Genomic DNA, 105,056 nt, shown 5'->3' on the forward strand with positions numbered 1-105,056 from the left:
AGGGGCTAATTAGTTAAGATGAGCTATTATCAGCAGGAGAAAAAAACTTTCGTAGTAATAACCAAGATGGCCCATTTAGACAGTTGACAAGAAGGTGTGAGGAGGATACTTAGCACGGGGAAATAGATTCAATATGTGTTCTTTTTGCTGATACAGACCAACACGGCTGCTACTCTGAAATCTGGGTTTCCTCTGGCACAGTCTGCAATCCAGATTCTAGCCCACACTTCCCCCCCCCCACCCATGAACTCACTCTGCAAGCCTTCTCGCATCCCCTTTCACCAAAATAACTAGCAATCCATACATGTGGGGGGGGGAGGCAGGAGGGCGAGATGTGCTTCCAGTGATTGACGCTGAAGAGTGGATTGGTCAGGGAGTTTTCCTGCCCTGTTAATGTGATAGATTGGGAGAGTGAGATGGTCAACTGTCCTTTAGTGGGGGCCCTGAATGGTTCCATTTCCAGCTAGTGGTGTTTGCTGCTTAATTCTGAACAAACAACCCCCATGAAAAGACTTCCTGCCATTCAACTGGATCTGTGAAACCAGACCCCGAAGTGGGAAACGGAGTCTCCTAACCACCCAGTGGGATGAGAGCTTGTATGGAGATGGGACTGGAGAGTGTAAAAAGGGATGGAACCCCTCAAATTAGCATAGTGCATATCAAGGAACAGGCAGAAATGGAGCCGACTTCCTCCCCTCGTTCTTCATTTGAGCTCTAGGTTTCATTTGGAGATCTCAGTCTAGCTGGCTCAGAAGAAGAGCTACATTTATCCCCGGGCAGGAGGAAAACACAAGGGCTCAGATCAGCGAAGGTATTCAGCCTCCTAATTTCCATTAACTTCAGTGGAAATAAGGAGTCTAAGTACCTTTGAGGATCTGGGATGAGGTCATTATTTTTTGCAATCATAAAACTCAATAATGGCCAAATGTTTGCATCAAAAATGTTGACTCCCTGGCTGAGATCTCGTACAGAGCAAGGATTTACAGTTGAGTTTACAACCTCAAGAAAACAGGGGCTTATAGAGCAGAAGCAGCTACATCCCTTAATTCCTCTGGCTCTAGTGCTCTGCTGTAGGAAGCATATACAGTATTTACATGTCATGCTAGGAGGTAGCTCTGGAAAGCCGTAGATTATTCTACATGACAAACGTTGCCCCTCATTGCTCCCTGGGTGCTTCTCACATCATGGTGACATTATCCAAGGGATCCAAGTTTTTGAGCTACTGTTGTTATATTTTGTTTCTTTATGTCAATAGCTTAATATCTGAGAGCTTATGGAATGTGCCAGCCCGGTAACCCTTCACAAGTCACAGTAGAGTAGTCAGTTGTAGCTCCAGCCAAGCAGTACGGGGCAAGAATTCTTCATCTATTGGAGGACCACCCATTTGGCTCTTGGTTTCTTTGCTGAGATGACCAAGAAGGGTGACAGTTACGAATATTTAGGGGGAGATTTTCAAGAGGTTAAGGGATGTAGGAATACAAGTCCCTTTAAAATCTGTGGGTCTTGTGATCCTAAATTCCTTTTGAAAACCTCACACTTCAGCCTTATTATGAAGTGCTATACCCTAAGCATCCATGGGACACTGCAAATGCATAACTCACCCGGGGGCAAGAGCAGCACTGTTATGTTCTCATTCAGAAAGATCCAAATGATACCCGGAGGGTGCGAGGGTGACTTGGTGAGGAGACGAACTGAAAATTGCGGGAAGGAAGGAGATTGCCTGAGGGAAAGCAAAGAGAGGGGGAACAAGGAAGAAGATGCGAAGGTGAGAGGGAGGGAGGAGACTGCAGCGTAGTGAGCTATGTAACTGCAAAGGCTCTGTTTGGTTGTGTGCATCTTTACCTTTCTCAGAACTTCTCCTTGCGGAGAGGGGTAGCCATTTTGTAGTCAGTTCAGCACAGACAGTTCCAAAGGAGGCACACTAGCATTGCCATCCGTCTGGTTTTTACCTGGACAGTCCAGTTTTTGACTTCTGTGTCCAGATGCCATTTAGGTTTGCCAGGTGCCCCATTTTCATGGTCCTGGCAACCCTAAATGGCACCCAAACCAAAAGCCCAGTGCGCCACCTCCTACCTGCAGGCAGGCTCCTTGAGACAAACCCCCAACTGATGGGGGAGGGGGAAGTGGGGGGGAGCAAGAGACAGGGCGGTGCCTTGTGCGGAAGAGGCAGGGCCTCGGGGGTCCAGTGACCAGGAATTAGAAAGGTGGCAATCCTAAGGTACATGCACTGGGTTTGCTCCCTTTTACTTCTGTTCCCTCACTTGGATGCTCTCTCAATTTGAAACAGAGGTCACTCAGACTGAACATATCTGCTTGTTCTTTGTGTACGGAGAAACAAAACATAGAGGCTGGGTGAGTAGTAAGAAGAGAGGATTAGGAGGGAACCAAAGCAGAGATATAGGAGCGGACAAAGTTTTTTGAATGTGAGGATGAGAAACTTCAATGAGTTGCAATAAAGGGCAGACATCGATTAGCTTTGTGATGTGGACAGTTGTCTGCTAGAGTCTACGGTAAAATCACCAACTCATTTCAGATAAGGAGCTACCCAAAAATAACAGCTTTTGATTGCTACCAAACTGGGCTGGGGATTTGAATCAGCCATCAAGCAGTAAAAGCAGGCAATAGCCTATTGCCCACTTTCTAAACCATCCAGTTCTCCTTTGGGGCTCATTAAACAGTAAGAACTGGCTGGACAAATTCTCACTGCCGATAAGACAGCTGGGGGAAAAAAATCATATTTCTGCAGAAAAGACAAGCAAAAAAAGTAATATATCTTTTCTCCTCACTGGCTTTCTCTTGTTATGCAAATAGAAATGACAATTTCCTTTCCCCCACACATACACATGGTACCAGCCAAGTGGAAACTGGCCATTTTGCACAGTTCTTGGATGTGACATGAAGTAGGTCTGGATGGCTCAGGCTTGGAAATGGGATATTTACTATTTAGATAGTAAAACACAAAAGCGTAAAAAAAAAATGGCTTTAGGAGTGGGGAAGAGTCATTACAGATCCAAAGAGCATTTCTGAAGGCAGGATTGTCAGCCCTTTGAGACGGGGACTGTCTTTTTATTCTGTGTTCGTACAGCACCTAGCACAATGGGGACCTGGTCCATGACTGGAGCTACCACAATACAAACTGATAATAATTAAACTGTGTAGATCCTACCAGAACACTGAAGGGGAGTGAAACTGATGCATGTTACCAGCCTCACACCCCCCATACCTATTTCTTTCAGCCCAAGTTCAGCCGACATTTAACTCTAGAAAAGGTGATCAGTTTCTCCTTTCATCTCTACCATCCCTATGTCCTTCTATGAGTGAAAGCAAAAGAGACGCTAAATGACGAGGCCCAGTGATTTACACCGGGACAACATCTTGAAGTGTATCGAGGCAAACACCTAAGGGCCCAATACAGCTCTCAAAGTCAGGCACGAGATGGTGTAGCAGCCCTTAGAACGTACCTGGAACCCACATTAACGCAGACCCGTCTGCTCCACAGCCAGCCTGAGCTTGGGGATGTCAATCTGATCTGAACCACCACATCTTTTGAGGTTTGTCCACTGCTGATTATAAGCACGTTCTTCCTGGGTTGCAGGACGGGCACTTGCTATGTTGCCTGCCCAAGTGAGACACAGAATATTCATGCACTCCTCTAACTGCACCTTCCACTCCTCTGGCCCATCCAGCAGAATTCATCCCTATCTGGGATCACCTGATTCCACCCTGCAACCTGGCTAGCGTCACCTTCCAGCCACATGCCACCTCCCCAGTTTCTTCCTTAAAGCTAGTCTCACAGTTGAGTGGCAGCAGAGAATGAGACACTGATTCTTGGACTGCACAGCGGTGCTGCTAAGTGGGGAGGTGCAGAACCAGGAAACAGACTGGAAACAAACCAGAATACTAGAAGGGCCAGTGTACACTTGGTCACCCTGCAAAAGAGTAAAGGCCGCCCTTTCCAGGGTCTATTACTTTGTCTCTTCTGATGGGTGAGCACTGGGCAGGACGAGATAAGCTCATCCCCAGGAAGCATGAGTCACCTCTGGCCATGAGGTAGAGTGGGAGCACTCGACAAGCATTCATCTCAATGAACAATAACCCTTCTTAAACATATCAAAACAAGTTCATGGTTTGCCAAGGGACAGGGCGAGTTAAGAGCTTTCTTTCCTGCCTGGATCCGAGGTCAGGCGGCCGTCCCAGGGCTATTTCCTCTACTTCTTCCCAGACTGCCTCAGGAAACTGGAAAGCATGTCATCAGCCCATTACTTCAGGTTATTGTTCAGTTAGGTGGTTTCCAGGCTGGAGGGGAAAGTGAGCATGGGCCCCCCAGAACAAACAGCCCAGCCCGTCAGGTGAGGGAGGAGCCACGGAGCTCAGGGGTCAGCTAAGTACTGCAGATGACACAGCAGGGACAAGGGTGAAGGTCATAGGTGCAAAGTAAGATACCTGGAAAGGGACACCAAGCGGAGAACGTTGGACAATGCTGCTGCCTTCAGAGAGGAAGGTGTCAGCTTGACAGTCATAAAGGGTGAATTCCTCTGTTCACAGGATGAGCACATCATGGGCAGAGGCAGCACAAGCATCCCTGACCCCACACGAGTCACAGCACCTTGCAAGCTGTTCTTAAGGTATCCTCTCTCAAGTGAAGGAGGCATCATTCATCCTCCATGGCCTGTGAGACTAAAGCCAAGATCCTCATAGTCTGAAAATAGCATCATGGAGTCTCTCTTAGAGACAGCCAGCAAAACTATGCTAAGCCTGTCTCCGACTGGAACTGCTGATCACTGGGGAGCAGTCATCTGGAGGCACAGACATGTCAAATTAATTGCCACATTTCTTCATAAACTTAAACTAGTCCCATAAACTTGATGAGGAGGCACCTGGTGTCCTGAAACCACTGCCTATCTGGCTGGTCAATATTGTCTTATTGTTTCCTTGTGCATCCTGTCCATCTGTCAACTCTTGTCTTATATTTAGATTGTAAGATTTTTGTTCTGTGTTTGTGTAACGCAAATAGACCCCGGTCGTCGGTGGGCAGGATCAAACCGTAGATCTCTGGAGCTTAGTGCATGAGCCTCAACAGCATGAGCTTAAAGCCAACTGGCCGTTACCTAAGGCTGTAGAGCAGACTCATTTTATCTCTCTCTCTAAGTGGATTGCCTGCCCTGATTAAGGGCCCTGGCAGATTGGTTACCAGCCAGGACTATTGATTGTTGGATAACCAGCCCTGCTTGAGGGCCCTGGGCTTATAGACTCCTTGCTGCTCAGACCATCATGAAGGGGTCTGTATTGACCAGGACAATGGACAATCACCATTGTGCCAGCTGTGACCCTACACTGATCTCAGCATGGTGCAGATAGCTAATAGCTCTGGCCTACACGAAGCAGTCAGTTGCATGTCCAGCATAATGTCAGCTAACTCAATTGTTCAAATATGTTGCATTTTATCCCGTGGACAAACCCAACGGATGATCACTTAAGGGTGCACAATCAGAGCCGGCATAAGAAGGAACAATCCATTGTTTTCAAAGAAACTGACCGGGTTGGAAATGCGACATGTGGCCTGGCACTGCCAAATGACTGGTTTTAACTGAATGCAGATCAGGTTTGCAATGACTGAAGGTCATTACTCTCTGGTAACTTGTGAAATCAGTTTCACAGCTTAGTCCAGCTCCTGATGGACAGGTGCCCACACTGCATGGTAGGTAACTTGAAGCCTCACTATCTTTGTTTTCAGTGTTCTGTACTTTAAATTTCCAGGAACTCCCTCAGTGTATAGAGACAGCAGCTATTCTTGCTGTAACCTGTAGAGAGGAGAGATGCACACTGAGTTTTTGCACGGCAGACTTCGCTTTTGTTCTTTCTTGTTCTGGCTTTTGTTGAGGGAAACATGACACACATTCTTGGCTCACGTGTTGACAGGGCCCAAGGACCATCGAATGGATACCATTTGGGACCACTAAAGTCAGCTACAGAATCTCTCCCTCCCTCCCTCCCACATATAGGCCTTGGAACAGTGCCCAGACAATTAATTTTTCTATTCGGGAGGACACTGGAAAATGGAATGTCTCCCCTCTGACCCTGGAGAGGATCATACAGATGGCTTCCAACCCCAGCCAGAGGACAGGAGCAGGGATAATTCCCATCTGTTTTAGGTGTGCTGCTTGCTCTTGTGTAACTACTAGAGCTGCACAGCTGTAAGTCAGAGGTCCAGTGTCCTCATAAACCACAAGAGTGGAACTGAAGGGCTTTGCCAGAGGAGGAATTTACTTAGAATGTGTGTTTAGAGAAGGACAGACCTGAGCCATCCAGTTCCCATCCGGATCCCAGCTCACTCAAAGCCTTGAGTATCCACAAACTAGGCTGTAGCAAGCCAGGCTAGAGCGGGAGTGCTGTTGCAGAGCATGACCTGCCAGCAGTGAGTGAGTGAAGCACAGATGAGTTCCAGCCCTGCTGCATAGCCCATCTACAGGCCCCCAGAAAGAGCCCTGCCAGCCCCACGTGTGCACCAATGATGAGTCAGACAGATGCCAAACATGGCTGGTTTAAAATTATAGCAGCAATCATTGGGCTGTTCTTTTGACTTGCTTTCTGGTCTGAGCTTGACTCTAGCTAGTGCAGATAACAATAGCAGTGAAGACGAGGAGGCAGAGACCTGAGTGCGGGCTACACTATGTATCCACAGGCCCCACTGGGCGTGTACTCGGGTAGCTAGTCCACGCTGATGCCCATACTGCCGCATCTTCACTACTATTGTTACGAACGCTCGCTAGATTAAAGCGAGCACAGGTGGGCCTACCCACGCTGCAAGAGGTACCTTTGGGGAGAGGAAGTCTGCGATGGGGCATGGCCGAAGCCCATGCATTGTTACACAGGTGGAATGCATCACTGAAGGGGGATCTCTTTTGAGTACCTTGGGCCTAGAGTGAGTCCTGAACACCACAGTCAGTGACTTGCGCCACTTTAGAACGGATGCCTGGCATGCCCTCAATTGAATCAGTTAGCCTCTTGCTGCCTCAACTTATTCTGTCGGTAAATCAGAGGGTCCTCATCCCTCCCATTAAGATCTACTGCTGAAAAGCACTCTAGAAGTGCCAAGTATTGTTACACACACCTGTGCCCACTAAAGATCCTGCACCGCTCTGTGCAAGAGCAGGGAGGATAGTGAAGGCACTTTCCTCCAGGCATCAGGAGTAGCGATTTCTTGGTCAGCATGTCCAGAGAGGGGCTACTGTTCAGGTAGGACAAGAACGTAGGGGCCTTCAGCCGGGTTTGCGGAGGCAGTGATGCTGCATTCCTGACCTTCATTGGCAGGGAACCCTAGAGCGGAGGAGCTGCAGAAGGACAAAAGGCCCATCCCCCCCAAAAGCCTTGTAATGCCTCAGAGATCCAGAGAAAAAGCAGCATGTCCAAGGGGACTGTACAATAGGAATGACCCGAGCAGTAAATGCTGCTCAGTGTTAATGGAACAAAGTGGGGAAATCAAAAAGGCACCATGGCTGGAAGCCGCCGAGTGGTTTTGATGTGCCTGTGAAACCTAGCTCTTGAGCAGCCGCTGACTATTTCCAGGCAGATTCACCCAGCAGTCGTACAGACCAGCCGCAGCCCCGGCTGCTTACAGAAAACACAACCCCGTGCTCATCAGAACAGGCACACTGCAGAGAAACACACTGAGCCGTTGCACTGACTGATGTTTCGTCACGGATAGCCCAGAAAGAGCTAGCCCAACAAAGACAGATACACAGAACATGGCTGTACAACACTTCTAACCTGGCAAAATCCAGAGGCTGGACAGGCAGGGATCTGGATCAGGGCCATTGGCTTTTAGGATTAAAAAGTGACCCATCTGGGGAAAAGGAACCATGAAATCCTCGGTGCAGGTTTGCAGGGCTTGTACGAGACGGAGGCTCTCAGGATCTGACTTGTGTCAAGCTCACTCGCTGCAGCTGCAGGCTGTCAAGTCTCCCAGAGGACCAGCTGAGAGGCCAGAGTTAAGTCCTTGCCTTTGGTTCAAAAATTCAGTGCAGTGATTCCAGAGTCAGCTCATAGGCAAGCCTAAAATAACAGCTCAGCCATGGAGAACAGCTGTTCGCATGTGTGCGCGTGCGCTCATGCCTGTGCCGTGTGACTGTAGTGTCCTGTTCATGCCTGTTGTGTGGAGTGTTTCACATCTCTGGGTGTGTCTGTAATGTGGTTTGTGTGTATTTCTCCGCACGTTGGTCTATAATGCTAGGCATTGGCCGGTTTCATTGTGTGTATCCAGTGCATCTATACGGATGTTTATCGCTCTGGTTTTTGCAGAGTGTACCTGCTTTCCCATTCGGTGCTGATGTCTCGGTTGTTGTGCTCTTTGCTCTGGGTTTATGTATGTGTGTGTCTCTGCGTGCCCCCATAGATGACTGGGTGATGTGCTTTGGTCAGGAATCACTGTTGGACATGATGGGGGTGGTATGTGAGCTGTAGGAACTATTGCAGGTATCCAGCCAACACTGGCTAAACTCCAGAAGTCCTGTCCCAGCATGCACTGGGCCAAGTGTGAAACCTGGGATGGATTTTCTGGAAGTGGTCTCAGCTTTGGTTGGCCAGAACTCTGCAAATCTCCCCCTGACACGCACACACGCTGGCTTACACTTTGCTCCCACCATTTTGGCTTCTAAGAGATAGAGCCGGGCCTGTGACTGACTTTTTTTTTTAATAAGTTTATTTAAAAATAAGCTCCACTGAAAAGAGATGGCGGGCCATAGCCTTACAGAGACAGAAGCCTAAGACAGTGCTGAGTCATGGGCTCCCTGCCAGAGAGTGGGCACATAAAGCGTCAGATGTCCAGCCCAGCCTGGCAATCCTGGCTCTTCTCGCCAAGCCACCCGATGCTTTGCTATACGTGTGCCACTGCCAGCACCCACTCAGCAATTATTTCTCAGAGGCGTGTTTGCCAGCCAGTCTCTCTCACCCATTAGCAGAGGCCCCAGCTGGCGGCTGACCTTACAGCACGTGCGCTCTACTCAAATACATCCCAGAGCTTGTGGCCGAGGGAGGCAGCAGCTCTGCTGGCAGAATCAATAGGAGTGGTGTTCGGCCCGCATGAAAGCCGCTCTTTGCTTTCCTCACCAAAGGAGCATTGGCAAGGATCAGAGGCCTAGAAATCAGATCTACACCCCTTGGTTTGATTTGCAGGCACAGATGTGCCATGTAGGGTGACCAGGTTTCCGGTTTTCGACTGGAACACCCAGTCGAAAAGGGATCCTGGTGGCTCTGGTCAGCACTGCTCACCGGACCATTGACTATCCAGTTGGCACCGCCATGCAGCGGGGCTACGGCAGGCTCTCTACTAGCCTCTGTGGCGTATCCAACCTCTGGCTCCTACACGTAGGGGTAGCCAGGGGGCTCCACACGCTGTCTCCGCCCCAAGCGCCGCCCCTGCAGCTCCCATTGGCTGGGAACTACCGCCAATGGGAGTGCGGGTGCGGTGCCTGCAGACGGGGCAGCATGCAGAGCCACCTGGCCATGCCTCCACATAGGAGCCAGAGGGTGGACATGCCACTGCTTCTGGAAGCCACTTGAGGTAAGCACCGCCCGGAGCCTGCATCCCTGACCCCCTCCCTAGCCCTTACCCCAGCCCTGATCCCCCTCCTGCCCTCCAAACTCCCTAGCCCTTAGCCCAGCCCAGAGCACCCTCCTATATCCCAAACCCCTTGTCCCCAGCCCCACCCCAGAGTCTGCATCCCCAGCCAGAGCCCTCACCACCCCCTGCACCTGCACCCCCACCCTCTGCCCCAGTGCAGAGCCCCCTCCTGCACTCTGAACCCCTCAGCCCCAGACCGGAGCTCTCTCCTGCACCCCAAATCCCTCATCCCTGGCCCCATATCAGAGCCCACACCCCCAGCCAGAGCCCTCACCCCTTCTGCAGCCCCCTCCCGCACTCTGAACTCCTCATTTCTGGCCCCACTCCGGAGCCTGCACCCCCAGCTGGAGCCCTCACCCCCTCCCGCACCCCAGTCTCCTGAGCCAGCCCGGTGAAAATGAGTGAGGGTGGGGAGAGCGAGCGACAGAGGGAGGGGGGGATGGAGTGAGTGGTGGGGGAGGGGGCCTCGTAGAAGGGGTGGGGCATGGGCAGGACATGGGCAGGACAAGAGTGTTCAGTTTTGTGCAAGTAGAAAGTTGGCAACCCTAGTGCCATGTGCTGCTGTAAGCCTCTGGGGAGTGTGGTTATCAGTCCCCCTTTGAGCCAATCCACAGCAGATGAGTCTGTCACAGCCCCAGCTAGAGGCCAGTGACTCTTAATCTCAACCAGTAGCAGTTCCTGCTTTTAGCTCTGGAGGTCCCTGGTTCAGTTGCTGGGCATCAGCCAACAGGGCAGCCGTCCCCTTGCCACTCTATTCAGCCTGCTGGCTCGTGCCTCAGGAACTGGCCGGGTATTGGGATAGATGAGATCCCCACTCCTCCAATGCTGCAGAGGGCAACTCCTCTACATCCCAATATCCCGCCAGAGAGTACAGAGCCATGATTTTCACCCTGGACCTTGCTGGGAGTCCCCCCCGCACCCCAGTGCAGCCTTCACTTTTGCAAGGACTTTTTAATTAGGAAAATATATATATTATATAAAAATAGTATTTTAAACATAGGTAAAATTCTGGGCAGAGCCCCCCTTCCCCTTTGACAGCATCCCCTCTATTTCCAAACCAAAAGGTAAATAAGTACACAGCCCTACTGTGCGTGGAGTGGCACTTGTTTAGATGTGTCTTAGCGCAGCATTATGCAGCTGGGTGTGTCTCGAAACGCTGCTGGAATTCCAGAGGAAATGGCAAAAATGCTGCTCTTAGCCAGGAAGCTGCAGGGCAGCCTACGGAGCATTTCCTGTGCACTGGACGCAGGATTCCAGAGCGCCTGCCACGCACAGCACTAAGCGGTGACTCACAAGTTACATGTTGTGGAAACAGAGCACGTCAGTGTCGCTATGTTACTTGCAGATTTAGCCACTTAAGCCTGAAGTTCCAATGGCGAGGAGCCAGTGAAAGGCACTGCAAGCTGCCTCTCTCAAGTTAACCCACTTTAAACCAGTGTGTGCCAGGCCACAGGTCAAGGATGCAGACAGACGGATACTGCAACACAGTGATTGCAAACATTCATTTTAAGTACTGAACTGAGCAGCTGTTCCGTCACGTTCATGCCCTTTTTAAAATTATTATTAGCCATTCATGGACTGCTTTTTCATTGCACAAGGATTTGTGGAATGTCTGTTCTAACATAGCACCTGGCTTTTTGTCATTTTGACTTTTAAATTAATGTTAGGGTATTAAATGTTAATATATTAAGCAGAAATGTTTTGTTTCATTCCATTTAAACACTGTCAAAAATGAAGCACTGTGATGGCCCCAAATCAAAGTGTCAGGATTTTAGTTTTGCGGGAAAATGTAGCTTTTCGTTCCCATTCATAAAGATTTCTTCTCCTAAAGTGTCAGAATTTCCCAGGAAGCAGAAACTCCAGTTTCTCACTAGCTGTTCCAAAAAATACATCATTTCTTAAAGCAGAACACAATCAAACTCCAAAGCGTACCGCATAAAACGCTATATAGAACTGCACTGGGGTGAATTTATAATTTATAAAAAGAAAAGGAGGACTTGTGGCACCTTAGAGACTAACCAATTTATTTGAGCATCAGCTTTCGTGAGCTACAGCTCATTTCATCGGATGCATTCAGTGTAGCTCATGAAAGCTTATGCTCAGATAAATTGGTTAGTCTCTAAGGTGCCACAAGTCCTCCTTTTCTTTTTGCGAATACAGACTAACACGGCTGCTACTCTGAAACCTGTTATAATTTATGTAAATCAATACTGCCACAGCGAGCTATTCCTCTTTTCCCTGTGAGGGAGCAGTAGAACCTCTTTTCCCTGTAAACCTCCTCGCACTGGGGCTTAGTGAATGCTGGATGCTCTTGTTGCACAAGGATCTGCTCTTTGTTTTTTCCATTAGCACGCACATCCCATGCAAGGTGCAGAGTTCACAAGCTGCCTGCCCCAAAGACTGAAATACTGCTCACAAAACTGTCCAGCGACCAATTCCAAACAACAGATACATTTGTAAAAATAAATTTTAAAAAATGAAGGTTTGTCTGTGAACAGAACAAAGGCTAAAATCATGAAGCGAGCTATTTACCAGGACTCGCTCCACCAGTTCTAGGGACGAGGGTCCTACTGCTGCAGTGAGCTGACACCCAAGAGTTGGACACTGTTTCATAGATTTGCAGATTCCAAGGCCAGAAGGAACCATTATGATCATCTAGGCGGACCTCCCGAATAACACAGGCCAAAAAAACTGCATTCAATTTCTGCAACAGGCCTATAACTTCTGTTGGAGCCAGAGCACCTCCTTTGCAAAGATATTCCGTCTTGACTTAAACTACAAGTGATGGAGAATCCTCCATGTCCCTAGGTAAGTGGTTCCAATAGTTAGTCATCCTCACTGTTACAGATGTGCACCTTATTTCTAGTCTAAATTTGTTTAGCTGCAGCTTCCAACCACTGGATTTTATGTCTTTGTTGTAATAAACCATAAATTTATGGCTTAAATTTATGGTTTATTACAACAATCTACAACCAACTTACACACACCCCTCCCAGCGCTTTTCTTTTTCCCCCTTCCTAGAGAGGTGTTAAATGGTCCACTTCATCTTGAAAGGTCCCTTGAAATATGTATTAACTTCTTATGCGAAACAATCTGTTCCCCCTTGTATTTAGCTGTGACACTGAGTACCATTCCCAGATCTGAATGATAAAAGACAAAAAAAGACACAGTGTTATCGTCTGTGTGTGAACACTTTTCACAAAGTGATCACTCTATATCTGACCTCTCATTCCTCAGCCTCAAAGGAAACCTGCACACCTTCAAAAGACAAACCTGGGAGTTTAAATTCATAACTTTGCTAGACATTAAAAATCATGGTCTTCCAACACCCAGGCAACAGCTCCAGCTATCCTTGATCAGGAACAGCACAGAGGAAAGGAGCATGCTAATTCAAGGCATCTCCATGAGTTGTCCTGTATGAGGTATGAACATAAACCTCATCTCTCAGGGATAACTCTTGAAGTACCAGGAAGAGCATAATGGTTCACTCTCCATGCTTGATGTATCCAGAGGCAACTGGCAGCAATGTTTGAGCTCAGCCTGAAGATGATGCAAGTATCTATATTTAATTTCCTGTGGTATGCGTTGTGCACCCTGAAGGCACACTCATAAGGAGATGGATCTCAGCTGGCTGAGCGGAAAGGCGTTATTGGCTTTGTGTGCTTGGATTAGATTGTCCTTGGGTATTGCCCTCCACGACATCTCTGGAACCAGGCTAAATACTATCTAGGAAATATCAGCGAAGCTCATGTGAACACAAGACCCTCTGACTATTAATCCCACCTTGAAGAACGGTCATGAACATTTACTAGCCCATCCACAATGGTGACTTGGTTTTTTAATCCATCTGTCACAATGAATGGTGGTACTTTACCTTGTGAGGTACTATTTTTTACTGGACCAACTTCTGCTGGTTGAGTTGCCAACTCTGACTGAAGGTATTTCGGGAGATTTTTTTCCCCCTACATAATGTAATGTCATTTTCTTAAAATATCCTATTAAAATCTCCTGGATTGCTTTCAATAGTCACCAGGAGACCAATGCAAATTCCGGGAGACTCCAGGCCAATCCTGGAGGGTTGGCAACCCTATGAGAGAGACAAGCTTTCCAGCTACACAGAGCTGTTCTTCAGGTCAGTTGCAACATTATTACTCACTGTGAATTTGGGAGTGAGTAGAATTTAGCAATGCTGTACTCATCCTAATTCTTTATACTGTGGCAGGTCTGCCTCTGCTCTCCCTCAGCAAACTGACCTTAGAGTTTTCCTGACCACATCTACTTTTAGGTGAGCATCCCATTGGCCTTGAACGTCAACATTGGAAAGGCAGCATGGGAGACAAAACGATTAACTGCATCCCCAAGAGTTTAGCTCCCAGAGCGTTTAGCTTTAGACGTAGCTGTCCCCTGTTGAAGCGGATGGTGAAGTTCCCACTGGCTTCAAGGACAGCAGAATTCGGCCGAGGCTGAGCGCTTTTTGAAAATCCTGCCTTTTGTGGTGTGTGCAAGACAGATTCAGCACCTCCCTGCTGGACTGACATGCAGGCCAAGAACACACTGTGCTGGAACAGCTCCCAGGGCTTGAAGATGCAGGGTCAAGTTGCCTTTGCTTGAAATAAGGGGGTGGGGGTAGACATAATTGCTTTTCCTGCTGTAGCTGAAGGCCTAGGCAGATCATACAAACAGGCCAAGTACAGACACTAGGTGGAGAGTCCTCAGTAGCTCAAGTGACAGAGCAGCTGCAGTCAGCTTCACAGGACCCAGATTCAAATCCCAACCAACACGGAGGCCTCACCCCACAAGATGCTGAGTGTTTTGTTTGTAAAGTAGCTGGAGGCTTTGCTGCAATCAGCCCCTTGCAGGTGAGAGGCCCAGGGCCCTGATTTTGTAAAGATGTGTGCACATGCTTAACTGCGTCAGCCTCTGAAGGATCATGGCCCAAATCTGCAAATGTGAGGGCTGCCATCTCAGTCGATACACCAGAGCCGAAGGCATGAGCTGCTGCAGCTTGAGCTTGAGACCCAAGGCTCATTAGCTGTTGCTGTAACCGATTGACACCTTCTGTGGACCGGGTTAAAGGGGAAGCATCTAATAAAATGAGCCAATGGAATACACAGACAGCAAATGGAAACTATAAAAGCCTGCGATTTGGGAATGTGGTGCTGGAAAGGGCAACTGAATAAGGCGGGTATTTAGCCCACCTCCACGATGTGGAGGCACCCTAGCTGTTTATTTCACACAACAGCCTGTTTCCATCTTCTTCTGCCCAGCCTCTTTTCATGCTGCTGCTCCCGGAAAATAACCAGCCAATCCTCCAAAGTGAGAGATTACCGCGGAATCTGGGTGGATGGGGCCTCCAGACTTGCAACGTGATTAGGGTGACTAGATGTCCGAATTTTATAGGGACAGCCCCGAACTTTGGGGCTGTGTCTTATATACCCCCCACCCTCTGCCCTGATTTTTCACACTTGCTATCTGGTCACCCTAAACTTGATCTACGACAGACAGGAGCAGTGAAGCGCCGTTGGTTCCACAAAGGAGCAGCAATACAGGGCTCAGAATGAAATCTCGCAATAAGCAGCATTTATACAAACCAGGGCTTTGTCCTGAAACCTCCACCAGAAATCCAGTTCAAAGAGTCTCTCTCACACACACACACACCTGGCATCTGCTTCTGCCCATGAACTAGTCACTCATACCACTCAGTAATATCACGGCGGTGAAATCACATTCCTGTTATATCTCCCTTCTCTCGTAGCATGCACAGAGGGAGCTTTAAAGGAAGGAGAGGCACTTCCGGTTGTTGTTTCTCCACTGTCATCCCCTCCTGCAATGTGCAGACAGGCAGAAGTGGAATGAGATGGCATGGCCAAACATGACACATAGCAAGGTTACACTCTCTCCCCCCACCACCACATTCTTCCCCACTTATAGGCCCAGTTGTATTCTCTTCCCCAAGACAAACAAGGCGCAGACTGGCAGGTTGTTTTTAATGCCTTCCACTTTTCATAACTGCTTCTTGGAACCATTCCCAGGAAAAGCAGAGTCCTTCCAGAAATCTTTGTTCCACAAGTCGCCATTTTCCCCACCTCCCGGCCTCTCGCTAACTAAGTGTAACAGCTCCCTCTGCTGTTGGGAACCTTTCAGGCAACCAGAAATCTATTCGCACACCGCAGCCAAAATGGAAGCGCCCTACGTGCAAAAATGCACCTTGCCACTGAAACACTCAGTGGCTATAACACTGCAAAGAGTGGGTTAAATGACCTCTCCTCAACTGCTGCCCCCAATTTGCCACAGGTTTATCCAAGCAGCAGTGGACACCGTGCTCTTGCTCCATTGCTTCTCCTACTGGCAGAAGTTTAGAAGCTACGGCTTCGCTGTTCTGCTCCTGTTCTCCTGGGGACTTTTCTCTTGTGGCTTCCAGGAGCCTGCTGCGGCCACTGGAGAATAGCAGTGGTACCCGCAGGACTCCGGCATATCATTCTGTTTGTGACAGCCCCACCCGGCTGTCAGAGGGGGCAGTTTCTGAGGCTTTTCCAGCCACGTGTTTAAGATGTGAACTGAAAAGGTTTGGTTAAAAAATAAATAAAAACAAAAAAACAAAAAACTAGTCACCTGTGCATCATCCCAACCAGAGTTAAATTAGGGCATGAGCAGACTGCTGCGCCCACTTGCAACCCTGCAAGAATCCCCATTCAGATCAGATTTCGGGATTGGGGCCTAGAGATTGGCCCAATGCAAAGCCCCAGATCACTTCACTTTTGGATCTGGCTCCAAACTTCATGCCTGATTTAAACCAAACTTCTGGGTTTGACCCTGTTGCCCCATAGCACCTGCACCCCAATACTAGACAATTCTAACTGCGCTGTGTGGCAGTCACATCTCTTCTGTCTCTGTAAAAGTGTATTCGGCGCACCAAGCCTTTGGGGCCTTCACGCGTGTGTATAGTACCCAGCACAGTGGAGTACCTGGTCCAGACTGGAGCCTCTGGGCATTGCTGCAGCATAAACAGAACAGTTCTGACACCAAAATGGAGCGCAGATGTGAACTGCAAAGACAGCCGGGGATGCTTTATAAGAATGCCAGTAAGCATTATTAGAACGGTGCATGAGCCAGGCTCCAGGTGTGCTGTGTAGCCTCCCCTCCCTTCACAGGGCAGAGAGAGGAGAAAGCACCACCCATCTAGCTTGCTGACGAAAGGTGCCAAACAACATCTACTGGGAGTGGATAAAGCTACAGTATCAGAGATTTAAGAATTCAGTGAGGTGTGGCATGAAGACCTGCTGCAGTCTGATAGCATGTACTTTTGAAGTTTGCCTGGTTCAATTCAGTCTGGGCGACTATTTCCAGTATTTTAAATTACACTTAGGCCTAGTTGGTCTACACTTAAAAATGACATTGCCTTAGCTACATTGCTTGGGGTTGTGAAAAACCTTGCACCCTGAGTGTGGTAGCTAGGTCAAGCTAACCCCCAGGTGTAGACATGGCTGGGTCAACAAAAGAACTCTTCCACCAGCCTAGCTACCGCCTCTTAGAAAGGTGCATTAACTACAATTAAGGCTGTGAGTCTGTCACGGAGGTCGCGGATTCTTTGTCTTTCCGTGACCTCTGCAGTGGCTGGTGCTGGCTCAGGGGCCCGAGCCCAAGCCGGGCAGCCCCTGGGCCAGCAGCAGCAGTTTGGGTGTGTGGAGGGGGCTGGGGCAGGGGGTTGGAGGTTGCGGGAGGGGGGCGCTTATCTCAGGGTAGGGGGCTCCCAGGCTCCCACTGGCATGGCCCCCCCTGCAGCTCCTAGGTGGCGGAGGGAGGGTTTCCACACCGCAGGCTGCCCACAGGCCCTGTCTCCGCAGCTCCCATTGGCGGCGGTTCCTGGCCAATGGGAGCTGCAGCAGCCAGCACTTGTGGCGGGAGCAGTGTCCTGGCCCCAGCCTCCACCGCCTAGGAGCTGCAGGGACGCAGGGCCGGGTAGGAAGTCCCTGCCAGCCCCTCCAACCACCCCCGCATCCTGCCAGCACGGCTGCGTACCGCAGCCCAGCCTCCCCGGCCCCCAACTGGGGGCCCGGGCCATGTGCTGTGGCCCTCCCAACCCCAGCAGCAAGCCACCTCCCCCACCACCTGTGGCACCCCTGGACCGCCCCTCCCCAGAGCACCCACGTCCCCCAGCCCAAGTTTTAGTCACAGCGGGTATTTTTAGTAAAAGTCATGGACAGGTCACGGGCAGTAAACAAAAATTCATGGGCCCGTGACCTGTCTATGACTTTTACTAAAAATACCCACGGCTAAAATATAGTCTTAACTACAATCAGTCAACACAAAAACCCCTTCTATTGATATAGGAAGTGTCTACTCGCCAGTGACACAGCTGCAGCCCCTTAGCTGTGCCACTGTAGTGTAGACATACCCAGAAGTTTGAAGGTAATTTCTATATCTAGAAAAATAGTCTCTCTCTGACATCACACACGCTAGTTTATAGTATATCCCAGGGAAGGCTGAATCTGAAATCTGATCCCTTACCAGCATTTGATTTCCTCCCAGGCCAGGCACACATCACTTGTGTTACTATAAAGGTTAGACATAACTGGGTTCTTGTTAACGAGTAAGAACTGAGCTGCGCCTATTAGTTTGCTGTTCCAGGGCTGCTCACAAGTTCTGAGCTGCTAACTTTGAAAGGTTTTAAATTCCTTTAAAGAATAAGTAGGTCACATTTTGGGCATTTCTTTTTTTTCTGAAGTTCAGAAGATCCCACTTAACAGTCAGCACTCATGTGGTGTTTTAGCTTAAAGGGAATTTGACAGTAAGAGAAATCTCAATTAGTCATAGAAACAGGCGTGGAAGGGACTTACTGGGTCATTGAGTCCAGTCCTGGCTACTGCAGGCAACCCTGTCATAGCATCCATTCATATATTCATAAGCTAGTCCTTCTACACATCACTCTTGAATTTGGCCTACCATCTTCAGTGATGCCAACTGAATTTTTGAAGTCAGTGGAGTGACACCAGGCATGAATTGGGCCCACTGAATGGCAGAATCACATTTGATAGACAGCTGCCTACAATACCCATGTTCATGCTCTGTCTAAGCTGAGGTGTCCAGCGAGCAATGAGAGATCTGTTCTTGAGGTTCCCATCTCTTTTCTCTGCAGGGTCTTATTCTGATGGAAGGTTTCAGACCTAATTCCCTCACTGAGCTCCTAGGCCAGGCCCAATACAGCAGCCTGGTATTCTAATCTGATGGGAGAGACCGTCTTGTCTTTTCATTAGCAGATCCTTTTTTTTTTTTTTTTTGCAAGCCCTTAACCCAACCCTGGTGACTTGTGATAAGTGGCCCTAGTTATGTGTCTTTTCATGTCTGAAAAGCAGCCAATGTCACCATCTGCCCAGCAGAAAGGAAACAGGTCTGAAGTATACAGGATTTTCTACTGACCCCAATCTCATGAATCATCTTTAAACAAAATCACTACAAATTTGCACTTGGGTGAGGGTTGTAAATCCCTCAACCCCACAGAGCTTTAAAAAGATGGAAGAGGATAGTTATCCCTATTTTACAGATGGGGAAACTGAGGCACAGAGATGTTAACTGTCCAAGGTCACTGTCTGTGGCAGAACCAGGAAGAGAACCCATGCCTCCAGGTACCTTTCCCTGCCCTTTTGCCCCTTGACAGCATTTCCTCTTAATAACCATTTTCATAGGAGGGAGCAGCAGTCATCTCCACTGCAGGACTCGCTGCGTGCAATTCTCTGGCCTGCATCATGCCACAGGGCAGCCTAGATAATTGCAATGGTCCCTCGTGGCAGGATCTGACCAGACTCAGCTGGGCAGGGCCGTTGCAAGATGGGGGTTTCATTTTACACCGATTCCATTGCACACATGCCACGGACTGGAGACAGAGCATCCTGTAACACGGCCCTGCTTTATACCAGCAAAACCACAGATTTGCCCCAAACGGCTGGGATCTTATTTAATGCTATTGGGCAACCCAATTGCTGCTACATGGCTCAGTGAACAACCAGCTCCTTGGTTTGTGCCTTTTTCCCCCACACTACTCTGAAATGACTCTCCACTTGGACCTTTTCTTTATTATTTTCAAGGGTTGTAAAACTCATTTCAGTTTGGGACATAAAAATATTGTGATTAGTCCAGCCAAGGGCAGAAACCTCGGCAGCTCCCCTCTGTTGCTGGGAGTCGCAGCATATGAATTCCACATGCTGCACTCTTCTTCCCGACTGTGGTATAAAGCTCATTCTTCACATGACTGTGGCTTCTAGTCTGCTGGCTCAAAGCTCCACAAATTCTTCTGTGGCTAAACAGCAGGTCGGGGGTGGGGAGCACGTACGGTTCCTTGGATTTGCTGGGAGAGACTGCATTAGACTTGCCAGCTCCCTTTGCACAGCCAGGAGCAGGGTCTTTCTACAAAGGTCTTATTAGGTGCCAATGGGCTATTTCACAAACACAGAATATCTGTGCTTGAGCACAGCACTGCTCTGGGTTTTCTTTTTAGAACAGCCGTCCTCCAAAGTGGACCCACTGTGGGAAAGCTGGAAAATGCAAAATTACAATAAAAATTGCCTCCAAATAAGGAGGCTCTAACTGAGGAAGCAAAGAAGGGCCATTTCAGCAGTGACCAAATGCTAGTCCCTAGAGATCAGGGATGCTAGCCCCTTTGTGTAGGGATAGTGAGTCATCTGGGACTTGTACAAAGAGACACGTGATGTTCAGCAAGGATTCAAACAAACAGCAGGTTGAGCGAGTGTAGACGTTTCCAAACCAAAACACTAGTGCGTTCACCGAAGCCCTTCTTGAAATGGCAGATGTCATGTGCCTCCTCTGGCTCCACTCAGAGCTGGGAAGAAGGCGCTCCTCGTGACAGCATCTAAGGGCTACACAAGAGAAGCAGGAGTGAAATTCACCCAGTGGACTGCTGCGTTCTGCCACCCAACAGATCATGTGCTGAGATGGCTGCAGAGACTAGACACCGCAGCACCAAGGATTGAGCAGGCCAGGAGCTCAACAGGTCAGCAGGATGCTGGGGTTTAAAGGAGCATGAAGGAAGCTGTGATTGCATCCCACATGATGAGATTGCAGAGGGGTGGATACTGGTAGGTGTTCTTCTCACCCCTGTTATGAACATGCTGGCATCTACTGACACTGCTTCCTTTCTCCCACGCTCTGCCTGTCTTGTCTGTGCAGACGGTGAGCTGTTGGGGACAAGGACTGTCGTTCCCTAGGTGTATGTACAGCCCCTAGCACCACGGGCCCCAATCTCACTAGGCATGATTGTTCTGTCCTGACCAGCGCAGGTTCCCATTGGGGAACTCATTCCTGCCAGCAGGTCAGAACACCCCCGAGTGCTCAGAGATGAGGTCTGGCTCATACACCCCCTCACCGGTCTTTTTAAAGTGTCCAACCATAGATCTGTGACTCAGCGGTCATTAATGCGGGGTTTGCAGCAGGGGTGTGGCCAGGAAGGATCACAGCCAAGTTGCTATTGCCAGGAGGGCTGTCCTAACATCAAGTGCTTTGCGTGAGAAGACGCCAGATCGGGGCTGGAAATCCGCTCCTGCCTGGAGTCCCAGAACCCAGCCCTGTGACTCAGCCTGCATTCCCTCTTATCTCCCATTTCCCTGCACACACTGCTCTCATACAAGGTCACTCCCCCAATTAGTCATGCTGGCGTTTTGTTTAGGGAAAACCAGCTAGGATGTCTTGTCCCTGTAAGAGGGGGTGACAGGAGCCTCTGCCAAGACAGCATAATCCAGCTTTCCTTGCAGTGCTCCGAGATGGGAAAGTCTGCAACACCACAGATGCCGGCGAGGAGAGGAACATGTGCTGCAAATTAGCCATGCCTGAAACAATGGGAAGCCAGTCAGTTTGGGTGAGTGTGTCCAATGGGGCTGCCAGGCCCGAAGCTGGAAAGTCAGCGCCACAGGGGTGCACCGGGGGAACTACTAGCTGAGCTGGGTGCTTCTCCAGTCTCTGCTGACTTCTTGCTTGTGCAGTCTGAGCAAGTGTCCTGAAGGCAGGGCCCCCACCCTTTCTGGTGGCACACAGATTGTGTGCACTCAGGGCATTTCCCACCACGCCGCGTCTGTTCTTTACCATTCACTGTGCTTCTCCTTTGCATTTCCTTTGTCTCCAAGGGCAGAGGGATATGCAAGCGCGCGCGCGCGCACACACACACACACACACACACACACACACACCAACCAGCACTGCTTCCCAACTATCTGCAGGGTCAGACTACCCGGAGCTCACCATTAGTGACTTAACACTGAACCTTTCAGCCCAGATGACTCCAGAGGAATCATTTCTCCTACCACTGAAATGCTGCCATCTCTGTGGTGGAGCACAGCAGCCACCTAAGAGCACAGACCAACGCCACATTTTAGAACAAGGAGGAAGGATGGGCTTGTGGTTGAGGCACTGACCTGGGACTCAAGCAATTGAGGTTCAATTCCTAGCTCTCCCACCTGCTCCTAGTGTGACTGTGACATTTAATATATCTGTGAAATGGGGATAGTATTTCCTTTGTCTAGTTCTAGTTAAACTGTAAACATCTGGGGACAGGGATTGTCTCACTGTACAGCCCTCAGCACAGTGTGCTCCTGTAAGTGCTACAGGAATGCAAATAATTACCAAACACTAGGTTTAATTATAACAAACTGCAGAGACCTCCCATAGCCTGTTGCTTTCAGTACCTCCTATGTTGTGATTAATTGCCATTGATCTTGCATGAGCCACTTGCTTCCAGCTGGGCAGGGCTATCTAAGGTCCTTACCTGGCCCCTGGCCCCACACTGCCATCAAGTGTGAGCACCTCACATCACAGTCTTTAATGTGTGTAGCCTCACAATCCCCCTGCGAGAGGATGTGTCATTACTCCCATTGTACATATGAGGCACTGAGGCACAAAGAGACCAGTCCCAGATCCTCAAAGGGGTTTAGGTTCCTAACTTCCATTTAAATCCATAGGCACCTCAATACCTTTGAGGCTCTGGGCCTAAGTGCCTGTGTGATCTTGGGCACAGAAATCGCTATCAGAGCAGGGACTTGAACCCAGGTCTGCAGAGTCACAGGTCAGTGCCTTAATCACAGGGCCAACATGCTTCCGTGGGCTAGACAGAGCTCCCCCCTCCATGTCTCTCCAGTGCTCCAAGGGACAGCACAGAAACAAGAGTGCTCAGTCTCCTCCATAGGTTAACCAACAAGGCCATTGGACTGATAGTTTATAGCGAGAGGCACCTTTCCGAGCTTACTCCCAGTGACTGACAGGGAACCAGGCCACTATGAGCCTCCCCAGCCAACCCACGCGTCAGGACCCCAGGCTCAGACCTATCTCTGCACAGCTGCCCGCCCGAAGCCATTCCCTGAAGCAATGCTGCTCTCACCAGTTACCAAGTCCCCCTCTGTAGTGGGCACAGAAGGGGTCACCGGGTAAAGGCAGCTGAAAGCGGGGCTGAGGGGGAAGGGGCTGCAAAGAAAGGCCTGCTCCTCCTGCTCGAACCCCTGCTGCACGTGGGTTGCCTCCTCCACAGCACAGCAGGGCTTCCAATTACGGCTAAGTCTCGGGTGCGCTCGGACGAGGGGGTGGACACTCGGCTCACGTATTCCCAACAGAAAGTGGCTCTCCTGAGAGCCTGCAGGTAGTGGAGTCTTGGCACCTAGTTGGTTACAGTGGGAGAGTGGAGCTGCTTGGTGCCTATGCCGCCAGGGGCTCCCAGACCCCTAGGAGCGAAGCTACCACACACCTAACTTTTAAGGGCCTAGGAAATCACCAGGATTTACAAAGCCTGAGCACAGCACCCAGGCTCCCTATGCACTGCAAGGGGAGAGGCTGGCACCTCAGAATGGGAGTGACAAAAGCCAGAAGGCCAGGTGGCTCCCCACCTAAGCTAGCCATTCTCACATGTGCCCACTCTGCGGCCTGATGGTTAGTGCACTCGCCTGGGAAGGGGGAGACCCAGGATCTGCTCCCCCTGCTCCACTGACTTGTTACATTCTTTGTCTCCTGTTGAAGCTGTTCCACGGTGGCTGGAATGAGGGAACAGCCATAGCCCGGGCACTCACCTGAGAGGTAGGAGACCCCTGCTCCAATCCCTTCTCCCCTTCGTGCAGCAGAAGGGTCTGACCCAGAGCCTCCCACATCCCAGGTGAGTTACCTTAACCCTGGGCTAGAAGGGCGGTCCCCAGCCCTTGTGTAAGCTCCTCTACTGGGGCCCAAGCCGGCACTAGCAGAGTGCTGGGACCCCACAGGTGAGTTAGGCGGAGGAAGGCCTATCTTCCCCCAGCCAGGTCGTGTGTTGCGTGGGTGGCTTAGGCGTCCCTGCTCAGAGGCAGAAACACAGGCACCTAGGGGACTTTTACTGCAAACATGAAGGCACGGAGTGAGTTTAGGCACCTACAAGGTATGGGGACAGCTAAGCAGGGGTTTTGAGAGTCTCAGTGGGGCCTGATTCTGGGATTTAGACACCCAGAGTGGCAGGTACCTAAGTCCCTTGGAAAATCCAGCTCAGTTTCTTTAGTGATTAGGGTGTAGGAATGAAAATCAGAAGAGGTGGGTTCTGTTCCCACCTAGCTGGCACCTTGGCCAGACTGCTCCGTGCCTCAGTTTCCCCAGCTGTAAAATGGAGGTGATTCCCTCCCTTTGTAAAGTGCTTTGGGATTCTCAGGTGAAGTGTGCTATCAGTATTATCACTGCAGCTGGAATATTCTCCTGGTTATTCCTCTTCAACCTTGGAGCGTAACCACCGCCTACCCCTTCAGTTCTTTGTTTTAGATACCCTTAAAGAGTTATTGCCCTTAAGTAACTGGCTTAGCGAGAATCCTCCCAACGTCTCTGGAAAGCACAGAACCCATTCAGGGAAATTCTCCGTGCTGCCGCTGCAACTCCCATTTCCCAGGAAACTGTCTCAGGCTCAAAAAATAAAATCAAACAGCCATCACACCGAGGCGGAAGAGAGATAAGAGACTTGGTTCTGACCCACGCCACGGTGCAAAGTGATAACATGCCAGCTTCCGAAAAGCCACCACTTGGATGTTTGTCAAGAGGCTAAATATAATCCAAAGAGGGTTACATTTAGAGGTATTATTAATAAACTTTCCTGGCCTTGATGATGCAGTTAAGTGCACTTTCCATAAAAGACTCGGCGTGTCTCATCTTTTCCAGGTTAGCATTATGATTACGCTATGACAGATGCCAGAATTAAAACAAAAAAAATTTCCTATAATTCAAGTCCAGCAGGATCTAGAGGGCCAGATCCACAACTGGTGTACAGGATCATAGGACTACTGACCTCAGTAGAATGCCACCAATTTACACCAGGTCAGGATCTCACACTCTGGGTTTAATTTATGCTGTATGGGCCAGCTTCAACGGGAATTTATACCCTATGTGGCTGCACTGGGAGACCGGATTTCAGTAATTTGCTGAGTCTGGCAGTTCACCTTTATTGTTACTATTATTTGTGTTTCAGTAGCACCTAGATGTCCCAACCAAGATCAGGGCCAAATTGTGCTGTACATGCATAAAGCTAGAGAAAGATTGTAAACTCTTGGGGCAGGGACTAACTTGACAAGACAGATAGTGCAAGTATTGTTTTACAGAATGGGAATTGAGGCATAAAGAGATTAAGGGGGGAGATTTTAAGGCCAGCATGGGAATGGAGTGCTTAACTGCCTTGGTTAGTCTCCCCTTAAAGTGATTTAGCCACGGTCACACAGGAGAATCTGTGACCTAATCAGGAGTTGAACTCTGGTGGCCTATGTCCCTGTCTCATGCCTTAAACAGAAGATCCTCTTTCCTCCACTCACAACTTGGAAACTAACATTGAAATCCATATTAAATCCTTTGCAAGGTTTTCCCCCACCCCATCTCCATTTTGGGGGGCATCAATCCATGAATCTATTATCCAATTCACTTCAAATTTGGTATAAAAATTAATTTTCAGCTCTATAGCTAGCTTACCAGTTTTGAGGTTACCATGTCCTGCACTCCCCTCCCCCAGAGGCATGGGCCCCAAACACAGACATATAATAGAAACACAACTGACATCTTAGCTATGGAGCATTCACCCATCTGCCATCACTCAGCAACTGAAGTACAACCCAAAGTTGGTGGATTTAAAGGGACTCAAAATTCAGGAAATGAGAGTCCAGGTTCTCCCATTAACTAAACCCAACTGTATATTTCATAATCCACATTTACCTACATCAACATTAAACACACTACCAATTAGCACACATTCAAAAAGACGACACAGAAAGGAAATACAAATTATGTCTGGCATGGCAAAGTTACCATCACTACAAAAATCTGGAGTTTCTCTCCTTAAATTCTCCAGATTTGTTACTGACATACCAAACTGTGTCTCCAATATCCTGGGACGAACATAGCTACAACAACAGTGCAAACAATATAAGAGGACAATAGTCATTTTGAACAGTTTATAACTCCATTAAAGCATACGACTGCTTCTAACCGTTAAAGCTGAATGGAATGTGATCGGGTAAAGAAAAAGCACTTCACCAGCCCGAAGGATTTTCTCCTGCTGAATTTCAAAGGCCTGCTGCAAACAAGGAAGGTGTTGAAGCCTCTCAAAAAAAGCCTGCAAAAATCTTTTATAATGGAAAGTGTCTTGCAGTCTAAATTATAGGAGGTGCTACCCACTCCTCCCATAACACGTACAAAGAAATTACTCACAAAGTGGAGATTGAGGGGGGAAGAGAAAGAAGCCTGCAGCAGTGGGTTTTCAGCAACCTCATGGTCTTTAGAGTCACTGCCACCAAAAAATATCCCACCTACAACCTCTCCTCTTCAAGCTCTCACTCAGTATAGGAAGGCAGCTATTTATATAGTAGAGACTCCACCCCTAATCCCAGCCTGCATTGTAGGTAGGTACACAAAGATGGTTAATATGGTGGACCACATTCCCCAGGATGCCTTGTAATGGGCAGCCCTACGAAGATGGCTATCCTAGGTCCATCTTTTTAATCCTTACATCAGTTAAGGAACTTAAGCTCTAGCTTCAGATCCTCAAATCAGGGACAATAGGAGGGGCTTCTTTCCTGGTCTCATACTGCATTCCCCAGGCTATTTCCTCTTCATCGGGCATCCATTTGCAACAGAAAAACACGGAATTTGTGGTGTTTTGTTTTGTTTTTTTAACAGAGAATCTTTAGTTTTTACATTTTATGAAAAAATAAAAACATATACAGTGGTACCCCCATTATCCTATCTAACTGGGACTGGGACGAGATTGGATCATCAAACATTTGGATAATCAGGAGAATGGGCAGCGCTCAGGCTGTCAGCCCTGGGTGGCGGGACTCCGGCTGTCAGCTTAAAAATTGTAAATATATCAATAAAACATAGTGTTCAACTAAGACCTACATAGTGGCTAGGCAAACTAAAGTTCCACGTTTCATTTTAATTGCGGAAAAACAGGGATTTTTATGTTCTTTTTTAATCAGAGAATTTTGTTTATTTTATCATGAAAACTAGGATCCCTGCTCATCATAAGATTTTGTATTTTAATTTCTCTGTTTCTTCAAGAAAGAAAAATCTAGAGCAACGGGGCTGGAATATAATTTACAAGGTCCACAATTTGTCTCCCTGTTCACAGCAGCTATAAAAATCAGCAGTATACAGGCTCCCTCTTGTGGAGGTGATAAACTGTGCAGAAGCATGAAGATTTCAGCAGTTACTGCAGTGAGATCTACCTACGGACAAAGTTTTCTTTGTTCTAAACTTTCTTCATAGAGATTACCTACAATATTTGGTGGCACTGTTAGTATCACAGCTCCCAGCATTAGCAATGATTACACAGCTGTGCATGAATGAAGCTCAGTTTTTAAATGTTTATAACTAAGCATAGGTGCTGGAACTAGGGGTGCTGCCACACTCCCTGGCTTGAAGCGGTTTCCATTGTATACAATCTGGTTAAATGGTTCTCAGCAAACCCCCTATACAAACTGTTCCAGTACCCCTGTAACTAAGCTTGTTTGCAGTGTTGCTGTAGCGATGTCGGCCCCAGGATATTAGAGAGACATGGTGGGGGAAGTAATATCTTTTATGTGGTTTCAAACAACTCCAGTAGAACCCAGCCCATCAGGGACCCAGGAGAGGGTTGTTGGGGTTTTTTTTGTTTTTTTTTGGGGGGGGGGGGTTCAGGGGGAGGGCATGTTTTGTTTTTACTTGTTGCTCTTTTATTACCTTGCACTGCCCTAGACTTCTCCTTTTAGTGCCCTGAATGGGGTGATCATGCCCCCTTTAATGCTTTGTAGATGTTACTGATGATATCCACAGGAAGCACGCTGATCTTTCTGGGGATGGCTGTGTAGTGAGTGTCACTAGAGTTGGGGGTCTCTCTGGGGGTGGCAGTGCAGTGAGTAGGAGGAAGATATGGAGTCTCTCTGGAGCTGGGGGTGCAATGACAGCTGAATCTCCAGGGCCTGTGTTGGAGCTGCTGCTAACACGAGCTAAAAACACACCTATTCTTGGGAAGACAAGGCTGTCGAGACCCCATTGCTGCCTAGAGCCATGATCCTGCGAACACTCAGACATGTATTTAACTTTCACTATTGCGTTTGCAGGGTTCGGGTCCAGAGATACATAAATCTAGATGCCCGAGTCTCACACAAGAAAGTCTCGATCACAGGCAGGGATCCTGGAGCATTTCAGTTTTAGCAATCAGCTGTTCAAAAAACAAAAAAAACCCACCACAACCTCCCCTTAATCTTGTAATATTGCCTGCTACACCGCTATGTTTGACTATGTTTGCAGGTACACACTGCCAGTTAGTGCCAATGGACCCTTAGAGGGAAAGGAAGCCAAAAATTGGCTTTCCTGGGTTAGAAAATAGGTATTTGGAAAGGGAAAAGGGAGTGCAGGAACAGCATCAGAGCAGGACCTGCTAATGGAACAAGGGTGGGAAGGGGTCACTATAACTTGCAAGTCACCTATTTTTAGTGTAAGGTGTTTGCTTGGGTCCTTGGCAACCTTGTGTTTGGGTTGCTAAAATTCCCAAACACTGTTATTTTTAAAAGCTTAACCCTTGTTCTATATAAGTTTCCTGCCTCCCCTTAACCCCACTGCACTCCCCTGGTCTGTCATATAGATAGCGTACTCCTCAGACCTGGGTTTGGGGCCCAGGTCTCCTCTTCCCAAGTGCTCAAAACTCGTGAGTCAGACCCCAAAATAGCATCAGATTCTAAAAGCAATAGGTTTGGGATCTTTTTATTTGCCTGCTGCTGGTGGAACTTTTAGAGGATCACATTTGCAAACTTTTCTCTGCAGCTACAAGGGCTTAAAAAAAAGGCATTTTTTTTTCCAAAATGGAAGCTGAGATTCTCACATATCACATGACTCCAGGAGCTGGGGCTTCTAGAAATCAGCACGAGACTTGAGATAGCAACATTCTTTCCCTTACACAGGTATGAGACAGGAACAACTCTAAGTCACTGATGTTACACTAATGTGGAACTGGCAACAGCAGAGGCAGCCTCTTTTACTTAATCATCTGAGAAGTGATATGCATAGCAAGGATCAAATTCAGCTCTGGTGAATGCCATCAACTCTGAGGCCTGGTTTTCCATCTCGTTACTCCACTGATTAAGCTGCACCAGTATAAGACCAGAGTGATACAGCAGAGAATCAGGTTCTAGCAGCACTAGCAGGTGCAAGGAGCATTCAACACCCCCCACAACCTAGCACCTTTGAACAGGCATCTCCATGGGAATTGAGGATATAGAGGTCATTGCTCTCCCGCCCCCAAACCATGGGTGGGGCACAGAGCTCCAGTGTCACCTGTCTGTCCAGTCCAGCCAATAGATTTGCTTAACAGCTCCTGCTACCCCACTACCCTCCATAGCAGTGACACTCAGCCCCATGCTCAGGAGCTGCAAGTGACTCTTCACTGAGTCCTGCGTCTCATGATATTAAAACACTGATTTCAGTGTTAACCCATTTAAGGTATTAACCAATCAGAAGGCTTTTACTATGTTATTAACCAATTGTAGAGTACTTGTTCAGTCATTTTGCTGTGATAACATTTATTTATACAAATGTAAATAAAACAATGAATTCACACTCCTGTGGCTCTTTCGGATAATGCTGATTGGTAACTGGGCTCTTGAACCACAGGATCAAACTGCAGAGCTAGTATTACCCCGCCCCCCAATTAGACATCTGTGGATGCCTGTGGTCATCCTGGCATGCCCCCTGGTGGCCAAGGTATGGAATCCCTATGCTTCACCAGGACTACACCCCCAGCATCCCTTAATAATTACTGCCTAGGCACTTTTGTAGGAGTCAAGCAGCAATTTTGCCGGGGAGTTATTTCGTTTTCTCAGTCCAAACCTATTACACCAGGTTCTTCAGCCTTTGCCCCTTCTTGGAATAAACAGGCTTTTTCCTCCCACCTCTCAGGGCTCATGGTTAGCTTACGTGCATGCCTCTGCCCTCCCCAGGCCTACTTCTATGCAGAGGTTTTATACTGCTTCTTGCAGCTGGTCACAGTTCTGCTCTTCCTGGGCCTACCTTCTTCCTGATGGGATTGCTATTCCTCACCACGAGGCACAGTTCATTCCTATTCACCCTAGGCCTGCCCTCTTCCTGAAGTACTAGCAGACAGTTTTTTCTCTTCTCATCTCCTCCAAACTGACCTAGTCCTGCTGTCTCCTCCGTAATTATACTCCCAAGCAGGTGGCATCCCACTGCCTCATCAGGCCCCCAACTGGGTACACCTGTTTAGTCATCAGGGTGGCTGAACTTGCTTCATTTAAGGCTGTGATACCATCCTTTTCAGGGCCAGTGTAGAGATCTCTTCTGCAGCCCACAAGGTGCGGTGCTCTGCACAGCAGTTACCTCACCCAGCCCTACCTACAGACCAGGTAATTTAATTGTATAGCCTGTGTTGTTATGTGGTACGTACTGGGCCTCAGGGAGTGATTTTTGTATTCGTTTTCATTACTCCACAGACTGTAGAACCATTCCAATTGACTGCAGGGTACTGGCTCATACTGGTGAAAAAGCTGAGCTGGTACATTCAGTTGCATGGTCCTGTCTATGTTCCAGTTTGACTGTATTAATTATGAGCAATAAAACAATTGATTTTAGATTTTTTTTTGGTAAAAAAAGGCAAAAAACCCACCCCAAAACAAAACACACCACCATAAGTCTAGGGCCTAAGCTAGCCAGCATTGTCTCTTTAGTGCAATGATGTGCCTTGTGAAAATACAATCCAGCCAACCTACCGTGTCTTAATGCATCTCTCTCTCTGGACACGCAGTAGCCCCAACCCCACTAACGAGAAGGGCTATATTTTGTATTTTTTTACCACTAGACAATACTTATTCCTTCCACTTGGTGTGGCTCATGGTAGAATGGCTGCAGCTGAGGGGAGGGGACTTACAAGTGTCTCCATGGACAAACTGGTTTCTCTCTTCAACTCCCCCCCCCCCCCCCCGAACCCTATTACCCACTCTAGAGAGGAATTTTTCTCTTATTGTTACCCTCTGCTTTGCAAAGATCAGTTTTGTCACTGTTATCCTTTCCTGCGTCCATCCCTCAGTTTCTTTGCACTCAAGTATATTTTAGAGTGGCGTGGTGGACTGAGCATAGAGCTAGAAATATCCAAATGCTAACCTCTGCTGTGCCATGATTTGCTCAGTTACCATGGGGCACATCAGTTTCCTCATCTGTACCATGGGGACAGCAATACCTACCTCGGAGGGGTGTAGTGTGCACTAATCTAAGCAAAGCAATTTGAGTTCCTCAGATGGAAGGAGTTATAGCTGCCCTTGTTAATAACATGTGTGACTCAACAAGCAATCCTTGTTAAGCTGTGTTATCATTCCATTGCCTGTCGATCCAGTTTCTAGTAAGGGCACCCGATCTGGTAGACAAAGCATTATTTAATGTCAAGACTTTATAAATATGTATTTACAAAAAGATATTCGTCCAAAGAGTTTAACAAATGTACAGTGCCGGAGTTTGAAGAGATTTTACTATTTCAATATATTGCTTTAGTATAGCAAGAAAAACACTGTTAATGCAATCCCACGATTTAGATCCAAAAAAAGACTATGCTTTTAAATTAAAAAATACCCATCCAGGGTTGTATTCTCCCCTCTGATGTAAAAGACCAATCCCCCTTCAACTGAGTTACAGGACAAGGGAGAATTGGTCCCCTCTCGACACCGCTTTTCAAGCAAACTACATCACCTTCCTCCATCTAACTGAACAACATAACCCAAAAGTCCATGAGCACACAGCAGATGCAGATTTCTTACCGATCCCAATTAATTTGTTGGTGGGCACAACTTGAGGAGCAATTACAGCATGGATTAGTGTAACATTAACCTTTCTGCCAACTTGGCATTCAATCATTAGGTTTCTTAGACCGCTCCGGAATATGAGTTATTCAGATTGCATGAATCCGCCCTGCCAGCAAAACAGTGAGTGAGAGGAGAGTGGCCAGTTAAAAGTTTGGAATCATACACTGAATTTTTAGCGAGGGCTGTTTTCAACTACTAATAATGTTCAACTGCACTTTACTAGCAAGTGAGCCTGAGCATTTATCTCTCTCTCTCTGTGTGTGTGTGTATTTTATATATATATATATAGTACCGGGGGGAGAATCAGCAGTCAGTTATTTCCAACAACAACAGCAGTGCCATCCTTTGCAGACAGACTGGCAGTCCATGCAGATCTGCAATACACCATTTCCAGCAGTGGCAAACTTACTGATGCACTTATCAGGTATCACCACCCCAATCTATCCCAGGGAGCCTCAGATCCCCCTTGGGCACAGTGTAGATGTATCGTGGTCTGCTAAGGCAGCATGAAGCATTTTGTTTTATTAGTAATGGCCAGGCAACAACCACTCACAGCTTCACTTCGCTACTAGTATTTAGCATGGCTTCCGCAACACCCACTGCCTGCTCTCATGCTCTCTGTTCAGACACACACCACAGGGTAAGGGGGGATTCTGCCCCACACTAAGGATTTAGTTCCACACCATCCTAGCTCCTGCCTTCTTTGGGACGCAAAACTTCTATACATCAAGCAAGGTGGAATCAAAGCTGCAGCACAACCTCTCAGTCAGGTGTTAATCAGACTGTCCAGACTATCAAAGTATCATTCATAAGTAAAGTAACTGAGCTGCTTAGATGTCACTTTAAGATCCCACCCAAGCCAATGACAGAAGTCCCACTGAATTCAATGGGAACAGGTTCAAGACCAACATCTGCTAACAGGTCATCTTCTAGCTGCAGTCAATGTACAGAATAAGAGTAGGATTTAGACAGCATTACTTCCAACAGCAGAATTACTTCGGCAGCTAGTAATTCTGCAGGGTGAATTGCTATTTGATGCAATTGCTGGAGGGATGGGGGAGTCCTTGGATGATATAAAGCCTGCCTCGTTTACATTTTTCACATTGACAAATTATGAGGAAGGATGCCCAGAAGTTTTCTCTTACTTTACCCCAGACTGTTTAGTTCCCATTTAGGCTCCAGATCTATGATTTTCTCCAATTAAAAAAAGATTAGGTGAATTAACTCAAGTGCCTTAACCAAACAAACTATTAGAAGAGCTCTGAAATGCAAACTGTTGCAGAAAAACTCTGAGTAATTTGCTGGGAGAGCTGACCTGAAGTCTTACAAGATTTAAATTAAAAAAAAAAAAAATCTACACACAGTTTATGCAGCTCCTAAACTCATGGTCAGAAAACATTTACTATTGTTCACCAGTATAAATCCAATCCAATTTTGCATCAGTCTTCAGGATGCAGCTTGGTCATCTTTAACCACAGTCTGTGGAAGAAAGAAAAGGGGCATTACTTCAGAACTAAGCTAGTCACAGCCGGATTCCTAGTGCAAATGCTTTAGAAAGATGGCCTGTGCCTTCTTGGCTAGAAAACCCTTGACAAATCAAAGAGTGACTAAATTTGAGCCAAAAAACTGAGTTAGTCTATATCTTCACTGCAAAATTAGGTGTGTTTTTATACTGAGTCAGCTATTTCAATGTAAAATCCCAGTGAAGATAAGGCACAGGTAGTTTTTACCTTGATGCACCTACTCAACCCCAGGTGCGGGGGCAGAGTGTCGACAATGGTGAGCTACAGATGGAACTTAGACCCAAGTATACCACAGAGCATCACACTAATTCATCAGGACGACAGGCTGCCAAAAGGGTAAAGTACCAATACCCATGCTGGGGAACTCCTAATAAGGAGTTCTTCCACCCCTCACCCCATACTCTCTTTAGGCCCAGGCAGGGGAGTTTGTGGACAGAAACACAGATCTGGCCTGTGAGAAACAGCCTTCCTCCACTCCTGTAGCAAGAGATTTGCAATGAAACCACCACTTTTTATGCTGTTCACAAGCCCAGCAAATTGTAAAACCAACATAAAATTATCGAATGGTACCAGCTTTTCTACATGCAGCAATAAAGACAATAACTCAGCGCAGTTAGCTTGGTCTTGCTATGTCACTGCCAGCTGAAAGCTACTGGGCTAAAGAAGACTGCTCCAAAGTAACTTGGTTAATGAGCCAAGTCTCAGTGTCCCATGTGCCCTATTTAAACACATGCTGAGAAGGGACATTTAGGCTTCACTCAGTAACCTTTGGGATCCTCACCTGCCGCAAGAACTGTCTTCCAAGATAGGAGGTAGCCATGCTGGTTAAATTTGTTCTTCTGCCCACTTTACACTTGATATAACCATACAGGTTGGCCCCCTGCAGAACCACTCCCATTGTAACCACTGCCTGTGACAGAGGAGAAAAGATGCAAGGATCAGGGATATACTGTCCAGTTCTCTAAAGTCACAGGTGACAAATCTGTCTAGGTATTTAATGCACCTAGTCACTATAGGATTGAGATGCTAAACTCACCAGCCATTTCACTTTGAATGAGAACAGGGCACTGAAAGCAAATATCACCCAGATGACAGGACAGGTAATTAGTCCTAACCAGAAGATTCGGGACTCTGCTTCAGATGAAACTTTTTTCCCTTGAGCCGATGCCTGGAAATGGAAGGAAGTAGAAATTGATCAGTCTGTTTACTTGTACAGCTCACAGTATCATTAAAAACAACTCAGAACCAACATCCCACACGGGTTTGCATCCATACTGCAGCACACAATTGACTGCTTCGGTGCACTCCTAAGGCGCATGGGGAGCTTTCTAGCCCTCTTGGTGCTCTGGAAACATGGCATTTTTTCCTAAAAGGATTTTCCTGTCAGTTTTCTGGCTGAAATGAAGGTGTGGAATATGCCCTTCGCTATTTTTAGGGATTGGATAAGGGACACTTTTGAACTATTAACGTAACACCACAAGTTCCCGATGACATCAGCCACCAGAAGAGCGTACCAGTGGCCCATCATCACATACCCTAGTGTACAGTGTCGCTATCACAAACCAAGGGGGTGGGAGGGAAATAGCAATACATCTTATTACTATTAGAAAGCTGGTGTTGCCATACCCAGCAAAACTTCCCCTTTAAACAATCATCAGCTAACTGGACTGCTGCATCTTTATTAACACTTAGCACTTGCTTATTAAAAAGTCCCTTGTATTGTATTGCACTATATAATTATACAGCATGAGACAGGCCAAGACATACTGCAGAGCCCTTGGTATATTTCAAAGCACTGTATAGGCAACTGTGTCTAGCTGCTCCCAATAGATGCAAAATTAAATCCTTATGCCCTCGGTAAGTAGGGCTATGTAGAGTAGTACAGACAAATGGGACAGTGCTAACTCATATATACTTACTATGTTTATGTTTTCATATTAGCTCCTAGTATTACTGAGCCTGAGGTCATGTCCACCAGATGTGGAAAGAATCGAGCCTGTCAGGACAAGCTCTCAAGCAAGCATCCGTTCCCTATTTATATATTTTCCCCCAAGACAATATTAACCCAATACAGCATTAGGAGGTTCAGACAACTGAACTGAACTGCAAGTATTTTATTTCTTTTCCACTGCTCTAGTTTCTCTAAACTAGTCTGATCTGGAGAAAGGGCGGTCCAATGGTTAAGGTGTTAGTCTAGGATTTGAAAGACCTGGGTTCAAATTCCTTCTCAACTGCAGAATTCCTGTGTGCCCTTGGGAAAGTCACAGTCTCTCTGGGCCTCAGTTCCCCATCTGTACAATGGGGATAACAGCCTTCCCTGCCCCACCAGGGGGCAATAAATACATTGAAGATGGTGAGGTGCTCAGACACTATGGTGATAGGGGCCATATAAGCATCTAAGATTAACAGATGGATCGTTTAAGAACATAAGAATGGCCACACTGGGTCAGACGAAAAAGGTCCATCTAGCCCAGTATCCTGTCTTCGGACAGTGACCAATGCCAGGTGCCCCAGAGGGAATGAACAGAACAAGTAATCATCAAGTGATCCATCCCCTGTCGCCCATTCCTAGCTTCTGGAAAATAGAGGTTAGGGACTGATGAAATTTAATGTCAGAAATCTTACACTGACTTCACACAGTGAAATGGTCTCTGCTGTTGGGATCCCACAAATGAAAGGTGAGGGCATGACTGGACTCCAGCTCTCCGCGATGGCCTGTTTCACATTTACACCAAAGGAGATACAGAGCCTCTAGGTCACTGGCTCCATATCAGATCAGGACAGGATAGTGACTGAGAACCGTTCAGAAAGTGGCTGAGGGTTAACAACATTTGATGGCCATACACTAGCTGTATGAAACAAGCTGGTGCCTTCAGCCGGTGACTAGTGCCAAACGTCCACCTCACAATAATGTCACTCCTCAGCACATGGAGATTTTACCAAACTGCAGCAGTTAAAACACAAACATTATACATTTACCTTCCTGGCTTCAAACACCCAGTGACTCTTGCCATCATCATCCACCTGGTTCCACCAGCGAAGGCCGACCATCAGCCGGCCCGTAACATTCTGGAGAGGGTTAAATGCAGAAGGAAACGGGGTTCAGAGAGATTTTAGCCCTATACCACCAACTAAAGAAATCCTTCCTGTACCTTGCCCATGAAATACCAGAATGAACATTCAAAACCAGTTCTTCCCGTGTCTTAAACTCCTAATGTCTTCAGTTGCCATGGCAACCTCACCAACCAATGCCACTGCTTATTATATCAGTTGCTATCAGACCATATTCCTTAAGCTGTATTATAGGTGATGCTAGTAGCTACCGGCATGGCTTATATTTAAGGTTGCCTAACCGTTCCCATTATATGGCCCTGTTTTCAGTTGCTTATAACTTTGCCAAACTTTAACCATTTGGGCTCAGTGACAGCTCGTCAGCCTAGGCAAATGCAGCACAGTTAAACCAAAGAATTCACAAGCGAATTCACAAAAGTGACATCTTTTGCATATATAGATTTGTAAGCTTAGGTAAGCATGTACACGTTAAATAAGTAACATAAGCCCACAGAAGCACTTCTGATTTGATTTAAATCTGCCATGTTACTTTCTCGCTCTCTCCCGTGAAATACAAGAAAACGTAGTGCCGCCGGTGAGGCTCAAATTGTGGCATAGGTAACAGTGTCTCAGGAAGCTGCTTTGAGGGCATTGCTGTAGTAACAACAGCTTAGTGAGGCTGTGGCAGGATTGCCGCACTCAAGGCTGGTTCTGACATGAGGTTGAGGGGTCTCTCTCCCAGCACTGACACAAACGGGACTGGAGGGGGCTCCCGGCATGGCCGAGGGACCCAAGACAGAGCGCAAAGTGTGGGGGAGGTGGCAGTTGTCCTGGCCCCATAGAGCAGAGGCCTCCCCCAGCCAGAATTGCAAGGAGGATGAGCTGCAAGCTGCGGGGGAAGCCACCCTACTGCTGAACATCTCCTGCCTGGGGACGACTCCCACACCCCTGACTCAAGAGTGAAGGAGCAGGGCCGTGACAGAGCTGCAGAAGACTCCCTGAACAGCCACAGGGCCAGTTCACTGGATGTAGGGGGAGGCTGCGGTCCTGCAGAGGCAGGTCAGAGGCCCCTGGCCAGCACTGCAAGGAGGAGGACATACAAATTCCAGTGTAAGACTTTGTGATATGGGCCTCACCAGCTGTCACTGTGAGCTGAAATTTTGCAAGACAGTAGTCTGCCTCAGGGTGGGAAGAGTGCGGCTGAGTGGGGAAGTTTGGGACAAATAGCCTCGGAAGTGAACTGGTACTGGGGATGGGAAAAGACTGGGACAAGGAACCTGGAATGAGGATTTAGGATCACAAATAGCATGTGATCTTGTAATTTAAGACTGTATCATACAAGGGGATAAACTAAGATTGCACAGGCAACCTTAACTCTAGCATCTCCTAACTTCTGAGTGCTTGACTTTGTAATCTTAATGTTCTTTTAATGTAGAGTTTATGTGCAATGCCATGAGCTGTAGGCTTGCACTACATACTCTAACTGGGCTCCAAAGGTAGCTTCTCATATCCTTATTCTCAGAGCTTAATTGGGACATGCTGCTGGGGAAGATCCTGTTGTTTCAATATTCACACTTCCAGTAATAAGGTAACTCATCAGTCTCACGGGCTAGGCTACAAAGTCACCATATACATCACTCTGACAAGCAGAAGCAGCTTTAAAGAAAGCAGTTTATTAGTACCACCAAGCAGCAGAACTGTGCACTCCTGTTTTAAAGCCCAATAATGAATTTGTATTAGGTGTGCATTAGTAATAATAATTAACATGATATTTCAGGGCAAGCCACAGCAACAGCCTGGTAGATTCTCTTGAGGTGGGAACTCGGAATGCCTTTGCCAAATGCTAGTTCAGTAAAGCAAGGTGTCTTCATTAGAGGGTAATGGAGTGGAAAGCCAAGTTCCTAACAGTATTGGGGTAGTACTTTATTCCTGAATTTGGTGATCTCAATAAGCAGAGTCAAGTATAATGCAAGCAGGCATTGTTTAGGATCTCTCATGGCCATGCCAATGTATTTTCTAGCATCTTCAGCCCAACAACAATTAATGTCAATAATATTAAGGAAAAAACTGTGGGTTGGGTTTTTTTGGCAAGTCTTGAATCTGAAGGAGACCTCTTCATTTCTGTTTATGAAGCCTATAGTGTATTACGTGAATCAAAGGAAAGTCTGAGATTAACCCCCACCCCTCCAAAATAAATGAGAGACAGAATCTGAGATTAAGAGATTCCCAGAACTTCTAAAGTTCTTAAAGAAATTGTAATGTTTCATACCTTTCAGGATCTAAAAGAGTTGACTTTATTTTTGAACAAAGCCAAACATTCAGAGTTTGACCCGACCTATTGCTCTCTTGAAAGAATATTTTAAGGTGATAAAAGGGGCCTTACCTTTACTGTCCAAAAGTCACACGACAGGAGCAGGATAATTGACACCATGCAGGCAATAAAGCTGCTGCTGATCAGTTCACAGAGAAGATAGACAATTATTGCACTGACTCGGAAGAATAAGTGGAAAAATGATGCCACTGGGTGCCTGGAAACAATACATCAGAAATACAATTCAGTCATATGCCTCTGAAACAAGACTGAAGCCACTTGGCAAAGAGAGGGCATGTTCTCTCAAGGCAGAAGAGGGTTTTTTTCATCTGCACAGCCTAGGAGGGCAAATGCCTTTAAATGAGACCAGTTTGCAGAGCATGCTGACAACAGTGGGAAAGATGAGCTTTCAGGGGTTCGCAACCTTTTTCTTTCTGAGGCCCTTCCCCACATGCTATCAAAACTCCATGGCCCAGCTGTACCACAACTGTTTTGCTGCATACAAAAGCCATGGCCGGAGTTAGGGGGGTAGCAAGCAGAGCAATTGCCCGGGGCCCTACACCACAGGGGAGACCACAAAGCCAAGTTGCTCAGACTTTGGCTTCAGCCCTGGTGGTGGGGCTCGGGGCCCCTGGCTGCAGACCTGCGCAGTGGGGCTTTGGCTTTCTACCCTGGACCCTAGCAAGTCTAACACTGGCCATGCTTGGCAGACCCCCTGAAACCTGTCCGCAGCCTCCCAGAGGGCCCTGGACCCCTGGTTGAGAACCACTGCTCTAGGAGATAACTACACAGACTTATCCTGCCTGTAGCCATTGTTCAAAGTGCATGCAGGATTTGAGGTGGGAGAGAAGAAGGGAACAGGTGAAGTCCCTCAGAAGTTCTCGGTATGTAGCAGTTTTGGAACGGTAACATTAAGACAAACACTCTATTGAGATGAATGGAAGCAGATCGCACCTCTCTATAGGGAAATGCTGCTCTTTTCTCAGTCTGCTCTGGTGCATTTCCATTTCAAAGAGGCTTTACTCTACAGGAGCTCCCTGCGTGTGGCTGTACAGCGCATTTGGGGGTAAAGCAGGAGTGAGGCTGCTGGATCAGCCACTATGACATGGCATGCAAGGGGAAGGGAAACAGAACAGAGGCTATTCCAGACATGAGACTGGAGAAATGCTCATGGAGTGGCCTAGAAAGAAGGATTCCTCCCTCTATGTCCTGAAAAACTCCCTATTACACAAGACGCAGTGCACTGGAGCCTGGATTTTGGCCAGTTCACACCTCTTATTGTTTCAGACTGTCTTCCTGAGTCTGCACACAGATAGCACAACATCACAAACATACAGACCGTGGACTTTTTTTTAAATGGAAGATTAAATTCTTCAGCAATTCATGAGTAAGCCTCCTACCCTCCCCATTTGCCAGGAAACATTTCTTAAAAACATGACATTCACTTCTAAGTAAAGAGAGAAACTCACTACTCATGCACCAATAAGTAGACATGAAACATACAACAACAAACATGCCAGTCCTGCTGCTGCCACATTTCTGGGTGGAACACAGGAAGGAACAATTCCTATTGACCACAGACCTTATCTTTGACTTTTTTGATCTCGTGGATACTTCTTCATCCGCGTCAAACAGTGACACATCTTCAGTGTCATCATTACTGTCCTAAAGTGGCAGACAGATACGAAATGTTACAAGAGAAGTAATTGATACAGTATTTTCAGATGCAAAGGGGGGATGGTTTTGATTACTCAGAATTATTCGGATTAGGCCTTAAGGTCAAAGGACTCTGGAAAGAACTTGGAAATTAACCAAATGCAACAGAAATCTCACTCTCACTCACACACACACACCCAAATTGTTTTAAACACTGTCTCCTTCATCTTGCATGTGAAAACCACCTTAAACACATGCTTTGAGTCCAAAGGGCTCTTTTGCAAACAGTAGGGTAATTTCAGGTCTTAATATAAGTCCTTTATGCACACAGCCTCACTCCTTTTGAGCATTTCTGGACTTTTTTACAAAACAGTTGTTTATTTTCAGAGGCCATAAACCTGGGCTTGTCCATGTTATATTAGGGTTCCCCAGAGGACATGAGTGGTGGAAGTACAGGCTGTATATTTCTCAGAAGTTGGAAGTTACTTGTCTAAAGCCTGATTTACACATACTTTTTGCATTTATATAACTAGTTCAGTTAAGAGTGTGATTTTTTTTTTTTTAAACCAAAATAGTTATAAAGGTACAAACCCTAGCGTGGACAGTTTTGCCAGTATAAAGGTGCCTTTGCGGATATAGCTTATTCTCCTTTCCATGTGAGAATAAGCTACGCTGATGTAAACAACTTTATACCAATATAACTGCATCCACATTAAGTGGGTTGCATCGCTTAAACTACACTGATATAGTTAAAGCAGTACAAATTTTATGCGTAGAAGAACCCTCATATCTCCAGTGATGTAAATTTTCCTTTCAATAGGCACACTTAGCTGCCATTAACACTAAATCAGGCATTTGTGTGACAGGATAGTATTTTAAAAAAACATCTGGCACATCTTTATCAACTAAAGCTGTGTCTACAGTGCCACTTTCAGCGCTAAAACTTTTGTTGTTCAGGGGTGGGAGTCACACACATGCAGACTGCTGCAGCATTGCTCCGCATACAAAGAAAATCACATCATGCATTCTTCAAAATCTTTCCGGCTTCCCATTCAATTCAGGAATATGCTCAAATTTTCCCTTATTTGTTTTTAAGACTCCTACCACTCCACACAATGGACTTACCCCAGCCAAATACACAGGCCATGGGCCAAATTCAGTGTTGATGTAATGCAGTGTTACAAATTAGTCTAGTATTCCATCAGTGTGCAAAACGTGTGTAGCTCACCTGCACGGCAGAAGGTGAGGAGGGCAGGGGGGCTACAGCAGGAAAAGCAACTATCAAGGGGATGTAAAACAAAGCAAGCCCTTACCTCACCTTCTTTTACACCTGCCTATCAGCTGCTTTTCCTGCTACACTATCCCTCTAAGCACATAAGTTAAATTATTTTGCACACACACAAGATGCCAAATCATTCCACATAGTACACATTACACCCATGTGATAATCAACTTATTCCACTCTTTAGCCAACTTTTAAATTTGACTCCTTGTGTCTCTTAACACCTTTCCCTGCTTGTGTAATGCTTATCTTCTGAAACCATCCCACAATTTTGAGTCTTAGGCTGTGTCTACACACTGCCACTTTCAGCGTTAAAACTTTAGTCATTCAGGGGTATGAAAAAAACCACACCCCTGAGCGACAAAAGTTTTAGCGCTGAAAAACATCAGTATAGACAGCACTTTAAAGCTATCACTCCTCATTTGGGGTGGTTTTTTTTTTTTAAATCACCAGGAGAACTCTTCCCTGGCGATAAAGCGTGACTACACTGCCCACGTCATAGCCCAGCCGTGCTATAACATGGGTAATGTAGACATACCCTCAGTAGAAATGCCTTCCATAGGGCTACTCCTATCTGAAGGGTCTTCTATTTTCTCCTCACTTCATCTAATAGTCATCATATCTAATATCCTCTTTTCTCCTGTGCTTACATCACTTCATTTTCTCTCCCTCTGCTATAAATTGTTTTATGGTAAATCCATAACTATTATTTGTGAAATATAGAGAGATACAGTGTCTATGAAATTAAGAGTATTCAAAATAAGAGTCTGACCCTGAGAGATACGGACAACCAGTAACTACCAATAAAGTCAACAGAAGCCACAGTTGCTCATCACCTTTCTGGAGCAGGTTCTAAAGTTGTACTTTATGGAAAGATCTCAGGCATTTGCACAACTCAGCTTTTTTCAAAGTTCCATGACCAGAACCCCCTTCCACCCCGACCCCTGCCCTCCGCCCCCAGCTCGCCACCCGCCCCGAACCCCCTTCCGCCCCAACCCCTGCCCTCCGCCCCCAGCTCCCCGCCCGCCCCAAACCCCCTTCCGCCCCGGCCCCAGCTCCCCGCCCGCCCCAAACCCCCTTCCGCCCCGGCCCCTGCCCTCCGGCCCCAGCTCGCCGCCCGCCCCGAACCCCCTTCCACCCCAACCCCTGCCCTCCGGCCCCAGCTCGCCGCCCGCCCCGAACCCCAGCCGCCCCGACCCCTGCCCTCCGGCCCCAGCTCGCCGCCCGCCCCGAAACCCCTTCCGCCCCGACCCCAGCCCCAGCTCGCCGCCCGCCCCAAACCCCCTTCCACCCCGACGGCTGCACCGCCAGCTCTGCTCACCTTCCCGTGGTGGCCTCTCAGCCATGAACCCTCCCTCTTCAATCACCGACCCCCGACCCTTGGCCTCTGACCCTGTGCCCCTCCCCGCGCCAGGCCGCTACCAACGGAAACAGCGGGGCAATCCCACGAACCCCAGGCTCCTCGGGACCCTCCTCACCTGCCGTAGCATCGTTAGAGCCGCCTCACTTCCGCCTCCCGCCACGTCACCGCCCGGGGCCAATCCCTCACGTGAGCTCCGCCCGTCGCGTGTCGTCATCACGCCGCGCCAGGTGGTGGGCGCATGAAGAAGGCGTCAGTGACAGTCCCTGGCCGACGGGGACGGGCGCGAGTGGTTGTCCTGGCGGCGCGGGCGCTCGGCAGGACCCGGTGTAGGCCCCCGCGGCCGGGGTGGCTCCCCATGGCCGGCGCTGGGGCCCTGCAAGGCCGTCCTCTCCCCAGCACCAGCCTCCCTGCCCCTCCCCGCTCTCTGTGGCGTGGCCGGGCCGGCTTGGGGGAGCGGGGCGCTGCATGTGCGCTGGGAGGTGCAGCCCCCACCCCCCTGCGAGCGGAGCGGAGCCGGGCGGGTTTCCCCACGGCGCGTCGCCCCGGGTAACTGCATGGTTGGGCGGGCCTCGTGCATCAGCCCAAAGCGGGGCTGGCGAGGTGCCAGGGAGCTGCAGCGCTGTCCGCCCAGCGCCGCACACCTGGGGCACGTCTCCATTGCAAACCCTGCAGCGCCCAGTGTAGACGCTTGGTACAGCAACGGGAGGGTTTTTTCTAGCGCTGCAGTAAATCCTCTCCGAACGGCAGCGGCTAGGTCAAGAGAAGAATTCTTCCATTGGCCTGTCTGCATTACAAGGGGGTTAAGTTGACCTAACTACCTTGCACACAGGGTGTGAAATTTTTCACAGCCCTGAGCAATGGAGCCAGGGTGACCTAAGTTTTAGGTGCAGACCAGTCCTGAGGTAGGGATTTGTAGCAATGTAGTGACACTACTGTGTATTCCCTTCACATATGTTGCCTTTTCTTTACTGTTAAGAAGGGTGCACATTTTAACTCAAGGTAACTAATGCATGAAAGCTATCTTGACTTTAAAACACAGTCATGATGAGACAAGGCACTTTAGATTGATCATGGGTACGCTAAGTGAGGCCATCCCCAGATGGACCTGTGTAGTTGACTAAAATGCCTTGACTTCACTGTATTTTTTTTTCTTCGGGATTGCTCACGCGCATTAGTAAACCTGAAGTAAAAATCACACCTTTTCAGCAGCAAAGACAAAGCCTTAGAAAGGGCTCTGCAGCTACTGCTAAATCAACCCTGCTTCTAGTTGCAGCACATGTGGCACACCAAGATCCAAACTGGAAAATGCAAACAAAATGAAACTTGGAGCTTAAATAATTTTTAAAAAATTAATTCAATTTAATAATCTCAGGTCACATGACTGAGACATGGGATTTAACATGATTTTGTGGTGAATGGTGTCCATTTAAGTTCTAATTAAAAGCAGAAGTGATTTACTTTTGTAAACTATGATGGAGCAGAAAATTGCAGCTGAGAGAGGGAGCTGGGCACAGCTGTACACACTGAAATTGTATGTCCTGATGCTATATAAGAACCCTGAGTTGGCTGATTAATCCACTTACCTGTGGTTGTCTGTACCTTGCAGATACCAGATATAAAGCCACAGTCTAAGACTAGCATTTTATAAGTAATTTTGACACATTCCTACAGTTAACCCACTGGGTCCAATCCTTTCAATGGGAAGAGGGGCCCATGTGCTTTAAGGGCTTGTATTCACTAGGAGATTTAATCATGTCTAAACATGACTTTTAATTTTGAGCTAGGTGACAACAACTGACCAGCAAGGATAAATCATGTTCCCCATTGTCAGCTATTGATGGGTAAACCCTAGTACATCTGTACTGACTGCATTGTGTTAACTAACTCAACTGTTAAAAATCAAGTTTAAATGCAATTAAATTTCTAGGGAAGATAAGGATGAAATTCACCACTGTGCAGAGACCCAGCACTAGGCCTATGCGCTATTTTCATCCCACTTAAGCCCTCGAAATAAGATTTAAGCAAGACAGGGCCTTGTGCTGACCCTTTATTCAGGATGAACTTGACACTAATAAAATTGGTCTCATAGGAAAATCCATGTACATTTTTCAGTACGGAAGGAATCTCTGCTAGAGAAGAGCTGTGCACGGCTGCTTCATGCTGTCTGCCTGTATTTACAGTTCTCTCTCCGAGAACAAGCAGTTTCAATTATAATCCAACAAGGAAGATACAAGTACAAAAAAATGTTATGGTTGGGTACATTTATTTTGAATAATAAACTTGCACATTTCATGTGGCTCAGACACCTGCTGAGTTGCCCCCAGGATTGCAAGGGTCAGGCACCTCTTGCTCAAAACATAGGTCAGATGATCAGCCTCTTGGAGCTTGTCAGCGGCCTCATGAGGAAAACTTGCAAGCATAGCACTGTGTGGTGATCACAAGGGGAGATGCTCATGATCACATTTAAATCAGTATACAGTAATACTAGGCCCAGCTGAATAATAATCTTATGGGCTGCTGTGACGACTAACTGGTTTCAGAGTAGCAGCCGTGTTAGTCTGTATTCACAGAAAGAAAAGGAGTACTTGTGGCACCTTAGAGACTAACAAATTTATTTGAGCATAACCTTTCGTGAGCTACAGCTCGCTTCATCGTATGCATGCAGTGGAAAATACAGGAGGATGATTTTATATACACAGAGAACATGAAACAATGGGTGTTACCATGCACACTTATAACGAGAGTGAGCAGTTAAGGTGAGCTTTACCAGCAGGAGAGAAAAAAAACAAAAAAACCTTTGTAGTGATAATCAAGATGGGCCATTTCCATCAGTTGACAAGAATGTGTGAGGAACAGTAGGGGGGAAAAATAAACATGGGCAAATAGTTTTACTTTGTGTAATGACCCATCCGCTCCCAGTCTTTATTCAAGCTTAAGTTAACGGTGTCCAGTTTGCAAATTAATTCCAATTCAGCAGTCTCTTGTTGGAGTCTGTTTTTGAAGTTTTTTTGTTGTAATATTGTAACTTTTAGGTCTGTAATCGAGTGACCAGAGAGATTGAAGTGTTCTCCGACTGGTTTTTGAACGTTATAATTCTTGACGTCTGATTTGTGTCCATTTATTCTTTTATGTGATTTTACATAGAGACTGATCTATTCTTTTACATAGAGACTGTCTGGTTTGGCCACTGTACATGGCAGAGGGGCATTGCTGGCACATATCACATTGGTAGATGAGCAGGTGAACGAACCTCTGATAGTGTGGCTGATGTGATTAGGCCCTATGATGGTGTCCCCTGAATAGATACGTTTCAGAGTAACAGCCGTGTTAGTCTGTATTCGCAAAAAGAAAAGGAGTACTTGTGGCACCTTAGAGACTAACCAATTTATTTGAGCATAAGCTTTCGTGAGCTACAGCTCACTTCATCGGATGCATCATGCATGTAGCTCACGAAAGCTTATGCTCAAATAAATTGGTTAGTCTCTAAGGTGCCACAAGTACTCCTTTTCTTTTTCCTGAATAGATTTGTGGACACAGTTGGCAACGGGCTTTGTTGCAAGGATAGGTTCCTGGGTTAGCGTTTTTGTTGTGTGGTGTGTGGTTGCTGGTGAGTATTTCCTTCAGGTTGGGGGGCTGTCTGTAAGCAAGTCCTTGCCTAATCACGTAAAAGAATAAATGGACACAAATCAGATGTCAAGAATTATAACATTCAAAAACCAGTCGGAGAACACTTCAACCTCTCTGGTCACTCGATTACAGACCTAAAAGTCGCAATTCTTCAACAAAAAATACTTCAAAACCAGACTCCAACGAGAGACTGCTGAATTGGAATTAATTTGCAAACTGGACACCATTAACTTAGGCTTGAATAAAGACTGGGAGTGGATGTGTCATTACACAAAGTAAAACTATTTCCCCATGTTTATTTCTGCCCCCTACCGTTCCTCTCACGTTCTTGTCAACTGCTGGAAATGGCCCATCTTGATTATCACTACAAAAGGGTTTTATTCCCTCTCCTGCTGGTAATAGCTCACCTTACCTGATCACTCTCATTACAGTGTGTATGGTAACACCCATTGTTTCATGTTCTCTGTGTATATAAATCTCCCCACTGTATTTTCCACTGCATGCATCCGATGATGTGAGCTGTAGCTCACGAAAGCTTATGCTCAAATAAATTGGTTAGTCTCTAAGGTGCCACAAGTACTCCTGTTCTTTTTGACTATTTAACTATGTAAATAATATTTTCTTGAAGAATCATGCAGTGTTCCTTATATAATCCCTCCCCCCAACAGAACATTGATGGCCATGAGATGGTATCCTCAAACGGGGACCAAAGCTGAATCAAACAATTTGAGCAACCCAAGAAACCCAAAATCCCATCTATTTCTTGGCATTTATTTCTTTAACAGAGCTGGTAGTGTGCCTTAAGGAGCTTTGCTCAGACATACACATTAAGCCCAAGTTCAGGGGCAGCTATTTTTCCCTCCTTGGTGAAATTGTCTATGGGGAGGCCTTTAATTTTCTTTAACCAGGCCTTCCTGCACTCTTTTTGCTGGTCTGCTATATATTTTGTTCGGTGAGCTTGATACTCAACAGCTGTAGCTTCTTCGTACATTTTCATCTGCTTCACTGTCAGAAGCCTGAACCCGGTATTCATCCGGTAAGGATTTGTGGTTTGTAAGAAGAAGGGACTTTCTCTCTGGATCGCTGCTTCAATTTTAGTTTGTGCGATCATCATGCGTGTTGATTGGATGGATTCAGATGAGCTTGTTAAGTGGCCAATCAACTGAGCCCCACCCTCAGATCGGGAAGTGGCTCTGCCATGGCCAGTATGAACCTTCTTCTCTTCTGGCAAGCTGCAGCATGACTTGGAGCGTACAATCACGGGAGCAGGAATGAAAGAGTGGACTGCGGACCCATGCAAAGAGTTCTTCAAATTGAGCTGCAATCTTTTGGTTTCAAAGGGTGTGGAAATTCTTTTCATAATCAGAGAGCCACTGGCAGATTTAATGTGTCTGAGTTGGGTTGACTGATCCTTTTTCTCTTGCTTAGGGATTTTGTATGTCTTCTCTTTAGGGTGTTCCTGGAGGAGCAGCGAAGGTCCCCAGGCATCCCTGATTTTTGTATGGTGCATCATATTGGAGCTGACTTGGTCCTGCTTGTAGGCGTGCTGCAGCGTGCTGACAGTCAGGAGGATCTGGTCAGGAGATATGGGACAATGTGGGCCTCGTTTCTTTATACGCTGTAAAGAGGCCTTAGCGTTTTCAGCAAGTGAAGATGCATGGACTGGAGAGTCGTAGCCAGATTCACTATCTATTTCCAAAAATAAACATGAAGAAAAGAAAAAATTATCTAACTATATATATCTATATATATGGAAGTGATTTTACAGTGAAGCTGCTGGTGGTGGTGGTAGCCTGTTTGATCCTTCTTCGAGAGATGGAGTCCCCAAAGGGGGCTGATGATGGGCACTAAAGGGAAAGTCCTGGTGACTGAGTTTCCATGTTTACCCACAGAACAAGCACAGCATGAGGAGCAGCAGAACAAGCTTCCCCAACACTGTCCGGTCTGATGTGTGTCCATCCTGAGGGTAGCAGAGGACCCTCTTTATGGGTTCAGTCATCATCATTCTTTGACCTGACTGCCAACAGTGGTGGCAATTCTATGTTAGTTATCTATAGAGTGCCAGTTGGAATAGTCTGTAGATGCTAAAATAATTTATGACACTGGGTGGACAATTGTTTGTGGGTACTCTGACACCTGTCCTGGTTTCCTTGAAGTCATGCTTTCTAATGGGAGTAGAATTGGGTCTCATGACAGGGATACCAGGAAGTGAACTCAAAATGCCAAGTCAGTTTCCAACATAAGCCGCTGAACAACAATCAGATGGTAACAACTTTTGGCCATTACATATCTGCACTGGGTTAGAATTGGAAAGCTCAAGGTGAACAAGGCATGGAGCTTCTGATGTCTGCACATTTTGGAGAGTGGTCTCTGTTGTGTGATGGGCACTTGAAGTGGGCCAATCACCATCTTTCATCATCATTCCAAGATTATCTGATTATATCCAAAGTTAAGAAATGCTAGGGATTTTTAAAATGAGAAATATAGCAATATAGAGCACACAGCATTAGGGACTCTGTTCTTGCCAGGTATAGGTAAATGTGGAGTATTAACATGTAAGTAATCTGCAGGTAGAGATGGGCCTGATGCAAACCCCAGATCCAAACACCTCTGAATAGTAGGGATCAGATCCTCAGCTATCATAAAGTGGTGTCACTCCATTGACTTCAGTAGAGCTGTGCCAATTTACACCAGCTGAAGATCTTGTCTTGGGGAAGTTTGAAATCCAAATCCAGACATGGATTCAAATCTTCCTGTTAATTTTTAATAAATAGAAGTGGGATTTATTTTCGTGACTTTTCTGTAGTTTTTACATTGCTGGCTCTAGATCTTTTGCTTCTTTTTCAGGTTTTCCTATTTATGAACCCTTTCTTTGTGCCCATTTCACATGCTTTAACCTATTGTTAGTATTGTCTTTTCGCCCTCTCCTTACCCCACTTCATCCTAACCTACCTTTCTCTGTATTTCCATAGTCTAGGTAGCTTACCAACATGTCCACTGCTTCTCTTCTCTGTCCTCAGACTCTTTGGGATTCAGTTATAATCCCCAACCAGTTCTGAATTTAAAACTCATCTGCCAGTACATAACGTGCCATTGGCTTCTCTAATTTACTGTGTTAGCCAACGAAGCACTCATTGGAGTGGGAAGAGTCACTGTAAGGTTTCTCTTTATCACAGCTCATTTCTCCAGTGAGAAAACCAATAAGAGCCATATTCTGCTCTCAGCTACAGCTGCCATTGAGAACAGAATTTGATCCAATACATTGCATAGGAAATATGGAGCCTATGGGAACATCATGAAGGGCTGTATCCAGCCTAGATCTATTCTAAAAAATAAAGCCCCAACCAACACTCGGGTCTGCCCAGACAAAATTAAAATACACTAATACAAACAATACAACAGAGAAGAAAAATGATTTCCATCAGATCACCAAGGAGCACACATGTGATCTCTGGATTATTTTGTCAAATTTCAACGTCAACCACCTTGCTGGCTGGCTCAGCCATGTTGGAACAAAATGTATTTACAAAGTGATTTCTTGAGCAAACTAATATTGGCATTTAAATAATAGCTAACCATTTCTTCTGAGAGCTTGTGTGTGGAAACCCTCTCCTTCCCTCCCCAGAGAAAGTTACTTTTTTAAGTAGATCAAAGTGACTTTGAAATGTAAAAGGAAATATAAAGTGTAGCAATAATTGCATAGAGGAAGAAATGGGACCAAATATTACAGAACTTTTCTAGGCTTCAGTTAGAAGAGATCCCTTGTCTTTAATGTCTGTTCATCTGCCTGACCTAAAACAGTCTCATAATCATTGCAGGCCCCAAAGAGATCCACTTACCCAGTGCAGACTCTAGATCAAACTTCTCATTTACTGCAGGCCTCTTACCCAGAGCATATTACCCCTTACCATATAATCTGTCTATCTGTGATATGTCTAATGCAACCATCATGATAGTGTCTAGCCACCAAGATCTCTTACCGGATTCAGACAAGCTTTGTGGTGTTACTGCACCATATGTTTGACCTGAGTCCTCTGAATCACTGCTATAGACCTGTCGTCTCCCAGGAAGAGAGAACCTTTTCTTCTGGTCCGGCTTTATATCAAGGCAACCCATGCTCCTTTGCAAAGTCTGACTTGGCCAGGGAGCAGGTGCCTTCACAAATTCATAACGGAGACCTGCAAGAGAGGGAAGTGGATTAATCCTGTAGCATTAAGATTTTAAAGCTAATTGTCTTTTATCTATGAAGGTCATCATTATGTATTTTTTGAGTCTTCTGGCTTTCGGTTACTATTTTGTTTCTAGTTCCAACTTCTAAAGTTAGTGAGCCATGGTTGACTGAAAAATATCTAGAAATGTTTGAGAAGCTAAAAGCATCAGAGAAACTTGGAAGATAACGAGAGCTCCATGCCTCCTTGCTGGGACAGATTCAAATCTGGGTTATGCTGGTGTAAATCCATAGATTCTACAATCACTGACTCTGAGGATTTACACTCGTTGTAACAGAGGTTGGAATCTGGTTCATTCCCTCTCTATTGCTTGTCTCCTTGCAACGCATGGGTCTTCAGACAGGTGAATGGCTGTGTTGGGTGTTAATGCCACACGACTGTTTTAACAATCCTAAGTAGCTGAGATGGCCCTGCATTTATGACATTAAGACATTTAATGGTCTTGCACTGAAAGACTAAAATGGAATCTAAGCTGTGAATTTCTTCACAATGTTTTTGTTCTAATGACTATTTTAGGACTCAAAGACACAAGCTTCGCAGTGTCTCAGATGTGGTGCTCTGTGATATAGAACACAAGCTCAGAGTTGCAGGTTTCTGCATCACAATTTGGATTCAGTAGCCACCCATAGGGTATGTCTACACTATGAAATTAGGTTGAATTTATAGAAGTCGGTTTTTTAGAAATCGGTTTTATATATTCGAGTGTGTGTGTCCCCACAGAAAATGCTCTAAGTGCATTAAGTGCATTAACTCGGCGGAGTGCTTCCACAGTACCGAGGCTAGAGTCGACTTCCAGAGTGTTGCACTGTGAGTAGCTATCCCACAGTTCCCGCAGTCTCCGCTGCCCATTGGAATTCCGGGTTGAGATCGCAATGCCTGATGGGGCTAAAACATTGTCACGGGTGGTTCTGGGTACATATCGTCAGGCCCCCGTTCCCTCCCTCCCTCCCTCCGTGAAAGCAAGGGCAGGCAATTGTTTTGTGCCTTTTTTCCTGAGTTACCTGTGCAGACGCCAGACGGCAAGCATGGAGCCCGCTCAGGTAACCATCACCATATGTCTCCTGGGTGCTGGCAGACGTGGTACTGCATTGCTACACAGCAGCATCAACCCATTGCCTTGTGGCAGCAGACGGTACAGTATGACTGGTAGCCGTCATCGTCATGTCTGAGGTGCTCCTGGCCAGGTCGGCCAGGAGCGCCTGGGCAGACATGGGCGCAGGGACTAAATTTGGAGTGACTTGACCAGGTCATTCTCTTTAGTCCTGCAGTCAGTCCTATTGAACCATCTTATGGTGAGCAGGCAGGCGATACGGATTGCTAGCAGTCCTACTGTACCATCTTCTGCCAGACAGGCAAGGGATGAGGATGGCTAGCAGTCCTACTGCACCGTCTTCTGCCAAGCAGCCATGAGATGTGGATGGCTTGCAGTCCTTCTGCACCGTCTGCTGCCAGCCAAAGATGTAAAAGATAGATGGAGTGGATCAAAACAAGAAATAGACCAGATTTGTTTTGTATTCATTTGCTTCCCCCCTCCCCCGTCTAGGGTACTCATTCCTCTAGGTCACACTGCAGTCACTCACAGAGAAGGTGCAGCGAGGTAAATCTAGCCATGTATCAATCAGAGGCCAGACCAACCTGCTTGTTCCAATAAGAACAATTACTTAGGTGCACCATTTCTTACTGGAACCCTCCGTGAAGTCCTGCCTGAAATACTCATTGATGTAAAGCCACCCCCTTTGTTGATTTTAATTCCCTGTAAGCCAACCCTGTAAGCCATGTCATCAGTCGCCCCTCCCTCCATCAGAGCAACGGCAGACAATCGTTCCGCGCCTTTTTTCTGTGCAGACGCCATACCAAGGCAAGCATGGAGGCCGCTCAGCTCACTTTGGCAATTAGGAGCACATTAAACACCACACGCATTATCCAGCAGTATATGCAGCACCAGAACCTGGCAGAGCGATACCGGGCGAGGAGGCGACGTCAGAGCGGTCACATGAGTGATCAGGACATGGACACAGATTTCTCTGAAAGCATGGGCCCTGCCAATGCATGCATCATGGTGCTAATGGGACAGGTTCATGCTGTGGAACGCCGATTCTGGGCTCGGGAAACAAGCACAGACTGGTGGGACCACATAGCGTTGCAGGTCTGGGACGATTCCCAGTGGCTGAGAAACTTTCGCATGCGTAAGGGCACTTTCATGGAACTTTGTGACTTGCTTTCCCCTGCCCTGAAGCGCATGAATACCAAGATGAGAGCAGCCTTCACAGTTGAGAAGCGAGTGGCGATAGCCCTGTGGAAGCTTGCAACGCCAGACAGCTACCGGTCAGTTGGGAATCAATTTGGAGTGGGCAAATCTACTGTGGGGGCTGCTGTGATGCAAGTGGCCCACGCAATCAAAGATCTGCTGATATCAAGGGTAGTGACCCTGGGAAATGTGCAGGTCATAGTGGATGGCTTTGCTGCAATGGGATTCCCTAACTGTGGTGGGGCCAGAGACGGAACCCATATCCCTATCTTGGCACCGGAGCACCAAGCCAGCGAGTACATAAACCACAAGGGGTACTTTTCAATAGTGCTGCAAGCTCTGGTGGATCACAAGGGACGTTTCACCAACATCAACGTGGGATGGCCGGGAAAGGTACATGACGCTCGCATCTTCAGGAACTCTGGTCTGTTTCAAAAGCTGCAGGAAGGGACTTTATTCCCAGACCAGAAAATAACTGTTGGGGATGTTGAAATGCCTATAGTTATCCTTGGGGACCCAGCCTACCCCTTAATGCCATGGCTCATGAAGCCATACACAGGCAGCCTGGACAGTAGTCAGGAGCTGTTCCACTACAGGCTGAGCAAGTGCAGAATGGTGGTAGAATGTGCATTTGGACGTTTAAAGGCGCGCTGGCGCAGTTTACTGACTCGCTTAGACCTCAGCGAAACCAATATTCCCACTGTTATTACTGCTTGCTGTGCACTCCACAATATCTGTGAGAGTAAGGGGGAGACGTTTATGGCGGGGTGGGAGGTTGAGGCAAATCGCCTGGCTGCTGGTTACGCGCAGCCAGACACCAGGGCGGTTAGAAGAGCACAGGAGGGCACGGTACGCATCAGAGAAGGTTTGAAAACCAGTTTCATGACTGGCCAGGCTACGGTGTGAAAGTTCTGTTTGTTTCTCCTTGATGAAACCTCCCGCCCCTTGGTTCACTCTACTTCCCTGTAAGTTAACCACCCTCCCCTTCTCCCTTCGATCACCACTTGCAGAGGCAATAAAGTCATTGTTGCTTCACATTCGTGCATTCTTTATTCATTCATCACACAAATAGGGGGATGACTACCAAGGTAGCCCAGGAGGGGTGGTGGAGGAGGGAAGGTAAATGCCACACAGCACTTTAAAAGTTTACAACTTTAAAATTTATTGAATGCCAGCCTTCTGTTTTTTGGGCAATCCTCTGTGGTGGAGTGGCTGGTTGGCTGGAGGCCCCCCTGCCACGTTCTTGGGCGTCTGGGTGTGGAGGCTATGGAACTTGGGGAGGAGGGCGGTTGGTTACACAGGGGCTGTAGTGGCAGTCTGTGCTCCAGCTGCCTTTGCTGCAGCTCAACCATACACTGGAGCATACTGGTTTGGTCCTCCAGCAGCCTCAGCATTGAATCCTGCCTCCTCTCATCACGCTGCTGCCACATTTGAGCTTCTGCCCTGTCTTTAGCCCGCCACTTACTCTCTTCAGCCCGCCACCTCTTATCCCAGTCATTTTGTGCTTTCCTGCACTCTGACATTATTTGCCTCCATGCATTCGTCTGTGCTCTGTCAGTGTGGGAAGACAGCATGAGCTCAGAGAACATTTCATCACGAGTGCGGTTTTTTTTTCATTCTAATCTTCACTAGCCTCTGGGAAGGAGAAGATCCTGTGATCATTGAAACACATGCAGCTGGTGGAGAAAAAAAAGGGACAGCGGTATTTAAAAAGACACATTTTATAAAACAGTGGCTACACTCTTTCAGGGTAAACCTTGCTGTTAACATTACATACATAGCACATGTGCTTTCGTTACAAGGGCATTTTGCCTCCCCCCACCGCGTGGCTATCCCCTCAACCCTCCCCCCACCCCGTGGCTAACAGCGGGGAACATTTCTGTTCAGCCACAGGCAAACAGCCCAGCAGGAACGGGCACCTCTGAGTGTCCCCTGAAGAAAAGCACCCTATTTCAACCAGGTGACCATGAGTGATATCTCACTCTCCTGAGGATAACACAGAGAGATAAAGAACGGATGTTGTTTGAACGCCAGCAAACATACACTGCAATGTTTTGCTGTACAATGGTTCCCGAGTACGTGCTACTGGCCTGGAGTGGTAAAGTGTCCTACCATGGAGGACGCAATAAGGCTGCCCTCCCCAGAAACCTTTTGCAAAGGCTTTGGGAGTACATCCAGGAGAGCCACGAATGCCAGAGCAAATTAATCCTTTCACATGCTTGCTTTTAAACCATGTATAGTATTTTAAAAGGTACACTCACCGGAGGTCCCTTCTCCGCCTGCCGGGTCCAGGAGGCAGCCTTGGGTGGGTTCGGGGGGTACTGGCTCCTGGTTCAGGGTGAGAAACAGTTCCTGGCTGTTGGGAAAACCGGTTTCTCCACTTGCTTGCTGTGAGCTATCTACAACCTCCTCCTCATCATCATCTTCTTCGTTCCCAAAACCTGCTTCCGTGTTGCCTCCATCTCCATTGAAGGAGTCAAACAACACGGCTGGGGTAGTGGTGGCTGAACCCCCTAAAATGGCATGCAGCTCATCATAGAAGCGGCATGTTTGGGGCTCTGACCCGGAGTGGCCGTTCGCCTCTCTGGTTTTCTGGTAGGCTTGCCTCAGCTCCTTAAGTTTCACGCGGCACTGCTTCGGGTCCCTGTTATGGCCTCTGTCCTTCATGCCCTGGGAGATTTTGACAAAGATTTTGGAATTTCGAAAACTGGAATGGAGTTCTGATAGCACGGATTCCTCTCCCCATATAGCGATCAGATCCCGCACCTCCCGTTCAGTCCATGCTGGAGCTCTTTTGCGATTCTGGGACTCCATCATGGTCACCTCTGCTGATGAGCTCTGCATGGTCACCTGCAGCTTGCCACGCTGGCCAAACAGGAAATGAGATTCAAAAGTTCGCGGTTCTTTTCCTGTCTACCTGGCCAGTGCATCTGAGTTGAGAGTGCTGTCCAGAGCGGTCACAATGGAGCACTCTGGGATAGCTCCTGGAGGCCAATACCGTCGAATTGTGTCCACAGTACCCCAAATTCGACCCGGCAAGGCCAATTGAAGCGCTAATCCACTTGTCAGGGGTGGAGTAAGGAAATCGATTTTAAGAGCCCTTTAAGTCGAAATAAAGGGCTTCATCGTGTGGACGGGTGCAGGTTTACATCGATTTAACGCTGCTAAATTCGACCTAAAGTCCTAGTGTAGACCAGGGCATAGACTCAGACTGCATCGGACTGTTACAGTTTGAAGAGTGCAAACCTGTTGGATTTAATCTTCATCTTGGTTGTGAAGTCTAATCACAGATGCTGCTTAGACTTATACTGTGGGGGGGAATTTTAAAATAAGTAATAATTTGTGCACCACTCAGCAGGTACTTAAGCATATGCCTAACTTTAAGCACATGAGTAATCCCACTGACTTCAGTGAGAGTACTCACATACTTAAAATTAGACACTTGAATAGCTTGCTGAATTAAGGCCTCAATTTTCTATTGCACCCTGCTTCTCACAGGATCCTAAAGGGCCTTACAAAATATATAGATCGCTAAAATGCAGCAGCCGTCTAGCACACATCCCTGGACAATGGTGGGGGATTGGGCTAGGACAGTGGGTACCTGAAAATATTTCCTAACTCATTTTCTAAACTGACTAGATTTCAGGTTGGGGCTGCCCTTTTAACACAGTGCACTGCAAGAGGTGTATACAGTACCTAAAGGTGTCCCGCAATCCCTTGTTGACCGACGGCGAATCAGGTATGCCAACATTATCTGGTCCTCATCTGGTTTCTCCTCGGAATAAAGTGTCTTCCTGTGGCTGGCTACATCATGTTTCACGTGCCGAGAGTGAACATATGGATAGGGCAGCATTCTGACCCTGATTTCATTGTGCTTTTCCTTAGCCTTTGTTACTTCCTCTCGGTCGGCCTGTAGCGTGTAGTCCCACTCTACATCCTCAAACTGGAACATCAATATGCTGCTCAGAGCATTGATCACCATCCTAGGAAGGGAAGAGGAACAGTGCTAAGAAACACACCTTGTAATAATGGTGTAGCAGTTACCTGTTGTGCCAGATTGCTTGCGTGCACTGGTGCAGATGCTGAGGTGCATAACTAGAATTGAAGTTGCAATTGCTTGGGTGGGGAAAAGAAAATGAGCAGTGTTTAGATTGTTGCCAGCCCTGATGATCATCTGAACATTGCCAGCTCATTCCAATTAATGTAAACTGAATGTAAAGAACACTGTTGAGTTCATGCATTGCCAGATACAACTGGGAATAATGGGATGAAATCAGTGATGAGCTGCCAAAATGTTAACAACTGGTTCCCTATAAAAAGTTCTGATTTAAGGGATGTGCCTCTGTCTTGCCCCCTCCCACCCCCCCGGCTCCATTCTGCCCCCAGGCTCTGTCCTGCCCCCTCCCGCCCCCCCAGGCTCTGTCCTGCCCCCCTGCTCTCCCCAGGCCCATTCTCCATCCCAGGTGCTTGCTGGTGGCGCAGGAGTCCTGTAGCCCTTGCACCAGTGAGGTCGCTCCCAGCATGTGGGGCGGCGGCTCCCTGCAGGCAAAGGCTGCCATCTGCCCAACTCCCCACCGTGGGATGTGAGCGCCCCTGAGTGGCAGAGGCCGGACAGCCCCACAGCGCAGGAGCGGGAGAGACTGGGGGGGGGCTCACCCCAGCATGCCCAAGGCAGCCCTCAGCCATGGCACCAGCCGCCCCTGCCCAGCTCCTGGGGCAGAGGAGGCTGCTGCTGCCAGGGGCCTGACTCCGCGGCCCTACGCGGCGCCCAGTCACATGATGCCTGATCTCCCTGCCCAGTGCAGCCGGTCGCGCTTCCTGGGCCAGGCAGGAAGCAGCATGGAGCTCAGGCTGCTGAGCGAGGCGGCATCGGATTGGCCTCTGCGCGCGGGGCCCCAGAGTGGCTGCCCGGATGGCTGCGCAGCGCAGGTAACAGCCGCAGCGCGGCCCCTGCCCCAAGACAGGATGCGGGGCCCTGCAGCCCTTCCCTAGCCCCACGCCCCCCAAACGGTGCTGCTCCATGCACCCCCCTCTAGCAACGAGCCTCTTCTCCAGCGAGGGCTGGCTCTAGGATTTTTGCTGCCTCAAGCAAAAAAATTTTTGGCCGCCCCCCGCTTTTTTTTCGTGACCTCCCTGCCCCTGGCTTCGACCCTTCGCCAAATCCCCAGCCCCACCTCCTCCCCCGCACATGCTGCATCCCCCCACCCCACCGTTGCTTCCTGTGGCTTCCCCCTGCAACCTCCCGCCCTTGCTCACCTCCACTCTGCCTGCTCCCCTGAACACACCGCCTCCCCCTCCTCAGGCGAGGGAGAGGCAGGAAGTAACAGGGCGGGGGGTTAGAGGAACCGCTCCCTGCCCCAGCTCACCACCGCTCCACCACTGCCGCCTCCCCAGAGCGCACCGCCGCTCGGCTTCTCCCTCCCTCCCAGGCTTGCCGCGCAAAGCAGCTGTTTGGCGCGCAGCAAGCCTGGAAGGGAGGGGGCGAGGAGAAGCGGAGCGGTGGCGGCGCGCTCAGGGGAGCAGGCAGAGGTGGAGCGGAGGTGAGCTGGGGCTGTGGGGGCACATTTCTAGGGGCAGCATGGCCGGCGCCGGAATGCCGCCCCTAGAAATGTGCCACCCCAAGCACCTTCTTGTTGGTGCCTAGAGCCGGCCCTGTCTCCAACAGCCCCCTTCTATAACACTGAGCCCTACACCATGCACCCTCCCTAGTGCCGCGAGTCGGGGCCCCCTTGGCCTGGGGGGCTGCCCTAGCCGAGCCCCAGCCTGGCTGGGACTTTCTGGGGTGGCGACTGCCTACCCAGCCCCCCCTGTTCCCCGTCCCCTGACCGCCCCCCCAGAACCTCCGCCCCCTCCAACCACTCCCTGCTCCTTATCCAACCCCTCCTCCCAGCCCCGGCCCAGGCCCCTTACCATGCTGCTCAGGGCAGCGTGTATGGATGCCGCGCAGCCCGCTGGAGCTCGCAGCCCCACCCCCTTACCATGCCGCTCAAAGCGGCAGGCACTGCAGAGCTGCCCAGGAGCGGTCCAGAGCGCTGGCGCTGGCTCCGCATGCTGAGGCTCTGCGAGAGGGGGGAAGGCGGCGGAGGGGCTGGGGGAGCCTCTCGGCCGGGAGCTCAGGGAGCCCTAACAACCAGTCCTAAAACTGCTTCTAAATTTAACAACCGGTTCGCGTGAACCGGTCCGAACTGGCTCCAGCTCACCACTGGATGAAATCATGAAAAGGAAAAATGTTCTGACTGTTGGGAGCTATTTCACAGCCTAAGAGAAATGGTGGTTGTCCTGTTGCTAGGGGCCCTTGAATCGGGGTGAAAAAACACACTGGAGGGAACAAGCCTACTCTTGTCTAGAAGGATGGATGTGATGAGTAGGCCTTTTCAATCTCTTACATTTATGAAAATGCAGTAGAACACCGGCATGTTAAGAGCACATGTGGGCCTGATCCTGAACCCACCCAAACTCTGAGGAAATTCAGATAGCAATCTTGATCCCACTTTATAGCTTTGCCCCATCTCTAAAATGGGCCTGAATCTAAACATCAGGATGAATATCCAATGTTTTGGGGAAGTTTGGATTGAAATCCAAACCAAAGCACCACACCTACTTAATAGAATAACATATTGCAGTGATCCATAGTCAATAAATCAGCAGAATCCTCTAAAAAAACCCCACTTGTTAGGGCTGTAAAAAGGACATGATTTCTTGAGCAACACAGTCTGTCTAACTGGCTCAGAGTCTGAGTGCAACTGCTATTACCCACCTATTTTCTACAATGCAGAAGGACACCACAGGGTCACCTCTGCTATTGGCCCTCATCACCTTCAGGCAGGTCCCAGTCAGGAAGTTAAATATACGTATTTTTCCATCAGTGCAGCCACTGATGACTCGGAGATACAGAAACGCCAGATACAGGACTTCCCTGAAAACAAAACACCGGAGCATAAGCACATTCTTTATTCCTACATGAGAAGATTGAAGTAACAATGTTCTTTCTTGGATGGTGAGTGAAGCAGGTCCATCTCTGCCTACAGGGTAGATGAGAGAACTAGTCAGGTTTAAAAGAGGCTGGGGAGGATGAAAGTCACCCAGAAAATACCTCCCTAATCATTGGTGCCTTTGGAATGGAGAGATGGCCAAAATTATGAAGTCCAGACAATTTATTGGTCATGCTCAAAAGATGAACGAAGCAGTCATTCGTAGCAACCACTGTGTTTAAGACCAGTCGCGGCATATTAGCTTTGCCAGTAGGCATTTTCAATCACATCTCTTCCTTTAAATAACCACTGAAAGTAAATGCAAACAGTATGGTGACGTAGTCTTATCACAGCACAGTTAAAATCACAAAATGTCATGATATGCAAAGGGAATGGTTTCCACAACAAAACTAATGTCTCCATGTTTCACATATGCACTATCTTCTGTTAGTCTTTTCTGCCAAAATAAGTAGCTTAACGTGCTGCTGAATATATATTAGAGGTTCCTGAAATTTTGATGTATCTGGATCCCATTTAATCTTAAATCATCCCTGCTTCCATGTCAATAACAAAGAGAAGGGAATTATCTTGTTTTCCTGAACTCCTTGACTCACAGTGGATCATTTGCCCCTGGACTGGGATAAGAACCACCTCAAGTTTAGGTGGATTGAATCCTAGATGTTAGCATTCGTCATGGCTGGGATCATTTGCATCTAAAGTCTTTTCAGTTTACTTCCAGAAGGCATAAGATCTGAATTAGTTTTTCTGCCAAAGAATTGTGTTTTGTTTATTCTGTTTTTTCACCTGCACTCACGTCATACTAATTATAGGCAGGATTAATATTGCCACCTATTTTTAAGTTTGCCTAACACTTCCTGTTATAAGACCCACTTTCCAATGGCCTTTAACTCTATCTAACCATAACTGCGCTGAAATTTGCCATGTTGGGTGTCTGCCTCACGTTGAATGTTTTTGGGAAATTTCAGTCAAAATGATTTAGATGTTTCAATAACAAGGCAAAGGAAAAACACATTGTTTTTCTCCTTATTAAAAATGCTGTGACCTTTTATTGAACAACTCTTTTATCACCAGGCTTTGGAGCGGGACTTGAAATTTGGCAATATATGAGTATGTACTAAAATGCTGTATCATAATGCATACGCATAAGAGGACTGATTTAAGGTTGCACAGGCAACCTTCATTTTGGCATACCCTAATTTTGGAGGTTTTGACTTTGCAACCTTAATAATGTTTCTTGAAGGTATATTATCATCATGGGTGAAATCCTGGCCATATTGGAAATCAATGGCAAAACACCCATTCTCTTCAGTAGGGCCAGGATTTCACCCCATGTATGTAGTCCATCAGAGCTTTTCTGTACACTTGAGGACCTCTTCATCACCATATATAATATCATACATAATAGTTTTCCCAAATGTCTAGCTTTATTGTGTCATGGGACAACACTGAATGCTGCTATTCCCTTGTGAAGGTAAGAGTCATGCAAGATACACAGTCCTAGGACTTTAATTCCATCTGTTCTGCAGGGGATTCCTTACTCGGGAGTCACTGTTCCACTGAATAACAGTGAATTCCTGTAAAACAAAAACCCCACTCCCTGCAGGACAGGGAAAATTTTAAAGTGTTAGGACTGTGAATTAACACATTCTATGTAGACATATTCCTAAGCAGGTAACAGAGTTCACTTTATTTATATTCAGAGCTATAGGAAACACGTAGACATTTGTTATCTGTGGTTTCCAACATGTGAATGATACCTACTGTGGGTGCCTGAAAGCCATTAGACATCTCTTATGTTTTCCCACCATGCTCCATCCCAGGACAAATCCATCAGAGCTTCCTGTCACTAGATGCCATTGATCAAAGGCCAGGCATTTTACTGGGCCTTGGTGCCCTTCTAAGGTCTGGAACATGAAAGAGCCACGTGTCACATAGTGTAACATACTATAAGAATTCTGGGCATACATATAGCCCCAATCAATCTCATGTTACAATACTGCCCTCCTATGCTTTATAGTGGATTCTGTAAAGGATTACAATAAGCCTTTTGATAATAGTTTTGATTCAGTAGTCACTGTAAGTAAAACATGCCAGGCTCACTCTTGGTGGCCAGACACTAATGTGAACTCATTCATTCATTGGCCAGAATCACTGTGTGTACTATGTGTAGGGCCATATCAAATTCACAACTACGAAAAACGTGTCACGGACCATGAAATCTGGTCTTCCCCTGTGAAATCTGGTGTTTTGTGTGTTTCTAGCCTATACTATACAGATTTCACAGGGAGATCAGAGTTTCTCAGATTGGGGGTCCTGACCCAAAAGGGAGTTGCAGGGGGGTCACAGGGTTATTTTAGGGAGGTTGCAGTATTGCCACCTTTACTTCTGTGCTGACTTCAGAGCTGGGTGGCTGGAAAGTGGTGGCTGTTGGCTGGGTGCCCAGCTCTGAAGGCAGAACCCCACCAGCAGCAGTGCAGAAGTAAGGCTGGCCATCCCATCCCATCCCATCCTTACTTCTGTGTGGCTGCTGGCGCTGCCTTCAGAGCTGGGTGCCCAGCCTGCAGCCACCACTCTCCCGCTGTCCAGCTCTGAAGACAGCGCCACCGCCAGCAGCAGCATAGAAGAAATGGAAGCAGTACCACAACACCCCTCCACACACACACGCAGTAACCTCACCATCCCCCCACTCCTTTTGGGTCAGGACCCCTGACAGCTACACCATGAAATTTCAGATTTAAATAGTTGAAATCATGAAATGTATTATTTTTTAAATCCTATAACCATGAAATTGACCAAAATGGACCGTAAATTTGGTAGGGCCCTAACTATGTGCATGTTATGGCAGCTGAGAATTAAACTGAGACCTTTAGGATCTGTTAAGTGAATAACCAACCAGGGAAGACAATATGAAACTGCCCCTAACTAAGCTAGTAGGAGCCGTATATAAACTTGGGTCATCTAGAAATGGAATATCTTACCCTCGATAAACATCTGTACATGCAATTCCATCAGACTTTTTTCCATCAATAGAAACTGGCTTTTCGCCTCTCAAAGAACAGGAGATACACTGGTATGACTGAAATCAAACTGGCTCTGAGCTTTAAATTACAGTGCAGCTGTCTGGATATCCCTAATCTTTATAAACTGTTTTTGTTTCTGCTAGAAACAAATTTAATTTCTTAGTCTAACTATGCGTCATCCCCAGCCCTGAAATACAGCTATTATCCAGAAAATCCCTGCTTGTGAACGTTCACCCAAACAAAAGCTCAATCATATAAATATCTGCAAACAGCAAAAAAATTAAAGACCAGATCAAATGTCAATTTTTAATTTGGTGAATTGTTTGCCAATAGGCTCTTACACAGGTCAGCCATCACTAATTCTGTTGATCATCGGTTACCAGTTTCATACCTTTTTCTTTCTTTCTTTTTAAAAAACGCCTTTGGTGTGAACAAAAAGCCATGACTAGTTGGGGTGAACAGATATGTAAAGGGTTTTTATAAAGAGGACAGTGATAAATTGTTCTCCATGTCCACCAAGGGAATCAGAGACTCATAGAGGTTAGAAGGGACCACAAGGCTCATCTAGTCTAACCCCGCAAGAGTTCAACTGTCCAGATTGGCTTAGCTTGCAGCAAGGCAGATTTAGGTAATTAGGAAAAACTTTCTAACTAAGGATAGTTGAGCACTGGAACAGGTTACCTGGGGAGGTTGTGGCATCCCCATCAATGGAGGATTTTAAGAACAGTCTAGATGAATATCTGTCAGGGATGGTCTAGGTAAACTTAATCCTGCCTCAGTGCAGGGGAATAGACTAGATGATCAGGTCCCTTCCAACCCTCCATTTCTATGATTCAGTGTGTAGTAGAGAAAGAGAGAGCCTGGTGTAAGATCTGAGGCTGTGAATCAAAGTCAGGCCATGTATTAAAGCAGATGTTTGCAAGTTCACTGTCCAGTACATGAATTTGGCAAAGTTGTTGCTAGTGTACTAGGCTCTAGATATTTGCATAAATATATTCCAGCTAGTACAGATACATCCCCAGCTAGTATAAGATAAGATGGTTTGACAAAACAATGAATAGGGATGTTTTGTTCAAGATATTGGGAACCAGGGGAGATAAAACAGATGTCATGAAATACATACGGTGGTGCGTAAGATGTTTTTTCCAGTTGTTTGTCTCAGTCTATAAATGTCAGGGTACCTTGCCTTAATCCTTTGTCTAGCCAAGGGGGCAGCAGAGAATCCTGCTTGCTGACTGAGCTGAGTCCATTGTAACGGGCCTGCATATGTTAGGGTACCCATAGACATAGATCCAGGGAGCTAGTCCTGTGCTTTGTTGACAGTAAACCTGGCCGAGCTCCTTCGCCACTGAACCGAGTCAGTGGTCTTTCTAGGTAGTACTATCGAGGTCTGCTGGGCCAGCTAGCTGCGCAGAGCTGGGGCAGCACACAGAGAGAAAACACCCAAATACGTTTCCAGAGCACGCTATGATTAGGAAGAAACATACCTTGATCAACACGCACGTATCAGCATGCCACACTTTCACCAACCCTTTTTCGCAACCGCTCACAATGTGGGTGTTGTTGATTTTAGCTGTCCAAATGGCATCTTTGTGTTTTAAAGTTTTGATGCATCGCCCGGTGTTTAAATCCCACACTGTTAGAAGTGGGAAGGAGAAACATAAATAATGTCCACATTTATTTGTCTGTATCGCTCTGCAAAATGCGAATACAAATTCTTATTTGAGTCCACAGTTGTACCTAAAGGCCTCAGCTGAGTTCAGAGCCCCCTTGTGCTAGGTGCTGCACGGAGACAAACCCTGCCCTGAAGCGTTCACAAACCAAATAGAGAAAGCAATGGAGTATCATTATAACCACAGTTGAGAACCTAAGGTCACCACAGGAAGTCTATAGCAGAGCTGAGGACTGAATCCAGGTGTCTCAAGTCCCATTGCCATAACCATAACGCCATTCATATTGTATAAAACCACCCTAATAGGAGTTGCATGCGTGGCCATTGCTTGCAGAGCAAACTAAGCTCCATTGTGAGAGTTTGAAATCCACCCCCTGGTTTCTACGCTGGTTGTCAGGGTCACACACTGTCTGTGCTATAAATATACATATTGGGCCACTTTCCCTGCTGGTCTAAGCCAATCCAAACCCCTTTGCTGTTACCACTGGGATTTGGAATGCGGCTGGTGGTGGCCCCCCATCAAAGCCTTGGGGCTATTTCGGCGATTGCTTGCTCACCTTTGACCATGCAATCTCTTGCTCCTGACACAATCCTGTTTTTGTACATGTCCAGGCAAGTGATGGTCCCCGTGTGACCGTTAAGGATCTTCACACAAGCCCCAGTGAATATATTCCAGCATCTGCAGAGTAAAGACCAAGAAGGGGAGAATCCTGTGATTCATTAATTGTTAATTAATGATTTATTTGTTATTATTGCCAGCTAATGGGCCTGGTTCTCCTAGCACATACACTGGTGTAAGTCAGGAGTAATTCCACTGAGGTCAATGAAGTAACACTGAGAAAAGCCCGATGTAAGGGCAGTAGAATCAGTACCTAATATTTAGATACCTGATCTTATATTTTGTTCTGGTGGCCCCAGGGCTGTCATGGTCACATACATCTGGATTGCTTCTCTGGCTACCCAGCAATGGCTACCTCTGGCCTCCAAATGTAACAATCCTTCAAACAGCCCCATTTCCATCAAGCAGCTGCCAAGAAGACTTACAGCCACTTCACTGAGAAAACCCAAGCACATGGATATAGCAAAGACCATCCCATGCTGAAGCAGGTGGGAGACAAAGACTCCATATCTGTGTAGACTCTTTCCCCTCCTATTACACTGATGTGGCCTTTGAAACAGGCCCTGCCATTGTCATCCCAGAGCTGGAGAACCTGACTTGGGTCTCCGCTTGTGGGCATAATGCAGGGCTATTGTGGCAGCAGATTATAAGTATCCTGAAATTAGTAACACTAGAATGTGTTACCTAGGGAGGTGGTGGAATCTCCTTCCTTAGATATTTTTAAGGTCAGGCTTGACAAAGCCCTGGCTGGGATGATTTAGATGCGGATTGGTCCTGCTTTGAGCAGGGGGTTGGACTAGATGACCTCCTGAGGTCCCTTCCAACCCTGATATTCTATGATTCTGTGATCCTAAGAATTAGTGACAGAGATGACATAAGGCTTCCCATTCCCCAACTTCAATGAGGACGTGTATCCTGACCTACACCAGTGTATGCCTCTGCATAGTGTAAAGCTGCCTCTATACTTTCTTCCAAGTGCACTGGAAGGTGGTCAGATACCATGGGAAGGAGTTGGTATCAAAATGATGGGAAGATTTAAAAAAAGCTTCCCAAACTTCAGGGGTGAACTCCTAGCCCTATTGAACTGAGTGGGAGTTTTGGCATGGACTTCAACAGGGCCAGGATTTCACCGCAGATGCTAATCAGAAACATATCTCAATGTCTCTGGTTTAGAAATATCACAACAATCAGTTTTCCTGGAGTACTTTGCTACTTCTTCTTCCAGTACTTGATGAAACGGGGAAGCCCAGAGGGGAAATGTCCTACATGAGCAAGGGAGTAAACTAGGATATCTATGATGTGTTTTTCTTCTCTCATTATTACAGTCAGAAAATGGGAGGAGGGGAGGATTCTGGAAAAAATGCCCAATGTTGGGTTTGGTTTTGGGTTTTATGCTTAAAATTTCCTTTCAGTAGATCATTGCAAACTGGATCACTCTGCCCAATGACCCTCGTATCAGCACTGCTCACCTGATGCTGAGATCAAAGCTGGCACTCAGCACGAACCCTTTCTTCTCGTTGAGGAACACTGCCTTTATGCTCCCAGCATGGCCACTGATCACAGGTGGCACTTCCTTCAGCTCCAACACGTTAAGGAACCTGACTTTGCGGTCCGCTGAGCCAATGGCAAGTAAGTTCCCACCACTGTAGTGGATTACCCTGTGTGGATCTGACCTGCGTAAGCAAGCAGAGACTGAGGAGAGCATCTGCCAAAGCATTACAGGGCTAGCCAAGAAAGCACTGTAAGTTGTTATTTACAGGCACCTGTATTTTGCTCAATGCCATGGTATCTCAGCTCACTGAACAGAATTGAGGGGCCATCCTGGAAAGGTACATGGAACCCCTCAAGGTACCAGCGGGAGGGTTGCTGACAGGGCCATCCTTACCCATACGCAAAGTACGCAGCTGCTGGTGCCCTATGCAGCTGCGTGCTGCTCCAGCTCCTGTTCCGCCTCTTCCCCATGGCCCCCGCTCCTGCTCTGCTCCCACCCCCACTCCACCATTGCCCTGAGGACTGCATCAGGGGTCAGGTTCCCTGCACTCACCGGGCGGCAGGAAGTGGAGCGACCCAGCCCCAGCCCGCTTCGCTCTGTCAGCTCCTGCTGGGGGGCAGTTCCCCCCTGCCCCCCAAACCTGCTCCTGCACACTCCCCCCCCCCACGGAGGCCTGGGGCCAGCCCACCTAAACACACACACACACCAACCACCCCCCCTCCCCTGCAGGGAGGCTGCGTAGGGCACCAAAATGGCTAGGGATGGCTCTGGTTGCTGAGACCCAAGGTTTCAGCTGATGTTTGTATACAGATAATAAATCATAGAGGGGAAGGGGATGAGACCCACTGGGGACTGCTGACCCCACTATTTCAGAAATTGAGGCACTATAATGCCTTTATACAAGGGCATGTTTGGTGGTCAGGGTTCCCCGGACATTGTTTTTTTAAATGCCAATTCTTGCAGCAACAATGTATTGAAATATACAGGTTTCAGGTTTTGCTTATACACATGTCCACACATACTGAGACACATATCCTGTGATACACACACACACAGCTGGGACACAGCCTCACACACACACCAAGACTCACATAGGCTGATACGATTGCCTCCTCCCCCCCTACACACCCTCACACTCACAAACTGACTTGCACACACAGTGATCTGGATCCTCATATAAACACACCGACACATATGTGCATACAGTCAGAGGGGAGTCTTCTCCTTTAGATCATGTGGCCGGAGCATAAGTGATTGGAGCAGAAGATTCTGGGTTCTAATCCAGCATTGCCTATGTAATGAGTGTCAGAAAGCGCTGCTTAGGGACTAGATTTTGCTACCCTTGGTCACATTGGGTAATACCTTACTATACAAATACTTCCACTGATTCCAGTGAAACTAATTCTGGGGGAAGGCATGCGTAAGAGGGGCAGAACCAAACCCTGAAATTTGGACACAAATCATGAGTAAGTTACACACCCTGTAAATAATGTGAAACTTATTTTTCATGCAGGGACTTCTGCACTAGTTCCATCAAAACTTTGAATAAATAACAGCAACAGTTACCCTTTGAAAAATAAATATGCATAGGAAACTATAGCTTTGTCCACACTTGCGCACTAATAATACTCAGCACTTACTGGGCCTGATTCGCCCCTGGCTTGTACCTCATGTCTTCATTTTCACTAGTACAAAGTGGGTGTAAAACACTATCATTCTGATCTGGTGGTGTTTCACAGCCCTGCTGCACAGGTGAGAATGCCATAAGAATGCAAAGTTGTTGCAGCTGTGTCTCATAGACTTTAAGGCCAGAAGGGATCATCATGATCAGCTAGTCTGACCTCCTGCACATCGCAGACCATAGAACCTCACCCACCCACTCCAGTAATAGACCCCAAACCTCTGGCTGAGTTACTGAAGTCCTCAAATCATGGTTTAAAGATTTCAAGTTACAAATAATCCACCATTTACACTAGTTTAAAGCTGCAAGTGACCCATGCCCCATGCTGCAGAGGAAGGCGAAAAACCCCCATAGTCACTGCTAATCTGACCTGGAGGGAAATGCCTTCCTGACCCCAAATATGGTGATCGGTTAGACGCTGAGCATGGGAGCAAGACCCAGCAGCCAGACACCTGGGAAAGATTTCTCTGTAGTAACTCAGAGCCCACCCCATGTAGTGTCCCATCAGCAGCCATTTGCTGCTAGCCGTGGCAGATCGGCTACATCCTGTTGGTCCCAGGATATTAGAAAGACAAGCTTGTCTTGCTCACCAGCTGAAGGTGGTCCAATTACAAGATAATACCTCACCCGCCTTGTCTCTCTAACAGAATGAAGGCAGGCAAGATTTAGGCTCCGTATCTTCAAAGCATTTCCCAGACATTCTCTGATCGCTCCTGTCATACGCTACACCCGTTTTACTGATAGGGAAACTGAAGTGACTCACTTCAGAAGCAGTCGCATCAGCCAGAAAGAGAATGCAGGAGTTCTTGGCTCCTGTTCTGGTGCCCAACCACTAGGCAAAGCTCTTTCCAAGCCTAGCTAATTTTGAAAGCTGATTTTGCTACGTGGTTCCTATGCAGTTAACTGAAAGCGTTTTCAGAGCCAGCTTAGAGTGTCCAGGGAACTCTCCCTCAACAGCCTGATGGCAGAGGCACGGTCAAGGCTAGTCCTTTTAGCAGGATTTGGATACAGTTCTGCAACACCCTTGTAGCCCACTTGACCAATAGTCTAGTGTGAATGCAAACTGCACCACCCACTGGTGAAAATAGGATTTAAGGGGAGGGAAGGCACCTGCAGGAATCCCTGGGTGACATGACTGGCCTGGTGAAGCCACCAGTTGGCTCTATAGGTTTATAAAGAGCTTTGAGATCCCCAGGGTTGGAGAGGGGCTGCCAGTGCTAAGTGTGGTGACTGAAGCAAGGGTGCATGGCATGTACATACTGGTCTGTAAGGACACGAACGTTATAGGAGCCGCAGAAGATGTTTCTCTCCTCCAGCTGGACAGTTTCAGTCATCTGGCCATGATAAGCCCCCTGTAGGTTGTTCTCCTCCTAGGATCGGAGAGAAAGGAAATAGGAATAAATAACTCTGTTGGAAAGAGATTGCCTATTGCTCTTGCTCCTCAGTTACACTAAAGGGCCTTAAAGGTGATGGGGGACTGACCCCAGAGAACATGCCCCATGCAGGCCCCTTCCCAGCCAACATAGAGGGCATGTTGGGGTCAGGACAGGGGTGTTTCTTGGAGTACAGTGTAGTAGAGCTACTCTCAGAATGTGTTATGGACAAGTCTTTGAAGGCAGAAAAAGTAAGGGGGTGGCTATTTTAGATTTGATTCTGACTAACCAGGAGGAACTGGTTGAGCTTCTCAAAGGGGAAGGCAACTTAGAATTGATCACGAAATGACAAAGTTCATGATTATAAGGAAAGGAAGGAGCGAGAGCAGCAGAATAAAGACAACTTCAAAAAAGCAGACTTCAGCAAACAGGGAATTGGTAGATATGGGCTCATGGGAAAGAAATCTAAGGGAAAAGGGAGTTCAGGAGACCTGTCACTTTCTAAAAGAGACAAACTTTACTGCAAAACAGCAACCTATCCCAATGCAGAAGAAAGACAGGAAGAACAACAAGAGACCAATATGACTCCATGTGGAGCTCTTTAATGACCTGAAAATCAGAAAGGAAACATACAAAAAGTAAAAACTAGGACAAATTGCTACGGATGACTATAAAAGAATAGCAAAAGCTTGTAGGGACAAAATCAGAGAGGCTAAGGAGCAAAATGAATTACAACTAGCAAGAGATGTAAAAGGCAATAGAAGAGATACTGTAAATGCATTAGAAGTAAGAGAAGGCTGAAGGAAGGTGTAGGTCTATAACGGGGAAAGAGAGTGAATAATGGATGAAACAGAGAAGGCTGACATGTTTACTGCTTTTTTTGCCTCAGTGTTCACTAAAAAGGTTAATTGTGACCAGATGCTCAACAAAATTAATATTAACAACCAGCGGGAAGGAACATAGGACAGAATAGGAAAAGAACAGGTTAAAGAATTATTTAGATAAGTTAAATGTATTAAAATCAACAGGGCCCGATGGATTTCCCTTAGAGTTCTTAAGGAATTAGCTGAAGCAATCTCTGAACCATTAGCAATTATCTATGAGAACCCATGGAAGAGGGGTGGGGTCCCAGAGGACTGGAAAGGGGCAAACATAGTACCTATCTTTAACAAGGGGAGAAGAGGAAGAGCCGGGGAATTATAGACCAGTCACCCTAACTTTGATACCCAGAAAGATACTGGAACAAATTGTTTAACAAGTTTGTAAGCATCTAGAGCAGGGGTCTCAAACTCAAATGACCACGAAGGCCACATGAGGACTAATACATTAGCCCGAGGGCCGCACCACTGACAGTCGCCTCCCCAGCTGCCCCCGGCCCTGCCCCCACTCCATCCCTTCCATGAGGCCCCGCCCCTGCCCCCATTCCAACCCCTTCCCTGAAATCCCCACCCCAACTCTGCCCCCTCCTTGCCCCCAGGGGGTGCAGGAGGGGTGTGGGGTGTGGCGGGCTCAGGGCAGGGAGTTGAGGTGCAGGAGGTGTGCAGGGTGCGGCAGGGAGCGCAGGGCAGGGAGTTGGGATGTGGGGTGCAGGAGGGGTGAGGTGGCGGCAGGGGGCTCAGGGCAGGGGGTTCGGTTGCAGGAGGGGTTCGGGGATGGGCTCTGGCCCAGCACTCACCGGGGGCAGGGCAGGCTCCCTGTCTGCCTGCCCTGCCCCCACGCCGCTCTGGGAAGTGGCCGGAACCTGGGGGAGAGGGGGGTAAAGGGCTCCGTGTGTTGCCATGGCTGCTCCTCCAGGTACCTCCTCCGAAGCTCCCATTGGCCGCGGTTCCCCGTTCCCGGCCAGTGGGAGCTGCGGAGGGTGGTGCCTCAAAGCAAGGACAACACACAGACCCCTGGGCCCTCCCCCAGGTTCCGGCTGTTTCCCGGAGAAGTGCGGGGTCAGGGTAGGCAGGCAGGGAGTCTGCCCTGCCCGCGGTGCACACCGGGCCAGAGCCGCTCTAGGTAAGCGCTGGGGGGGGCGTGGGGAGCTGGCGGGATGCAGAAAAAAACCCTGCGGGCCGAATGCTACCCACGGGCTGTGTGTTTGAGACCCCTGATCTCGAGAACAATAAGGTGACAAGTAACAGACAACATGGATTTGTCAAGAACAAATCATCCCAAAACAATCTAGTTTCTTTCTTTGACAGGGTGACAGGCCTAGTGATGGGGGGAAGCAGTAGATGTGATATATCTTGATTTTAGTAAGGCTTTTGACACAGTCCCACATGAAATTCTCATAAGCAAACTAGGGAAATGTGGGATAGATGAAATTGGTATAATGTAGGTGCACAACAGATTGAAATACTGTTCTCAAAGAGTAGTTATCAATGGTTTACTGTCAGACTTGGAGGACATATCAAGAGGGGTATTGCAGGGGATGTCTTGGATCTGCTGCTATTCAATATTTTCATTACCAACTTGAATGACAGAATATAGAGTCAACATAAAATTTGTGGATGAAACCAAGCTGAGAGGGGTTGCAAGCACTTTGGAGGACAGGATTAGAATTCAAAATTATCTTGATAAATTGGAGAATTGGTCTGAAACCAATAAGATGAAAATCAATAAAGGAAAGTGCAAAATATTACACTTAGGAAGGAAAAATTAAATACACAACTGCAAGATGATAGTCTTCAAATACATTAAGGGTTGTTATAAAGAGGATGATGGTCAATTGATCTCCATGTCCACTGAAGGTAGGACAAGAAGTAATGGGCTTATTCTGTAGCAGGGGAGATTTAGGTTAGGTATTAGGAAAATCTTTCTAACTCTAAGGGTGGCTAAACTCCAGAACAGGTTCCCAAGGGAGATTGTGGAATCCCCATCACTGGAGGCTTTTAAGAACGGGTTGGACAAATAGCTGTCTGGCATTGTCTAGGTTTTCTTAATCCTGCCTCAGCACAGGGGGTTGGATTTGATGACCTCTCGGGATCCCTTCCAGCCCTACATATCTATGATTTCTATGAATCGGGGAATAACTGGCTAGGCAGTGACACTGCAGAAAAGAATCTGGGGGTTATAGTGGATCACAAACTGAATATGAGTCAAAAATGTGATGCTGTTGTGAAAAAGAGAAATATCATGCTGGGATGTATTAATAGGAGTATCAAATGCAAGTCACGGGAGATAATTGTTCTGTTCTATTCAACATGAGGCCTCAGCTCGAGGATGTGTCCAGTCCTGGGCGCCACACGTTAAGAAAGATGTGGAGAGATGGTAAAGAGTCCAGAGGAGAGCAACAAGGATGATAAAAGGTTTAGAAAACATGAACTATGAGGAAAGGTTGAAAGAGCTGAGCATGTGTAGTCCAGAGAAGAGCAGCTTGAGAGGGTACCCAATAACGGTCTTCATATATGTAGAAGGTTGTAATAAAGAGGACGTTCTCCATGTCCACCAAGGGCAGGACAAGAAGTGATTGGCTTAGTTTGCAACAAGGGAGATTTAGGTTAGATATTATGAAAACTTTCTAACTATCAGGATCATTAAGCATTGGAACAGGTTGCCAAGAGAAGTTGTGGAATCCCTGTCATTGGAGGTTTTTAAGAATGGGTTAGACAAAAATCTGTTAGGGATGCTCTAGCAGAACTTAATCCTGTTTCAGTGTTGGGGGTAGGACTAGATGACCTCTCAAGGTCCCTTCCAGCCCTACTTTTCTATGATTCTGCTTCCCAAGATCCATAAGGGGCTGCTCTCACTTACCCTGAAAGGCCCTTTGGATATACCTGCGACATACCTTTCCTCTGCGTTTCCATCTGTGGCTTCTTGCTGGGATGATATCTCCATCTTTAGTTATCCTTGGAATTACAACAATGGTCATTTTAGCATAGCTGGGAAATGCTCCCCTAGGACATGACCCCTGGAATAAACATCAAAGGCCAAATGTACAGCAAGAGGGAATAGCAAGCAGCGCTTATTTTCTTCAGTTCAGAACTACATTCACTTCTGTGAGCTCTTGTACACGAAGGCTGAGCTGCATGCGCTGGTTTGTTATTGATGAGTTTCTTAAGCACATTGGGCTGCACACACTGATTTGTTCTGGTAGGGTTGCTCCTCAGAGCTGGTACTCACACACCAGTTTGTTATTGTAGTGTTGGGCCTCAGGTCTTGCTGTGCACATGCTTATTTATAGGTTCTCAGGAGATGTAAATGGGATAGTCAGCAAGACACACTGCCGGAGTTTTCACTGAGATGTTTTTACTTGGAGCTGAGCATGACGCCTTTATCACCAGGGGCTGTGATTAGTGGTCACGGTCATTTTTTCCAAATCAATTCTGGTGAAATGTCATTGCTAAATAACGACTAACACTTCTTTATTTGAGAGCAGTTGTCTCACAGCCCTGTCGCCTATTTAAAGGTGCAGCTCTCCAGCAACGGAATTGTAGATACATACGGCACAACACACAGGAACATGACCTTACCAGAGAGGAGGAAGCATTGCAAAACAGCTGAATTGTTTGAAACCCAAATATCTGTGATTCAACCTGAAATGAATTATCACCATGTGGGGTGAGAATTTGCATTTTTTGTGCATGTGATAGAACCAAAATACGAAGTATTAGATGAAGGCACCAGAGTGAGATGTGAAAAGGGAGCGGGATCTGGCTGGATGTATTCACTACAGCTGGTTGAAACTTTTCCATCAAATATTTTTCAACCATTTTGGCCTTTTTTCTTTTTTTATTTTGCATTAAAAAAATCCTGTAAATTTTTTTTATTACTTTCCAAATTGTTTTTTCCCATTCATTTCCCCCCTTTCTCTCCCTTCTCTTTGCTGCTCCCTCTTTTGTCCCTTTTTCCCTATTTGCCACTGGAAAAGTAGAGAGAAATGGGGAAAACCCGTGTCCTAAATATAAAGGGAAGGGTAACAACCTTTATGTATGCAGTAACTTCAAATCCTTCCTGGCCAGAGGTACAGAATCACTTACCTGTAAGGGGTTAATCAGTTCAATTAACATAGTTGGCACCTGACCAGAATGACCAATGGGAAAAGAAGACACTTTCAAATCTGTGGGGGGGAGATTTTGTTTGTGCTCTTTTGTTTAGTGCTCTCTTGGGACAGAGAGAGGGACCAGGCAGGAAAAAAACCTCTCCTAAAACTCTACCTGAAATAAGCATCTAAGATTACAAAAATTGTAAGTAAAGCAAGGAAATGTGTTAGATTATCTTTTGTTTTAGCTTGTGAATTTTCCCTATGCTTAGACGGGGGTTTATTCCTGTTTTGTAACTTTGAAGTTGAGCCTAGAGGGGAATCCTCTGTGTTTTAAATCTTTTTATTACCCTGTAAAATTACCTTCCATCCTGATTTTACAGAGATGCTTCTTTTACTTTTTTCTGTATAATAAAGTTCTTCCTTTAATAACCTGATTGGTTTCTAGTGTCCTAAAAACCCAAGGGTTTGGTCTGTGCTCACCTTGTTAAGCTATTGGTTGCTATATTATTCTCAAACCTCCCCAGGAAAGGAGGTGAAGAGGCTTGGGGGGATATTTTGGGGGGGGGGGATAGGGCTCCAAGTAGCCCCTCCCTGAATGTCTGTTTAAATCACTTGGTGGTGGCAGAAATACCGTCCAAGGACAAGGAAAGGAATTTGTGCCTTGGGGAAGTTTTTAACCTAAGGTGGTGGAATATAAGCTTAGGGGGTCTTTCATATGGGTCCCCACATCTGTACCCCAGAGTTCAAAGTGGGGAGGGAATCTGACAACCCGAAACCAAGATTTTTATGAGAAATTAAAACCCCATAATTTTAAAAAATTTCCTCTGAAAAGCAGTTGGTGTTTTTCCACCAGCTCTAATATAAACCAGGAGCCTGGTACTTTTCATGGAGATGTGCCAGAGCTGCCAAACTTGAAAGCAAATCTGCTTCCGACAACTTCGGGGGTTGCTGGGTCCACCAATACTTTTTTAACCAGAAGAGGATGATGATTGACAGAGCAGTTGGGCTACAGGAAAGTAACTAACCAGACTGAGAAGATTCCAAGGGCTCTGTGTTGAGATGTTCACCCCACACCAGCCTTGAAGGGTTAAGGTGGCTCAGATTTTCCCAGTTGCACCTGAGGGGAGGCCCAGGGACTTACAAACACTAATTGCGGATGAAGGTGAGGAGTGGGGATAGATTTTTAAAGGGAGGAACTTTGGAGTAGTAGGAGGCTGCAGGGGGAGAGTCTGCAGTCACTCTCTGGGAGCAGAGAGAGGGAGAGGAAGAAACCCAAGTGGGAGAATAACTCCTGGGACTCTAGCCCTGGAAGCAGGGACAACCTCAGAGGAGTTGCAAGGGAAAGAAAGCCAGATAAGGTAAGATAGGAAGAAGCCCAGGGAAACCTCAGCAAGGAAGGGGATTGTATAGATCTTGGCTGCTGGTTAAAGGGTCCCCAGGCTGGAACCCAGAGCACAGGGTGGGCCTGGATTCCCCTCCCAGTTCCTAGGAAGTGGCACAGGACTGTTGCAGATGCCAGCTGGACAACTGGTCCATTGAGACTTTGATACCATATAGCAGGGGTGCACAAACTACGGCCCCTCAGGGCTTTGGATCCTTGGGATTGGCCCCCTGACGCCGGTGGTGCCGCAGGACCCGCGCCGCTCTCCAAAGCGGCTGGCACCACGTCCCTGGGGTGGGGGGGCAGAGGGCTCCGTGCACTGCCCTTGCCTCCAGGCACCACCCCCCGCAGCTCCCATTGGCAGGGAACGGGGAACCGCGGCCAACGGGAGCTTTGGGGGATGTACCTGGAGGTGTGGCAAGGGCAGTGGACAGGGCCCTGTGCCTCCCTCTCCCCCAGGGTCTGCGCAGGGACGTGATGCCGGCCACTTCCCAGAGCGACATGGCATGGGGCCAGGGCAGGCATGCAGGGAGCGTGCCCTGGCCCCGGAGCGCCCCGCTGCCACCCCAGAGCCACTTTAGGTAAGCAGTGCCAGGCCAGAGCTGGAACCCCTCCTGTACCCTGCCCCCCAACTCCCTGCCCTGAGCCCCCTGCTGCACCCTGCACCTCCATGCACCCCAATCCCCTGCTGCACCCCACACCCCTCGTTCACCCCAACTCCCTGCCCTGAGCTCCCTCCCACAGTCCGCACCCCTGCCCTGAGCTCCCTCCTGCACTCTGCACCCCTCCTGCACCCCAACCCCCTTCCCTGAGCCCCCTCATACACCCCGCACCCCTCCTCTGCCCCAATCCCTTGCCCTGAGCCTGTTCCTGCCCACCGCACCCCCTCCCACAGCCCGCACTCCCTCCTGCACCCCAACGCCCTGCCCTGGCCCTGCATACAATTTCCCCACCCAGATGTGGCCCTCAGCCCAAAATGTTTGCCCACCCCTGCCATATAGTGATCTAGACAGAGGGCTGAGTCATGAAGATGGAACACTGTGAATTCAGGGAGGAGAAACCACTGCAGCAACAGAGTACCCATTTGCAGAGGGCACCATATGGGAAGAAAGCTGCTATGCCATGCCTGGCCAGGAGGAGGTACTCTTGCAGCGAGTGAACGCTGTTACAGGGCCGTTCACATTAACGAAACTAAAGTCAGCTCACACAAGAGGACAATCGCTATTGCAGCTTAGCAAGATGTTTGCTGGAGACTTTAATAAAGCATTCGCCAGTCACTGATCAAATAATGCCATATAGTAAACTGCTCAGGGCCAACATATATTCCAGGCATCCCACACAGTGCTTAATTTGTACAAGGGCTGAGCCCTGGCACCTCTGGGCTTGGCAGTTCGCAGCCCCGGCACCTCTGGCCTTGCTGCATCGGTTAGAAATGTAAAAAAAAAAAAAAATTGCTTGAACCCCGGCACCTTTTTCATTACAAAGTAAGCACTGATCCCACATCATCATGAAGGTCTATTGATAATGGTTTGCAGGCTGACGTCAGCTCCCTAGCATAAGTTGGTCAGCAGACTAGGAGACTCAAGGCTGTTCTGTCCTAGGGAAGAGCAAGGTGAAAACTACTATCATCAGTCACCAAGCAGAGGTCTGAGACTGAGAGAGGAGAGGAGGGGATTCAAGGAAAGTGTGTCTAGCATCACAGAACACCGTCGTCTCCAGATTGTTAGGCAGTGGTGCTGAAGTCCGCCGTTCAGTCCTTCTAGACTGGAAGGATAGAGACCCCCCACACACAAGGCCCTGAATACGGGAGCGTATGTGATGTGTGGGACAGCAGTATGTTTCCGTACCCATGTAGAAGGGGCTGCCTGCCTGTCTAGTTCCTGCTCTGATTCCCTCTGACTGGTGCAGATGGTGTGGGGTTTATCACAGCCAGAAAGACACACTGAGTGATTCTTTGTTCCTGGAATTCATGCATATATTTTCAGTTCCCCACCTCCTTGCTTCGGGGGTCAAACAAATCCTACATCCCAGGGTAAATCTCATCCCAAGCTGCCCTGTTCAGCCAAAATTTGGAGTCAAACCCATAAAGGTATGTAGGGCTCCCAAACAAACCCACTAAGGGGGCAGAGCCCCAAAACGTATCTGTATGAGCTTGGGCTCACCTAATACTCACCTTAGGTTTGCTGCATGTGTAAGTGAACTTTTCATCAAGCATAGCTTGGGTATCAGTGTGAAGAGAGTGTGTTTCCATGCTAATCTCCCTCATACAACATGCATCATGGAGTATAATCCTAAAAGTTGTCCTTTCCTGGGATTTGCCTCTATTCTTAACTTAAGCCCTGTGGCAGGACTGCACTTACAGATGTACGCCTTTAGCCCACGTTTCTGGTTTTTAGGGCTTTCCCCTTCAGGACCTTCTGTACATGCCTCTAGCTTTCTCTTCCCACACAGAGGCTCTCAGCACTTTTATGTTCCTGAGTGGATCTCCTTAGATCCACCTGGTCTGGGTTGCCTCAGGGAGTCAGTAGAACAGCTCTGCATCCCCTTGCAGGGCACTAAAATCCAGCATATCGTTATGCTCTCATCTGTGACCAAAATCTTTGGTACCAAACTTGCTGATAAGCCCCTGCTCAGAAGTAGCAGAATCTCAAAGGACCAGTAAAGGCGTTTCCACTTCTGAAGGTGTGATGTAACCCAGCCTGGCTCTGGAGAGTAAGGAAGAATACAACAGGGTGAAACTGGGAGGAACATCCCCAGGGCTCTGAGGCATGTTGGACCCTCCCATCTATTGGCTAGGGGTTTGAGGGGCAAAGGAGCTATACTGTAAGAGCCAGATGGCAGAATGCAAGGCAAACGCCAAGGCACAGTACCTGCAAGTACACGATCTCTTCCAGGACTAGGCTATGCGACAGATGTTCCTGCTTGACCTCTTTGACCAGGAAAGCCCAGTGGTGGCTCACAGAAGTGCACCTGTTCAGGCTCTTTGTATCCAGAAACCCTGAGGAATTACAAGGACAAACTGGTTAGCCCCAAGCTATGGTCGTACAGCATTGATGTGCCCATGGGGCAGCTGTGCTTGGGAAGGAAGAGAGGCCATACCCAGGATATACTTGGACAGGTGGGTCGGCAGGCAGCGGATGAAGTCCTTGTACTTGTTGGCACTGGAGGCTGACTGGAAAGATGCAGGGACACCGGCGAGGGCTGGGTCAATTGAAGACACGGTGGATGTATCCTCATCCTCTGACGCAGCTCTCGCACAATAGATGTGCGCCAGGTCTCTGGGCCAGAAGCACGGTACCTGCCTTTGGGCACCTATGCCTGGGGCAGCAGAATCAATAGCAAGTTAAGGACTCCCAGGAGAGCCTGAGCCTTGGGGTATATTCATAATATCAGTTATTAGCTACCAAACCCGCTCCCCCGAATTTCTCATTACCCCGCAGTTCCCTGGGATGTTTTCAGCACTCTGAGTTCTACGGTAGCTGAAGGTACCTCAGGAAGAATAGCTCACCCCTTCCACTCTTGGCTTTTGAAGTATCTTAGGTAACACCCCACATTAGCTCCTTTTGTTTTAGTACCTGTTTCACTAAACTGGCTGGTTCCTTCTGATGAGACCCCACTCTCTAGGGCTGTGGAAGAAGTCAGGAAGGATTGAGATGTGGGTTGCAATTGCACCTGAGAGCTGGATTTTGTGTGTTCCTGTAGCTTGAAGCTGCTTTGGGTCTCAGTGAAGGCCACAGTGAATTTGTCTTCCTCGTCCTCTGAAAGAATTGCACAAGCATAGGAGCAATCAAATCAAACAGAGCTAAATCGTGGGGTCACAGAGGTAGAGATGAAAGGGACCTGTTAGGTTATCTGCCCCATTCTCCTTGCTAGTGTAGGATTGGTTCCTTCAGGGTTTTAAGGACTTGAGCATTTCTGTCTCTGCCATTTCACCTGGAAGTCTTTCGCACAGTGGACCTCATATTAGAAAATTATTTCACCCTGTTATTGCTAGTTGTACTTGTCCCAGACCACCCTATACAATTCCTCTCTTCTCTGGGTATTCATCTCTTTCAGACAGTTACCATGTTCCCACACATATATACCCCATCCAGTTCCTATGGGCTGGCTATGTGAGGGAGTCCTGGTTGATTGGAGGTAAACCTGGGTCAGGACTCCTGTCAGGACTGAATCCCATCTGGCTCTGTCTGCCCATTGCCAGGGTTGCTTTCTCCTCCTTCAGCTTGTGTTCTGCTACTGCCCATCACCAATTGCTCCCTGTGCTTGGAGACAGGAAGGATCAGGTAGGGGAAAGTTCTTAGCGGATATAAGTGTTAACCAGAAGGTTTGTGATATAAATACAGCTATGAACAATATCTACAATCAACTGTGCCTTGCTCTTCAGCTGTTATGCCTTGCGTTGCTGGCCCAGTCACTTCATCATCTAAGGTGACAGGCATGCCTAAGGGGAGAACAGTCAGAGCTCAAGCATCAGGGGGCTAGCTGATCACTGCAGGGGGACCGGAAGGAATCCCACCTCGAGCCCCATGTATCGCACATCACAATTGGCAAGGTGCATTCTGGGTTTCTTTCCTCCTCCCTCTGAAGCATCAGTATTGCCCACTCCTAGCTGCAAGATTTCATGTTTGAAGACACTGAACTAGACCCTCAGATGTTATATGCTTGTGTTACTCACACCCACTTCATCTGACCTGATGTAACAAATCCTGTGCTGGGAGTGAGTGCGTGGAGAGAGCATTATCAGGAGAAACACAGGCTTTTGGTATTGGAACAAGAAAATAATTCTCAGTCAAACTGCAACAATCCAAACTCCCCAGAGTCTCTGGTGGTTTTATTTGATGCAGGTGCATATATTCCCAAATGGCCTGGTACCTCTGTCCCTGCCTCTCACATGCTGAAAAGAACCACCCTCTGCAAACAACAGCTTGTTTCCTGGAGAGGAAGGATCACAAACAAGTCCCAGGGCTGAGCTGTCATAGCGTGGATGAAATGCACAGAGCTGGGCTCCAGCCCGAGTGGGAACACCTACACTGCTGGTTTTAGCCCTATAGCATGAGCCCAAGTTTGACCTGGGCTCTGAGACTTGCTGCCACAGGATTTTGTTTGTTTTGCTGTGTAGATGTACCCTAAATCTCTTAATAACCAGATGCAACCAAATGTTAATAATTACAAAAGCAATGATGTGCCAGAGAAAAGGTCATCTCTCTGTGACGCAGGGCATGGAGAATAGGAAAGCAAAGGAAGGGATTCAAACAGTGGGGGGAATCCTGGAAAACCCCATTGCCTTCCAGTCCCAAATAAAGTGATAATAAGTTAAAGCAATTGTCCTTTCAGTATCACTAATGTGAGCTAGAAAAGGAAGCAGAAGGGAAAACAAACAAACACAACACCAGTAAAACTCAAGAGTAGATCTGATTTCACTGGATGTAGCAAAGTTTGCTGCTAGAGCTCCTGTTCTATCTAAATTAAAGTTCATGGACCAGATAACCAGCTGGTGTAAATCCAGGGAGCTCCACTGGAGTTAATGCAGCTGCACCAGTTTACACGAGATGAGGGAGGATCTGGACAGGTATTTACTTTCTTACCTATGCTCATTGAAAAGTAAAATAAAACCCTATTTGGAAATCTGTCCTATGGTCATTACGTTTCCAAACTTGTACTTAACTCCAGTAAGAGCATTTGCACCACTAGTTTTTAAAAAAACACAGGTAACTGAATAGCAGCTTGAGGACAGGTTTTGCCTCCATTACTCGTAGTGAGTTAGTACCATACTCTGCAAGTGGCCTCTGTGAATTCAGTGGTGTAAAGTGGCAGACAATGGAACTACACTGATTTACACCTGCTGAAGATCTGGCCTGACACGGCTATTTGTACAGTAAAGTATCACACAGTGGCAGGGAATCAGAATCTGACCCTTTGACTTTATCCTCTCTCCTTGGTTAATCTTGAAAGCCAGGGATCAATCTCTCCTGTCACCCAGCATGTTACTCTGTTTACCTCTGAAATCTGTTTACCTGTTTCTCTTTTTGAGCTGGCACTCTGTTCTCTGACCAGGCTAGCAGCCATAAACAGTAACTTAGGGTTACACATCTGAAACAAGAGCAGAGTGTAGTTTGCTTTAGTCCAGTAGGAACTGGTTTTGAACCACCTCCAGGTCTCCAACATGGCTTGCTCTAGCATTGCTGTATTCAAAGTCCAGTCAGAAGCAGATGTGGTCGTGTCTTCTTTGAAGCTGGTTCGGGACCGGCTGAAAGTGAAATCCTTCCCGTGGGAGGTCTGCAGGACTTTCTCAGCATAGTTTAGCAAATCCAGGCTGTTGAATCGCTTCACGATCCCCACCAGGAACTTCCTTTGGGAGACATCGCTGGCCCGCAGGAACCACTCTTTGGTAGAGAAGACCCTCCAAGCCAAGACACATGTCTCACAAATTTGGCAAACAGGCACTAAATCTGTTTTCTTCTCACACCGCAGAACAGGAGCAGAGTCCAGCCTGTATTCCAGGCTCTCCAGGTCCTTTGAGGTCTCTTTCATTGTCTCCAATCCAATTCAGAAAACAGGGCACTGAGCTGGGCAGTGGGAAAAACAGAGAAACATAATCTGCTCTTTAATTGTCCGCTTCCATCCTGTGACATTATAAAAATAACACTAAGAAACTGGCTGAACCCTGCGATGGAAGAAGTAGCCACATCACACGCTGCTGTTTGTAGAACTCTTGTCTTTTATTGTACAGAACTCCTAGGAGACACAGTTGTTACCGTAAACCTCCTAGAATTTGCATGAACAAAATATCGTAGCAACTACTATACCGTATAGATTGTAATATCCATGATGCTCCAGTATCAAGACATTAACGGGGCGATATGAAAAATTAGACTATCCTTAGCTTGGATTTGTACCAAAGGTGTCTAGTTTGCAGGTCTTTATTATTAATTATTATTATTTTATTGTCAGTATTTATGTCTAAGGAAATTCTGCCTCATTAAGGGTTTGAAAAATCTAGTTTTATTAGAATTGATTCAAATACTGGTCCCCTCAAAAGTCGCGTAGTCCTGGCAATTAGATCCAAAAAAGGAAGATAAGAAGCAGGATTTTTTTCCTGCTTAGTTTTGATACAGGTATTTGGGGGGCATATATCTCATGTAATTATATTCTTGACGTTTTGTTTTGAAGGCTTTTTGTTGGGATTGATGGGTTTTAGCCTGAAACTGGCAATCCAAAGCATTGTGTACAGGTGACTGTTGTGCCCTCAATTTAAAAAGAAAAAAAGTAAAGTTTTGCAACAAAAAGTTTCCTTAATTAAAAAAAAAGGATAATCATTTGAAAACTATAAATGCATGAAATACGAATGGGCCTCCTGCCTCCAGAATGCATAAAGCAGTGCTCTCAAATAGCTGGGCAACACATGCGATGGCCCCAAATCAGAAGTCACCTAAACATGTGCTTAAGTTTAAATCATGTGAGTAGCCCCTCTGAAGTCAATTTGATCTTGTGTTGGTAAAGGGCGTGTCTTGAGCTCAACAAGGGGTAAGATGTTAATGAAATCTGTGTTCACTGTTCCAACATTAAACAATTCAGTGTGGTCTGGGATTCTGTGTCAAGTTATTGCCAGCAAGGCAACTCCCAGTGTAATGACCATCATTTAAAATATTTTAAACCTTTTATTAAAGACCCAGACAAAGAAGGAAAAGCTGTTGAAGCATTTGAAATATAAAGTGTTAAGTAAGGGTTTTGTTGTAACAATACCCCTTTTGCTCTTTCCCTTTAACTGTGTAGAGTTTTTATTGGGAGAAACCCATGCTTGGCAGCCGTTTCGGTGTTATTAAAGGTTGTATTAACTGACCTTTGGGCGGGGAAAGAGAAAAGGCTAGTATAGAAGGGCTAGAGCTGTTGTTGGAGTCCAATCCTATCTCCTTTTAAGATGAAACACAAAATGGGAGAGAAAATAAAATCGATTAGAGAAAAGGCAGCTTCTGTGTCTGGTGCTGACTTTCACTTGCAGCCTTGCTGCTGGAGAAACACAGGCCCAGCACATGGTCTCAGCAGCTCCAAGACCTGGCAAACTTGTACCAGAGTCAGGCTGTTTAAAGCATTGCTTTTAGCTGTCTTTATGCCCACAGGCTTACAGCAGTGTTGCAAAAGATGGAGTTGTCTTGGATCACTCAGCTGAAGTCTTATTAGACAAAGGCAGAAGGAGAGAGATAAGGAAGAGGAGAATGTGGGGAAGGACAATGACACAGTAGGGAGCGAGTGACAGCAGATAAGCCAAGGCTCATGTTCCAGGTGTGGTTCTGAATTTAGTCAAAACTGGTGCAGGTGGTCATGTCATTTGGATCCCTCTCTCCGGCCTACTCTGGTCAGGAGGCCTTTTAGGACCAAGATAATGAAGGCCCAGTGGTATAATGGTGGATTCTGGGGTCCCAGGAGATGGCTGGGGTGGCAGCAATGATGGTGAAGTTTGCTCCTTCTGGTCCACCCATCCCCCTGCTCCCATTTTAGGGACCCCAAGATCAACAACATCCAAGACGGGGCAGCAGCCTCATTCCATTAGAATTAACCAATCAACACACAGTTCCGTCATTTCAACTACAAACCTTTCCTCCCATTTCGATCATTATTTAGATCATTGGCATTCCAACCCCTGACTTTCATAGATTCCAGAAAGGATTGTTGTGATCATCTAGTGTGACCGGTGTAATGCAGGCCTAGAACTTCCCCAAAGTAATTCTCAGAGCAGAGCTTTCAGAAAAAAGTCCAGTCTTGATTTAAAAATTGTCAGTGATGGAGAATCCACGACAGTAAATTGTTCTTGTGGTTAATTGCTGTCAGTATTAACAACTTATGCCTTATTTCCAGTCTGAATTTGTTTAGCTTCAACTTTACCAGGAGCCTTGGAAGACCCATTTTACTGCTCTTTTAACTGAATTCAGTTTGTACTAGTCTGTTGGTCTCTAGTTCTTGCTTAATTTCACAAACATTTGCATGTAACAGGCTATGTTATGGAACCTGTTACCTTGAACAACTTAAAGCAGTGTTTCTTAAATGATGGGTCATGACTCCAGGAAGGAGGGTGTCACAAAGTGCAACCGGGGGCGGGGGCGGGGGGGGTCACAAGGCACTGACCATTGTATTATAAAGCAAAGAGAATCTGGCTCCTCCTCTCCAGGCCTAGGGCTGACCGAACAAAACAGAACTCCCTTGCCACACTCCTGCCTCGCCCCTTCTCACTCCATCCCCCTCTCCCTCTGTCGCTCGCTCTCTCTCTCCCACCCTCACTCACTCCCTCATTTTCACCAGGCTGGGGAGGGTCCCTTTTCGACTGGGTGTTCAGTTGAAAACTGGATACCTGGCAACCCGCGAGTCCCTGCGTATCCTTATCCTACCCAATCATGTCATCTTTGCCGTTGTGAAAATTTTTAACCACAGAGAAGGCTCTGGGATGGGGCCTGGGATGAGGAGTTTGGGGTGCAGGAAGGGATTCTGGGTTTGGGGGGGCTCAAGGCTGGGGCAGGGGATTGGGGCGCAGGGTTGGGGCGCAGACTTACCTTTGGTGGCTCCCAGTCAGAAGTGCAGCTGGGGTGCAGCTGGGGTGCAGAGGCAGGTTTCCCACCTGTCCTGTCGCCTGAAGTGGCCAGCAGCAGGTCCGGCTCCTAGGCAGAGGTGCGCAAGCAGCTCCACGCAGCTCTCGCCTGCAGGCGGCGCCCCTCCGCCCCCCTCCCCCAGCTCTCATTGGTTGGTTCCTGGCCACTGGGAGTTTGGAGCCAGTGCTTGGGGTGAGCGCAGTGCGTGGAGCCCCATGGCCCCCTTGCCTAGAAACCGGGCCCACTGCTGGCCGCTTCTGGGGCGCAACATAGTATCAGAACAGGTAGGCAATAGCCTGCCTTAGCTGGGCGGCATCGCCGACAGGACTTGTAATGTCCTGGTCAGCAATGCTGACCACAGTGACCCAGTGCCTTACATGCCGCGACCTGAACTTTGAAAAACACTGCTCTGTGACACCACAATATCAGGGTGGGTCTTTGCCCCTTACTCTAGTGCACAAGAACATAAGAATGGCAATACGGGATCAGACCAATGGTGCATCTAGCCCAGCATTATGTCTTCTGTCAGTTGCCAATGCCAGATGCTTCAGAGGGAATGAACATAACAGGACAATTATCAAGAGATCCATCCTCTGTCATCCAGTCCCAGCTTCTGGCAGTCAGAGGCGAGGGACACCCAGAGCATGGTGTTGCTTCCCTGACCATCTTGGCTATTTGCCATTGATGGACCTGTCCTCCATTAACTTATCTTAGTTCTTTTTTTTTAATCCAGTTATACTTTTGGCCTTCACAGCATCCCCTGGCAATGAGTTCCACAGGTTGACTGTGCATTGTGTAAAGAAGTACTTCCTTTTGATTGTTGTAAACCTGCTGCCTATTCATTTCACTGGGTGACCCTTGGTTCGCGTTTACGTGAAGGGGTAAGTAACGCTTCCTTAGGGCTATACCTGCGTTATGGCTTCCTGATGTTGTACCATGTCCTTTGGAGACAAATAGCCCCTTAAAAACAATTAAAATCCTCACAGCATTCAAACCTTGCAAACTATTGCAAAAGTTCTTACTGATCGTATTAAATACAATGGACCTGATCCTCAGCAGGTGTAACTTTCCAAACAGTTGCAATAATGACTAGATATTACAGTGCTGCAGTGATGGGCACTTTACAAATGTGGAAGGAAAAGAAAAGATCAGTAGTTTGGATTTCTGGATGTCTTGGGACAATCCATTCAATCATCTTTAATACTTGCCAAGGGGGGTGCTTTTTTCCTTTAAGCCAAATCTTTCTTACAAAGAATAGGTGGTTTTTGTGTCACACGACCTTTGGTAGATGTGAGATTGTGAACTGCATCTCTTGATGGAGTGAACCAAAGCTACTTCTGCTATTCCTGCATATTGGATTAAAAATCCTTGTGTCTGAGAGATTAAATACGGTGGAGTTAAATTTAACTCAAAGTTCCCAGTCCTCCAATTCCTAGGAAGGAGCAGGATATGTTGCAGGGAGGAGTTTAAGAAAGTGAGGGGGACACTCTTCAAGTTTCAGAGTAACAGCCGTGTTAGTCTGTATTTGCAAAAAGAAAAGGAGTACTTGTGGCACCTTAGAGACTCCTCTTCAAGGAGGCTTACCTTCTCCACCTGTGATCCTGTCAGACACTGGCACATTGGCTCTGCCACTGAAGTCATCTGCTTGTCCTAAAAGAGCCTGTTTCAATGTGTTGGAATGCCACAGTGATCCATGGCTGGCCTCCAGCCAAAGTAAATGGTATTTCCATGCCTCTCCCCTAGCTGAAAGGCAGAGGGAGGAATCAAGTGAGCAGATGAGACAGGGTAGGAATCCAGTAAAGAGACCTTACTTTAAAACCCAGGGGTTTCAGGTCCGAGTCCATTGGAAATCCAGGAACACACCAGCAGTTCTGTATTGTCTGTTTCCTGCTCCATGCATTAGTGGTTTGGAGCCACCCACTGCCCAGCACAGGATTCCTTGGGATTCTGTTTTACCTTCTTTCCTCAGGAACGGCTTTTCCTTGCAGTGGCAGCTGGAAAATACTGCAGCAGGGAATACAATACTTTGGGAAGCTGTGGGGCACTTCTCAGGCAGTTGGACTTCTGCCTAGGGGCTCGGATGCCATTGGAGGCATGCCCCAGCGTCTCCCCACTGTACACCTTGCAGCAACTTAGTGCTTAACTGGCAAGGCCGCAGCTGCCCCCTTAGCACAACAGCAGCAACTTGCACATTATCAAGAGATACTTTAACATGCAGGATTCTGCCAACTTCACACCAATCCAAAGTCCCTGGTTTCAATCAATGGAAAGACTCCCATTGATTTCAGCTGCTTTTGGATCAGACTCATTGTTCACGGGGTCACTTTGTGCCCATCCAGGGACACTGTTCATTTAGAAATTACAGACACATTTCCTGTTCACATATGGATCTTCCAACCCCACCCATCAGAACTAACCCTCTCCCCCTCCCCCAGGTTAGGACAAGCCTATGCAACAAGCCTTGAAGGTCAACTAGCCTGGGCTCTGTGATGGGCTACACAACCACACACTAGAAAACCTGGGGTTCTAATGAGCTATCGTGGGCTCAGCCTGCCCTGCCCTGCCACACCTGTGAGAGATGTCGGGGTAATCACAGTACAGCTAGGGGCAGATGAGAGGGAGCACTTCAGGCCTCCAGCTCCTGGACAAAGTAGGTGCTTCTTGAGTGACTCTGAAGGGTGGGAGGGCCCAACTCTGACCCACTATTCTGGGACTACTATAGACTAGCCTGAGAACCAGACTGGGGCCACGGCTCACCAAGGGCTCTCTGTACCCACGTCACAGAATGTTTGTGTTTCTTGCCTTTTGTTAGGAGGGGTGGGCCCTCTTGGACCCAGCCAGAGGGCTGAGCCCCTGAGCAGACCTTCACGGCAGACTGCCTGGACATTGCACACCAGAGGCTGGATGCGTGCAGAGGCCCCGTCCCAGCCAGGGGAATGGGAGGCGAGCCATGGGAGAGGAACACTGTGACAGCCCCAGTGCACCCAGAGGGGTGGTAACTAGTTCCTGAGTTGAGGACTTCTAATTAAAAACATCTTCCAGGGACAGACCATAACAAACAGCAGGCAGCCTGGAATGGTCACGTGCCTCGTATTGCAAGCTCAGCCTATTGTTACACGATTAGCTGCCATAGAGAGGGCCCCGAACCAGCTGCCAGATTGCAGATGCCACCTCTCTTTGGGAAGGGTTCGGATCGGGACCTGTGCTTCACAGCTAAGGTGTCTCTATGCTTTTTGCAGCGGGAGTTTCCAGGCCATGGGGCTGGACTCCCAGTCCTCACTAAAGGCCAATTTGTGCTGCTTCAGCAGGCTTTGTACAAGTGAAAAGGTAATTTCAAGCGGCCCTAGGCAGGCAGCCAAGGATTTCCCCATGTAGGGGAATCCTTAGATAGTATACAGCTGGCATCAGCAGGTTTTTGATCACCTATTACCTCATTGACTCACAGACTTTAAAGTCAGATGGGACCATCACAATCACCTAGTCTGACCTGCACATCGCAGGCCACAGAACCTCACCCACCCACTCCTGTAACAGACCTCTAACCTCTGGCTGAGTTACTGAGGTCCTCAAATCATGGTTTAAAGACTCCAAGTTACAGAGAATCCGCCATTTACACTAGTTTAAACCTGAAAGTGCCCCATGCTGCAGAGAAAGGCGAAAAACCCCCAGGGTCTCTGCCAATCTGAGCTGGGGAGAAATTTCTTCACAACTCCAAATATGGTGATCAGTTAGACCCTGAGCATGTGGGCAAGACCCACCAGGCAGACACCTGGGAAAGAATTCTCTGTAGTAACTCAGAACCCTCCCCATCGTGTGTCCCATTTCCAGCAGTTGGGAATTTTTGCTACAGGCAGTCGCCGATGGGCCACACGCCATAGTAGGCAGTCCCATCATACCATCCCCTCCATGAACTTATCAAGCTCAGTCCTGAAGCCAATTATGGGTTTTGCCCACACTTTGTAGGAGTTGGGGCTTGTCAGGGTTAGGCCAGAGGTGGGAGAGATGAGACTCCATTCAATCTTCAGCTGGTGAAACTGCCCCTGTGGAAATCACAGCAGCCAGTACAACTTAGAGCAGCCCTGAGACTGCTCTGATTTACACCAATGGTCATTTTAGAATCAGGGAGGCATAAAGGTGGCTGTGAGGAACGGTAGCCAGGTTGGGGCAGAAGCCTCCACAAAATGCTGGTGATGGGGGAGAGTGGTGCGTGAGGAGGTTGGAAGGATTAATAGATTTGGCGTGGTATGACAGGACTGTGGGACTGATGATGTCTGGACAGGTGCGGAAGGGGATTGGAAGAGTATGGATCTGATTAAACTTGTGGGGCTGAGCCCATGGAATGGAATCACAGAACATTTAAGGGGGTGTCCTTACAGCAGGGGTGGCCAACCTGTGGCTCCAGAGCCACATGCGGCTCTTCAGAAGTGAATATGCGGCTCCTTGTATAGGCACCGACTCCGGGGCTGGAACTACAGGTGACAACTTTCCAAGGTGCCGGGGGGTGCTCACTGCTCAACCCCTGGATCTGCCACAGGCCCTGCCCCCACTCCATCCCTTCCCGCCCCCTCCCCTGAGCCTGCTGTGCCCTCGCTCCTTCCCCTCCCTCCCAGAGCTAGGAATATTCAGCATAACTCTGAGGTCCTATTGTAATTATGCAAAGTGTGGGCCATGAATGGTGGTTTAGAATCTTGATGGCTCCAGTTGTCTAGGACAATTGATTGTAGATGGCTCTGTTTACCTGCAAGTCTTGCTGCAGGCCTGCTGTGCTCATTGGGTTGCCAAGAGATTGCCTCTGCTCCAGGTCCTGATCCCTGGTGCACAGGGATTGAAGCCAGCTCTCCAGAGTTCCAGTCCACGTTTTAACTTCCAAAGCATCCCTTCTCCCAAATTCACTGGGAGCTGGCGATTTTCTCCTCTCTAACGAAAGTGCAAACAATGGCAGGAAGCAGTGGGACACCAGTTCAGTCCCTCATTGACTTCAGCTGGAGCTTTGGGTGCTCAGCATTTCTGAGCATCTGGCCCATTGTGCCTCAGACAGACACCCAAATCACAAGCCCCTTTTGAAAACCGTAGTTTTATCCCTTTCTCTGGTTGCTCTGGACAGCCCTTTGCCAGAGAAATTCCATTAATGCAGCTTCAGGTATAATTATGGGTGAAAAAATGACTGACATCTCTCATTCGGACTCTCTTTTGTTGTTGTTGCAGAGAGATCAATGATGTGTCCCCACCTGGCACACTGGTGACCCCACCTCCGCCAAGGGCCCAGCATCGCAAACCTCCATCCTTCCTCACAGGTAGGTCCAACTCACCCTCCTTGTACAAAGGAGAAGAGCTGGTGACACAGCCGATCTGAGGGTGAAAGGGGGATTGAGCGGGCAGTCACAAATGTGTGTCTGCAACGGAGCCAGCAGCCCCTCTCATGACGACCCAGTGCAGTCCAGTCCAGGACTTACGAGGACCTGGGCCTGGCCCTCCTCTCCCTTACACTGGTGAGCTGGGCACCCAAAATCAGAGGCTGCTTTTCATAGATATTTAGGTCAGAAGGGACCATTATGATCATCTAGTCTGACCTCCTGCACAATGCAGGCCACCGAATTTCATCCACCCACTCCTGCGAAAAACCTCTCACCTACGTCTGTGCTACTGAAGTCCTCAAATCGTGGTTTAAAGACTTCAAGGAGCAGAGAATCCTTTTGAAAATGTCCTGGGTCTGCATTGTGGATGAACTTCAGCCCAGTGCCAAGGGGGCGTGGAAGGCCTCACACGAGCCCTCAGCACTGAGCAGGGCCGCCCAGAGGATTCAGGGGGCCTGGGGCAAAGCAATTTCGGGGGCCCCTTCCAGAGGTGTAGCCAGGGGGAGCCGACATAAAAAAAGGGTGCCAGCCGCTTGTACTCCCCTGGCGGCGCTCTGGGTCTTTGGCGGCACGTCAGTGGCAGGTCCTTCACTCACTCCGGCCGCAACGCTGCCGAAGACCCAGAGCGCCACCGGGTGAGTAAAAATTAAAAAGGCGCCAAAAAATGTAAAAGGCACCACTTGTGCTCAGCAGGAGAGCAGCCGCTGCCCCGCTCCCCCCTAGCTATGCTACTGGCCCCTTCCCTGTCTCAGACCTCAGACTTCAGACATTCTCGTGGGGGCCCCTGCGGTGCCCAGGGCCTATTGCCCCACTTGCCCCCCCCCCCAGGAGGCTCTGGCACTGGGGAGAATTTTACATGAATACCGGTATGTTCTGCTGTGGGAAAATCCTGGCCTATTGACAAATTATTGTACTGACGTGTGTGTGTGTGTGTGTGTGTGTGTGTGAATATTTACCAAGGGTGTTTTTATTAACAATTCTCCCTGCTAGTTACATGGCCTCGAGCATGTCTCTAAAGATGTGGAGTAAAAAGTTCAAACATGCCTAAATGACCCAGGTGCCTAATTCCCATAGACTTTCAATGGGAGTGAGGCACCTAACTAAGCACTTTTGGAAATCTCAGCCTTAGGAGCCTAGGACTTTAGGCTTCTTAGTATCTAAATCACATTTGAAAATGGGACTTAAGAGCCTAAGTCACTGACTGACTTAGAAAATTGCACCCATTGAAACTAAAAACCCCATCCTGCTAGTGCAGTATTAAAGCTTGTATTTTACCTTTAAATCTTCTTTTTCCTGTACAATCACCCGCCTCCCCCAAGGGGTGTTTGCAGTAGAAAGGGGCAGTGAAGGGAATTCGTTTTGCACTGTTTTTGATTTGAAACAATGAACAGGGTACACTGATGTGACAATCCAGGGGTGACTAGTATTATTTCTGGTACAGTAAGGTGTAAAGGCCCCAGCCAAAATTAGGATCCCATTGTGCTAGATGCTGTACAAACATTTAGCAAGAGAGACAGTCGCCATTACGTCTAGGTAGAAAAGACAGACACAGGGTGGGAGAACAGCAGTATTATTGTCATCCGCATTTTATAAATGGGCCACTGAGGCACAGAGAGATTAAGTGACATGCCCAAGGTCACACACGGAGTCTGTGTCAGAGCTGGGAACTGAACCCCAATTTTCTGAGCCCCCGTCCAACACTTTAACCACCCTTGCTCTCAGCAATCAGTTGTGAGCATACAGTGGATGTTTCCTCTGCATTCTCATTGCTCCAGCTCAGTTCATCCCAAGTGCTTTGAATATTCTAACCAACTCTCTCCCTTCCTGCTCGCATGCCCGGGCAGATGCTTAGCGCCTGATGACATGGAATTTGCTGTATGGCCCCTTGTTCTGGTAGTCCATCCACAAAGATAATATGTCCATCTCTTGGGGATCAGTCGCTAGTTTGAAGGTGAAGTTCTGTAGCAGTGTGCTAAAGAAGAGAAACAGCTCCATCCGGGCCAGCCCCTCCCCTGGGCACATCCGCTTTCCTGGGAAAGAAAAGGAAGTGAGGCAGACAGACAGAAACAGGCTAAAGGCGTGATCCAACACCCACTGAAGTCAATACGAGTCTTTCTCTTGAGTTCAAAAGGCGTGGGTTCCACCAACCTACCCTCTACCCAAATGAACAGCTCAGGGCAAAGCACAACCACATGTTACTTTAATGGCCAAAGGTCTTTCCTCCTATGCTGTGTGAACAATAATTCAGGGCCCCCACAGCTGTTCTTTATCGAAAGATCATTGAAGCCTCACAGACAAACATGAAAACCAGAACTCCGGGCTTCCACACACAGCTCTACCGCTAGTTTGCTGTATAACTGGGCGATGGGAGTATTTATTTATCTATCTTTTGCCATGATCAATGAGAGATTTCTGTGAGATCTGAGCAGAATGGAATCCTGTTACAAGGACAGACTTGGGCAAATCCCCACTTTGGCCAACCTGATCATGCCACCCAAATAATCCCTCCAAATGAAACCAGGAGCATCCCAAATCTGACACTCCCAGAAACAAGGGGAGAGATTTTCAAATGCATCTGAGTGAGGTGCCTAACTCCCATTGACTTTCAATGGGGCTTGTGCCTCTAACTCCCTCAGGCACTTCTGAAAATCCCACCCAAAATATCTAATTTGCAAAGACAGAATGAGTTGTGCTCGGCATGGAATGCCAAAACCAGTGACACTTACAAAACTGCGCCCCTTGTGGGATCACTGGGAGCTGGAATTGCACTTGCAGCCTCAGGGTCTAAAAGCATAAGCTGCTGTCTGAGCTAAAAGAGTCAGCTCTGTTAGGTAATGTCGTAGTAGCCTCATCAACCTACCTAGATGGTTCTGCCACCACTCAAGGGGAACAGAGCATCCCCCTGAGTATGTGTAGTTTCCATATGCTAAAATCAGCCCTCCCCACGCATTGCTTATCTGCAGATGAGCAGCATCCAGACAGGTGTGAAATTCTTTCCTCTGAACCACCACATACAGTTATTTGCAATCTGATCCCTATGGCTGAACATCTCAGCGCCAGCTGGAAGTGGCTTTGGGAACATAATTGTCCTACCCTACAGTGGAATGCTCATTACAAGCAAAAAGAAAAGGAGGACTTGTGGCACCTTAGAGACTAACAAATTTATCTGAGCATAAGCTTTCGTGAGCTACAGCTCACTTCATCGGATGCATTCAGTCCACTGAATCTGATGAAGTGAGCTGTAGCTCTCGAAAGCTTATGCTCAGATAAATTTGTTAGTCTCTAAGGTGCCACAAGTCCTCCTTTTCTTTTTGCGAATATAGACTAACACGGCTGCTCCTCTGAAACATTACAAGCAGTGATCATGGTGAAATTCAGCCCTCTGCAAAGGAGCCAACACAAGGCTCATGCGCCACTTCAGTCCCATTTAATCCTTCAGAATCGGTGGATAGGCCAGGTTGAAAAGCACTTCCTGGGTATGTCTGCACTGCAGTGTAAGCCTAGGATTAGTAGAACTCGAGTTAGCAGACCCTGGGCTTGTTAACCTACGACTTGAGCGTCTACACACGTAACCCAAGGTTAGGAATTGCTGAACCCTGGGTCCCAAACTGGGGCTCTACCATTTCCACTGCATTATGCGGGCCTAAGTCCAACCACCCAGGTCTGAGACTTCCTAGCGCCCTCTCAAAATGTGGCCAAAATGTAGCCCTTTGTTTGAGGTGCAGCATGGTAAAATTTGTCCACCAAACTTGACTGTCCAGAGGACAAAGGAAGTTGGTCATGGGATACTTATGGTAGACTCCCAAAGCACGAATCCAGTGGGGCTGTGTCTACACTGCAGAGCTTGGACCCCGGGTCCCGGCTTGACTCAGGCTCAAACCCTGCACTCCTGTGAGGTCTAAGCCCTGGGTTTAAGTGAGTTGTGTGTAGATGGAAAGGGGGGTAAGCTTGAGCCTGTGTTTGTACCCTGGGCATATATTGCAGTGTAGAAATACCCTAAGAACTCCCATCCTACTCTCCTTAGCATATGACTTGATTGCAGAGTTAGCTTCAGTGATCGGCACCCAGGTTAGCCTTGCCTGGGTGTGAAAATCCCTACCTGAGTTGCTCGTTCTCACTTGTGCTATGCTCCCCTGTGTGAGTTGCTAGGGTTTTGGGGGCACATCCCATGGTGCTGCAGTGAGCTGAGCTGCTCTGTAATTCTTTCCCAGTAACTTGTGGGTGAGCTTGTCTGTCCTTCCAAACACACAGGGGAATTGTGGGAAGGCACTGGGGGACCACCAGCACTCTAGTGATTTAACCTGCCTCCTCATTGCAAAGTGGGCAGGTTGCCAGCCTGAGTGAAAGCAGCACCAGAGTGCTAGCCTATAAACTGAGCTGGGCCAGCTAGCCGGGGTTGAAAGCATCATTACACTTGAGTGAGCGGGTATCGTATGTGGACAGGAGAGGGGTTAGGGACAATGCCTGGGGAAGAGCCTGAGTTAACTCTGCAATGAAGACAGACTCAGATGGGCATTTTGCTGTTGACTTTGCTGGGAGCAGGAGTCAGGTCATTGACACATTCTCATTATAGAGCAAAAAGCAGCCAGAGACCTTTGTAAATCCCAGACTTTACCTACAGAGAAAGGCATAAAGGCCTCGTTTGGCCTAAATTTCCCCTTCTCGTCCAAGAAATGACCTGGGTTAAACTCTTCTGGAGTCTCCCAGTACTTTGGGTCTGAATGCACAGACCTGAACACTGGAATAACAGCTGTGCCCTGTAAAGATATAGGATAGAAGGAGACAGGAAAAGCAGACATTAAATACGGTAATGGATTAACTTGATTATCAGCAGAGAAGCAGCCTGCAGTGGAGACAGCCGGAAAGTCTGGTCATGCACAGACGGTAGATAATCAGTCTGCAAAGGGGCCAAGGCAAGTAACTACTGACGTCCCATTCAGGAAAGATTTAAGTGGATCTTCGTTGTTGTGTAGCCCCTCTGCACAGGGCTGGCTTGGAGCCAGAGCTGTGTCGCAGGAAATTGAGACCAGGCCAGGAATTATTCATTTTAGATTTATAAAAACCCCAGGAGGTGCCCATGCTAAGCTCAGGATGCTGACCCCTTAAAAATTAATAGACAGGGCTGCCCCACCCACCTGGACACAGGAAAGTCACATGAGCCCAGGCCTGCAGCCCACCCTCACTCCACATGCTTGGGGAACAGATGGGCTTTACGGCATGGCTAGAGGTTCCAGGAGATCAAGGGGGGAGCACATTCCAGCATCACACAGGCTGTCAGTCTAGCAGCTCCCTGCCCTGGGGAGAAAGGCAGGCCCGGCTGGAGCAAGGGGGGGAGGTGAGTTCAGATCATCAGAACCCAAAGCAGGTGGAATCACACTCGCTGCGAACTAGGAGCAGCATCAGTTGCGAGAGTCACCACCCTTTGCTCCACTGTGCTGAAAAGTGCGGCGCTGCCAGAGACTGGGAAAGAGCCAAGACCTTTACAAACAAGCAAACAATTCGGGGGGAGGGGGACGCAGCTCTAGTCCAAGGCTCGCCCTCCCCTGAGAATATCCTGAGGAGTTACAGTATTGCACCTGGGGGATGGTGTAGCCCCGGAACTCTATGCGCCGAGTCACTGCCCGGGGGAAGTTTTCCATCTGCCCGCTCTGGCTGCGCTGCATCTCATGGATCACCGCGTTGGTGTACGGCATCCTCACCCGGTCCTCCATGCCTGGGGCGTGGATCGCCCCCACCACCTTCTCGATCTCCTGCTGGACTCTGGCTGCAAAGGATTAGACTCAGAGCTGTCGCTTTGTAAGGCTGCTGCACTGACCTCCCCTTGCCTTCACTGTGAGTGAGCTTGGAGATTAAACACAGAGCAGCCTAACAGGAGTGAAAGGCCTGGTTTTAGCCCCGAGGGTATGTCTACATGGCAGTCAGAGGTGAGATTGCAGCCGGGTAGGCCAACCCACGCTAGCTTTAATCCAGTTAATACAGCTAAAAATGGCAAAGAAGAGGCAGCGGCAGGGGCTTTCCAAGCACCCCTGGGTCCATGCTCATGTTGCTAGCCCATGCTGCTGTGTCTTCACTGCTATTTTTAGCCGCACTAACTAGATTAAAACTAGTGTGAGTTTGCCAGCCTGGGCTGCAAGCACCTCCGATTGTAGTGCAGAGACATTCCCGAACAGGCACCAGGAAACGCAGAGCCCTGGTTCAGCCTCTGTCTGGTTAGCCTGTCCCCTGGTAGCCACGTATTGCGGAGCATGCCATGGGCACCCACCCCAACTCAGTCAGTGTATCCTGCTCAGGCAGGGTGTGAAGAGAGACGGGTGAACTGCGACTAGACCCTGTACAGTACCTGGACCGTCCCGTCGTGTGCGTGGGTGTGTGTTTGACGGGTCTGATCCAGCAAAGATCTGTGCACAAGCCCCTCACGGCACAGGGGCCCTTGGGCAGTATTGAAGAGGACCTACTGTTCTGTTCTTATCTCATAGGGCACTTCAGCTGAGCACACTCAGAGGGAGAGAATCTGAATCAGTCCTCTTGCTGCATCATGGCTTAAAGCCACTGAAGAGGAACCCCCCCCCCAACCTCCCAGTTCTTTGTACCTTGAATTTGTGGGAACTTTGCCATCACCAGGAGGAAGAACAACAGGGTATTGGCCGTGCTCACTGTCCCAGCGCCAAAGAGGTCAAACACTGCCATGAGCAGGTTTTCACTGCTGAATACATCCCCTGACGTGCTCGTTCCCTGGAAACAGATAGAGGGGTGGGTTGGTGGATTTAAAGAAAGTGACAGCTGTAAAATCATCCCTAGGATGCACAGCATGCCTGCGACGGGAGTTTGGTTCCCATCCAGAGCTCTAGGCAGTGAAGACAGGGGTTCATTTCGTTGTGAACAGCAGCTTTGTTGGATTCTGGCATGCCTTGGGATTCGCCTCGCCCTCAGCACTACCTGGGGTCCTCAGCGTTTCATAGCCCTGAGCCGCATCCACCTCCCCAGATAGTTCTAGAAAATACACGGGTCACTTAGCTCGCGAGGAGCAACTTCTGTCTTAGGATCACAAAGTGCTTTGGGAATGGCAGCTAAGCCTCACCATGAGCCTGGGGCATAGGAATTATTCCTGACATTTTACAGAATAACAAACAGCAGGAAAGTGAATTTCCCAAGGTCTCATAGGCAGTCAGTGGCCGAGATGAGAAGAGAACCCATGATCACCTAAGTCCCAGCTTTAGCTGCTAGACCAAGATGCTGCTTAGGTAAGCCTCAGAGCCGGCCAGTCTCATAGCAGAGCCCTTGATTGGCAGTCTGCTATTGCTCTAGCACCCAGTCTCAGTTTACTGGCTGAGCTGGAGATACGAGGCCAGGCTGGGATTCTCGTGTCCCTGTCATCTGTTAATCCCTAACATGCTGATCAGCCAGCACTTAGGTCTGAATGCAATGTTATACACACTCATTGAATGGGGTCCCTTCTTGCTACTGTCATTAGAGTTAGAAATAGCCCCAAGGCATTCAGGCCCTGCTGTACCTTCTCTGACTTGATAAGGAAACAGTCAATGTAGTCCCGGGGACAGCTTGGATCCAGGGTCCGCTTGTGAGAGTCAATCCTTTTTCGGATGAAGTTCTTCAGCTTCTCACTTTCAGTGAAGACCTTGTTGTGTGGTCCCGGCAGGTAACACATGATGCCAGGAAAGGTGTTGTACACCTGGGAATAAGAGATGTGATAGGGCTGTTCTGAGATCGTGGGTGCACCTCTCTCATCCCCCCGACCCCCAAGATGTGGTGGCAGGGCTTGATCATTTCTCTCACATGTGGAGTCACATGTGGTTCCAGCCCTGATCCATGGGTGACAACACCTCAGTCCGACCGGCCACACCTTGGACAGCTGCGTTTCCAAAAGTGGCCAGTAAAAATGAAGGCCCCATCAAACTCAGTGGCCACTTTGGAAGATTTTGGCCTGGGACTGCACAGGGCCAGCTGATGCACAGCAGGGCTGGAAGTGGGAAAATGCTCTTCATGGCCCTGATTCAGGGCACCACTGAAGCATGTGCATTGAAGAGGGTTGCTTCCCTGAATCAGGGCCTAGGTGTCTGATCCAAAACTCTTGAAGTCAGTGAGTCTCTCCATTAACTGCAGAAGGCTTTGGATCAGTCCAGCTGCTATTGATGTTAAGGAGAGTTTTTCCACTGCTTTCCCTTTGAACTGAACGGGGAGATGTATCAGAATGGGGAGGCGCCCCACGGGGTCAGAGGGAAGGCGCCCCATGGGCTCAGAGGGGAGGTGCTGATACATACCCGTGCGAAGGGAGACATGAAATAATAGGAGTAGTTCCCCATCATGCCCAACAGCTCCAGAAAGGCCTTGTCTTCGTAGCTGAAACGACTCCCAAAGACAACAGCGCAAACCACGTTAGAAACAGCGTGCCTGATTCTGGACATGGGATCGAACGCCTCACCTGTGGCATCCATGGAGGCAAGGGAGAGCACAACAAATAGAGTCAAATGCAACATGCATCTCTGGTTTGTTCACAGCCGAGTTCCTCCCCGCCCCTGTAAACATAATGTGCTTCTTTTCCATCACTGCAATTAGCCCCAGGATGGAACCCTTTTAATCTAAAAAATACTGAGATAAAGAGTCGCCGTCCAGGGAAAGGTCCAATGACTCACTCACCTCCCTGGCCCCATTCACCCCTACCTGCAGGGTGAGACTGAGAAGGGGCACAGATCTCCTACCCCCTCCACACCTCAGGATCTTTAGGAGTGCCCGATAAATACCTCACCCATAATTTTCTGAGCTTGGGGTCCAGAAGGCTTCCTCGCCTTTGCTGGCATCTAGGAGGTCCCTTTCTCACCTCTGGATCTTCACAGAAAACCTGCTTTGTCTTTCTGCTTCTTCTAGCGGGGAGGAAGGATGGAACCCATTCACCTATCCATTACAGCCCAGCACGTAGCATATTTAGCTATATAACTCTTCTGTTTTTATTTGTGCTGTAAATTTCTAAGCTCTCTTCCTCTGTGGAGAGCTCAGCCGCCATTTTTGTTCTCAGAACTCAGTGCAGATTGTTAAAGGAGACGCACATACTGTGCTCTCTCTCTCTCTCTCTCTCTCTCTCTCTCTCTCTCTCTCTCTCTCTCTCTAATGGAGACACTATACTTTTCATCTCTCTTATTTTAGATTAAGGGAGCACCCAAACTAAAGATCATTCTGGATGAAAGTATCAGTTTGCTCTATGGATGTGGAAAAACACATCATCCAGTGGAACCTAGGAACACTCTGCAGGGTCCTCACGGTTCCTAGCCCTTTAGGTGGAAGTGCATTCAGGGGCTGGGACTCAGAGTGAAATGTTTCAGAGTAGCAGCCGTGTTAGTCTGTATCCGCAAAAAGAAAAGGAGTACTTGTGGCACCTTAGAGACTAAGCTTATTTTCTAGAGTGAAATGTGTTATTCTCACAGCTGTCGCCTTGTGAAATTTAGCTTCAGATTTTTTTCCCTTTTGCAGTGAACCGTTCTATGAGAGTTACCCAATATCAACCCGATTTGTGGGCAAAAGCTACAGGGTCCATCCCCAGTCTCTCCCGCAATAACTGTGCTGGGTGCATTTGTGCTACCCTGTCTACATCCAGGCTCAGTGATGCACTGACTATTTGACAGAAGCAGGTCATCAGGAAGGAAGGGAGGGATGCTAAGGCTCAGGTCCTCAAAGGTATTTAGGAGTTTAAACAGGAGTTAGTCTCCTAAGTAGCTTGGAGGATCTGGGCCCAAAAGCTTGGCTTAGAGCCCTGGAATCTTTCCATTGATTCCAAAGGGCTTTCCAGCAGGCCCTTAATCATTTAAGATAAGGCTGTAGGTCCCTGTTCCTATAAAGATCTCTCCCATTTACGTATATGAGTTGCTTCTTGAGACAACAAGGCTATTCTGTATCTTCTATTTGTATCAGCACATTAAAATGAACAGGGTTCAAATTACCTTCCATGTCTGCCACTGCCTCCACCAAATACTGAGCCTCCTCCTGCACCCGCTGCGCCATTGTCTTCTTCCCCATCCCAAAATCCCGCAGTGTAGCGATTGTGAACCTGCGGAGCTCTCTCCATTTCTTCTCACTGCCAGTGATGAGCCCTAAAAAGATGCAGTTAAAAATCTATCATTTGACTGCCAAAACCCACAGCAGGTTACTAGAGACAAAGAGTCCAGAAATTCTGGAAAATTAACTATGGACAGCATATCATTCAGCCAGTAGATGTCTCTAGGGTGTGCTATACAAAATTCCAGACAGGATGTGGTCACTGGTAAACAAGGGTGACAAAGCTGGAACTCAACCTGTGTGGAAGTCTGTTTGTTTGGGTCTATAGTTGTTAGCTGATTTATTTAATAAATACCTCCGCTTTAAGATGGCTATGATTCTATGTAACGTGCCAGAATCCACATATAGTGAAAGCAGCTTCCTTTGTGAAAAATTGTTGAGGTTAACAAAATTGTTCACATTTTTTATTTAAAATAGTTATGGAAATTTTTCATTTACGGAAAACCTGGTGAAAAAACGCCATGAAAAATTGTGAAAAAGACCATTTCAAGCCCAACAGAATGAAATCAACTCCTGTAAACTTTCTTAGAATGGTATTTTTTGACTAGCTCTCCTTTGGCCCTTGCAAAAGTGGTGGGGTAATGCCACACCCTTGGGGACTGCTGTTTTCTGTAGGTATGCATTTGGTCCTCATTACCCTGTTATCTGAACATTTCACAATCTTCAATGTATTTATCCTCCTAACACCCTTGTGAGGCAGGGCAGTGCTATTATCCCCATTGTACAGATGGGGAACTGAGGCACAGAGAGACTAAGTGAGTTGCCCAAGGGTGCGTAAGAAGTCTGTGTCAGAGCAATGAATTGACCCCACATCTTCCAAGGTGCAGGCAAGTCCCCTAACCACTAGACCAGCCTTTCTTGTCTAGGGCTTTCATCCACTCTCTTCTCAGACCTCTGCAGTCAGGGACTTCACCACAAAGCCAAGGCGCAATAAAATAACCTAGAAGAGGAGAGACCCAAACACCCACCGTATCCGTCTGTCACTCTCTCATGAATGGCAATGGCGGCACGTCCACCAAATTCCTCGGCGTGACCCACGAAAGCGTCTCTCACCGCCTCGTACCCACAGAGCACCACAGCCGGTTTTGGTCCAAGCCAGATGGTGAACACTGGGCCATACTTCTTGCGGAGCTGGGGGCAGAGGTACAGAGAGGGCTCAGTTAATCAGCTAAACTGAAATCGCTGACGCTCTCTACAAGAGCCATAAAGCGGAGATAAAGGTGGGATTTCGAATACTGGGGAAGATCTGTGACAAACAACTGGGCACAGATAGATGGAGAACTAAGGCCTACATTTGAGAGTGTACCTAGCCTTTGGAACAACTTACCAAGGGCATCCCAAGGCCAGGAATGTGAGACTAGCCCGCAAGGAAGTCCCTTACCTTCTGGTAGGATTTGTGTAGGGGCAGAATATCTTTCTGCCACAGGTTGCCCAGAAGGAACCACGGGGCTGGTCCTGGAGGGAGCTGGCCTCGTTTCTGGTTGTTTTTCCAAAGCATGAAGCATATGATGGAGAGGATTAAAAAGAGACTCAGGATCCCAGCCACTCCAGCATCCATCCTTGTCTGTCACCTCCCGCACAGAAGGGCAGCAAAGGAACTGTTTTCGCTTGCCAGAAAGGCTGGATGAAATGCTGCACTCCACTGATGAGTAGAGAGGTGCCCAGATCTGCTCTCCAGCTTCTCTATATATAGCACTCTCTTCCTAGGCATCTCTGTCCCCGCCAGTGACACACTGTCCTGTGTCTACATGAGGTTATTTAATGTCATTTTTTATCACATCTTGGTCTCTGACCCTTTATCTCCCCTTCTAAGGGTCAGTGACACAGAGATGCTGTTGTCTCATGTGTGTGACTAATTGAACACTTCCGCACTGGAACGGACACCAGCAGGAACCGTTTGTTCAAAAAGGTTTCCCAATTGCTGCTATGCAGAACAAGATGTCTCTAACCGAGAGAGCATGGAGATAAACATGCCCCCCACCTCCGGCCCCGTCTCTTGGTTTGTTGGTTTTTCCGTTTGCTCTGCTTTGTGTATAGTCAGTTTCATCACGTTCCCTGTATTATCAGCAAGGCCCCAACCCTGCCAAAAGGACCGTGTGGGCTGTCCTGACTAGGAATCTGCAGTAGTGCAAGGAATTGCCTATACTTATCCCATTGCAGGATCAGAGCCTTAGTTAGGCATTGCCCCTCTTGTTTTTATGAATCTCTGGCACAGTCACAGGGGAGAGAAAGCCATTTGTCAAAATAGGAAAATGAGATTGTTAAGCCACAACAGTTAGTAGAGTGGTCAGGGGCTGGGGCCACACCTGAAACTGCTTGGAGCCCAGTCCTTGAAATTAACTGGATTTGGTGTTGCCCCTAGAGCTGGTCAGGAGTTTTCCATCACATTGCGGGATTTTATATATATATGGAAAAAGTAGATTGCGAAAAATCAACATTTTTCCGTGGGAAAATTTCAGTGTTGCTGAATTTTCTTTTTTTAATTCCCATTGGGAAAATTGAAACTAAATACTTTGTTTTGGGTGGGGTCAACCTCGAATCAAACTTGTTATGATCGATAGCTTCCCAATAGGGGCTATATAGTATGATAGCATGCATATGTATAGGGTAATTTCTAGGAACCTAGCGAATTCTACTTTCAGGGAGTGCTTGATGGGACAGGACAGTGCACGGAGAGGAAGAAAAAAAGCCTGAATGTTGCACTGTCTTGGCTCTGACTTTCTTCTTGTGCTTGAACACTGACAAAAATATTCCAGTTTGTCAAAGAGAATTGAACTGTATCGATTCAGAACAGTTTGACATTAATATGTCTGCCTGAGCTGCCATATTGCCTCATGGGAATTGTAGTTTGGTTACCTCATGTCCCCATTTGTCTCTATAGGCTGGACTCCCAGGCTGGACTACATCTCCCATGATATACTGTGGTGCAGTGCATTGTGGGAGTTGTGTGACCACCTTGCATCATGGGAAGTGTTGTCTTGCTGTGGAATCCAGCCAATTGAAGAGAATGGGGGCATGAGGCACTCAAACTACAACTCCTATGAGGCATCATAGCTGCTCAGGGGACACCGATTAATGTTGAACTGAGCCAAAATGAAAAAGTGGAGAACATTGAAATGTTTTGTTTCGATCGGAGGTTTTGTGCTCATCGCAGAGCGATTTTGGATCATTTCGACCACCTGTCCCCTGATGTGGAGGCAGCACAGTTAGGAGAACTGCTCTGCCCTTCTGCAGAGGGTGCTAGTGCAATTGTGCTTACTGGGCACAGTCATTTCCGTGACACGCAGTAAATGTGAGAATGGTCTAGTGGCCCAGGCACTGAGATAAGACTCAGTACATCTGGGATCAGTTCCTGGCTCTGCCACAGTCACTGGGGTGAGTTATTCAGTTGCTCTGGGCTTCACTCCCAATCCTTCCTTTGTCTGTTTAGACTGCAGGTTCCTTGGGGCAGGGACTGTCTCTTACTGTGTGTATGTAGAGCACCTAGCATGATGGGACCTCTAGCTGCTGCTATAGTACATATATATATAACAACAGACCTCTGCAGTAAGAAGCATCACCAAGTTTACTGCTGCGTTAAAGAGATTTCATTCAAATTCCACTTTTCGTGGGAACATCACTCAATAAAA

The 105,056-nt window shown here is 47.7% G+C and overlaps 3 protein-coding genes across 6 annotated transcripts; all 3 read right to left on the reverse strand.

Annotated features, from left to right (window-relative positions):
* Positions 1 to 19,682: 19,682 nt before the first annotated feature.
* TVP23C (trans-golgi network vesicle protein 23 homolog C) lies at positions 19,683 to 43,319 on the reverse strand. 3 transcript variants are annotated; one of them, XM_074970970.1, is made up of 8 exons: positions 43,246 to 43,318; positions 40,412 to 40,494; positions 38,902 to 39,046; positions 36,447 to 36,536; positions 34,504 to 34,635; positions 34,249 to 34,377; positions 33,358 to 33,423; positions 20,437 to 20,490 (listed from the first exon to the last, which is right to left on the reverse strand). In XM_074970970.1, the coding sequence occupies exons 1-7, from the start codon at positions 43,255 to 43,257 to the stop codon at positions 33,391 to 33,393; spliced, it is 624 nt and encodes a 207-aa protein (XP_074827071.1). In that variant the 5' UTR covers positions 43,258 to 43,318; the 3' UTR covers positions 20,437 to 20,490; positions 33,358 to 33,390. The 3 variants fall into 3 exon arrangements, with proteins under 3 accessions (XP_074827072.1, XP_074827071.1, XP_074827070.1); XM_074970971.1 differs by lacking the exon at positions 33,358 to 33,423 and having other exon boundaries at positions 19,683 to 20,490; positions 43,246 to 43,319; XM_074970969.1 differs by lacking the exon at positions 20,437 to 20,490 and having other exon boundaries at positions 32,426 to 33,423.
* Positions 43,320 to 47,182: 3,863 nt separating this feature from the next.
* FBXW10B (F-box and WD repeat domain containing 10B) lies at positions 47,183 to 83,173 on the reverse strand. 2 transcript variants are annotated; one of them, XM_074971170.1, is made up of 14 exons: positions 82,448 to 83,173; positions 80,009 to 80,191; positions 79,533 to 79,751; positions 79,304 to 79,431; positions 73,856 to 73,978; positions 69,971 to 70,080; positions 67,007 to 67,210; positions 65,476 to 65,597; positions 64,734 to 64,882; positions 61,988 to 62,130; positions 59,992 to 60,150; positions 56,931 to 57,217; positions 50,738 to 50,935; positions 47,183 to 48,446 (listed from the first exon to the last, which is right to left on the reverse strand). In XM_074971170.1, exons 1-14 carry the CDS (start codon positions 82,962 to 82,964, stop codon positions 47,572 to 47,574), a joined length of 3,417 nt encoding a protein of 1,138 aa, XP_074827271.1. In that variant the 5' UTR covers positions 82,965 to 83,173; the 3' UTR covers positions 47,183 to 47,571. The 2 variants fall into 2 exon arrangements, 1 of the variants encoding a protein (XP_074827271.1); XR_012641835.1 differs by lacking the exons at positions 47,183 to 48,446; positions 50,738 to 50,935 and adding exons at positions 54,291 to 54,910; positions 55,496 to 56,099.
* A 9,675-nt stretch (positions 83,174 to 92,848) lies between these two features.
* On the reverse strand, positions 92,849 to 102,985 carry LOC141999079 (cytochrome P450 2C5-like). Its single transcript, XM_074972216.1, has 9 exons — positions 102,809 to 102,985; positions 102,396 to 102,558; positions 101,313 to 101,462; positions 99,642 to 99,802; positions 98,876 to 99,052; positions 97,956 to 98,097; positions 96,942 to 97,129; positions 95,981 to 96,122; positions 92,849 to 93,395 (listed from the first exon to the last, which is right to left on the reverse strand). The coding sequence occupies exons 1-9, from the start codon at positions 102,983 to 102,985 to the stop codon at positions 93,214 to 93,216; spliced, it is 1,482 nt and encodes a 493-aa protein (XP_074828317.1). The 3' UTR covers positions 92,849 to 93,213.
* Between the last annotated feature and the right edge of the window lie 2,071 nt (positions 102,986 to 105,056).

Source organism: Natator depressus, chromosome 14 (genome assembly GCF_965152275.1).
Source record: "Natator depressus isolate rNatDep1 chromosome 14, rNatDep2.hap1, whole genome shotgun sequence".
NCBI classification, from domain to species: Eukaryota; Metazoa; Chordata; order Testudines; family Cheloniidae; genus Natator; species Natator depressus.

Coding starts and splice junctions, on each gene's coding strand:
- FBXW10B (XM_074971170.1), bottom strand. CDS start 82,964: ATGAAAGAGACCTCAAAGGACCTGGAGAGCCTGGAATACAGGCTGGAC. Junction 80,192..82,447: donor CAGCTCAAAAAGAGAAACAG/GTAAACAGATTT, acceptor CAATTCTTTCAG/AGGACGAGGAAGACAAATTC. Junction 57,218..59,991: donor TTCTGCATTGTAGAAAATAG/GTGGGTAATAGC, acceptor TTCCCTTCCTAG/GATGGTGATCAATGCTCTGA.
- TVP23C (XM_074970971.1), bottom strand. Junction 39,047..40,411: donor TCAAAAAAGTCAAAGATAAG/GTCTGTGGTCAA, acceptor TATTGTTTCCAG/GCACCCAGTGGCATCATTTT. Junction 34,378..34,503: donor CATTCAAAGTGAAATGGCTG/GTGAGTTTAGCA, acceptor CCTCTGTCACAG/GCAGTGGTTACAATGGGAGT.
- LOC141999079 (XM_074972216.1), bottom strand. CDS start 102,985: ATGGATGCTGGAGTGGCTGGGATCCTGAGTCTCTTTTTAATCCTCTCC. Junction 99,803..101,312: donor GGCAGTGGCAGACATGGAAG/GTAATTTGAACC, acceptor TGGATGCCACAG/GTGAGGCGTTCGATCCCATG. Junction 96,123..96,941: donor GGGGCTACACCATCCCCCAG/GTGCAATACTGT, acceptor ATATCTTTACAG/GGCACAGCTGTTATTCCAGT.